The 114843-nt window shown below is 51.6% G+C and overlaps 5 protein-coding genes across 7 annotated transcripts; 4 read left to right on the top strand and 1 right to left on the bottom strand.

Annotated features, from left to right (window-relative positions):
- The first annotated feature begins 6990 nt into the window (after positions 1-6990).
- On the top strand, positions 6991-55090 carry NSMF (NMDA receptor synaptonuclear signaling and neuronal migration factor). Of its 3 annotated transcripts, XM_021547672.2 has the most exons (16): positions 6991-7138; positions 15552-15613; positions 27218-27694; positions 32028-32103; positions 33870-33875; positions 34680-34748; positions 38543-38595; positions 40500-40589; positions 42205-42326; positions 43145-43228; positions 44208-44241; positions 44779-44849; positions 45896-45975; positions 47525-47627; positions 47967-48042; positions 49795-55090. In XM_021547672.2, exons 1-16 carry the CDS (start codon positions 7032-7034, stop codon positions 49890-49892), a joined length of 1608 nt encoding a protein of 535 aa, XP_021403347.1. In that variant the 5' UTR covers positions 6991-7031; the 3' UTR covers positions 49893-55090. The 3 variants fall into 3 exon arrangements, with proteins under 3 accessions (XP_021403347.1, XP_021403348.1, XP_021403343.1); XM_021547673.2 differs by lacking the exon at positions 40500-40589; XM_021547668.2 differs by lacking the exons at positions 33870-33875; positions 34680-34748.
- A 5134-nt stretch (positions 55091-60224) lies between these two features.
- On the top strand, positions 60225-80133 carry TPRN (taperin). Its single transcript, XM_077787838.1, has 6 exons — positions 60225-61019; positions 61131-61236; positions 61363-62405; positions 76177-76354; positions 76571-76698; positions 77542-80133. Exons 1-6 carry the CDS (start codon positions 60225-60227, stop codon positions 77602-77604), a joined length of 2313 nt encoding a protein of 770 aa, XP_077643964.1. The 3' UTR covers positions 77605-80133.
- On the bottom strand, positions 79875-82725 carry LOC144247406 (uncharacterized). Its single transcript, XM_077787839.1, has 3 exons — positions 82664-82725; positions 82317-82516; positions 79875-80096 (listed from the first exon to the last, which is right to left on the bottom strand). Exons 1-3 carry the CDS (start codon positions 82713-82715, stop codon positions 79974-79976), a joined length of 375 nt encoding a protein of 124 aa, XP_077643965.1. The 5' UTR covers positions 82716-82725; the 3' UTR covers positions 79875-79973.
- ANAPC2 (anaphase promoting complex subunit 2) lies at positions 82717-92523 on the top strand. The gene is made up of 13 exons (XM_021547662.3): positions 82717-82821; positions 83606-84225; positions 84860-84992; positions 87424-87598; positions 87714-87833; positions 88302-88419; positions 88520-88701; positions 88843-88984; positions 89725-89800; positions 90367-90570; positions 90724-90853; positions 91128-91363; positions 92035-92523. The coding sequence occupies exons 1-13, from the start codon at positions 82756-82758 to the stop codon at positions 92245-92247; spliced, it is 2415 nt and encodes an 804-aa protein (XP_021403337.2). The 5' UTR covers positions 82717-82755; the 3' UTR covers positions 92248-92523.
- A 6669-nt stretch (positions 92524-99192) lies between these two features.
- TOR4A (torsin family 4 member A) lies at positions 99193-106412 on the top strand. The gene is made up of 2 exons (XM_021547663.2): positions 99193-99290; positions 103477-106412. The coding sequence occupies exon 2, from the start codon at positions 103516-103518 to the stop codon at positions 105214-105216; it is 1701 nt and encodes a 566-aa protein (XP_021403338.2). The 5' UTR covers positions 99193-99290; positions 103477-103515; the 3' UTR covers positions 105217-106412.
- Positions 106413-114843: the final 8431 nt, after the last annotated feature.

Here is a 114843-nt window from a genome sequence, read left to right as displayed (position 1 = left end):
TGATGCCTCCCACTGGGGTGGTGCTGTGCCAGTGCTGGTGCTGCAGTGCAGGGAGCAGGGAGAGTCAGTGCCTGACGCTGTTGCACAGTGGTGCCAAGCTGGAGCTTGTCCTCCCCCTCTCTAAATGTCTGCTCAAAGAAAGCTGCTGAGGCTCCTGCCCTGCAAAGAGGTGGCAATCCCACAGTCTCATCACTTTTCCACCTTTCCAAACAACACAGAAAGTCTGCTCAGCTTGTGCTTGCAGAGCCAGGCAGACCCAGTGCTACCCTGGGAGTCTCCCAGTGGAAAGCCAGGCTGCTGATACTGACTGTGTTTGGAACTGCTCGTGCCCAGAGTCCTTGCTGAGCCAGCCTGGGAGGTCAGTGGAGGCTGAGGAAGCAGCTCTGGGGCTGGGATTTGAGGAACACACAGGTGTGTGTGCCTGGGAAAGGTCCTTGTGCCCAGTGCTGTGCCCCCCAAGGCACGCTGTGCCAGACACGCTGCTGCTCTCACCCCAGGAGAGTGCACCCACCCTCAAATCCCCCCCAGACTACCACTATGCATGGGAAGTAAGCCCCCAAGACCTTTTTCAAGATTTTTCTTCCAAATTTGGGATAAAAAGCTCTGCTTTTCCCTATCCTCCACCCACAGCTGAGCACAGAGCCTCCCTTCCACATTTTCAGTTTGGAAGGGCTGCTCTGGCTTGCTCTGCCAGGACTTTTGCTGCCTTGTGCAGGAGCAGATAGATCATGTTAAGCACTATCTGACCTCTTCATAATGCTGGCAAAATTAGAGGACTTGGGAAAATGCAGTTGCTGAGGAGGAAGGAGGAGAGGGTTTACTCTTTGAGTTCACCCTGTGCTCAGGGTCTCAGCGGGCTGAGTTCCTCTCCCAGCAGTGCTGCCCTCAGCAGCACTCGGGGCTGGGACATGTCACGCACAGAAGGCAGGGCTGAAAGGCTGTACCCAGCCCTGACAACTACTGATTAGGTCTTTTACTAAAAATAGCTGGGGGTGAGCTGGCCAGCATGGGGTCTGAGCACCCTGCATCCCATCTGGTTCAGAACTGTTCACCCGGGCATTGGGACTACCTTTGTGGCTGGGTTTGAACAAGCTTTGCTGATGCCAAATGCTTGGCCATGTAAGAACAGCTCTATGCAAATGAATGCACTCAAAGAAAAACCATAATTCTTGACGAACTCCAACTTGTTAGCTATTGATATTGCTTCAGTAATATATAGCTTAATTTTAATTATATCAGTGTTGGGAAAGTTATTTTCTTACAGTTTCTTATTGGAGTGAAGTTTGAACTTCAAAAATTTAACAGCAACATGTTGAAGAGACTAAACTGGCCAAGCAGGAAAGTGGAGAGGTGATGCTTGAGTGACCTTCTGGCACACAGGAGACCTCAAGATTCCCAGGCACTTGGTCATAACCATTGTCCTCAAACCCCTTCAGCTCCTCCAGCTGCCTCAGTGTTGTAGGTTTATCACCAGCTCTCAGGGCTGCTGTGGCTTGTCAAAAGAGCTTAACTGGGACAGAGTGTTTAAGGACAGTGGGCACATCAGTTTGTCTCCTGTTTTCAGTCTTGTGCTTTGTCCCTTCAGTAGGAACACCCTTGGGCCAGATTTTTTGTGCAGAGAAATGGGAGCAGAAGGCAGAGGGCTAAAAAACATCCCTGCCCTGTCCTGTCTGTGCCATTTCTGTGGTCTGAGCACATCATGTTCCTGGGGAAGCACCTGCAGCTTGGTTTAAGCTGTTATGATGTGAGCCCTGGGAAATGTCTGTGGGGAAGGGTCCCACACCTCCCTTGGCACTGCTGACCCTGGTACTTTGCCCTTCCCAGGACCTGAGTGACTGACTGTTCTCTGCAGGGACCACAAACAATCCTGGTCTCAATTTGGACCACAGGAACTGCAGTCATCTCACATGGGCCATTAAACACCCCCCTTTATCCTGGTTTTATGCTTACCACACTGCTGAGTCCCTTCCCTTCTCTCAGGTTTATAGTCCCACCAAAGCCAGGAGCCAGCATGAGGCACAAATGGAGCTGGGCTGGGCAGGATGATATTCAACTGAACCTGAAAGAAAAAGAGGCTATTTCTGAAAATAAAGATCAGTGCAGAGCCCAGTGCTTGAGGAGTTCAGATTGTTTTCATCCTCTCTTTATCTTTGTAATTATCTCCTCTGGATGTCCTGAACCTATTGCTTAGTTATTCACTATCACGAAGTCCTTGGTAGTTCTTTAGTGTCTCCTGTATTTATGACCCTGAATGCCTTAACATCAGCTGCAAGCTTTGTCACCCCCTTTTTTTTTCCAATTAATTTTCAAGATTATTTCTGAATATGCTGAAGTGAGCAGAGCCCTGCCCAGGTCCCTGTGGGGCTCCTTTCCAGTCCTCCTCCATTCAGGAGCCTGCCTATTGAGAGCTGCTCTTTCGGAATCTTTTAACCAGGTATTTATCTATTTGAAGTATTTTCTGTTAATCCCAAGGGAGCTGCATTCCTGTAAGAAACTCATGTGACAGACCTTTTGGAAACCCAGGCAGACTACACCTCACACTTATTGACCCCTCTAAAGAACTGTAATACATTTATCAAGAATTCCTTTTTTTTTCCAGGAAAATCATATTTCTTTTCTTCCCAGTATTTCAAAGGTATCCAGCTCTGCACTAATGAGATTTTTAGTGACAATTTCACTTTTCCCAGGAGGGAACCTCAGACTTCAGGGTCTGTCTTAACTCCAAACCCTTTGCATTTGTCACCTTGAAGCTCTCAGGCAGTGAGGTTGTTACACACAGTGATTACACGCTACAATTAAGTAATTAAACTGTTTCACCTCTGAGCTCTCACTTGGAACTTAGGTGAACCATCTCATCCTGGTGCATTTGCACTCTTAGTTTGGCTATTTATTCCTCAACTTCTTCTGCTGACACTTGAACATGAGCCAAATCCAATGCCACGTCCATATAAAGATGACTTTTGGCACAGGAACATATCCAAGCTTTTCCTCACTGACTACAGATGCAAAATATTCATTGTTTTTCTGTTCTGACCTTATCTCCTGCGAATGCTTCTCTTGCACCATAGCCAACTTCTGACTCTCCAGCTTGACGTGCTTGAAGAAGTATTTATTATTGTTTCCCTCTCCCTTTTGCAGGTTGCTGCTGTGATTGGTTTTGGCTTGCCTTATTTCTCCTTTTCTGCATTTAAATTGTCAGGATACACAATTTTTACTTGTTTAGACAGAAATGACTTTTCTAAACATAAGAATGGGTCCTTAAAGTCTGAGTGTCAGAATCTGATCGGAGACTTAGACCTAATAGGTTTGAGGTTCTGGTTTTCTACTGGACAGAGATGTGCTGTTTGGTTTGACGGGATGCAGAACACCAGATTTTCAAGTGTGAGGCATTTCTCTGGACAAAACCTGTAAATGGTTGGGATGGACTTTGCCTGGCTTGGGCTTCAGGGCATTGCACCTTCCCCGGTGGAAGGAGGGAACGTTCCTCTGGCCAGCTGTGATTATTTTGGAAGGTGTTTTGGGGTGAGATCCCACAAGAGCCCCATGAGTGGAGGTTTGGGGCTCAGGTGGAGGGGCTGTGAGGCTGCCGGCCCCCTCGGCCCGTTTGCCTGTGTGCATGTCTGGGAGGCCTTGTTGCCATGGAGAAGCCGTGGGAACTGTCTGCCTGACTTTTTTCCTAGCACGAAGCAAAGGCATCTCTCCGGCTGTAAAGAGCCCCCAAGGCTGCCTCTTCTTCTGGGGTAGCCCAGACCCCTAAATATCTGGGATAAACCCAGAGGCAGGGAGGAAACCCTAAAGGAAGGCAGGGAAGAAGCAGAGAGCAAGAGGGGAACCTGCAGGGTGGGCGAGGGCTCCTGGGCTGCTCTGGAGTCGTGGGGCTGGGTGCTTCTCCAGAGCACACAGTCCAACATGGGAAATTCCCAGTGGGTCTATGGAAATCTTTCTCTGTGAGAGTGGTGCAGCCCTAGGACATGGACCACAGCATCTCCATCCTTGGAGGTGTTCAAAACCCACTGGGCCAAGCCCTGATAAGTCTTCAAAGTGAGCCCTGCTCTGGGCTGGACCCTCCCCAGCCTCAAAGAGGGAGACCTTGCTGGGGAATGGGCAAGGGACAGTTTGAGGGAGCTCCAAGAGGCACAAGTAAGAGCAATCCTCACATGGGATGAAGATGGAGGCACCCATCTGGATACTTTTTAATGCTAAAAATTGATAGCATTGGGCACAGCTTCATGGAGACTGTAACTGCTTGTATGGCTCCAGTTCTCTACAAGTGGGTATTTTTCAGTTGCTCATTGAAAACAGATGGATTTTTTTCTGCTTTTCTGTTGTAGGAACTCTTTCGTGACATGACTGTACAACAAAAAACAGGGTGGGGGAAAGTCATGAGTAGAAATTTAATTGGAGTCATATTCTGGGGAAAAAAAATCCAATATATTGGGGTTGGATTTTGTTTTGTACATGAAAAATATCACTGTGAGCAACTTTGGGGTGCTTCCAGGTAGATCTAGCAAGAATTGTATCATGGATAGAACAGACCTGCCTGTTAGTTTGGAGGGTGAGTTATATTTTTAAGAAATAGCATTTGTCTCAACTGGCAAAATATTTAAACATAGAAATAATGAACATTTCCCTGTCTAGTTTACATACAGGGGAAAAAGGGTTGGGAAACACAGATTGACCTTATTTGTTAAGTATTTCCATGTCTTTATTGCCACACACATGTCACTTTTTCTGCTCACAGCTTGGGCCTCAGCAAAGATACAGCTCTAAAAATTTGTTATTCATAGTGGATTTTTCAGATTGTGATAAAATTCTGCTTGGTGAGGTATTTGCATCCTGCTCCTTGTGTCCACAGAAATCAGGGGAATTGGGTACCTTCATCTTTTTTCCTCTCTCTACAGAAATTATTTTTCAATGGTAGATTAATAGACCAATTAGACTTCAAATCCTGTTATATTTTCTTGCAGATTTTACTTTGGAATCTATGGAGAGAGAGGATTACAGCTTTTCCCCAGCTTTTGGTCTCTTCAGGACAGTGAAACATGAGCTTATACTACAGCCCTTCCTCAGGTACAGACAAGACAAGGTGTGCCTGTCACTCTCTCCTTCAGCTGCCTCTTTTCATGAAGCCTGTAAGAATTTTAATTATCTATAAGACTTTTACCCCTCTGTCCAATATTATTGAATGAGTGTTCCTGGGGTTCCTGCACTTGCCTGCAGAGTCAGGGGGGGAATCCAAGTGCTTTTTCTGTACATATTATGAATAATATGTCAGAACATTGCTGCCCTCAGTACTCACTCAGGTATCTGAGTACCTCAGTACTCAGGTATCCTAAAAGTAGATTTATAAAATACGTCCCCAAGGAAAAACACTTTTCCGAACCCCCTAGGGATTTAGGGATCCAAACCTATACCCATGAAATTGATCTGGAACCCTTCTGCTGAGAGGAAAGGCTGGAGGAGTTGGGAGTATTCAGATGGAGAAGAAAAGGCTCTGGGAAGACCTTCTTGCAGCCTTTATATATTGAAAGGAGGCTTACAAGGAAGATGGTGGGAGAATTTTTATCAGGACAAGGATAAGAGGCAAAGGAATAGATTTAGACTGTGTGATAGGAAGAAAATTTTTTATGATGAGGGTGGGCAGGCCCTGGCACAGGGTGCCCAGAGAAGCTGTGGCTGCCCCTGGATCCCTGGAAGTGTCCAAGGCCAGGCTGGATGGGGCTTGGAGCAACCTGGGACAGTGGAAGATGTCCCTGCCCATGGCATGGGATGGAGTAAGTGATCTGTGAAGGTTCCTTTCAACCCAAGCACTTCTGTGACTGTGTGAATTGAAAAGCCTCTAAGGCTGGGCTGACTGGTTGATCAGCTCCTTCTGTTGGGTTTGTTTTCAAGCACTCGATGACCTCAGGGCAGGTGTTTGCTCTGGCAGGTGACACTGGGCACAAGGGGGTTTCTGAATACCCACCTCCCCTCATGGCTCCGCTGCCTCCAGTCCCTCCGGCAATGGCTGAGGTGCTGCTCTGGGATAAGAGTGGGGACCAGTGACCTGCTCAGGGGACAAAGCCAGTGGTGTTTGTGTCAATCCTTCACAGCTGTCATGTCCAAAACACGATAGTCCAACCTTCACGACCCTGTCCACCCCATGAGCAGAAGGATGCAGCTGCCCTGTTGTGGAAAATAAACTGCGTGTGAAACCTTTCAGCCGATCCATCAAAGGCAGGCTGCAGTTTTGTTTCAAAATGACTGATTTTTTTGCAGGTTGCACGTCTACTTCCTGACAGGAGCCCGGAGGGAGAGACCCCCGGGCCTCCCCTTGCAGCCGTGTCTGAGGGCTGCTGGCTGGATATTCCCCTCAGGTGGAATCGAGGAATCACAGAGTACCCCGAGCTGGACAGGTCCCACCAGGATCATCCAATTCAACTCCTGTCCCTGCCCAGACCCCCAAAATCCCACCCTGGGCATCCCTGGCAGCGCTGGCCAAAGGCTCCTGGAGCTCTGGCAGCCTCGGGGCCGTGCCCATTCCCTGGGCAGCCTGGGCAGTGCCAGCACCTCTGGGGGAAGAACCTTTCCTGCTCTCCAGCCTGAGCTGCCCTGGCCCAGCTCCAGCCGTGCCCTGGCTCCTGTCCCTGTCCCAGGGCAGAGCTGGAGCTGCCCCAGGAGGAGCTGCAGCCCCCTGAGGGGTCCCAGGCGTTTCCCTCCTCCCGCCGCAGCCCGCACGCCCCATGCGGGGGTCCCGCCGCCCCGCGCGGCCCCTGAGGCGGGGCCCGCGCCCCCTCCCCGGCCATGATGTCAGGCGGGCGGAGGAGGTGCCGCTGGCCAAATATAGCGGCGCTTCCTGGGCGGCGGGGCGGGCTCGTCCCTCCTTCCCTCCCTCCCTGCCTCCTGCCGCAGTCAATGGGGCGGCAGCGGCCGCGGCGGAGCGCAGCGCGGGCCGGGGCCGCGGGCCGGGGGCCGGCATGGCGGGGCGCTGAGGCGGCGCGGCGGCGAGGGGCGGCGGCGCGCCCCGGCATGGGCAGCCGCGGGGCCCGGCGATGAGCGCTCCCGCGGCCGCGACCCCCCGCGCGAATATGGGCACAGCCGTGTCCAAAAGGAAGACGCTCAGGAACGAGGCCATGTCGTCCGTGGCGGCCAAAGTGAGGTGGGTGCCCGGGGCGCGGCGGGCGGTGCCTCGGGGGGCCCCGCGGTGCCGGCACCCTGCTCGACCCCGGCCGCCTCGGGGGTCGTGCCGGGCTGGGGGGAGCCCCAGACCCTCAGGACGAGCCCGGGTACCGGTGCGGGCACGACCCGGGGTTGGTGCCCCAGGGCCGTGCCGGGGCTGGGGAGCGGCAGCCGCCGGCGGGTCCCTCCCGGCGCTGCCGCGGTGCCCCCGAGCAGCCGCCCGCTCGCTGCTGGCAGCGGCGGCCGTGCCGCCCTTGCCCCGCGGTCCCGCAGCCTCCGGAGAGCTGCCGTGTCTCCAGAGGCGTCCCCGCCGTCGGCCCGGCCGCAGCACCCGCAGGGGTTTATTTGGCAAAGAGCGTGTCGGAAGTGGGTTTGTCAGGGGTGGGTTTTTACAGTCTTGGGGAATTCGGAAGCGCGGTCAGTGTGCCCGCTGGTTTCTCCTCTGCTGAAATGCCGTGAGCGTGTCCGAGGGCAAAGTCAGCAGCCTCCTTCAAGGAGTCTCGCTCTTTGAATGGAAAAACTGCTCTGTGATAATCTGCACACACCACGTCTGCCCTCGGCAGCAGTGTCCCAAGCTACTGCATGGACCGTTTAAGGATTTGGGTTCTATACTGTGCCTGTTCTGATTTCATATTGTCCTGCAATGTAGTATTTCACTCACTGCCTGGTCCCAGTGCTTTTCAGTATCAAGCATAGGAAATCCGAGAAAATTTATTTGCTGCTTAATGGTACTTAGATTTAAAAAGCTGTCAGAGATGAGCTTTGCCCTAGTGCCCTTTCTCAGATGAAAGGACCCTTTTCCCACGCTGCAGTGCAAGTGTCACAGCAGTCATCCAATGACTATATGGGGGCATTGGTGCAGCTTTTTAGCTGCTCCTTCAACACATCTGTACCAGGGAGTAGGTCTATCACTGTCTCTACTTCGGCTAGACTGGCTCTTTGCTGCTGGGGAAAAATTGGGAGAAATTAAACTTCAGCTACATTATATAACGCCTCCTTTGTGCTGTTAGACAAAATTGCATTAGAATAACCTGGAGTTGTGTGTAGGACTCAATCCACGTTGCTGAAAGATCTCCGTCACCTCTCTTTGTAACTCAGCATTACGGCATCTCTGCTGTGCTCAGAGGAAAGAGAAGTCTTAAGGCTTGAAGTGAAGAGATGCAAATCTGTCTGTACCTTGCCATCTGTTTGAGTTGTAAAGAAATCCATCCTTCAAACTCTGGAGTATCTCGAGGGAAAGCTCTCCAGGCAGAGCCTGCAACTTTTCCCCATGTTTTGTTGTACCCTGTCCATAGCCAGTAATGAAAACATGAATGCTTTCTGTGGCGTTCAGAGATTTGGAAGTGGGATTCTTTGTGGTGATGTCAGCCAGGTGTGTATACAGAAATGACACGTAAAGCACCACAAGTGCTGTGATGGGGTTCTTGGGAGTGGGATTAGGCAGTCACACAAACAACACACTCAGTAATTGGTAGGATTTCAAATGGTAGTGTGGGTGTTTGGGAGCGACTAATGTGTTTTGAATGTAATGACTTGTTAGCCTACACCAGGGTGGGCAGATGCTGCTCAGGTTCTATCAGCTGTGAGAAGTCCAGGAGGTGCCTTGGCATTTCTGGTTTGCTCCGCAGCTGCTGACAAGCTGCAAGTACAGGTTTTTGGGAGCTCTGTGGTGTCTGTGAATTAAGGTGGTTTGTCCAGAAAAGTTATCAGTGGGTTTGGGCTGGGGGACATAATGCCCTTGAGGAGCATCTAGTCACATAGACCGTGGCACAGGAGAGGAGCTTTTATGTGTCTCCCTGTTGATACCTGTGCTAGAAATTCCTGAACCAAAAATAATTTGAGGAGGTCAGTGAACTTGCTGAGGGGCTCCCTGCAGAGCCTCTTTGCATGGAGAAGGTGCTAGTGGTGACAGGTGCTGTCCATATGCCTCCATCCTGCCGCTCCAGGCATGGCTCAGTCCCTGCTCCCATGGGCTCTGTCATGCTTAGAATTCCTACAGTGGCAATGACCCACCTGCTGAAAGGTTTCCTGGAGCACACCACACACAGCTCCTCTGCTCTGCCCTGGGTTCTCCTCCATGTATCTCCCACATCCTTATCTACAGCAAGGACTCTGTAGGACACTGGGTAAGGCTACAGAGAGACTGTTCTGTCCACCCCACGAGGGCTGGGCACTTGGGTCACCTGTGTGGGTAGCACTGCTGCAATGGTCATGTGCTCTGTGGGTGTAGGCAGCTGGGGGATCCTGGGATTGCTTCTCTGCATCTTCTGGGCTTTGTCCTGTTCATATTTGTCATGATTTCTCTTTAGAAAGAAAAATAATCTCCTGGAATTCTGCTGCAAGTCCAAGTGACCATGGCGTGTATTTCTTACATGTGGCTGGAGTGTGTGTGCACACTTGACTGTCTTGCTGAGCAAGGAGCAGGGCTTGTTTGTGGGTGTGAGTAACGGGATCCAGGCAGGAGGTGCAGGCTCTATAGATTGTTAAATTAAAATCTCTGCAGAGCAAAGCAGGGGAGTTTCATGTCCCAGGACATTAATTAAGCTCCATGCAAGCTTGTTGTGTGCTGGGTCTTTTAAGTAGCTTCTTACAAACTAAGGACACAATTGCTCTGTGCCAACACTATGGAGAGCACCCACAATACTGCTGACTTTGGTCTCCATGGTCATCATCTCCTGGGGGAGTTGCAGCGCCCTGCACGCCTGGGAAGGGCTGCACTTGGTGCTGGTGCTGTGATAGCCTCTGAAGGGCTTGGATGCAAGATCTCCCTGTCAGGAGGGATTGTTCCCTCCCTGCGTGTGCTTTTATTGCCCTGCAGCTCCTGGGCCCCAGTGCTGAAGGCAGGGCTGACGCAGTTGTCCTTGAGCAGTGACCTTGGTGCTGCCCCTCTGCTGACAGCCTCTCCAGGGCCCTGGCTGTGCCTGTCTGACCTGTGCTCCTTGGCTTCCTCAGAGCTTTTTCAAGGGTGCAGATGAACCAAAGCCCTTCAGAGATGGGCTTTTATTGCCCTTGCTCCCTTGATACCTGCAGGAAAACACTGGCACCCCAAATGAGGTAATAAATTAGATGTTTTCCTGCAGCTCTGCTTTGTGCTGGCCTACAGCTGTTCTTTGGGAGAGCGTGACGGTGAGAGCAAGCAGGCGTGAGGCTTTTGCTGGGTGTTCCAGAACCATCTCTTCTTGCAGTCTTTAGCACAGGAAATATTTGAGTCAAAAGTGTGGTTTGTCTTGCCCAGTTCCATGACCTGGGCATCTAGTCCAGGATAGCCCACAGAGGGGTAAGAATTTGGTCTTGCTCCCTCTCTTCCTGCCTAGAGAGGGATGAAGAGTGGCTTTGGACACGGCATTAATTGCTGTGAAAGGGTAGATTTTTCATTGATGAAATATAAGTGACCACGTACCTTATCCCAGGCTTCTTACTGCGTGAGTGATTTTTGGCTTAGCTTGGAGTTCTTCATGGAGTCTAGATTTTTCTTTTCTGCTTGTGAATTATCTGATGAGTGGTATGAACTGTCTCTTTGATTGCTTTTTTTCTTTAACTTCTGCCTGCTCTTCCTCTCTTCTACTGTCCAAACTTCGTGGTCATAAATTGCTCCAATACTGTGGGATCTCCAAGACCCATTGCTGGCATCCAGTCTCCCTTTATTGAGTATGAGAATTTTAAAATTAAAATTTTCCAACTACCATTTCTCTACATAGGTATTTTAGAAAAGTAGTTTTTTGTCAGGGTATTGTTACTATTAGGCTTAAATAACGTAGGTGTCAACAGTCTCTAATGACTGAGCTGTTAACTGTGGCTGTGCTGGAGGTGTTCCCTTCTCTGCTTGGTGACAAGAGCAGGATTGCTGCTGTAGGAGGATGTAGGTCCTGATGATGCAGGTCTCTTCTCTCCTGTATGCCTGAGATGCAGCGCTGTCAGATGCTGTCACAACAGATTCCTGCTGCAACTTCTCTGGGCATTACTTCTGAAGGCGCATGAGAAGGTGGTGGGTGTTCTTTATTTTTCCATGTAATACTCCTGAATAGTCCAGGTTTTTGCATAGCTTGCTGCTAAATGGAGTTATCTGAGGTCTTTCCTGTATCTCTGAGTGTTTCAATCTGCATTTCTTCACTCTCTAAGTGTCATTTGGTGGATAAATTTATGTGCATCAGTTTCTCATAGCTGTTCGTGTGCATCAAGGCCCCTTTTATCCCATTGATGTGATTATTTCAGAGACATGAAAGCCATTCTGTGCTTATTATATTGTAATTGAGATCTCTGTTATTTGGCAGCTTTGCTCCTTCAAGCAAATCTCTGTCTAGACTGTCTGTGCCTCTTCACAGTTCTCTTCCAGACCCGAGTCCAGCTCTGACATCTGAAGCACAGTGAGTTCTGGAAAATGCCCCCAGAAGGGCAGCTGCCTTTGCTGCCTGTGTTGTGCTGCCCTGTCCCTCCTTCCCTCCCTGGAGCTGTTATGATGGAATGCTGGAGGAAATGCTGGTGTTTTCTGTGGCTTGTCTGTGCTGGTTAGACTTAGCAGCACAGTGTGCTAGAGCCCTGGTCCCTGCTTGATGTCCATGCAGGTCTGGTCTTCCTCTAGAATGAAAACCTCTCTCCAGATGAGTCAGGGCTAAACTTGTCCTGTCATCAGCTGATCACCTCTCAGTGCTACCTGCTCATTGGTATGCAGCTTTTGCAGTGTCATACACTCAGGGTTATAGCTCACCGGCCCAGTGAGCTGCAAGGCACCTTGTATTCAGCTCATCTATGTGAAACAAATTTTCCTTTTCATCTCTTGGCAGTTAAATTATCCCAAGGTGTCTCTGCTCAGAGCCCAATTGAAGGGGTTTATGTCCAGTGCTGCCCAGTGGTGTGAGGAGGCTTGAACTCCATTGGCAGTGATAGTGGAGGCAGAGCTGAGAGAAAAGTCTGATTGTGTGAATTGTGGTAATAGATAAAAGAGAGAAGAAAGAATAGGATGAATAGAACAGCGACCATCTGTTTGAATTTTGCTCTGGCTTTATTTTGAGCAAGCCGATGGGTAGCCAAGGAGAGCAGAGAAATGGCACAGTAACAATCCAGGCGAGTGCTGGTGAGCTGAGATGACTGTGAGGGCAGGGAAGGAGCACAAAAGGCTTGGCAAGGGGCAAGTAGCCACTAGGAGCAAATATGGCCATCAGAGTCCCCTTGGCAAAGGGCGTGTGCAGACGCCTGCAGGAGATCCGCTGAGGCATGGCCAAGGAGAAGCCGATGGCGCTCGGGAAGCAGGAATGTAGAAGGGAACCACTGAGATAATAAGCAGAATAATTAGTGTGAAGTTTCGGGTGTAATTGGCTGGAAACCCCCCGTTGCAAGTTGTGCTGTGTTCACCAGGGCTGGAGAGCTGTGCCCACATGTCCACGTTTGTTTGCTCTTGGGTTGGCCTGAAGGGTCGGAGAGCCACAGGGTGGAATAGCCAGGACAGAGCTGCAGGTTCAGCCAGGGCAGGGAGCAATGCTTTTGGGCAATGCCCAGCAGTGCTTCTGACCTGCACAAGAGCTCTGGGTATGGCCTGATCCCTGGGTATGACCTGTTCTCTAGGAGCTCTGGCACCTGGGATTGTACCATCCTCCCTCCTCTGCCTAGGGAAATGACAGTGAGGTCGGAGACACTGCAGCACCTTCCAGCTCGAGCTCTTGCTGAGTGACACTGTTTTGACCATGGAATATGGTGGGCTGGAGGGCAGCAGTGCTTCTCTGGCTCTGTCTTAGCTAGTTATCAATTTTGGTCTTAGGAAATGCTTCGTACTGTTTTTTTTAGCCCGTGGTTTACAAGCTAAAGGTGACGCGTTGGTTCAGATTTTCGGATGGACAAAACAGCTTCGTTCATTGGCAAAGACATGAATGGAGACAGTGACAGATGAATTTGGAGCTCGTGGAGCTTTTGAACTAGTTAGAGATTTATCATCATATTTCAGCATTTTTTTGTGTAAATCACCATGTTCTCTCGCTAATAATTTACCTGAGAACTTGCTTGCTGTTATTTTTTCTGCACAGAATGACTGCTGATGCAAAAGAGAAGCTTCTAAGTTTTTCCCAATGGTCTAAGTGCATGCCCTGTTTGTGAATAGTGTTAGTGATGATTCGCAAATACAAAACATTTCCATGGGAAGCCTTGGAGTCCCAGAAGTTTTGGTGGAGGAGATCTTGGAATCTCATGCCCAGCCATTTTACTAAGGCTGTGCTGTTGCCGGTGGTGTGTAAGATCAGCTGTAGCTTTTGCTGAGCTTTAACCACCTCTGAGATGGAGTACAGGAGTAGCTTAGGAATTTTCTTGCAGCTGAGAAGCCTAATGTTAAAATCATAGAACTGTTAAGGTTCAAAAAGACCTCCAAGGTCAATGAGTCCAACTGCAAACCAAACCCTGTCACATCCACCACTAAACCATGTCCCCAAGTGCCACATCCCCACTTCCAGAGATTTTGACTCAGCCACTTCCCTGAAGCAGCCACACTTCGGTTCCCAATTTTGCATTTGTGTGTTGCTCCAGGGTCAAGTCCTGCTTTTTACTGGGCAGAAAGCTTGTGGGTGCCAGGAACATCCATGAGGTGCTTGTCCTCCTGGATGGGTGAGCCACGATGGTCACACCTTTGCTTTTCACAGCAGGGATTGTGGGCTGGTTGTAGAGCTCCCCATGACAGAGGCTCCTTGTGAGCTATTAAGCACTGAGGAGGACAGTTTGGGCAGCTGCCACCTCAAGCCAGTGTCTAAAGGTGCAGCCTCGAACTGAGCACATAGGAGTCCAAAAGCAAGGAAAACTTCAGCATTGTCTGTTAGTATGAAAAGCTGCAAGAGCTTAATCCTTTTTTCTTGCCCAGCTATGCTGCTCCAAAGCATTTTACATTTCACTGTGCTGAAATTTAGTCCTGGGGAGATTAAATTACTCTCTCTTCATTGTTCATATTGATCCTGTGTTGCTGGCTGTGGATGACAAATGGACTTCCCACTCCTTCCAGCCCAAGCCACTCTGGGAAGTGCATTGGAGCCTTTTAACCTTTTCTCCTCTGGGAGGTGGTGCATAAAAGCAGTGGGGAAGATCCTGGCTACACAAGCTGGCATATGCAAAGCAGAAGGTGGCTTTGGAGGTCAAAGCCATTTTCCACTTAGATATCTAGTGGTCATTATGAGCCTTTTGCAGCAGCTTGAGCTGGAGAAGATGTGCTGAGGCTGAGACCTGTGAAGGAGGACAGTGGATGTGATGCCTCGATGTGGAGAGTCTTCTCTCTTGTAGCAAATCTTGTCCTTCCCCAGGAGATGCTGTTGTGCTTGAGGGCTGAGGGTGCTCAGCTCTGGGTTGCTTGGCTTGGCTTGGCTTGCCAAGGAGGTGGGGTGGCTGTTTCACCTCCCTCTTTGCCAGTTTCCCTCTGGGCTGCCCAGTGGTGACTCAGCTACAGACCTTGGAGAGATTGTTCTACAAACATGGGGAAAATGGATGGCTGGAGAAAACCTGGCTCTAGTATTGGGTCTCTTGAGTCACAGATCTGTTAGATACAGGAGAGCAATCACAGCACCAGGACGTTACAAATGCCCTGGCAGTTGGAGTCTGGAGGCTACTGTATTTCATGCCTTGACCAAGGTTTCCTTTCCTGTGTGAATCGCAAGCAGAAAGCTCTTCCCTGGTTGGAATATTCATAGGTTTGCTCTCTTACATAGGCCTGGATGTGTGATAAGGGTTGAGCTCACCCTGCTTGCTTGATTCTTAATATATTCCAGTAAAATCTCGGTCATCCACAGGACTGGAATCCATCAGAGAAGCAGGAACTGTTTTTGTGGGAGGTTGTGGGTGACTCTCAAATAAGCTTGTCCAGTAATGCAAATACTGACATAGCTGGGGCTTGGGAACTTAGGGTTCAGGTAGGTGAAATGGGCATTAGCATCCACATCTGAGCTGTGATGGCTCCCAGCTGGGAGCTTTCAGGACCTGTAGGAGCCTGGAGTGGTGGTTGGCTCTGGGGTGGAGATGCCTCCTTCCTTCCTGGGCTGCCAGGAGGGGCTTAACTCAGGGGCTGGAGACAGTGAGCCAGTTTCTGTGTGCATCACAGATTTCATGCAGGTGCATTTCAGTTCTGTTTTTTCATTTTTATTGTACAAAAGCTAAAGCCTGAACTAGTCCTGGACTTCTAATCTAGCTCCGTTTCTCCCTTTGGCCAGGGAAACACTGATGTTCCACCAGAACCACTGGAATCCCAGTGTGTAATGAGGAAGCCTCTCTGCTCTGGCAGTGAATTTCCACGGGTGTCACCTGAGGCTGAGGGAATGGCAGCTGCAGGAGCACAGCAGTGTGTTGGTATTGAACTGTTCCTTCTTTCCTTGGCCTTTAAGCATCTCAAATCTCTTTCTTTCTCTCCTTGGCTGCCTCCTGATGCTGGGACACAGAGCGGCGAGGGCTTTTGGAGAATACCTTTCACAAAACCATCCTGAAGGCAGAAATGGCTCAGGTAAGAGAGCTGGTGTGCCTTGTTTATGCCCATGGTGTGCCTGCACCTATGGTTAATAGCCTTAGAATGAAAGTACATTTATTTATCTGTCATAAAGAGTGAGATCTCAGCAGCAGAGAGGCAGGAGGAGTTGCCCCTAAGGAGAAAATGCAGTTTGGTGACCCAAGGCTTGGGTGGGTGTTGCAGTGTGTGTGGGGCGGCTGCGGCAGGGGCACAACCGTTCCCTGTGAGCTCTGCAATCCCAGCTATCCGTGGGGACACACAGCCATGACACGGGGCTTGGGGTGGAACAGGATGGATTTATTCCTGGGCTCCCAGACAGGACTGAGGGGGGTGAACAGAAGTTTTTACACAGCAGCTCAAGAGGAGGGGCGTAGGAAAGTGAACCAGTGAGGATATGGTAAGAGAGGAGTATAAGGTGGGGCAAATAGCTCATGAGCCCACCAGGGAAAATGGTGGGGGGATAATACAAAGGAACAAATAGGGTGTTGAGGGCAACAAGATAGACACAGAACTCTCTGGAGAAAGGGGTAGGGTTAGGGAAGATTGACAACTTGGAAGAGAGAAGGTTAAGGAAGGGCTTGGGAAAATTGGCAGCTAGGAAAGGGATGGGATTAGGGAGGAGAACAGGGGGCAAACATGGATTCAAAGCAAAGCACACCACAACAGGTGAGCTGTAGGGATGAGTTCATTTAGGGGACAAGTGCCCTGTCATAAATTCACCCCTGCAGCTGATGTCCTCACGAGAAGTTGCAGCTGCACAAAGGCTTCTGCACTGGTTTGTGACTCCTAGGTCTTGCTTTCACCAGGGTATAAAAAACAGGTGAGTTATATTCTGATCACTGGTGTAAATCCTTGCTGGCAGAAGTGAATCAAGATTTATTCCAGGGGTTTGCTTCAACAGGGGTTAAACTGAGATTTGTCTAGATGAGGGCACTACATGCTGGCTATTGTGTCAGTATTTTCCATGTAGATATTGTCCCCATCAGCTTATCATGAGTTCTGCCTGATGGGCAGGAGAGCACAGGATAAACTCACCTGACTTCTAACAGGGCTGTGTATTCTCTGTGACAAAAAAAAAAAATATTATGCAGACAGTTAATTCATTGTAAAACCTACAGAAAATCCTGTGGAATCCACAGAAAGTCTGTGTGAAAAAGCAACAAATTGTTCTGTGCTGTTCTGCAGGGGACAAAGTTATTAAATAGAATGTAATGTAGAGTGATGTTATCATTTTAGGTAAGCTGTGTGTGTTTAAGCCTGTATAGGAGATGCCTCTTGCTCCAAGAGCAGTCACACGGTTATGGCAGCCAGCTGAGTACTTTCCTTTTGTCATGGACTTGTTCTAATGACCTTCAAGTTGTCCTTGGCTGAATTGTGCTAATGTTGTGAATGGAAAGGTTCTAAGACAATGTACGGAGGTTTTCTTGGATTCTTTTCATGAAGAACTCCGGGGACACTTTAATACTTGGTCTAAGAACAGCACGTGGAGTAGGAAGGGAAGGGGAGAGAAAGGCTGGGGTTTGGTGCAAACCTTTTTTTTTTTTTTTTTTTGTTCTTTCCATTGTGGCCATTTCTGCAGCTGCTTCTGTCACCTGCCAGTCCTTTTTGCAGCCTCCCACCCCAGTTTTCAACAGGAAGAAGTGTTGGCTGCTGCTCATTTTGTAGTGCTTTTGTAGTACCTGTGGGGTCATGTAGAGGCCAGGCAGAGAATATCTGATGGAGACAAGAGGAAATTGCAGATCTGTCCAGGTGCCTGAGGCTTGGGCAGCCCTGGTCAGATCCAGGGAGTGGGAGCCTCTCTGATATGCACTTAAAAAGCTGCTGTTTAACTCATCCTTGGGGTGCTCCTAGTTTCTCTGACTAGAGCATGGAAATGGAGCTGATGTGACTCCCGGATCATGTGCCACAGCCAGGCTCCCCAGAGCAGCATTTCAGTCCTGTCTGTGCTTGTGACATCCATAAGCTCCCTGGGGAAGCCTTTTCACCCACTACCCATTGGTGTATCAGCCTTGAGATTGTTTTTGAATCCAGGAGAATTTAGTTGCCGCAGGCAAGAGTGAAGCAGTGAGAAACACATTTGGAAATACCACAATACTTATGGGATCCTTAAGTGTTCACTTGGAAAGGAATAAAATTCCCTAGAAATTACTCTAAATTCTGAGGAAGAGGGGAGGGAAAAAAAAGAATCGTCATTTTTAAGTCATCTTTTGAAATTCTGAGATGTATAACTTAACACAGTCTGTAACACTTCTTTATAAATAACCCCAGTAGGAAGGTTGCTATCCAATAAAAAACACTGCAAGTAGAAAATTTTGCTTCTTTTAGTTTGTCTCAGCAGCCTGATCACAGGGAAGTCACATCTTTCCTTCCTGCAGAAATTCCATCTCTGGATCACTTGTGCAAGTTCTGGAGGCTTCACCTTTGGCTGGGCAGGGTGCTGGAGCTGCAGCATGAGCTGCCACTCTGTGACTCCGTGGAAGCAAAGGAAGGGTTCTGCTGCAGAAGTTGAAGGCATAGCACAGATCCAGAGGGACCAGGTCAGCTCCAGCTCCTCAGAGAGCAGGCAGAGGCCATGTGAGCAGGGAGAACCACCTGCATGCTGTGGTTGAATACCCACTTGCTTGTGTTGGTGCCTTAGGTCCTGAAAGCTCAGTGCTCCAACGAATCGAGTCCTTAGTGCCTGTATGTGTCTGTCAACTCTGAGCTTTCACCTTGAGTGTTGTACCTGGTGGGACAGGCCTGTGTCTGCTGTCATAACCCCAGCTGTGTACCCAGGTGCTCCCTGCACTGCCAGCAGACTGAGTTGGGATGAAGGCTCTGGCCTAAATATGACTGGAAGGAGGCAAGCCTTGCTTCAGCCCAGAAAGAAAATTGGTTTAAGAAATGTTTAAAGTGACTGATGAATGCAGTGAGAGAAAAGAGGTGTGGATTTTGAGGAGCAGGAAGGTGGCAGAGCCAGCAGTGGGACAATGAAGGCATAAATGGAGGAGGGAAGGGCAGGATCCCCCTTTTCTGGACCCGAGAGCTAGAACTCTTCTTTCCCCCTGTGCAGGGCAATCCTCATGCAGAAAATGAGGCAGGTGTGAATCTTTGGTGCTTTATCTTCTGGTTCAGCTTCTCGGCAGAGCAGTGAAGCTCTGACACCCCAGGCAACCCCAGGAGATCCATGAAGATGTGGAGGGAGATGCCAAGTGTGTAGACACTGCCCCAACTTGCTCCACTTCTGCTGCACTTTCTTCTTTGAGGATTGTCCATTTCAGTTTGCCTTTTTTTATCTTTTCAGTCCCTTGACTCCAAGGAAAGGAAAAGATATAATGGCTTCTGCATCCCTCATAACTTCACATTGCACAGCTGATCAAAGAGCTGCTTCTTCAGTCGTAACTTCTATTTGTGCTGGCTCCTCTGGAGAGCTTGTGTGTTTGTGTGTGGCAGAATGTCTTGGGGAAACTGGGGAGTGGTAATGAAGAGCTGCAGAGGGATTGTAGATCAGCAGGACAGCCAGCTGCCTCTTCCAAGGGCTGAGTTATGTGCAAGGCTGTGTTTACCTTCTATTTTCAGTAAAAGTGCAGTGTGCATGCTCTGCTTGCTTTCCTGGGGCAGTGTGGAGTTGCACAGCTGCATGAGGTAGAGAGGCTTGCAGGTGTTGCAGGGTGTACCAGGGAGGAAGAAAGGTGAGGGGGAGCATTTGTTGGTTACAACTTTTGATTCTTCCTGATGTGAGGGCCAAGAACTTCATGGCTCAGAAATGTTGAGACTATTCCTACGCAACTCTCCTGTGTCTTATTTTGGAAGAGTTTTTTCCCAGGTGATTGGGGAGGTGCATTTACCTCTCCTCTTTCTCAGAGGTTTTGTCAGGGATGATGACCATGCAGAGTTTTCTTCACTTTGTTTCCCTTTTGGAACAGGGCAGTTGCCTGGTGGTGGGGTGTGAATGCAGAGGATGGAGGGGTTGTCCCTTTGGGATTACTCAGATTTTTTTTTTCCCCTGGTATTTAAAATATTTTGAGGAATTAGAAAGAAAGGGAGGGTTGGACTCTGCTGCAGGTGACAGGATATGGATGTGTTGAGGGAGCTGGTGCCAGGGTGGTGATGCATCTGCTCTCTTCCTGCCTCTGCTAATTGCTGGCTTATTTATGCAGGCTGGAGGTCTGGGAAGGTTCCCATGAAGAGCACTCTGCCACGTTCAGCATTCATTCTGCCTCCAAGGCTGTGACCAGAGTCTTTGCTGACTATTGTAGCTTTCTGGTACCTTTTAAAGTAGAAGACGGCGTCCCTTGGGACAGACTTAGAGGAAAGATGCAGAAAGGAATTAAAATGTGAAAGGGAAGTGTAAAAAGGCTGCGGAGAATAAAGCATGGAATAAGTAATCACTCAGTCTCACAGAGCTCGTGGAATTTTGGACATTCTCCAGTTTAGGTGTCAGAGGCCCCACACTGAGATAATGTACATTAGATTTTATCTCCATGTTCTGGAACTGTGAGAAGAAAAGGTACCAGGGCATGGGGCAGTGACATTGAAAAGGACAGCAAGCAGAGCCTTTGAGAAATTCCCTTCTGTCTGGGGAAGCAGGGATCCATCCTGGTGAGCTGGGATTCAGACACGAGGATCGCGAGGGAGCTGTGGGAGTTTTTTTTCCTGTTACTTTTTTAATCTGTTTTGCTCAGTGGGGTTATTGGGAGGGCAGCTGCTGCTGCTGCTGGAGTGGGGGGCTGTAGAATGCAGCACCGGGCTGCCTGCTGTGACCAGCTGCCCTGGGCAAGCTGTGTGGGAAAGGTTTTGGAAACAAGACAGAGAGAGAGAGAGAGAGAGATCAGATATAAGGTGTCCTTGGTGCTACAGAGGTGATGGGCCTTGGGCAGGAGCTGTCTAGCAAGCCTTGAGCTAAATTATCCATGGCTTCTGCTAAAGCAGTGTGGCTACTGGTTTGCAGCAGGACAAACCAAAGGGGGCAGTTACCTGAAACTGGAAAAGCTTCTTTTTAAGCTCAAAAAAACCTCATCTTTGTGTCTTTCCTTTGGTTGTTTTTTTTTGTGTGTGTGTTTTTTTTTTTTTTTGTTCTTTTTTTTTGTTTGTTTGTTTTGTTTTTGTATTTTTGCATGATGCATGATTTTGCATGATTTTTCAGTCATCAGTGTGAATGTGTAAGGGGAAGAGGGCCCTTGTGAGCTTCCCCAAACCAAGTGGCAGTGGGGAGGGGTGGCAGGAGCAAAACCATGTTTGTGCCTGTGCTGGGTGTGGAGTCACCACTGGATCAGTCACTTGTGTTCGGAGCCTGGGCTTTGGCTGTGAGTGTGTGTGGAGGGAGCAGCCAGGCATGGAGGAGCTTCCTGATGCTGCCAGAAACTGGAGTGGCGTTAGAGAAACCCCAGGTGAAGCTTCACAGCTGCTTCAGGCTGAGTAACCTGAGCTTCCTATGCCACCAGCAAGTAAATCTGCAGCTGTGCAGTGCTCTGAGAGGACCATTCCATGTCCTGGGTTCAGACTGTGGAGCTGCCAGCCCAGCCTGGTTCAGAGTAAGCACCAGGCTGGCCTTTTTCTCTAGAGGATGTTTGTCCTGTCCCCAGGACAGACCCAGCAGTGCAGCTGGCCCTGCTCTCCATGTATTCCTGTGCTGATTGAGGTGGAGGTGCCTTTTTGGGAAAAGCCTGTGCTGTGGAGGGTGCCTGAGGTGGTAGGTGGCCTGAGCACAGGACAAAGCAGGGAGGTAAAAATCTCATCTCTGAGGGCTTCAGGCCTCCTCTAGCATCAGCCAGTGCAAGGATGGTGTGGGTGTATCCTGAAACTTGCTGTGGAATATGATGTTGGCTTATAAAGGGAGCAAAGACGTAGGTCACAATGTTACCATGGAGATGCTGAGGCCGGTGATGGAGCTGCCACTTGCTTCTTTGGGTTGTGTCTCACAGTAGCAATTTCATCTATTCACATTAATGTTACAGGCCAAACTAAAAGGTTACTCACCTATGAGATGCCAGGTCAATGCTATCTTGAGTTGGTTTGTTTTCGAAACCCATTTGAGGAGGGAAGAGTAATTGGAGCCATTTTGTCATAGTTAAGTGACCTTCTGGTTTCTCAGAGCAGCTCCCTTCCAGCAGCAGCCTTTGCCTGTTCCCTGTGGCTTTGCAGGGAAGTGTGTGACGTCCACTCCTTGGGAACAGTGGGGTCGGGGTGCCCAGTTAAGTCATGGTGGGGCTGGCTTGGTCAGGCCTCAGGTAACCCATAGTGAACACTGTGCAGGTCCTTGTGCACAGCTCAACAAAGAGAAGGAGCTGCTGGAGAGGCTGCAAAGGTGATGAGGGGTCTGGAGCATCTCTCATTTGATAAGAGACTGCAGGAGCTGGGTGTGGTTAGTCAGGAGCAGAGAAGTCTCAGAGGGGATCTGATCAGTGCACATAAATATCTCCAAGGGGTGTCTGAGGATGGTGCCAGACTCTGTTCGGTGGTGCCAGTGACGGGACAGGGAGCAATGGCCATAAACTAAAATACAAGAAGTTCCACCTCAACATGAGGTAGGGAAAAAGAGCTCTGGATCAGGTGCCTGGGGAGGGTGTGGAGTCTCCTCTGGAGACATCCCAAACCCACCTGGACATGTTCCTGTGTCACCTGTTCCAGGTGACCCTGCCTTGGCAGGGACTTGGACTGGGTGGTCTTCAGAGATCCCTTCCAATGCCAGCTATTCTGTGATTGCATCTACTCATTTGATTTTGAAGGTATTGCATGGCTGAGATGCCACTTTGACTTTTTTTTATTGTTGTATCTTCCATTTTGATATCCCTGCCTCATGCTTCAATAATTTGAACAAAATTCCCATTTTTCCCATGACTATTTCTTGATCATGTTTCAGCCCAGAGCCCAGCAAGGTGGGCTGCCTGTCCTGTGCCAGGGGTCACATTATTGGGAGAACAGAACTGGCATGGGAAGAAACTCTGCATTGCATGTCTGAAAGGGACCTGTCAGCACAACTGAGGGGCAGTGACAGGCATGTGGGAGGTCTTGGAATTGAGATTGCAAGAGAAACTTCTCAGCTGTGCCATTTGAATGGCTGTTAGGGGTTTTGGAGCACCCTCAGCTCTGGCCAGAGCTCCTCTCTGCTCCCCTCACGAGGGAATCAGCTGGATTCCTCCTGGTGCAAGGTAAAAACATCATTAACTTCATTGCTATTTCTATGAACAAATCCATGTACCTACACCCAAAAACTTTCCATTCATCTTCAGGGACTGTGGCAGTTCTTTGATTAGAAGTTGGAACTTACTTGTCATAAACATCAGGTCCAGAGAGTTCCAGCTGAGGAGGAACAGGGAAGAAAGAACTGTCTCTCTGATTTTTTTTGTTTTGTTTTGTTTTTTGCTGAGATGATAGATGTTGTTTTAATAGGGTTTATCTGGATTCCCCTTTGCCACTTTGCTTCTGATGCTGAAGCGGAGGCTTTAAATCTGAGGTGCTTTAATCATCAGTTTAGCTGCTAAATACAGGAATAAATTTGGAGCTTCTGTCTGTGCCTTGTGGCTATATTCTGCCTTGATTTATAAACTTCTCATCCCAGGGGGTGAGAAGACAAGGCAGTCTGCAGAAGATAGGAGCTGACTCCACAGTTGTGGATGGGCATCAGGCAGCTGGGGCCAATCCCAGTGTGTTCCCTGCTCTGGAGAAATGTGGCAGTGAAAGGAAAATGTGCAAGCCCTTTCTCAGTTCCCTAAGTCAGAGTGAGTGCTCAAGCTAGAGTTACTGAATGTGAAAGGATGTATTGTAAGTATCTCGTACTAATAAATGCCTAATTATCAGGAACTACATGTACTGAGAATGTGGGTTCTTTTTTTCCCAAGAAACTGCCAGTTGCCCAGCACAGATTATCAGTGCTGTCAGTTTTTGGTCATGCATGTGCCCTGTCTTGGGCAGTCTTGTGTGTAGGTCACGTGAAGAAAGAAGTGTCAGACAGGAGCAAGTGAAGCCAAAAAGACAAAAGGTTGTATATTCAAGTACATAATGAGGGGGTGAGAAGTGGTGTGGCCCTCAGAACTGGATGTCAAGCCCTGTTTGGCTCAGGTGGGCAGGGAAGTGATGGAAATGCCACCTGGATGTTTTTGGTGCCAATGGACACACTTTTTACAGATCAAGCACACTGGTCTACTTCCTTTCATCTTGCTGCTCAGTTCCTCATGCATATAGAGCAAGAATCAAGGTGAAAAGAACCTGAGGAACCTGATTTATCTGGTCCTAAGCAGCTTTGCAGCTGTGTGAGACACAGGTGCTGCTGCTGAAGGCAGCAGGTGGGGGAGCAGAGCGTTCCCAGGGCAGCTCGGCGCGGTGGAGGGGAGGGAGCTGTGCCAGGCTGCCCAGTCACGCTGGCCAGGGCTGCCGTGGCAGGTGGATGGAGCAGCTGGGAGTGGGAGAGGTGGCAAGAGCCATGTGAAAATGAAAAAAGGGAGCAGCAGCTCGAGGCGAGGGTGTTAACAGCAGCCTGCTGCAGCTGACTCCAGAAGGCAGCTCCAGTCATTGCTGAGCTCCCGTGAGTGTCCCTTGGTTCTCCTCATCCAATATCCCTGTGGCTCAGCTCTAATCCAGCATTGATTTCTGGACCAACCTGACTTCTTTCCTAGCAGAAGCAAACTATTTGCCTCAAATGCCATTGTGGCAGCAGGTGCAGTGCTTCGGCACCTGAATCCTGTTCACTGCAGGCACAGACGAGGGTCTTTGGTCACATTTCAGGGCTGCTGGTGTGTGTGACCTCATGTATATGAATGCACAGACTCCTGAAATGGCATGGATTCTGTTCTACAGGCCAATAATTCATTATGATGGATGTTCAAATCTCTTTTCCTTCCACACTATTTTTTTTCTGTAGATCGGTTGTTTATTAATGACTACTCTTGAATAAAGCTTCATATTCCCTTTGCATATGAAGTTGCTTCTCCAGTATGTAATTACTGAAGGTGCTAAATTGAATGAAAATGAAGAATTATCCAATTGTTTTACAAAATGAAAGCACACTGGTGTGCTGGCAGCCCTTTGTAGTGTAGATCACGAAAACTCTGAAATAAATACAAGTGAAAACACCTTGAGGAGGGGGCAAGTAAGGTAGGAAGAAAGATTTATCCTCACATTTTGCATAGATTAGGCAGGTAGTTTATGTCATACATATCTGGTCAATCCTGCCAGGATTTCAGTAAAAAAATTATTCTTACTTGAAACCAGTCATGGCCCCCTGAAATGTCTGTAAATTCTATGGAGCTGAATAGACCTCACTGCTTATAAAACAGAGATTGGAATTTGTCTCTTTGCTCTTGTGATCATCAGCATTTTCAGGCATAATGTGCTTTGGGGACTTCATTTTTCCATTTCGCCACAGACCCCAGGGCTCAGGAATTCCTGGATCTCTGAATTCCAGAGCTGTCAGTGTGTGAGTGAAGGTGACACTCCTGTGTGTTCCCTCTGAGGAGGCTGTGCATCTCCCATACAAGTATCAGTTTCAGGAGGAACAGGGGCAGCTGTCAGCCACGATTTTGTGGTGTCTTAAGAAATCTGTAGCGTCACTGTGCCCACACAGATTAGTAAATTTGACAAGCTGAGATGAGTACTTAGAGCTGGCCTCTGTTTTTAATTTTAAAAATGGTTTGTTTGGCACTATTAGCGAGCACAGATCTTGGCAGATCTCAGGGAGTCGTTTGGTGGTGTTTTCCCAAGACATGCCCACTCTAGAGCACAGTTAATCCTGGAGCTGGGGAAGATCTGAGCTGCTGGAGAGCAGATGTGGGGGACCTGCTGCCTTTTGAGGGGTGACATGTGGTTTGAGGGACTCTGGGGCCTGTGACCACTCTCTGCACTGCTCTCTGACACTGTACCCTGCAGGTGGGTGCAGGCTTTGGGATGACAGCCTGTGGAGCAGCTTCTTTCACTGGAATGGCCCTTATTGTCTATCAGCCTCCTCCTGGAGCAGCTGCAAATGTCCACACATGGGGCAAAGTAGAGCCCTGCCAGCCTTTCACATTACCTGGGCAGTATCTGAGGAGCGCTTCCCCTCACTATACCTGGACATGGATTTTTGACTTCATGTGAAGCCTGGACAGAGCATCAGCTGCAGGTTCAAAAGGCACAGTTCTTTCTTCAGGACTCCTACAGTGTCTCCTCCTGGCCAGCTCCCATATCCAGAGACTGTGAGGAGACAAATGAAAGGAAACCTGACTTGTGTCAGCCTGAACAACCCTGACAGTCACTTCTTGAGCAGAGTGGTCAGAGACTGATTTATTTCCTAGTGGTTCTGGAGGAAGTTGTATCTCAAGCAGAAAAATGAGACAAGGATGACACCTTGTACTGGTACTAGCTCAGTTCTGTTTGCAGACAGAGCAGGGGGAGAGGCCCTGGGCAATGTGAGCATTTTCCAGGATGGATTTCAGATTCAAAAGCTGACTGTGTATGGCCTCAGCTTGGAAGGGCTCCTCTCAGAGGGGCCCAGGAGCACTTCATGGGCAGCAGAATGTGGCACCAGTGAAAGGTCCACATTACACACATACACCACCACTCTTGTCCAGAGGTTGTTCTTCTCTTCCTCCTTCATGGCCAGTTGCAAGGTAGCCAAGCCTTGAAATTGTGGATGTGTTCTTCCAGATCATCACTCAGTAGCTGAAGAAGTTATAGTCCGTAATTATCTAGTGAAGTAAAGGCCTGAGTTTGCTTTCTGCCTCTGTTTTAAGTGATTCTGCCTGTGCTGGACACTAATGATTTAATTTTTTGGGTAGCAGTCACATAAATAAAGCATTCCCTGCTGAGCCTTTTTGCCAGTCCCTGAGCTGCTTCCCATCTGAAGGGAAGTGTAAGAGGTAATTAACAGCCACTTGAAAAAGGATTAGCAGGTGGGTGGGAGCTACTGTTGGGTTCATGCATGGAATTGCCATGGAAATGCTGAGATTTCCTGGCGCTTCATCCAGTGTGTGGGCTCCAAAGATAGTTGCACTCATGGGCCTCTCTGCTTTGGATCTTCCTACCCTGCAAAGGGAGCGGCTGTGTTTTCTTACAGGACAGCTCCCACGGGCCGAGCCGTGGCCATCTGTGGGACCGGGGCGTGCCGGGAGCGGGGCACTGTGCTGCAGCTGAAGTCTTGCTACACATCTTTCATGTCAAACCACCTGGTGGAAAATCAGGAGGGGGGGGAAAAACCCAAACAAACCTTGTTGGTTTGCCCCCTTGCCAGTGTTCTGAAAGAACTTAATGTGCCAAACACTCAGAGTTTGGCACTTGGAGAAGGTGGTGCTGGTCCTTGTCCTGCAGACTGTGACCAGCTCTGTAGCCCTCGTGTGGCTGAACGGGGCTGCAGCTGAACCAGGGCTGTCTTCACGGCAGCATTTTCAGGCTGTGCAATGAGACCTTCATTTGCTGCTAGGGTTGTTGGGTGGCTGCACATGCTGAAATATTGAACCTCTCTGTTCAATTTCTCTCATTTTGATGCCTGCTCTGGAGGTTTAGAAGGTGGCGGTGGGCACACATTCATCTGAACGGTTCCTGCGGGGATCTCCTGTATCTGTCTCCCCTAAACAGCAGTAGCAAAGAGCCTCCTGAATTTGCCAGTGTCTGTGGGGCTTTGCTTTAAGGAAAATGTGCCTTTTGTTTCAGATCACCTGCTAGCAGACTCCTACATCGGGCAGGAGGACTCCCCTGAGATGCAGCAGGTGGCTCAGAACAAGCGCAGGCTCTCGGTCATCTCGGATGGCAAATTCGAGAGGAGCTTCACCGAGGAGCAGGCGGAGAAGATGCCGAGCGAGGGCCCCAAGCCACGAGTCTACACCATCTCTGGTGAGAGGCCGATGCTGTCGGAGCACGAGAATGACAGCATGGAACTGGTGGTGATGAAGGGGGCTGCCCACGAGGAGTGTCACCACGGCCACCACGCGCACGGCGCCGGCGGCTCGCACGGCGTCCGGCACTGCAAGGCCTGGCCGGGCGGCCGCCAGGGCTCCAAGGAGTGCCCCAACTGCTCCAGGCTGGCTGCCCCTTCCCAGCAGTCCATTGAGCTGGAGCAGCACCCACCTGGCGAGGCTGGGTGGCACAGGAAGAGGCTGGAGAGGATGTACAGTGTTGATCGAGTGTCTGGTAAGTGAGTGCTGGGTTGTTGTGTTGAGGATGGGTGAATAAAGTGATCTATGGACTCTAAGGTCTCAGAAGGTAAAATGCAAAATTTATTAGAAACTACACATTTTTTAAAATAGACAGTTATGATAAAGGTGGACCTGATTGGTTATTAATTAATACTCTTCACACTATTGGTTAATTAAGAACAGCACCCTTCTTGTAAATATTTTACAATTAACAATACATTCAAAACATCAGCTGCAGGAATGTTTTAATTCTTTCTCTGAGCTTTCTCCAAACTTCCCTGAGGAATGTCTGGGAAAGTTTATCTGACTGTCCCTCTGACCAGACTGTCAGCCACCACACTGGGTGACACAAAAGGTGACACCCGTCTCATCCCAGCACAGGGGTTTTGATACCTTCTGGTACCGTGGGGCAGCATTCCTGGAAAGGGATTGTCAAAGGAGGGGTTTGCAATAAGCTGAGCTCGGTTAGAGGCCTGGCTCCTGGTCATCAGTGGCTGCTCTGGGTGGTTTTCATGACTTCATGCAGTTCAGTGAGCTCATTTTTTGTGGAGGAAGAGCAAAAGAGGAAGGACTCTGTCAAAACCCTGCATCCATGCTCATCCCAGGGGCAGTTCAGAGTAGGATCCTCTCTCTGTTTCATGCTGGGCAGGGGAAATCTTTGTGAACTGCTCTGTGGAAGCCTCAAGTTATGGTGTTCTGTACTTTGGTGTGTTCCCAAATTCTTGTTTGCAGGGCTGGAAGCCACTCATGTAGTGCCACCTCATGGGCTTCCTACAAATAATAGCAAGTAACACAGTGTTGCACTTTCTTCCCTCCTTTTGTCCCTGCTCACTGTTCTCAGGGAATAGGGCTTGTAATTATTCCATTCCATAAAAAAAAAATAGAAAAAAGATTGCCTTTAAAAACTGAACCATTAATCAAATACACATCACAGTCTGTGTACTTTGAATTAGAAACTGATGTGCAGTCCATCTTTGCCTGTATATGGCTGGCAAAGAGTCTGGCCTAATTTGTCTGATTTTTTCTGTAAACACACATCAAGGCATTTAGAGCAGAGAGTCTGGCTAAAGGTCAGGGTTTTCTCCTAGAAAAGAAACTGTGTATAAGGACTGTGGAGATCAAACTGTTCAGCTTCCCTGGGTTCACAGTTTTCTGATAAATACTGCAGTGATGTTTACCACAGGTAAAATCACCAAAGGTATGGATCCTGGACCGTATTTTCATGCCTAGATACCTGAAATTATGTGGCTACATGAATATGTGGCTTAAACTGAAGAATAGTAATGAAAAAATAGCTGATTATGAAATGTGTGGAAAAACTGCAGCCCCCTAAAATCATGTGCATGATTTTTAAGCATTGTTCCTCTGTTCCCTGGGACTTTTTGGGCTTCACATCAGACACTACATGTGCCCCATATGAGCTCCTGTGAAAAAAAATGAGTTTTATCCCAGCCCAGACCAGCACACCTGAACAAATCAGAATTGCACTGTGGCACTGGAGGATACAAAAGCAAGGGAAAACTCCACATCATTAATGGAGGGGTTTAACTCCTCATAGCTGCAGCTGTGTTTGCTGGAAAACATGTGCTGGCAATTCCTGCAAGAGATGCTGTTACTGGGCCTTGGAATTCAGTATCTGTTTTCAGCCAGGCAGCCATTTTCATTGAGTCCAGTCATCAGTGTGGAGTGGATATTGTCTTATGAAAATGTATCAGAGTAGTTACTTAAATGGGAGCAAAGTGGCCAGTGCAGGACCTGTGGGTGCTCCCATGGGCATTCCCTGTTTCAGCAGCTCCCCTGGGTGCTCATCTCAAGCCTCTGGGTCCTGACATGTGTGGCTGCACAGGAAGGGCTGTGTCCCCAGGCCCAGTTTCCATACCAGCACTGGCACCATGGAAGGAGAGTTCCCTCAGCTTGGTCTTCTTTGCACTCTCTGTCCAAGTGCTGCCACTCAGAGATAACCCCAGAACTGAACAGCACGAGTGCCACAGGTTGCAAGAATTCCCTGGCATGTCCTTCCTGCCTGGCTAGCAGGGGAAAGGGAGCAGAGAGGAGTGGAGGCAGAAGAGGCTGATTTCCCCAGGGTTCACCTGACAGTGCTGCTTCTGTTTGCATTTACGTGACAAGTTGCTGCTGCAAACCAGCACTTAGGGCAGCCAGACCCCATTGGCATCACTGAATATGGGTTTTGATGCTGAGTTTCTGATGGCTGACACCATTCCAGGGGAGCACAAGCTGTCATCTCCTGGGCTGCTCCCAGCATCTGATACAAACACATCCACTCAGGGACAGAGGTGCTGGGATTTGGGTGCAGTGGGAAGTGGCTGGAGATACTGGATGTGGTGGTGGTGTCCCTCCAGTCTTACCAGGCCCCTGGCTCCACTGTTTCCTCACAGTTGATGGTGAAAGGAAAGGAGAACAAGCTGCTGTGCCTGGCCAGAAAGGATGTGCTGCCTGCTCCTGGCAGCAACAGCCATACCCATAATCTGAATTTTAATTTGGTGAGTGAGCTCTGGAGCTGAGCTGTACTGCCCAGTCCCCACCTGTGAGCTGCTCTGCTGATGTTCTACCCTCGGAAGGGTCCCAAATCCTTTATTCCTCATTGAGTGCTCTGTGGAGGGCAGGGATATTTTTCCAAAGTTAACTCCAGTCTGTGAAAAAAAGGAGAGAAAGCTCCCAGCAATGGTGCAGGAAAAGCCTCCTAAGGATATTAACTGTTGTTCATAAGCTCTGCTCTGAACAGAAGTCTGTGGCTTAAAAGCTGTAAAACACACGAAGAACTTGTCAGTCCTTTGAGATGAGTAGCCCCTGAGATGCCTATACAGAATTCTTGGCTAAAAAGGAATTTGTGCAACTTCTCCTTTGCCACTTCTGTGGGTTGAAGGCTTCAAACAAGTAACTCATTTACAGTCTGACTTGTTCTGCATTGCTTCTGTCTCCGTGTTTCAGAGGAGAGCAGACTTTGGGACTGCATCAGGAGTCTTTAGCATACTGGAATGCAGTTTCATTTACCATATATATTTCCTTGGAGTGCCTTTAAACAAGACTTGACGTAAACTGTGAGCTGAGAAGGAGTGTCTGCTAAAACTTTCCATAGATTTCTTGGAAGCTGAACTTCAAAGGAAGGCTCCCCAGCTGCAGTTAGCAATTTTTGCATCTGTAATTGCAACCACTTTCTGTAGTTTGAGGGAATAATCTGTAGGATATGATGATCTGTACAAAACATTTTGTAAGATAGCTGGTCTGTAGTAATTATGCCTGCAGTGGGCATGTGGAGTTTGACAGGGCTTGGGCCAGTGAAAGTGAATTTAAAAATACCTTGACAATGCCAGACTATTAAATACTACCAGATGTGAAGACTTGAATGACTGAGGCAAGACACAATCAGCAACATGGGGCAAGGCATTAGGCAACTGAGTCACAAATGGGGTGTGAAGCAAGATGAAAAATCAGGTAGACTCCAGCCTCAAGAATCCAGTCCACTGAGATCTCACAAGTGTTGTGGCAGTGGATTTCAATATCCCTCTGATTTTCTGCCTGCTGACTCCAGCCTGAGAGTTCTCAGCAGGAGCTGCTGCTTGGGCAGGTTGTTCCTCCTGGTCATCACACACATAATTGGTGACTTACTTTGCTTTTTGTCTTAGTGGCCATTCACTGAAGGTGGTGCAGTGTTCTGATGCCCTGGAAATAGGGGAAAAAAAACCCCACAGTTTGTTTGGGTAGGGCAGTTTACAAGGAGAGGTGATTAAATCAGCTCAGTTACCTGCAGGTTGTGGAGCTGATGGGTGGTTTGACTTCCAAACCAGAGGAGCTCCTGCAGGCCAAATGACCAGGAGCAGGTTTATTGAAACTTCAGTGGCAGAAAAAAAAGAGGATATTTCAGGCTTACGGTTCTGAGTGAAAAGTAAATGCTTTTCATCTTCTACTGGGCTGGATCAGAAAGAACTGGAGGAATGGGACAGTTTAAATCAAATATATAAAGGAAAAGACAGAGACAGTAAAATGCTTTTAATGAAAAATGTTTCTTTTCCCTGTTTTTTTTTTTCCTAGTTCAAATGTCAATTCTGTAATTCCTGGATTATTCTAATCTCCAGTGCTTAAGATAGAGCTCTTATTCTTCACTTAGTAGCCTGATAGACAGACTTAGCACAAATTTACAGAACATTCAGAGGCAGTGTGCAATTATATGAGGAGGATGAGACTTGAGCTGTTTACTCAGGGCAGGATGCTGAAGGAAAGTCCTGAGAGAAAGAACCTGGGGAGGAAATGTGGCTGTCTGAAGGATGTCTGTGCCTGCTGGGTGCTCAGACTCTCTCTCTCTCTTGCAGATGATGTCCCCATACGAACCTGGTTCCCAAAAGAGAACCTCTTCAGTTTTCACACTGCTACTACAACTATGCAAGCGTAAGTGAAACCACTGCTGTGGCTTTTGTTCTGCATCTCAGGGTCTGGACATGCTCAAAGCTCAGAGCATGGAGCAGGAATTGTGTGTTTGGCATCACTGTTCAGGGATAGGAAAGAAAGGGAGAAACTTGTCTCTTGTTAAATTTTCTTTCCCCCTTACCAGTTCTTCTCTACTGCTCTCATTTGGTTTTATCTTTTTTAACTCCTCGGGCTACCCTGCTCTTCTCTGCTTCCCTGATTTTTGTCTGTGACACTGTGGCCTGGCTGCCTCTGCAGAGCAAGGATCCTGTGGATCACCATCTGAGACCCTCCACCAGCTGCTTCTGCTGCACACACTTCCCAAGGGAAGGGTGTTCTGGGCTCATCCTGCATCACTCACTCCAGAGAGGTGCCTTCCTCTGGGATAAGGAAGCCCTGCAGCTCTGCACTGGTCTGCACGTGTGAAAAAGTGTCAGTAAAATCCCTGCAAAGCATGGAGGGGTGTGAGTTAGGAGGAGCCTTTCCCTGCACACTCCATGCAGGCTCATGGGTGCTGTGTTTGGGAGGAAACAATTCTCAAAGGGCTTTGGAGAGAGAGGGAAGCTTTTTCTCCAGGTTGTACCCAGCTTGCCAGGGCATGCTGCCTTCCTGGTTTCGAGTATTTCCTATCTGACTGGAAAGCCAAGGCAAGCAGAGAGGAAAATGAAATGCTGTTCTGCCTTCCAAAGCCCTTCCCCAGCCTTGTGACCTTTTTCCTGTGTGTTTCTCCCAATGTCTGGGATGCCCTCAGCTCTCTGGCTCTGTTTTCTTCTTGTCTAATCTGGTGTCCTTTTTGTACTCTTGTTTCTCTGACATTTCCTCTTTCCCTTCTGCTTTTCCCTCCCCAAATCCTGAAAAGAAGATGGTTATTTCTCTTGGGATAACCCAGACTGGACCAGACCTGGAAGGATTCATGCTGGGAGCACTGGATCTGGAGTTGAGGAGTGGGGTAGCTGCACCCCCCATAAAAAAAACCATTTAAAAAATATTGGCTGATAACAGTTAATGGTATTTCACAGTTCTGATCTGACTTACAAACCATGAGCAAAATCAGCACATTTGGACACAGCCTTTGCTGTCTGAATTTGTATTTTCTGGGCGGATTTGTTGCAGGATGATGGCCCATGGCTGGCTTACAAGGCTTGAAGGCCATTGTGGGGTTGGTTTGGGGAATTGTGCTCTGAGGGAACCCTTGAGGAGCACAAATCCCATGGTAGATGTGGCTCCTTGGTTAACATTTCTGGAACTTCTGTGCTGCCTCTAGAAGTGACTCAGAAACTCCTCCAGAAAATCAGGGCACCTCCTCAAAGTGCTGCGGTGGCTCTCCAGGTGCCCCTGGCCTCTGCTCCAGTGTTTTCAACCCGCTGTGCTCGCTCCCTTCATGGAGCAGGCAGCATGAGCCAGCTTCAGCAGTGTTGGTCTGGTGGGAGCAGCTCTTCCTGCTCTAGGAGCTTGTGGTCCTGCAGTCAGACAGGCCACACTCAGCTCTTGTGCATCTGCACATTCTCTGGGTCTGTGTGGAGCTCAGTTTGCATCCAAGCCACATGTCAGCCCTGCCCAAGGGAGGATTAAGCTCAGTCAAGGAGGAGTCTCACCACTGAGAAATGTTTAATTTAAAAAGCAATTTCCTTCCACCTAACAAGAAATATTCCTTCTGGAGTGAGAATTCTTTCAGAACGCTGGCTGGGGCTGAGCACTAATAAATTCCTCTTTTCTCTCTTTTTCCCTGCATCTCCTGGAATCTCTAGCATCTCGTAAGTATAATCTTAATTTTTTTATTTCCCTGTCTGTTGGTGTCCTGGCTAAATTATCTTCTCCTGTCCATCATATTCACTCGTGCTTTCCCTGTGCTAGGGGCTGTCTGTCAGCTGGCAGGAGGTTAGGTGGCTACACCTGGTAGGCCTACATGGATCCCACCAAACCCTCCTCATCCTCAGAGTGCAGCCCTTAGTCACTGGCCACTTTGTCCCTCTCGATGCTGGTGTGCAGAGGGTGTGACTGCAGCTCCCAGGTACTTTCTGCAGAGCAGGGATGGTAGGTGCTCCTTTAGGCCACGTTCTGATGTTTGAGGAGCAGCCCAGGGATGATGGTTACTCCTTTGGACGACGTTCTGATGTTTGAGGAGCAGCCCGGGGATGGTGGGTGCTCCTTTGGGCCACATTCTGAGGTTTGAGGAGCAGCCCAGGGATGATGGTTACTCCTTTGGACGATGTTCTGAGGTTTGAGGAGCAGCCCAGGGATGGTGGGTGCTCCTTTGGGCCATGTTCTGATGTTTGAGGAGCAGCCCAGGGATGGTGGGTGCTCCTTTGGGCCACGTTCTGATGTTTGAGGAGCAGCCCAGGGATGGTGGGTGCTCCTTTGGGCCACGTTCTGAGGTTTGAGGAGCAGTGCAGGGAGCGAGGAGCTGTGGTCTGAGTGCCCTGACCCGCACGCGGTGCTGCCTGGCCCCCCCGGGCAGCTCAGCCTGTGTTGTCTGCCCAGATCTTCCCTCTGTGTGTCCCTTGTCCTCTCCACGTCCGAGCTGTGGACTTGGTTAATGGCTTGAAATGGTTTCCCAGGGCGTTCAGGGGCTACGCAGAGAGGAAGAGACGGAAACGAGAGACTGATTCTGCAGCTCTTATCCAGAGGTAGGGCCCCTCTCCCCCAGCTGTGCCCTGGTGTTGCATGGGCCCTTGGGGTCACTCTGAGCCCTGGTGGCGCTGACCGTGCCCGTCCCTGTCTCTGTGCTGTCCTGGGGGCACTGGCAGGGGCTCTGCTGGAGCTGTGGAGGTGAATGATGCTCAGGATAGCTGATCTCCATCTTCTTAAAGAACGCTGTCGAGTTGCTTTTAGCCTTCCGCATGATCTGTGCCTCAGGCAGAAAAATACATACTTAAAAAATTAAAGATGCAATTCCCCCATTCCAACTTGGAATTTCATATCATCACAGAGTGGCTTGGATTGCAAGGAAACTAAATTATGATCTAGTTCCAACTCCCCTGCCACAGGCAGGAATTTGTTTGAGGTTAGATAAATACTGTATGTGCCTTTGCTGCAGCTACAAATGCACCTCAAAAATCTGAGACCTAGGCAAAATTGACACCTCTAGTGACCAGAAGTCTATTTTTAAGTCTTTTTTTTTGCATTAATAGAAGGGAAATAAAAGTGGATGGGGACTGATTCTTTGTCCAGGTATTACAGAAGGGCCTGGTTTCCTTCTGCAGGCTTCTTATGGCACATCATTTACTCACAGTAGGAATCAGAACTGGTTTGGCCTGTTAAATATGCCAAGAGTTGTGGCAGCCTACTAAAAAAATAACAGTATCTGTGTAATTGGAGAAAAACATCAGGTTTTCTTAACTGAGAAATTGCCAGTTAATTGCCAGAATTTTTTTTAGTAACTTCAGAGTGGTGAGGTGTTTTTTCATCAATAACAAAGAGAAATAAAAATCCAACCTAAAGACACTCTAAACAAATAGACAGCGTATCTTTAAAAAGAGAGATTTCTCAGAGTTTGTTAGGCAGAGGCAAGTCTTGGTTAGAAAATGGCTGTGAGTACAGGAGCAGTTGTGAACCTTGGTGGGGCTGTGAGTCAGGAGCGGGGATGGAGTCACCCAAGCCCTGTGTCTGTCATGTCCCAGAGAGGAGGTGGGAGAGCAGTGGAGGGGCTCTGGCTGCAGGGATTGCTGGCAGAGCTCAGCTCTGTCCTGCAGGGAGAGCCCTGCTGTGGGTTTGGGTGTTTGTTGTGCAGCCCTTGGTGGCTGTTTCAGGGTTCAGCTGTTCTCACCCAGCCCCTTCAGTGCTGAGTCCTGCTGCCCAGGGAGGCTGGATTGTGTGGTGTGGCCACAGGGATGCTGCTGCCTGTGGAGTGAGGGATGCCCAGAACTTTGCCACTGCAGGAGCAGCCAGAGAAGGGAGGGTGAGAGGTGCTGCCAGGAGCTTGGGTAGTGAAAAGTCTTCTGGGCAGAGTGTGGTGACCCACTGCAGGCAGAGCTGCAGGGTGTGGAGTGGGATGGATACCCTGGAGGGATTCCTGGCATGGATACCCTGGAGGTGCCATGGGGTCATACAGACCATGAGGCACACTGGAGGAGAAGCAGTTCAGAAAAGGAAGTGATAAGGAGATTTCATCACTGAAATTTGAGGGATTCTGATTGTGTCATGATGGGTGAAGGGATCTTGTAAGGGATCAAGTGCCACAGGGTTCCTGGGTGCAGTTGCAGGAGCCAGGCAGGAAAGGTGGGCAGGTTTGGGGAGCCCCACTGCTCACAGAGCTGGTTGCAGCTTTCCCAGGGCCAGTCCTGTCATGCTGGCATGCAGGCTCAGAGGAGCCTGAGGAGCCAGGCAGCTGCAAGAAGCCCTCAGAAGGATCTGGTGGTTCACAGCATGGCCACATTAGGAGGCAGTCACAGACTTCCACTTCTTTTCCAAAAAAGTGCTGTTTTTTTCTAGAAGAAAATAGATGGAGGCCTTTATTCCATTTTGTGAATATTTAGTGGTTAACCTTGAACAGCTGGATTCTTCTTGGAGCTGCTCTCAGCAGAGTTTAGGAGATGGTATTTAGGTCTCTTACGGGAGAGCCCAAGCTGTCCAGGCACCTGGGAGCAACCTTCTTCTATGGCAAAGGCTGCTTTACCCCTCTTCCTCCAGGGTCTGAAGAAACTCCTCTGTGAAGAGGACTTCTGAGCATTTAAAAGAAAAGTGGGGTTTACTTAAAAATGCCAAAAGCCCAAGGGACGTGACAGTGGCTTTGGGCAATTAGCATTGGTGCTCAGTGTGTGGTATGATCTCAGGCTCACAACAGACCATGTAACATATGTCTGAGACATTTTTGTGTAAAGAACAGCCCTGGTTCCCTTGAAATGTTGCATTTATTTGGATTTTAATTGAATGCACTGTGAGACAGACCCAGTTATCAATGATGGTGCACCCCAGAAGGCTTTGTACAAAGAGCCAGGCCAGGGATGTGCCTAAAGGGGCACTTGTCTGATCCACAACAGTAAATCTTCATGTACCCAAGTAGATACAAAATAAATCTTTGGGGAACATTAATAGCCCAAGTGAAGACAGAAGTTTGGCATGGAATAATGCTGCTCCCAGCTGCTGGTTTTGCTTCTTGCTGAATTTGGAGCCTGATGACAACAAGGGCTCCCAGGCCAAAGAGGGGAAGTGCAGAAGGTGATGTGGGTGCAGTGCTCTCCCATGAGGACTGTGTTTGTATGGCTCTCCTGGACAGGAGCAGTATCCAAATTTCTCTGAACAACTTCTTGTCAGTGCTGGAAGTGTCTTTTGGTCCAGTCAGTTTGCTGAAGCATCTGCATGGTTGTACCATGTCCTTACTCATCCCACTAACTTGTGTGTGAGCCAGACAACTTGTGACTTACCCCTTTCACCAGCTGTGGTGTCTGTTGCCTGGTGTTTGCCCTGTGTGTTGAGGGCCAAAAGAAATCCAGAAAGGCTCCCCAGCTCCAGGGTGCCCAGTGCATGGGCTCTCTGTCATCCTGGGGCTGCACTGTGGGATGAAGCCACAGGCACTAAATGGGGTTCATGGAGAGGTGACACTGCTCTTGATGCTGCTTCTCCCTGTCTCTTCTGGTGTCCTGTTTGTTCCTGTCCTGTTCCTGCCTTGTGAGTGATGAGAAACTAAGAGAAACTGGGCCCTTGCACTCGGAGGGGCTGGACAGAGTCCCTTTCCCATGGCCTCTGAGGAGTGGGCAGGACATTCTGTTTCACACAGACCTGACTCTGGGGTGTAGCTGCTCCCCAGGGCTTTCCCCTGGAGCTGTGTGCTCTGCAGCCCCTCTGAACCTGCCTGTGAGGCCAGGAGAGAGCAGCACACGGGGAGAGCAGGCCCGTGGGGACAGACAGCATCACTGAACTCTGCTGTGCGGCGAGGGAGAACCTGCTTTGGTCCTCCCCAGCTCTACCTGGAGAGCAGCACTTGGGCTCTTGGGCTGCATGGTTACCAACAGCATGGGAAGGGTTTTAGGAGCTGCTGTGTTTGGGAATGAGCAAAGCCACGAATGTGCAGAGCCTGGGCACCCACATTCTGCTGGAGAGGGGAGCAGTTACTGCTTTTTACCAGGAAAAGAGGGAACACTGCCAGCACGGGCAGGTGTGGGTGTCCTCAGTAAATACAGCACAGGTAAAGCTTAACCAGAGAAAAAGGAAAGCAGCCATAAGCAGGAGGCTGCCCTGTGGGACCCCACTTGCCCTATACCACCAGCCCAGGGAGCTCAGAACAGCCCCACTCAATGAACATCACCATCGCAGCACTAAATCACTGCAGGCTGGGGACTTGGTCTCCAGCTTTGGAATGCCTGGAAGGAAATATGCCATCATCCCCATTTTATTTTCTTCCTCCCTGTTTTCACAATCCTGTTGGGCCCAGGCGTTGCTTCTTGTCACATTTCTCAAAGGTTGTGTTTGGCCTTTCTTTTAGGAATTTTCGGAAGCACCTCCGCATGGTGGGGAGCCGAAGGGTTAAAGCACAAAGTAAGTGAGCACCTGGAAGTGTGGCTGTGAGGAGCTGGGCTTGGTGGGGTTTGTGGGAATTCTGTCACATGCAGATGTGGGTTGAAAGGACCTGGCTTTGGGCTGGAGAGAGGAATTGACCTCTTGGTGCCATTTTATCCTGCAAACAAGAAGGCCAGGTGATTGCAAGTGTCCAGGACATGTGGATGCCTGCAGCAGCCTGGAGGTTGTTCCCAAGGATCCTCTGTTGTGGCTGTGGGACTTCTCTGGTGCAAGGTGTGGAAGGAAAGCTGCAGCATCCTTGTCCCCTGTGTGGATTTTGGTGATCACTGGGGTGGAGGCCAGTGAGGAGAACTCGAGCTGCGAGTCCAGCAGAGCTGCCTGGCCTCTCTCTGCAGCTATGACCAGCTGTGGCTCCATGTACCACACAGACTGCTGGATGTCCTCTCCTGCCCTGTCCCACTGTCATCTCCACAGCTGGCCCTGGGGAGAGTGGTCTGGTGGGAACTGAGATGATGGTGGAAAGAAGAAAGAAGAGGATCAGAGAAGAAATTGGAGCAAAGGGCAAATCAGGGAGTCTTATGCCTCACTGGGGAAGAAATCACCTCTTAGGACTGCAAAATTGCAGTTCCCTTTCCCTGGTGAAGGCAATAATCCTCCAAAACTTGGTTGGGTGACTCCCTTAGCACTTTGAAAGTGGTGTAACCTGCTCCTGGGAGCTGAGGATTGCTCCAGAAGAGAAAGCATCTTGTTCTTCCCACCCCCTGGCTAGGCATCATGCACAGAGTGCTCACAGCAAAGCATTGCTGAGTTCGATTTGCATTCTTTCCTCTCTCATGTGCTGTGAGAAGTGATCAGCAAAGAGCTTTGCCCTTTCATTGGCATCTGTGTTAGCACTGCTTGACGTGCACAGGGCTTACCTCCGTGAAACTCAGGCTGAAACTCGGGCGTGCCTCTGCCTCAGGAACTCTTGAGTCATGTTTTCAAAGCTTTCTTTCTGTGCACAGTAGCTAAATGCCTGGGTTTATCTCAAAGCTGAGGATGGAGATCACCTGAAGAACTGAAGACATGGTTTGTCTCCCCAGACACCCACCCTGGCCACACTTCAGCAGGGGACAGGCTGCTCTTGTGATGCTGATCTGCAGTGAATTCCTGTGCTGCTGTTACTCAGTTCCCTGCTGCACACTCTGTCTGCCACCAGAAACAGGTATTAGCACCCATAAGTGGCTGTTAATCCTGGCATAATGGCTCTCACATGGGCTTGCCAAGTCAGACGTGGTGGTTGCCAGTTCCCAGGAATTTGCCTGTGGTGCAGCCGCCTGAGCCAAGCTCCCTGGTTTGTGCTTGGGAAATGCCAGTGCAAACAATACAGCACTCCTCAGGAGGAAAAAAAGCCATGAGTAGTGCTCACAAGAGTGCAGGCAAGCAAAGGCTGAAGGATTTCCTCTTTTGCAACAAAATGTAGAAAGCATGAGCTTTCCAGAGACATCCCCTCCCTGCTGTTTGGTCCAGCTCTGACTGGGATGCCAGTAGAACACGAAGGGAGGACTGACTGGAGAGCTACAGCTGCCTTCTGCCATGCAGGTGTCGTTACCTGTGCAGTGCACGTTTCTGTGAGGCCTTGGAACCTGAGCATTTACACTGGGACACTGGACTGGCCTTGGTTAAATTGAGGTTTGAGCTGTGTGCATTTAAGGAGAGACCATCAAGTGTTGTCCTTTTTTTGTGTTCCATGTCCCATCCTGTGCACAAGTGGGCACTTGTCTCTGCTGTGTGGAAAGGACTCACGTTTGCCAAGTGGAAGGACCAGCCCAGGGGAGTCTGTAATGTGTGGCTTTGGTGGCAGTCTGCTGGATGATTGTTTGCTGGCAGCAGCAGAGGTGCTTTGGGATCTGTTAATGTCGTGCTCTGGTTTTATCCTTTAGCATTTGCCGAACGGCGTGAGAGGAGCTTCAGCAGGTCCTGGAGTGACCCGACTCCCATCAAAGCTGATTCCTTCCATGACTCTCGAGAAAGTGAGTTCTGAGTCCTTTGAGCTTCCTCCTGTGGGCAAACCCTCCAGTACTTGTTGACTGGGGTCCCACTGGAGTAACTCCTCTGTGCCCTCTGTCCTGTCTGTGATCCTTTTTTAGTTTGCTGAGATCGGAGCAGGTGACGCTCCAGGTGTATGTACCTGTTCATCTGTGTGTACCTGTAATTATTTGTAGAGCACCACTCATCCAACTTCAGATTATTGAGCAGTTGCTGAAGGGTACCCAGTGGTACAGCTCTCTTACAGCCCTCTGTTCCCATCATCCCTTATCCTCTTGGCACCAAAACAACCTCTCTGGAAACTCACCAGTCCAAGGCTGCCTTCACCATAGTGGGGCTAACGTGGCTTCCTATGCCAGGAGCCCCTTCTGAGCTCTTTCCTAGCCTGGAATAGCTCAAGAACACAGCTGATGAGATGGAGCTTGGTTTCCTGCATAGGTGATAGCTTGGGGCAATCTGATCTTCATTTGGGCTGCCAGGAATCCCTCTGGGAATCCCCAGTAATACATGGCAGTAATGCTGCCATGTTCTGCTTGAGGGGACTGAGATGCTGTTGTGTTCATTTACAGGAAGGAATGCCAGCATCTGTATTCTTATAAATGGCTGTTTTACACAGATTTTATTGCAAGCCTGTAGGCAGGAGCTTGGTGGATATGAGTTTGCCTATGTTGAAGTGAATTTCACTAACGAAATGACCTGATCTACCAGGTAAGCACGAGATCTGGCCCTGCTAGGTGTAGAAGGCCCAGGCTGCAAGGGGAGGTGTATGAAAGGCCAGGTTCACAATATGACCCTGTTGTTTGGCAGTCTGACTCCTCCCTGCTCCCTCAGCTGCCCGGAGGCGGATGGAAAAGCCATGGAAAAGCCATGGAAAAGCCGTGGTTCACACAGGCTCCGGGCATTGCCCAGCGACACTTGGACATCCCCAAAGGCACAAACAGTGGCACCTCGGTTCTCTTTCCTCAGTCCAGCAACCATCTCTGTTTTTAACATTTAATGGTCAATTATATTCCTTCCAGATGTTTTTTTCCCCAGGAGGCATTGAAGGCCAACAGGTAAGGTTGATTTGGAGAGCAAGTTCAAGTCTACTGTTGCAATATGACTGTGTTTGTTGCAGCTGTCCTCACGCACGCTCTAAGACTTCTCTGCCAGGATCAGTCTGACCAACAAGTCAGATTTTCTTTATAATCCCTGAAAAGATGTAGTCAGAGCAGTAATTTCTACAAGGAGACCAGCTTTGAAGTCTTTGGACTTTTGGTTATCAGCCTGGCAGTGCTGAAGTGTAGAGAGTCTCTCTGTGTTCTGTCTCCTTCCCCGTTTCTGGAGTGACAGGGTGACTGTTGTGACTTAGCATTTGAAAACCAAGCTTGGTGACTGCAAGAGTGATGAATTTCTGTGACACGTGATGTGAGCTCTCTGTGCACTCTTCATTTGTTACATGTTTGTCTGTTTGAAGACACCAGCCCCAGAGTGGTGTCTGTCACTCTGTGGGTGACAAGAGAGCACAAGTGTCATTGCGCCTCTTGTGAAGAAGCTGCCAAGGCAGGATGGAGTGGGGAATGCTGATCTACCCTTGTAATGCTCCCTGTGTTCTGGCAGGCCATGACCTTCAGGATTCCTGCGGGACTCTGGATGGTGACTTTGACTTGAACTGGGAAGCAGAAAAGGAACTTGAAGCCATGGCATGTGACGGAGAAGACTTTATTCCACCAAAAATAATGGTGAGAGCTTCCAGCTTATGTTCTGCCTGTCCTTTCAGGGCTGCTAAGTTCAGGATCTTCATGGGAAGTCTTTTGTATAAGCACAGCCTCAGGTGTCTGTGAGGGTCACCCAGATGAACCAAGACATGACATGGGTTCAGATGTGTTGTTGCTGGGGATAGTGCATTGAAAGAAAACTAGATGGAGGAATCTGAGTAGGACTGACACCAACAAAGAATCAAGTCAGCCTGAGGCTTGGTAACCCTGAAAATAGAGACCTTAGCACCACTGCCAGCTCTGCTCCCACAGTGAGGAACTGAGGGGCCTGGAATCACGACAGAGTTCAGGCTCTGGTGCTGCTGGAGCCACTGAGGCTTCAGCCAGAGTTGTCAGGCACTGTCTGACACCTACACCCTGTGCCTGCTGTGCCTGGTGCAGGGCCAGCCCTTGGCTGGACCCTGTACAGATCCCACCAGACACTGAACACTCCATACAGCCAAAAGGAGGTTTTGCAGGAGTGATCCTCACAGGGATACAGTCATCCATGGTGGTGCATGAGCTGCTCCATCCTCTGTGCACCCCAGCCTCACCTTTCCAGCCTGTTCTGGCCCCAGTGCAGTCTGAGGGCAGAGCTGTGTGCTCATGGACATTCAGGAGCACTCGGCAGGCCTGGGGTTGCTCTGGGCTGGAAACCTTCCATTGGGATGTGCATAGGCTGGGTTAGCTGCTACCTCGAGTCACACCTGAGACCAGCTGAACAGGGTACCATGGCCTTTGTGCTTCTGTCAAGACTCTACTGCCTTCTCCTCATGCTCTTGCACCTTTTTTCCCCTTTGCAGCTCATTTCTTCCAAGGTGCCCAAAGCAGAGTATGTCCCAACAATTATCCGCAGGGACGACCCCTCCATCATCCCCATCCTCTATGTAAGTAAATCAGTTCTGCTGTGGATGAGGACACTTTTTCCTTTACCTAATTCCTGTTAGGGTGACTCCGAAATGCTGATGGGATTTGGAGAAACTGTCAGGAAGGGACTGGGGGTGTGTTGAACCCAACTTTGGGGTCTGGGGTAGTTTTGTGGGGACTCAGGTCTAGGTGCAACAGTCTAGTGGGGTGAAAACGGCACACGTGGGCTCTGGGCTCTGCAGGCCCAGCCAAGCTGCGTGGGAGGATTATCAAGGGAAGGCAGGGCAGGCATTGCCAGGCTTAGGGCTCCTCCTTATGCTCATCCTTGGGATCAGCAGCGCTCAGAACTCAGCGGTGAAGCAGCAACCCCATCACCCCACGTGCAGTGGGGCATCCCTGTCAGTCATTAATTTAACTCTGACTTTCCCTGGGAGTCTGGCCTGAGCAGGTGTCTGAAACAGCAGTGAGGAGTCATGGGTTTCTTTTTCTAATCACTTAATTTGCAAGGGAAGGTGGGGCTGGGAGCCCATCAAGACCACTGTCAGTGAGCAGCAGGCAGTGCTGCTGGGGTTTAGCCTTGCTGCTCTCGTCTCTCTTCCTTGGAGGGTTGTTCAGTTCTGATGACCCTGCTGTGGCAGAGGCAGCTGTGTTGGGAGTGCAGCTGTTTGTCAGCCAGCTTGGACAGGGTAAAGTCAGAGACTGGCTGCAAAACACAGGCAAACAGGCATTGCTGATGTTGACTGCATTTGAGGGACAGCGTGTGCTTTGGATGTGTCTGCAGGCTTCAAGCCTTTGGGTGGATTTAATCCTCATGGACTGTTCAGTCTTCAGGTTCTGTGCTGAAATGTGATTTAGGGTGAGGGTTACTGCTGCTGTGACCAGCAGCCATCAGTTGTGTAAATGTGCTCTTAAAGCATCCTTGGGAGTGGGATTGTGTGGTTATTAGGGAGCTGGTGGAGTGACAGTGAACCTTTATATGTCTTCTGTCTTGGTTTCCAGGACCATGAGCACGCCACCTTTGATGACATCCTGGGTACGTGTTGCCTCCTTTTCTTATCTCCTGCCCATTGCAAATGTAACCATCAATATTTAAGTCACTCAGCTGCCCTGTGCTTTAGCTGCCATTCACAGAGGTGTTTTTGTCACCCCACTGACCCCTGACAGTCAGTTGGCTGCTCTTGGATGTGCTGCTGTAATAAACATTCACTTCTGTGGCCTGTTTTCTGTGCTAAACTCATGGTTTGTGGCAGGGAAACTGAGGCACGGCGCAGCAGGTGCCTGTTCATTGTACCTGTGGTGGGGAGTGGGAGCAGTGACAGAGGGCCAGGAGGGCTGGGGCTGCTCTGGAGCTGTGGTCACTGCAGAGCAGTGTCTGGTGCTGTTCCATCCCTTCTCTGCCCTGTCACCTGCTGGTGTTTCTGCTCCCACAGCATCCTTGGCATGTACTGAGCACCCCTGCCAGCTCAGCTTCCTGCCCTCAGGACTAAGTGTAAATAAATAAGGTTAATTTTGAGCTTTGTGCATGCTTCACCTTTTCCAACACATTTTGTTTGGTTGGGCTTTTTTGCAGAGGAAATAGAGAAGAAACTGAACATTTATCGGAAAGGCTGCAAAATCTGGAAGATGCTGATATTTTGCCAGGTATGTGAAAGTTGTTAAACACTTGGGTGATTTGTTACAAATTTGTTGTTTTCTGTGGGAAAAAATTACATAAAACAACCAATATTCCAAAGTCATCTTCCATTAAAGTCGCTGCCAAGGCACAGCTTTCACTTCCCATTTCCCAGACATGGAGCAGTCTCAAGTTGCTGTGACAGCAGGAAATCAAATCTGATTTAGTGAGGCCAAGTCAAGAGCTGGGCTGATTTGCTCAAGGAACCCCAGACAAACCAGCATCAGCACTGGGCTAGAAAGGATTCCAGAGACAGGAGCAAACACTCGCAGTGTCATGGTTATGGTTTTCCATCCAGCTTCAGTGTGACAGTGGCAGTGGTGTGTGTTGTGGGCCAGGCTGGCAGGTGGCTCAGCTGGGAGCTGGAGACCAAAGATGCAGGAGAAGGGTCAGGCTGGAGCTGTGCTGGGACAGTCCAGGCCCTGCTGGATTGGGGGTTGCTGGGGATTTCCTTCCCAAGTCTGCTGTTCCTCGTGGTGGTCAGCTGTGGACTTGCCCAGCAGTGAGGGAGGTGACCTGACTTAATTCCCTCCACGTGCCCAGTGCTACCCAGGAGCAGCTTTGCTGCACAGTGACATGGGGATTGTGACTTTTAATGTTCCTGGTGTTGTGTCAGTCTCTTTATGCCTCCTCCTGCCCAAGTCCAGTTCCTCTGCAGTGCCAGCCCTTGCCTGCGGTCCCTGCTGTGCTCAGCTTCTCCTCTGCCCACCCCCAGCATCTCCAAGTGACAGGAACTTTGTCTTCCCTATTACTCTCCAGCCACCCACAGTGGGGTTTTTGATCTATTATTGTGCCTTTTGAGAGTGATGTGGGCACGGAACAGCAAAAACCAGAGAATCCAGCCCCCAGCACACTGCCCGTGTGTGGATGTCCCTGAGCGTGGCCGCAGTGCAGGGCTGCCCTGCTCCCTTGTGGCACTTCTGGGAATGGCTGGGCAGGACAGGAAACGCATCCAGGGTTTGTTTCCTCAGGGCCTGGGCAAAGGGGTTTCCATCTGTCTGTCTGTCTCTCGCAGGGAGGCCCCGGGCACTTATACTTGTTAAAGAACAAAGTCGCCACTTTCGCCAAAGTGGAGAAGGAGGAAGATCTGATCCTGTGAGTGGCTGTGTTGTGTTCTGGGCTTGCATGGTGTTTCTCTGCTGGATTTGCTCAATGTTTGTGGCACGTGGTGGAGCAGAAGTAAAGGGAGCTGGGGTGGCTTGGTCAGGGGATGAGGAGGCTGAGGAGGCACTGAATAGCATCTAACAGCTCATTCAGGGGTGACAGCAAAGGTGGCAGAGCTGAGCTCATCCCTGGAGTGCTGCAGCCCTGTCACCGGGAGATTTACACTTCTATCTGCTTAGTGTCTCTGTGGATAGAGACTGTCAAAAAAGGAGGAAAAAATATATTTCTTCTACTAAAAACAGTTTTGCTGATCAGAAATGAGAACATGCACCTTGAACCTCTGGTGCTGTGATACCATTGCTAAGCTGGTGACTATGGCAGAAATCCAGGGTGTTCCCCCACAGCTCTGGCCAGGGGGAAATGGAATTTGTCTCTGCAAAGCCTGCTCAAAGTCCAGCCTGTTACTGAGGAGGCTTTTCAGTAACATGCCAGCCTTCAGCTGGGAGTGCTGAGCAATTTTGCTGCTCCTTACAGAGAGGAAAGCTTTGCCTGCTTTGCTGCCTACTCGCTTGTGCTGGCTCAAACTTGCTTGGCTAACAGAGCCTGGCTGTGGGGGAGAGGATGTACACCAACCTGCTCCTACACAACTTTTTGTTGGCATGAGAACTGAGTATTAAAATCAACATCTGCTCAGCAATCTCATGCCCTGGCACAAACACTGGCTGTGGAATTCTCCAGCACGTGTGCACATCCACGATTCTGAGCACATCCCAGGCATAGCTGCTCCCAAGCTGATAAATCAGGGATCTGCAGAAAGTTGTGAACACACAGCTGAAAGTTTGGGAGCTTGGAAGTGAACATCTCCAGCCAGCTTGTGTGTTCCTGGGAGGCAGTGCTGAGGAAAACTGAGGTTGTAGTCTGGTTGGAACATCCATGGAGGAATTTCTGGGCTTTAGAGCCCCCTAAAGTTGCTCCAGCCCTCTGCCCAGGGAAGGGGGTCGTGTTTCACATCCCTCAGGCACCAAGTCCCTGGTCACAGTCACTGCACATCAAGGGGGATGACTGCGAGCAGCACCAAGCACAGGCTGACATGGAGCTGCCTGGGCTGTATTGTCTCACTCAGAACAATCTCTCCAGCTGTTCCCTGCTGATTTCATGCCCTGGAAATGAACCAGTGCACTGATAACCCTGGTGTTCAGAAAGGGCAGCTGTTGATAGAAATGGGAGAGAGGAAGCTGGAGGGGATGCTTGGTGAAACTGTCACTCCAGAAGCACTCCTGGGGGACTTGGCTCCCTTCTCCTCACCTTGGAGCTCCCTTGGCTCACTGGACTGTTCCTCCTTCTCTGCCACATGACTTGGACCTGCTCCTCAGGCCCTTGTTCTTCCTTATCTGGGATCCAATGGCTCTTCCTGAGCAGTTTCCTGCCCAGGACACAAACCTTGGGCCCTGTGTGAGTGCTGTGTGCACACATCTTTGGCATTAATCATGCCTATGAGGAGAGATTTTTTTTTTTTTAACGAGTGTTCTGTTTTTTCCAGCTTCTGGAAGAGGTTGAGCCGGCTGATGAGTAAAGTCAATCCTGAACCAAATATCATCCACATCATGGGCTGCTATGTTCTTGGAAACCCCAATGGGGAGAAGGTAGGAGCTTGTGGGTCACCCCTGGAATGTCTGCTGGGCCCAGGTAGGCCAGAGTCACACTGGGAGCTCTAAACCTGCAGAAGGCTGGCTGGGAATGTCCTGTGCTGTGGGAGAACCCTCTGGACTGTGGGGCAGGGGAAGAAGGATTAGTGATGTGCAGGGCAAATAACTGAACCTTTGAGGAGAGCAGTTGTTCAAAGCACTTGGTTTATTTATTTACTGGTGAGATAGATGTGTTAAAGGACATGGGTGGAAGGTTTTCCAGAACAAAGATGGGCAGTGCTTTGCTCAGGAGTTGTCACTGTTTTCTGCTTTAACTCCAATATGTTTTCCTTTCAGCTATTTCAGAATCTGAAAAACTTAATGAATCCTTATAGGGTTGCCTTTGAGTCTCCACTTGAACTATCAGCTCAAGGTAATTTATTTCCTGTACAAAGACACACACACACGCACCTTGCTAACCAGTCTGCCTCCTCTGGGGGCATCTTCATGAAAAGCAGTTTTGACTCCCTTAAGTCCTGCCATGGTCTTTGTTTTGCTTGTAACCACCTTGTGTAGTTCAGCTGCTGCCCCTGGCTTTCCCCTTGCAGTTCCTGCATATGTTCACATTTCAAATGCCCTGTTTGTTGTGCCTGAGGCCTCTCCCAGGATTCCTGGCAATGCAAAGGAGGCAGCTTTCCAGGCTGAGTGTAGGAGAATGCATCATTATTAGGGCACGGGGAGTCTGTGGGGCAAATGCACATGGAGCAAAACCTTTTCTGTAGCCAGCTTGTGCTGGGGTCTCTTCTCCAGAGCTGAAACACTGGCACCAAGTGAATTGTGTCAGTAAGCAACTGGGATATGGCCCATCAGAACCATTCTACAGCTCAGTCTGCTGGCCCTTTTCCCTTTTTTTTTTTTTTTCCTGTAGCTCAAGGTATTTCAAGAAGCTACAGGATTTTTCCTGTTCATTGGTCAATGTCAGTAATTCACAGTGCAGTTTCACAAGTGACAGATTCTGAATTTGCCCATGTTCTTTTATCGTTGCTGTAGTTCTTGACCAATAAAACCATTCTGGATTCACCTGTAGGCACTTCTCTGCTGCCCAGAACTCTGGTCTCAGCACTGATGGGTTTTTCTTACCTCCCTTCACCCTCAGGAATGTGCAGGAGTTGAGCACATTGGTGCTCAACAGTGCAGAGCTCCCAGAATCACAGTCACAGACTGGTTTGGGTTGGAAGGGACCTTAAGGATTCCCCAGTTCCAGCCCATCCATGGGCAGGGTCACCTCCCTCCAGCCCAGGCTGTTCAGTTCCCTGTGCATGATCAGGTGCTCTAATGCCTGCACAGAGCAAACATGCTCGGATGTGTCCAGGAGCAGCTTGCAGGGAAATTCCTGGGTTTGTGGGCAGCTCAGCAGGCCAGGCAGTGGGTTCTGTGTGCAGGCATTAGAGCAGCTGAGCTTTCAGGAGGCTGGGCTGAAGAATACGTCTGAATTTATCCCCTTGATCAGTCTGGGATGTACTAAGAGTGTACCCTCGTAATCCTTTGCAAAGTCATCTAAAACTAATCTTCATCAGGCCTCACAAGCGAAAATCCCCTCCTTGAGCCCTGTCTGAGTGCAGGGTTGTTTGCCCTTGTGTTTTCAAGTGCACCTCCTGGCTGCCTGTGAGTCCCCCTTCAGTCAGAGGGACTGGGGGGCACAGCTGGCACTGGTGTGTGCTGTGAGCTCATTGCTGGGAGCACAGACAGGAGCAGGACAGGGTTGGCCTGATCATTAAAAAAATATGCATTTTTAAGTTTGAATTTTCAGTGTTCATTATTTTTAGTGTTTCTTTACAAGGAGTTAACTCTTGGTTTACAGCCTCTGAAGTTGCCTGTGCCTCATGCAGGCTGTGGCTGATCATCTCCAGCTCCCAGCTCCCCTCAGCCCTCAGAGCAGAGAGGTCAAAGTCTGGAAACAGACTTTGTGCTCAGTTCCTGCCCCCAGGGACAAACCCTGCCAAGGGATTACAGGGAGCTGCTCGTGGCTGAGGAGATCTAAAAAGATGTTTGGTTCTCACGGGCTCCTCCACGTGCCCAGTGTCAGCCCTGTGCCCACAGGGCTGGGGCTTTGTGCTGCTGTGTTCTGTCTCCTCTCCCTCGTGCTCCTTTCAGGGTGTGACCCCTGTGCCTCGTTTCATTCTAGGTAAGCAAATGATTGAGACTTACTTTGACTTCCGCCTTTACCGCCTCTGGAAGACCCGCCAGCACTCCAAACTGTTGGATTACGATGACATTTTATGAGCTGGAGAAGACTTTGCAAGAGGAAGCTCATCACCAGTGTCCAAGAAGTCATGCTTTATTGCAGAGAGACTTTTTTATTGGCACGGGGAGCCCTTCACAGCCCTACGGGAGGCAGCAGTGCTAAAGGGAGGGAAGGAGGAGCCCTCGGAAGTGTCGGCAGGAAAAGTCTCCTGGGCCAAGAGAGACTGGAGGGAAGGGGGTGACAGTGACACCTCGCTGGCCTCAGTCCGAGCCGTGGGGCCTCAGGAGGAGCTTGTGAAACGAGGACAGGATGGAGTTCCTGGCAGAACTGAGCTGTTTTGGGTCAGAATGGGCCAGATTTGATTCCAGGTCCTTTTAAAGACTTTTGAAGCTCAGGTTTTCTTACAAAAAAAAACCAACACAAACCCAATTAACCCATGCACTACAGCGAAGAAGTCACCAGAGCACAGAGGAAGCAGGGGGTTGTCCTGGTGGGACTTTCTGTGCTGGGAGTCCTGGAGAGCAAGGACTGCTACACCTACTCCTGCAAGCTTAGAGCAAGATGATCCTGTTTCCATGTGAATATATACTGGGATATAGAATTGAAATCTTCTTTTTCGTTTGTTTTGTTTAATAGAAAATAAGTGCAATTTTTATAGTGAGGGAGGAGGTAAAATCCCTCCTGATATTTAATTAGTTAAAAATAACACACCATAACCAATAGATGAGGTATTTTTGGTCTGCTTGAAAATATATTCAGAATGGTAATATATCTTCTGTAGACATATTTAATCACCAGCAAACATGGTTTTAACATAAGTTAGCAGACCCTGCATGTCTGCTGCATTGGTTTGGTTCCTTTCAGAGTAGCTGTGCTGCACTACCTGTACGTGCTCTCACAAATGTGTAGTTCTCCTCCAGTTAGCCACAACTTCATTACTTTCTATTTTGCTGCTTGCAAAACTATGGAACTTTAGTTTTGCTGAAATACTTTAGGTTAGAAAAACGGGACCTGGCTGGGAAGCTTCAGTCAGGCTCGCTTTGGTATAAAAACGAATTAGAAATTAATAGCCATGGTAATTAATTGTTCATGCCAGTGTTTTGCTGTGTGCTGGGAGAGGAGCTCTCCTCCTGTGTGGAGACCCCTCTGAGGGGCCTGAGCACTGAGGTATTTGGGAGAAATGCTTCTGGAGGGACACAGCACAGGCTTGGAGCATGAGTTTGACTCTTCTTTGTTCACTTGATTGCCAGTTGTTCGTGCATAACGCAGCCCTTTTCCCCTGACCTGTTTTTGGTCTGAGCTGCTCACCCCTTCCTGTGTAGGACAGAGAAAACCCCAAGCTCTGTCAGAGCAGCCCGAGAGCCCAGGTCCGTACTTGATATTTGATGGTACCTTTTGGAACCTATTTATTTTTGTTTGGTTAGGTAAGGGGGTGCTTTTTTGGTTTCAGGAATGGGGCTTTTTTCACGTTCTGCAGTCCTTTCAGGGCACAAATAGTACTTAGTGTCTGTTTAGGTCACTGGCAATTCTGGGAGGTGACACAAGTTATTTCTTTTACAAGCAAAGGAAGTAACAGGGAAGGATTACCTTATTTTCCTGATTTCCTGGTATCTCAAATTTGTTGATTGTGAAGTGAAGGAAAATACATGTACAAATCTTCTTTTAACTACATACAAAGAGAACTTGATGTTCTGATCTGTAGAGTCCTCCTTCCCCTGTGACATACCTGTGGTTGTGATTTTGGGGAGAGCTGGCTAGAACTGCTGAACCGTTTATATTTAGAGCAGTTTTATAGCAAAACTTTTGAAGAAATAGTGTATATAAGTAAAGAGAAGAATGGGTAGAGAGAGGTAGTTTAAAGTCACTGAAAGCCACACAGACAGGTGTGGGCTGTTGCCTCCCTCAGGCTGGGAGCTTTGGTAGCCGTGTCTCATCCCTGGACTCAGTCAGGTTTGCCAGACTTACAGTGAAGGGGAGAACAGGCACCAGCCTGTAGCTTTTGGAAGAAAATGCCAGATATAAAGGAAAAAGAACCTCAAATTTATGTCAATTACTGTTTAACATCAGAGCTTCCACCAGCTCTGCAGTGAGCGGTGGGAGCCAGAGGTGCACTGAAAGCACAAAGTCATGTTATCTGGAGAAGGAAATGGTTGTGGGAGGATTAAAATGCTGACACAAAACTCTCTCCCTTTCTGACCCTTTTACCTCCTAACTGGAGACAGGCAAACTGTTCTTCCTTTCTCAAATCCCAATTCAGTGAACTTGGTAGCATGAATGTAGCATTGTGCAACTATTGAAAATCTTATTTAACCCCCAAAGGGCCCATTTATGTATCCACTTGAGTGATTTCTCTGTAGAATTGTTGTATATCCTCACTGACCACTTGTAGTACTTGGGGTGCAAAGTAGAAGGTAGACTGTACAGTAATTTCTGTGTTGGAATGGACATTATGGACCGTTCTCCTGGTGCAGTTTATGGGATATGACAACTGATGAATGCATTTCCCTCCAAAGATCTATATTCCTCATAGCTTGTGATGTTTATGACATGAACATATTTTTTCCTTTGTAGCATTCATATGCCTAAAGAGATGAAATTCTCTCAGAGCTGTGACTGGGATAGAGTTGTGATGTTTGATGTCCTGTGTGCAGCAGTGTCCTTGGAGTTAACCACTGGTGACAGAGGAAAACACTTTTATTCCCCTTTTTCACTGGTGAAGTTTTTCAGTTGGCTGCTGGGAAAGGAAGGGGTTAGCAGAGGCAAATAAAAATTGTAATTATTTAAACTTTAGAGGTAAAAATAGAGCCTGGAACTTCCTCAGTGAGACCAGCCTGTAAAGGATGAGCCCAGCGTGGTCCCAGCCAGGACAGCTCCAAGGCCCCGTGTGTTCCTCACCCCCTGTGCTCCTGCAGCATCCCCTGGAGGTTCTGGGGCTCCCTCAGTGCCCTGCCCGGGGCAGCTGTGGCTGCTGGGCACACAGGACAATCTGCCATTCCACTCCTAGCTGTTCCCTCAGCTCTCAGCACCTGCTCTCGGGGTGTGTCTGAAACCAGTTCTCTCCTGTGCCGCCGGCAGTTCCGTGTGCCTGGGCTGGGTGAGGGGTGAGCAGGGAGCAGCTCCATCCATCCCCGGCGCCCTGTCCCAGCAGGGAGCTGCTGCTGCCCTGTGCTGCAGCTGCCTTCAGCAGGGGCAGCAGGGTGGGCACACCTGGTTCACTTGAGGAGAAGTAGATTAAACCCAGATGGCCAAACCGGGTGCCAGCCCTGGCTGTTCCCCAGCTATGGGTGGAGTTTGTGCTGCCCTTGCTGGAGACAGAGTTGGATGTGACCCCCAGCCCATGCCTGGGTAAATGTGTTATCTCACCTGTTAAATGTGATAAATGTGTTATTGCCCGGGCTGGCAGTGTCACCTCCAGGAGAGGAGGGTGGCAGGAAGGGCCTCAGGTGTCCCAGCCCTGCTCCTCAGCCTGGCTCAGTGCTGGGAGTGCCTGAGGATGTTCTCTGGTGCCTGCAGGGAACATTCCCTCAGCTGGAGAGGCCTGGGGGATCATAGGCTCCGTGGATGTGACACTTTCAGAGAGGCTTTTCTCTTTTCCTCTTATTTGGCTGGGAAGCAGAAAATTCAGGTTACCCATGGGATATAGAATTAGGTAGAAACAGATAAAGCTTTTTGCACCTCTGCTCATGCTGCAGCCACCAGCTTTCCTTTGCAGCTGACCTCCAGGTCTGCGGTGGGAAACACAAATTCCCAGATAATCCCTTCCTGTATTAAAAAAAAACAAAAGCAAAAAAACGCTTGTAGCTCCAGCAAAATATCTGACTGCAAAAGGTACCCAGGCAGCTCATCCTGCCCGTGTGAGGACTCTGCTGTGGGATCCCACCTGCTCCCATCTCTGGAGCCACCAGAGCCAGTGGAGAGGTTCAGCCTCTGTGCAGAAAACTCCAGGAAGGAATTTATTCCTCATTCCTCAGCCTGGACTTGCTGCCTGGAGCTCAGCACAGGGTTCCTGCTTCCAGTGGTGTGTCCATGTGCTCCTGTGTCCTCACCCCCGTGCTCTGTCCCCAGCTCTGGGGGGATGCTCCCTGTGCAGGAGGCGTGGGCTGGGATGTGGTGTCCGGCTGTGTGAGATCCTGGCACAGACCCACCCCACAAACAGCTCCTGCTGCTCCTGCCTTGCTGACCTGTGCTGGCAGCTCCTGTTCCCAGGCTCTGCTGCCAGGGCTGCTCGGCAGCCTCAGCAGCACAAGTGGGGTTGGCTGAAAGAATGGAAAATGCTGGTTATAAACAGCCAGCCTGGCAGATCTGGGAGCAACACCGTGTCCTTAATCCCAGCCCCATTCTTAACCCCACTGGAGGTGGAATGCCAGGCTCCCTCTGCTCTCTTGGTCTAAATGTAAACATTCAGCCCCTCACAAGCTGGTTTGAGTCACACTTGAATATTATTCATGTCTTAGTCCAGGATAAGATATTGTATGAGTGAGAAAATCCTTCCAGGGCCATTCCAGTTGGCAGCAGCTGGCAGAACCTTCCACCAGGGATGTGCTGGGCCGTGCCCTCCTTCCCAGGGAACCGGGCCCCACTGCCAGGTGGGCTCAGGTAAAGCTCAGCTCAAGTCAAGCTGAGTTGCTCTGTGCTCTGGGTTTTGCTGTGCCAGTCCCTGGAGCTGGGGACAGCCCTTCCTGAGGATCCCGGGGTCCTCCCAAGGGCTATTGAGTGGTGATGCCATTTTCCACATCATCTGTAAAGACTTTGTGATCCTGTATTTTGTCCCACTGACTACAGCCTATCCCTGGCTTTCTGCATCTTCCATGGAAGTGTTTTTTAATTCTCATTCTGGAAACACAAGCCAAAGTCAACTGGAAACTGTTACTGACAAGTCAGCCTGTTAATGATCTCCTCGGTGGGAGCTGAGGTTGTAAATGGATGTTTTAACGGCCATGACCCTGATTGGGATCATTGTTGTTCCCAGGTGATCCTGCTGTGTCATGGGCACAGTTAATGGTAAGATAACCTCTTGCTGGGGCAGTGCATGATCTATCAAAGAGCACCAGGAACCAGCAGCAGCTTTGGTTCAGAAACAACTTCAGCCCAATTTACTGCCAGTCAATGTGTGAAATGTAAAGACTGAAAGGAATAAACATTGTGGACATTAAATGTAAAGAATGCGTCCGAAGAGAAACTACATTGCTTTTTTCCATAAATGTTTAGTAAATATTAAAGAACTAATGCAACCTAATACTTTTTTCACAGTATTGCATTGCTTTTAGAGTATCCATAAAAGCGACATAAGTAAGGACAGATAAGACCCATCACAGGTTGTCGCCCCTGTGTTCCGAGAATCAGGATAATTACTCAGTTCTTTGGGCAGTTCCAAGCTTCCTTATCTCAGCATCCCAATGGCCTGCTGATAATCACAGCAGGAGTGCCCTATAAACCTTTAGCAGGAGGAGCCTCTCCACCTGCACTGATGAGCTGAGGGAGACCCCCAGGCACCCAGTACAGCCAGGTGCTGGTCCCGTGTCCCCAAGTGCTGGTCCCATGTCCTGGGGTGGCCCCTGCTGTGCTTTTTGCCCTCTCTACAGCCTCACCCTCGGGCACAGCCCCTGCCCTGCTCCCCACTCTCCTCCCAGGGCCGCAGGGATGTGTTGGGTTGTACCTGGGCAGTGTTTCTCACCTGGGTGACTGAGCTGCTCTGAGGCTGTGGACTGCTCACTGGACCAGGGACTGGTCACTGCCACCATCCCCTGGTCTCTGGCTCAGGACCAGCTCAGGGGCAGGTTGGGTGGATTCAAAAAGCTTGAGTGAAAAGTGTGGGGGGGGGGGGCTATAATTGGCTTCTAATTTGTATTTTTAGTGCTAATTCTCCATTGCAGTAATACAGACCCACCTACAAGGTGCTGTAAAGGTGGGGCTGGTGCAGAGCTGGGAATTCAAGGACAGGGATCTTTGCCCTTACCTTTGGAATGCCCTAAAAACCTCAGAGATAAACACAGACAAGCGAGGCCCCTGAGCAGGGCTCCTGCTCCCTGCTGTGCCCCTGTGCTTAGGCCTGACTTCACTGGGGGTTCAGGTGAGGGTGGCTGAAGAAACCGAGCAGGTTTGGTAGGGAACCAAGCTGGAGTCATACCCAAACGTGCTGAATAGGCTGTAGCTTTTGTGCTGTGTATTTCCTGTTGTTCTTTAATAACACTATTCCTGGAACTGGGGTGACTTCAGTTGTGATACCAAGCAACAACACAACCTTCGCTCTCAAGGGCTGGGAGCCAGCGTCCTTTTGGGATCTTTTTCCCCTTGGAGTTCAGGCACCAGTTTTCATTTTTCATTTGCCTGAGTAGCAAGGAGAAAAGGGAACAGTGACAATGGGTCTGCTAAATGTGGAGAAGGATAGGTTACGTCCAGTAATGCCTCTAAACTCTGAGATTGAGCAAGTTTCTTTCACTTTTCACAGAAAAAGAAGCAACGTTATCAAAATAATGGGGGGAGCCCCAGACCGCTGCAGTGGAACTGCTCAGTTGACAAACCTTATAAAAATAAAAATAAACCACTCTGCTGATTCTGCCTCTGCTCTCTGTGGAGTTCAGAGGGAGCTGACAGCGTCCTGCTCCTTTCCCCAGCCCAGCTCGAGCAGGGCAGTGTGGCTGCAGCCATCCATGCTGGCTCCACACAGAGCTGCCCAGCACATCCTTGCTCTCCCATCCCAGCAGGAAACTGAAGGCACAGCAGGGGCATAAAGAGCTGGAAATGCTGGGCCCAAGAGAGCCCTGGAGCCAGAGAGCCCAAGCTGGGACATGCTGGTTTGGGGCCAAAATGGTCTAGAGGCTAGTGGAGAGCTTTGAAAACAAAGACTGTGCTCTCCCAGGTCTCGCTGGGCCCTGGAGCAGCAGGCTGGCTCCTTGGAAGAGCGAGGAGGAGGTTACAGTGGCCCCAGCACCCTCGCTGTGGTTTCTGGATGCTGCTGCTGTCCAGGAGCCCTCTGCCATCCCTGCTGCCTCGACTTTCTCTGGGGCTCTGCTGCTTTGTGTGGGATAACCAGGCCTTGAGTACACAGATGTTTCTAGGGCTAAAGACATGATTTAATAAAAAGAGATTTCTGGGAAAACTGTTTTTTTCTCCTTTGTTTTTGTTGTTTTTGTCAATCTCTGGCTGAGTATATAAACCCAGGAAATGGCACTTGGCAGATGCTGTGTGAGGGAAATGATGTGTGTGAACCTGTGGTGCAGGTGAAGGACCTACAGGCACTGGGCACCTCTGCATGGCAGCAGCTGAACACAGGAGCAGAGCTCGTGAGGGACAAGAGGCCCAGGTACAGCTAAAAGGGGAGGAAAGCAAAAAATCCTGGTAATTTAAACAAGGGACCACCTGAGAGCCACAAATCCAGCCACGGGGACAGGACAGGGATTGCTCAGAGTGATTCAGGCTCCAGCAGCATCTTTGGCTTAGTGAGCATGGGGTGCTAAGGAATTTAGAGCGCATTAGGGATTGTGCCTCTTCCTGGGAGGAAGGCTAATCCCTGAGCACCCTCCCAGACACAGAAACAGAGCCCTGGAGAAATCCAAGGAGGTTAAAGGCTTGGTAATCCCCCTGGGGAAAACAGACCGGCTCCAAAACAGCACGTCCCTAGGAGGGCAGAAGGCAATGAATGAATTCTGACAAACCACTTTCTCTCCCAAGGGCCTGTTTGAGTGAACTGCCAAAGGCAGCAGCCCTGGCTTGAACTCCCAGCTGCAATTTTCCCCTTATCTCCAGTGCTGGCAGTCACCTGCATGATCATCTTCTGATAAATGTGATAACTTCAGCCCCTCAGTACAAACAGGCTGGACAGCTCTGTCATTTGAGCCATTTTTCTTCAGCCCTGGGATCTCAGCCTCTGTTTCTCCATCCTCCCCATTTGGGGATATTCTCCATGTGCCACCACCACAGTGAAGTAGAATGTGCCATATTCACCTCAATTGTGTGACAGATAACAGAAATCACCTTTAATCCCTTACCACCCACTACATAACCTTGTGGCACCACTGGTGCTGGGAGGGCCTGGTGCCCAGAAAGATGGTCTTGATTCTTTATCCTTTATCCTGGAACCATTCCATGTGTCCTGGTTTTAAATCAGCACCATGAGGTACAGAGTCAAATTTGCTGGAGAAGCCCAGTTACAGAGGATTACTTTTCCCTGTTGCTTTTTCCCTCTCCCTTGGTGCTCTGTTGCACCAAGTCGGTGATGGACACAAACTGGGAGCTGTGCAAGGGCCTGAGCTTAAGGTGAAATCACACAGAGTCGTGCTGGGCCCTGCTGTCTCCATTCCCTCGTCCCCTGGCTGCACCTGGGGCTGTTCCTCAGAGCCAGCCCCCGTCGTGCCCTATCTGCCACCTCCTCTTGCAGCCCCGCAGCCGCATCAGCCGTGCCCGGCTCTGTCCGTGCCCCACGGTGGCACTTTGCCATCACAGACAGTGCTGGCCCCTGTCACCATCGCACCTGGGTTTCGTAATCGAGCATTCCCTCTTGTGCCAAAATACGAGCGGGATTCCCGGGAGCCTCTTAGGACCAGCACCGGGCACTCGGCCGGGGTTCCCGCGGCTGTAAACACAGCGGAGCAGGGGATGACTCCAGGGCGCTGCTTGCCGGCCAAGTCTCGCTGCCCAGCCCTTGACACTGTTTCACTGACTCAGCGAGGCTTGGAGCAGTTGACCGAAATGATAGAAGGCTCTCAAATCCTGACTGGCAGGGGAGAGGATGAATAATGGTTGGATTTATTGTTTTGTTCTAAAGGCAGGCGGGCATGCAGTGAAACTAGCAGATGTCAGGTTCGATGTCCACAAAGGGAGGCGTTTTCTTTGCGCCAGGTGCAGCAAAACTGTGTGGGATTCATTATTTCAGGATTTACGGGCTTTACACAGGCTCAAAAGCCAACCAGACAAGACCACGAAAGAGAAATCCATCGAGATCTCGGAGCACAAAGGCACATTGTTGGCTCTGGACGTGCCTGAGCCATGAGTCACCAGAGGCGGGGAAATGTCTGTACCCGCTTGCTCCGCTTTATCCTCAGCCCCGGGCACCCGCTGCGGCCCGGCGAGGGCTGGAGGCAGATGGTGCGTGATGGAGCTGTGCTTGAGGGAGTGCGGCAGGTCATGCGTGAGCCTCACACCAGCCCGGAGTTATCTAAGGTGAAAGGCACGGAGCTGCCTCCGCCCCAGAGCGCCGCTCTGCAGCCGCGGGGCACCCAGCCCAGCGGGGCACCCGGCACGGGCAGCTTCGGCAGTAAAAGCTATTTCTAGTGGTATCGTTTCCAGGTCTCGTTTGAAGAGAGTGTAATCGCTCTGTTGTGGCTCGGGAGGGCAAAGGTAGGAGCCTTATCAGCAGGATACCGAGCTGCTCCCCGTAAACACACCTCCGCTTTCGGCTGCCGGGTGCGGCTCGGGGACCTCCCCGAGTCCTGCCCAAAGGTAATTTCATGTCACGGCTGCCGTGTCCCCCGAGTCTCCCAGGCGAGGATCTGGGAGGTGTGGGAAGTGCTGCGCTGCCAAGCGATCGTTTCCTGACTGCACACACTTCCCAAAGACACCTGCGGGCGGCTGATAACAGGCGCTGACTGGAAATAACGCCGCGGCGGCACTTTTGTGTCCAACGAGTGGCTGTCATTGAATCACTGAATCACAGAATAGCTGGGGTTGGAAGGGACCTCTGGAGATCGTCCAGTCCAGCTCCCTGCCAAGACAGGGTCACCCGGAGCAGGTGACACAGGATCGCTTCCAGGTGGATTTGGGATGTCTCCACGACCTCCCTGGGCAGCAAAGAGCAAAATGGGAAAAATGTTCTGCTCTGCTGGCATGGGTCATGGAAAACTCCACTTGTATCCATTAGAGTTCTCCCTAAAACACTCCTCTGACGGTCCGGGTACCACAGACACTGCTCCAGAGTCAGGGGTTGTTCCATGTCCAGGGACACGCCAAGAGTGACCCTGAAAGGTTTATCGATCCTCGGCTGGCACCAGACAGACCAGTCCGGGATAGAGGAGTGGGCACATACGGGTGTTTTTGTGTTTTGGGATTCTGTGTCCATCACCATGGCTCGTGTCGCGGGCCGGGGGTCTCCTGTGTGAGGGGAGGGCGATGCTGGCGGCGGGGCTCGGCCGGTTCCCAGCCGGGGAATGCGGCACCGCCTCAGATCACATCACCGCGGCCGACGCTGCCGCTGTCCGGCAGCCCCGGCGCCCTTTCCGCGGACAGCGGGGGCGGAGCGCGGACCCCGGCCCGGAGCGGGGCGGCCCCGGCCCCGGCCCGGCCCCGCGGGGGACGGCCTGCCCGGCCCGGGGGCGGTGCCGCGGGGCCGCCCCGGTGCGGCGGGGCCCGGCCCGCAGAGCCCCAGCGCCGCCGCCATGAGCAGCGCGGAGCCGCCGCTCGGCGCCGGGCCGCGGGCAGCGCCCGCCTGGCAGCGGGAGATCCTGGAGCGCAAGCGGGCCAAGCTGGCCGGGGCGGGCGGCGAGCCCGAGCCCCCGGCCGGGGAGCGGCTGGTGGTGGCGGAGAGCCTGGGCCCGCTCCGCGAGAACCCCTTCATGCGGCTGGAGAGCGAGCGGCGCCGGCTGCGGCAGGGGCGGCCCGGGCCCGGCGGCGCGGCGCGGCCGCTGCAGCAGCTGCTGGAGCTGTACAGCGCCGTGCCCGGCATCCGCACCATCCGCGCCGACAACATCCTCATCATCGAGTCCCGCGCCGACCCCGCCGCCTGCTTCGCCGCGGGGGATGCGCCGCCCGCCCGCCGCCGGGACCCGGCCGGCAACGACCCGCTGCGGGAGCTGCTGGCCCGGCGCGGCGCCGCGCTCGCCGAGATCCGCGCCGAGCAGGTCGTCATCTACGAGACGGCCGAGCCGCCGGAGCCGCCCGAGGCGGCCGAGCCGGGCACCGTCAGCCGCCTCCTGGAGAAGTTCGGGCAGCGGCCGCGGGGCCGCCGACGCCGCGCTGGGGACGCGCTGCCCGGGACCGGCGGGGCCGCGGCCACGCCGCAGGTGGGACCGGGCGCTGCTCGGGCCGCTCCGCCCGCGGGGCCCGGCTCCCCCCGCGCCCCCGCGCCCCTCCAGAAGGGACCCGGCTTCCCCCGGGCTCCGGCGCCAAAGGCGGCACCGGCATCTCCGCCGGCGGTCCCGGCCACCCCTCCGCCGCTCCCCGCTTCCCCCCGGGCCGCCACCCCCCCTGCGGTGCCGGCGGCTCCCCAACCCGCGGTCCCGCAGCCGGCTTCCCCCCAGCCCACGGTCCTGCAGCCGGCTTCTCCCCAACCCGCGGTCCCGCAGCCGGCTTCTCCCCAACCCGCGGTCCCGCAGCCGGCTTCTCCCCAGCCCACGGTCCTGCAGCCGGCGGCACCTCGGGCTGTCACCCCTCCGCCCACGGTCCCCCCGCGCGTTGTCACTCCGCCGCCCACAGTCTCCCCGCGGGCTGTCACCCCCCAGCCCGCACCACCTCCCCGGGCTGTCACCCCCCAGCCCGCAGCCCCCCAGCCCGCCCCGGCTCCCCCCCGGGCTGCAGCCCCCCCGGCGGTCCCAGCTGCCCCCAAGGCTGTGGCCCCTCAGGCCAACTGCTTTGTGCACAAGATCAGCCCCAACTCCTTCACGGTCACACCCCGGGGGCAGCCCCCCGGCGCCCGCCTCCCCGAGCCCGCTGCTGTCCCCGCCGGCCGCCCCGCGACGCCCCGGGGGCCGCCCGTGCCATCCGCCAGCCCTTCCCACGCCAGAGCCAACGCCAGGAGGCCAAAGCCGGAGGAGGCCGAGGTGGCCGTGTCGCCCCTGCCCGGCGCCAGCCCGGCCCCCAGTGCCACTCGGCCGCTCTCCGCCTCAGCCCCGCGGGCCGGGGGCTCCTTCGAAATCCACCCGGCCCCCAAACCCGACTTGGCGGCCATCCCGGCCCACGACCTGCAGGCACAGGCTCTGGCCAAGCTGCGCCTGAATTCGCGCAATTCCTTCATCTTCGTGCCCCGCCGGGAGGGCAGCCCGGCCCGGCCGCCCGCCCCGATTGCCAGGCCGGGGCCGCCGCCAGCGCCCTCGGAGGGGAAGGCGCCCACGGAGCCCCCGAGGGCTCCCGGCCCGGAGCAGGAAGAGCCCATCACTTCCCCGCCGGCGCCTCTGGATCCGTCGGTCCCTGTGACTTACATCGATGACATTGTGGAGCCGGACAGCGGGGCCGGCCCGGCTGCGAGGACGGCGAGCTTGGCGGATCAGCCCGGAGGAGCCGGCCCTGACCTGGAGATGGAGTTTTCCTCTGTGCCCCTCTACAAACCACACTCTGCCCCCCAGCAGCGGGGAGGCAGCACCTTCACTGTCGTGCCCAAAAGGAAGCCCGTGGCCCCGGGGCTGCAGGCTCTCGCTGATGCCAGCGGAAGGCCGCAGCGGGAGGAAGAGGAGGAGGAGGAGGAGAGCAAAGGAAGAGGCAAAGCCGTGGAGAACGCTGATGGGCCTCAAGTGGGGACGGCCCATAAAAAGCGCTACCCCACGGTGAACGAGATTGAAGTGATCGGAGGGTACCTGTCCCTGGAGAGGTCCTGCATGAGCAAGACGGGCTCGCGCCGCAAGAAGGTAACCGGGCGTTCTGTGCCCAGCAGCCAAGCTACAGATGGCTCGGGGCTGCTTTGGGTTTGGCTGCTCATGAGGCGCTGCTGGGAACACGGGCAGTGTGTTTGCCCCTTGTGGGAGCCAGAGGATGCCCTCAGCCCGGCTGAAGCTGGGGGTAAAACGGGCTCTGAAGTGAAGCCGTGGGGCTGGTGGGAAACAGGAGAGTGAAGGTGGAACTCCACCACACTGATGCAAAGGACATTTCAGAATGGTGAGAAAGGAACCAGAGATTAATATTTCTCGTATCCAATATTAGGAGAGCTTGCAACTCTGCAAGCCCAGTGTCTTGTTTGCTTTTACTGTCTCCTGGAAGTTTAAAGGGAGCCTGAGGATCATAGCTGGGAGATGGAACTTGGTGTATTAAACAGAATTTGCCCTCATGGAGGGGGCACTGAGGTCTGTCCCACAAAGCAGCCGAGGGTGGGATGTGCCCTGCAACAGCTGCAGAGCCTCTCCCACCCCAGCCCTTCTTCGAGATACGATAATGGAAAGTAAAGTATTTCAGGAATTTAGGGAATCAGGGGGAGCTGCTTGTTTGGAGCAGCTGTGGGCTTGCCCTCCTGCTCTGCTCGATGTGTCTGAGGGGTTGGACATGTTGAGCTGCTCTTGGTCCCCTGGGCAGTGTAGTATTGGCATTTTCCTGCATTAGTGATCTATTGATAGAGGCTCAAGAATTAGGTCTCGATTAGGTAGAAAGAGATCAGTAAGAACTTAACTCCCATTGATAGGATTATACCACCTGCTCCTTCTGAATGTACAGCTACAGCTCTGAAGGTCCAGGAGATGCTGATTGTTCCAAATGCCTTTGGAGTGAGCAAATACCAGATTTTCTCACTCTTGGGGAGTAACGTAGATCCTTGTGAGCCCTAAATTGAGAATTAATCTTTGTGAGGCTTGTTGAAATGCATCTGGACGTGATACGAGGAGTAGGGGAGAGTTGTTGGGCTCTGAAGGCAGCACCCTGAGGTGGCAGATCCCCACTTTAGGGCTGTGATGTGACGTTTTTCCACAGTGGGAATTGTTGTGGGACATTTCCGTTACCCAAATCCAGGTAGATAACTGAGGGACTGAATGCACATGGGTGCCTGAGGCGCTGAGCATTATAATTTGAGTCAATCCTTTGAGCAGGATGCATCTCATTTGAAGGGAGGCAGGGAGTGCTGCTGTCAAATTCCTCCCTAAGCACATGCAGCCTGTGGTAATTTGATGGTGACTAATGCAGGGAGCAGGGCTGGAGCACCTTGAGATCCAGAACCAGCAAATGAGCAGAGAGTGATGATTCTTGCTCAGTGCTCCTGTAGCTTTTCCTAGTTTTTCTACAGGGAAATTCTTGGTCAGACTGGAGTTGTTCTGCTGCTTAAACACCTGCTGGCTTGCACTCATTGCAGCTGTTTTGGCTCTGTTCAGGTTCAGTTTGGGGTGTTAATTGGATTGATACCAAATCAAGTGTGTGGTATAAATGGTGAAAATATTAATACAGCATGTTATAGTTGTGAGTGCTCTTAGGATGGAGCAGAGGACACAGAGGGAATCTTGTGGGATGGTCATATGTGGGTAAACCCTACTTCTGATTTTTCTGAGCGGGGGATGTTGTTGGGGCACAAAGAACAAAGCCTCAAGTAAAACCAGTTAAATGGTGCACAGTGGAAGGTGTCCATAACAGTACTAAAAGGAGGGAGGGAGTTGAGCACAAGTCCAGTGCAGTGACTGAATTGATTTTTGGTCGGTCAAACCCAGAAAAGCCGTGCCATGACCAGCCTTGGAGCTGTCCGAAACTTGCCAGGGAAAAGCTTCGAGCAACTGGCAGGTCAGTCTTGCTTAAGATAGGAGTTTGGGCTAGAGACCTCCAGAGGACCTTTCCCAGCCTAAAATATCGTGTGATATTGGTTAACTACTGTTTTGTGTGTCACTGGTGGATTTTTGTGGCATTGGAAAGGTCATGGAGCTTCTCTGCCCCTGTTCTTATCAGCTTAGCAGGACTAATTGTCCTGCTGTGCAGCTCAGGTGCCAAATACTGCAAGGTGCACACGCAGCTGTTCCCTAAGAACTGTATGTGGGGTTATCCTCCAGGAGAATTTGTGTAAACATTTGGTTTCTGAGAGGAGACAGATTAAAAGGCGAAGGAGGGACTGCCTGTTATATTTGCAGAACTTGGGAAGCTGAAACAAATAGGGACCCTTTGAAAAATAAGATGGAGCTGAAGGAAAGTAGTCAAGATACAAGTTTCTGGGTGAAATTAAATGTGGTATGGGAGAAACACCCATTTTTCTTTCACTTCCTTCCTGCTCAGTCAAGCACAGTATGACTTTGTAGCCAAGGTCTAGAAGATGCTGATGGGGACAAATGGAAAGATTTCTGTTTACTCTTGACCTGGAGGATGTTTGTGGCTTTACTCTGGGTAATAAGGCTGAGTGCTGATGCCTGAAAAGGAAGGAGCTTGTATTAAGATGCATTCCTTGGTTTCTTCCCAAGAGATCACTCTGTGTCTCCAAGGCAACCAGCCAAAAACAAGAGTTCTGTTTTGTAGCTGTGTCGGGGTTTTCAGAAACTTGATTTTGGCCTGAATTGAGCAAAAACAGACTGTTCTTGTGAGCAGGGAGCTGCAGTTGTCAGTTAAAACCAATCCCCTTTCCTTTTTGGGTGTCAAAACCTGATGCTGGTTTTAGTGAGCAGCTTCTGTGTCTTTTGGGGTGAACAAGCCCTTCTTGTGCCAAGCATCTTCCTTTCCAAACCTTGCTTTTAAAAGGTCTTTAATTATGCTCCATACTCAAGAAAGTAGTGCATAGTGAAGCTTCAAGAACTTGGAAAAGTTTAACTGTTTGCTGATGCCCAGCAGGAATCTGGGAGATAAACAGCAGGTCAGCACAGTCTGCAAATGCTGTGGATCAATGGCTATGCAGTCAGGGGTAATGATTTATTAGGAAGGAGGGTGTCAGCCCTGCCAGTTGGACCCCACTGTCCTCTGAGATGCAAATAGTGTTTTTCTTCAAATGTAGAAATTCAGCCTCCCTTTTCCATCCTCATGTGTGGCCACTGATTGCCTGACTGTGGTAGTGGTGCCAGCAAAGTCGAGCTGATGCGGTGCCTGTCCCCTGATCCACATCCTCCATGGCTTTCTGGGAGGGTGGCTGGGACAGCCTGGGAGTGGTTCCAGCACTGCTCTGCACAGAGGGACCTTCAGCCCCTGCTCCTGGCTGCTGACAGTGGCTGTAGGACTTGTGACTCTGCTGTGGCCTGGGGGATGCTGCTGCTTCAAGGCCTTTCAGGATAAACAGCTTTATTGCTCCTTCCAGACCTTCAGATATGTGAAGCAGCTGTTACTTTGGGGGTTGAAGCCGGAGCTTGGTGAGGGAGAGGAAGATGATGTATTGGAAATAAAAAAATCCGTCCCCAGCTCTGTTGTGGAGCTGCTGTGGGGGGACAGGGGCTGTGAAGGTCAGTGTGGGGCTGTGTGGGATGGGACACATCAGGGTCTGCAGGTGGAGGGCAGAGCCCCAGCCCTGCTCACCCTGGGGGATGGATGAGCTGGAGCTCCTGTGCTCCTGCATGAGCTCAGGTGTCCTTCAGGGCTGTTGATCTGCTCCGGGGCTGTTTTGGGAGCTCTCCAGGCAGTACCACCAGCAGTTCAGATAAAGCAGTGTGGGTGGGACGGGCTGAGAAGTGTTTGCAGCTCCGAAGGGACGTGCCAGGAGCTGCTGGAGGAGCTGGCTGAGCTCTCAGAGAGGACAGGATACATGTGCAGGGATGGAAGGAGACCTACTGACCTTTATTCTAAACTGGGAATGGGGCAGAGGATGCAGCATACTGTTACTATTAGTGACCTCTGCTCAGGGCTCCTCTTTGTACTCTGTTATTGCAGAGAAGTAAAGGCATGTCAGCAGTGCCAGGAGGAAGGGAAGGCTTTGCTGCAGGATGTGGATCTTTGGGATCTCAGAGGATAAAATCCTGCTCATCTAAGCTGACAAGAGTCAGTGGTGGTTTGGTTACCTGCCAGAATAACATGCAATAAAGTTGTCAGTGAGATAGAAATCTGGGTTTCTGCAGCACATGTGGTTGGTGTGTGGGGTGAGAGCTAGGGAAGGACAGAGCACTGCAGAGCCAGCTGGGCTCCTCACGAGCAGTCACTGGCTTTGGGCTTCAGGCTCTGCTCTGGCTGGAGGCTGGACTCTGCCCTGGCCCTGCTCCTTCAGTGTGTCACTCCTGCAGGGCGTCCCAAGTGTTTTCCTCTCCAGGATCCGGTACCTCCTGGAGATCCTGCAGGGAAGGTGAATGAGATCTGGCCGGGCCAGCCAAAGCCCTGTGAATAACAGGACCTGAGAGCCAACAGACATCAGGTTGTTGATGGATTTAATGTTTAGTGCTTGTCACTGCTGGCAGGTTGCCGTGTGCTGGCAGGCGAGTCACAGCCCAGTGTGAGCAGGGATTACGGGAACAAGGCTGCTGGGATCCAAACAGTTGGAGTCCAAAGCTAAACTGTCTTCAAAGATGTTCAGCTGAACTTCAAAAAGTTCCAGCTTACACAGACTTTAGCATGGTCCATGTCCTAATCTTTTGAGCTGCGTAATGCCTGAATGTGGCTTCCAAATTCCCACTTAAAAGTCTGTTAAAAATTATTTTAAATGCCCCTCAGTTTTGATCATGGACAGCAGCTTTCTTTGTCTAACCTGCTGAACTTCTTGCTCTGTAGTTTTCCATCTGTTCAGTTCTGCTGGAGACGGTCTCCTGTGAGAACCAGGTGTAGGTTTGGGATGTTGGCAGGGATCAACATTTTCAGCTGCTGCCCAGACCTGTTTGGAGCAAGTCTGCACAGTGTGGAGTCTAAATACTGGTGGCTGCCTGAAGTTTGAGGGTTTTTTTTTTTTTTTTTTTTTTTTTTTTTTTTTTTTTTTGGCAATGTATAACAAACATAAATTAACCATAACACAAGTAAACTAATCTGGTAGTAGAAGAAAAAATTGCTCTGCAAAAATTAATTTGATTATGTCATCTCTGTGTTTTGGAGGGGTCAGGGCAGAGATTTGTCTTCTTTAGCTCTTGGAGAACTGCATGTTCCTGTTCTATTTTCTGTCTCTGACCATGTTCTGCTGGGGCAGATTCATCTGCCATCTTTAAGGAGGGGCCGTAGCAGTATCTGACATGGATGTATTGCATTTTTAGGAGATGAGGTCAGCAGTGATAAGTCATGCTCGGGAAATGTGTCTTGGATGATGAAGTGTGGCCCCTCCCCTGCAGAGATGATCTCCATTAGCTGTCAGATGGCAGCAGGCTCTTTCACCCAGACAGGGCCATTTTCCTGCCCTTTGCTAAGTCCACAGATTTTTATTTTTTTTTGTGATGTTGATAACTGAAGCCTGGAAATCAGAATTTGCTGCAGTTACAGCTTTTAAACCACTTCACAAGCTGCCCCCGAGGCTGTCAGTGGAGCAGTGGGTGGTTTTTTGTTTCCCCACTACATGCCAGCACCTTGAAGTGCTGGGACTTTGTTGTATGAAACCCTGGCAGAGTCTGAGTCAGATTTATCTCATCTCTGTAGTGGGAAACTTTCTGTGATTGAAGCTCTGCATGGCCTCACCACTCCCAAGCTTCTTCCCATGCCGCAGTGAGAGTCTGAGCTGGTCCCAAATTCCCCTGGTTCTCTTGCCCCTATGTTCTGCCTGCTGCTGTCAGCACTGCAGGGAATGGACAGATGGGCTAAAATAGAAACTCTTACGCAAATAGAGCCGAGCCTGGCTTTGAGGCTGGTTAGGACGTGCCCAGGGCTCAGCCTGCCCCAGAGCTCAGGAGGAGATTTGAAGTACTTTGTGCTCTGAACTCTAATCACGAGGATTACAGTTAATGTTTTCTTAATCAGTTTCCCTAATCTGTGGACCAGATTGGAGATGGTTTATAATTTCCCTCCATCTCAAGGATTCAGTTTGTTTAGGTTTGGATTTTCCTTTCCACTCTGTTTTTTTTTCATACGTGGTCATGGTGTTCTGAGGAGAGCAGAGGAAGGACACTGGGGTGGTTGGGGCAGGAGTCCTGCTGGTCTGTGTTGTATCTGGGGAACAGTAAGGAAAATGAAAATATTTAGTTTCTAGGTGCAGTAGCAGTAAAGGAAATCTGGGTAAGAGCTGCTGCAGCAGCATCTCCTTCACCTCGGGTTGTACTCACCCCCCTCCCAAGTGAAACCTGAATTTAAAACCTATTTACGACCCAGACTTCCAGTGACTGCAGCAGTCTATGGGGCTGGGAGGATATCCCTGTTTGCCAGTTTATGTAGGAAGAGTCACATGAAGTGTCTGGATCACACAGACCAACTTCACAAACATCCTGGGAAAATCTGGGCTGGAGGAACTTGGTGCTGATGTTTTCCGAGAAGTGCCCTTCGGATGATCTTGGGAACTTGGCAGGATGGAGCTGCTGTTTTGTGGGCATTGTAAGAACGTAGGAAATATCTCAGACAAAACACTTGTTTGTGTAGGGAAATGGTGTTTCTTGCAGCTGCTGAAAATGCAGCTCTGAGGGCACATCCCTGAGGCTCCTGGTGAACCTGCTGCACTTGCTTCTCATCGAGGAAGTTCCTTTTGCATGTTAAAAAAGAGCGAGGGCAAGAGAGACATGAACTCTGTTGTGCAGGTGATACTGTTCAAATCATGGGAGCCTCTGGTCCTGAATGAGCTCCTTGACAGGGTGGGAAATAATTCTGCTCCCAGCCTCTCTCTATTTCCCATGGAATGATGCTCCATGGGTCCCATTCCAGCACCAAACCCAGGTATTTTTGTGAGCTGCTTTGGGCAGTCTGGGTTGCACAGAAATGTTTATGGGCGGCAGCTCCCAGCACTGCACCTCGTTGTAGCTACAAATAGGCTGCTCAGAGCTGCCTGTACTCAGAGCTGTTGTGCTGTTGGAGAGCTCTGTGTGGCTTTCATAGGGACACCAAGTCTTGACACTAATTGTACCTTGCTTATCCTGCTCCCTTAGTGCATTCAGATGAGATTTGTTTTGTACAAGTAGGGAGATTTGTCCAGCTCTTAGGGGCCAAGTAAGAAATTTTTGAGTTGCTTGTTAAGCTGTGGAAGGCTCTGACTCCTCTGCCTGCAGATGTGAAGAGGACTAAAGGGCTCCCAGGCTGAATGGCTGCTCTGTGCCCTGGCACACTGGGGCTCCAGCTGTGCTTGTGTGGACACTGGAATCTCCCCTTGTCCTGCACAGTGAAGGGAAGAGTTAAGCAAGCCACCTGCCCCACATGCTCTCAGGGCAGTCCCTACCCTGTCACTTCTCATCAGGAATTTGAAACTTGCCCATGTCTTGCACAAGGAGTTTAATATTTCGAATCTCCATGCATTGCTCCTATCTGCCATGTGCTTCAGCATATTGATTACACAGAGCTGGCTTTGTGGGCTGCCTTGTAAATGGAGACTTTCTTGTTTTGCCTTGTGGCTTGGGAGCTGGGATGTGATCCTGAAGGAAATGTCTCCTTTGCCAGCCACACAGGGCTTCCCTGACGTGCTCCTGCTGTAAATCTTTAGTGCTCTTAGCTCTACTCAGTAACTCACTGAGGTGCAGTTAATGGCTGAGCAAAAGTCAGTGTTACTCTCAGGAAATACTTCTTGGAAAAGCATGATCAAGTGATTCTGTGGTGTCATAGTTCCAGTTCCCCAAAACTCTTCTTTTAGTTCAGAATGACAGAAAAGTACATTTCTGAACTGCCATCTGCAGTTTCCTGGGCATACGTAGAATGCTTCAGCCATTGCAGTACAGGGTTAATCTGATTTAGGAACCCAGCCTCAAGTCCCCTCTGTTGTAGGGATATTTGTCAGGGAAAAACCCTTTCTTTGTGTGTCAAGGAAGGGCTTTAGAGGCACAAAAGCTCCTTATCTTCTGAATGATAGCAAATGCCTTGGTGATGTGCTGGTGATTCTGCAGTCCCCAGGGCACTATTTCAGGCTACCCACATAGTCTGTGCCTGGAGTTATTCAGCAATTGGGCTGACACATTATTGTTTTCATGACAAGCACAGAGACGAGCTCATTTCTAACTCCAAAAAAATGGCTAATTTTCCCAAAAATCCTTTATCTAAAAGTTTCTTTTCATGGGAGCTGTCTAGATCATTGACTGCAGGCTGTTGTGAAAAAACTGAAGGTCTCTGCAGAGGTTTGAACTGCTTTTCTGTCTCCTTTCACTAAATGTGCTGCTCTGTGGGACTGGTCAGATGGGAAGAGCAGGGTAAATCCTTTGAGGAATCTTTGTCCACTCTATAAAAGCTCTGCTTCTACCTGTTTCCAGTCTCACAAGCAGTTACTTGTCTGTGCAGAGACCTTCCCTCTCACTCTGTGGCAGCTGGGAGGTTGTTCTGTGTTAGAACCTCCTCTTTGTACAGGTCCTGAGCCTCCACCCACCAACCCCATGGGTTTGGAGCTTGAGCAGCTTTCCTGCCCTGCTGGGGGCTCTCTGCAGCCCTCCCTGGGATGCTCTGTGTGCACAGGCTTGCTGACACTCCCAGCTGGCTGCAGTTTCAGGTATCAGGTGATGTCCTGTGCCTCCTTGACCCAATCTTTAGACAACCAGTGCAGCAGCAAATGTCCCTCGATGTGAGGTGGCACGGGAGCACAAGGTTCTTCAGAACACTCGTTTCATCCGTACTTGATGCCTCAGACATGTCGACCCCTGCTTTGTGTTCATGCTGGCTTGTCCACCTTTCCTGCAGGTACCAGCCAAAGCCTCCTGTGCTGCTGAGAGGAGGCAACTTCCTTGTGGGGGGGAAAGGCAGGGTAGACACTGATCTCTTGTCTTGGTGACCAGGGACAGGAGCCAGGGCACGGCTGGAGCTGGGCCAGGGCAGCTCAGGCTGGAGAGCAGGAAAGGTTCTTCCCCCAGAGGTGCTGGCACTGCCCAGGCTGCCCAGGGAATGGGCACAGCCCCGAGGCTGCCAGAGCTCCAGGAGCCTTTGGCCAGCGCTGCCAGGGATGCCCAGGGTGGGATTTTGGGGGGGTCTGGGCAGGGACAGGGGCTGGGCTGGGTGATCCTGGTGGGTCCCTTCCAACTCAGCTTATTCTGTGATCCTGTGATAGAGCAGGTGTGAAAAGCTGCTTTAAATCACACCCAGCAGCTCCTGGCAGCCCCTGCGTGTCCTGGGTAATCAGTGCAGTCCCTGGATTTGTCACTTGGCAATTGTTGAGGACAGAGGATGATGAGAGGAAAATTCAGTACGTGAAGAGAGCAGGTCTTGATCCCTGGTGCTGCTCAGCTGTTTGGATCTGGTGAGGCCCTTGTTGGGTTGGGACGTGCTGGAGGTGCTGTGGGATGGCACAGGGGCAGGGATGGAGCTCAGCTTGTGCTTCACCACTTGCCATCCCATCCTGCTCCTCAAGGACAGAGCAGGGAAGGCAACTCCAGCAGGAGCCCCGGGTTTAGGAGATGGGAACCACTCACAGGGAGGGGAGAGGGGCTCAGTCCTTCTCAGCCCCCCTGTTCTGGGCTGCTGTGATGGGGATCAAATGCTGACACTGACTCAGACTCTCCCTGCTGGAATATAATTATAGGATTATTTTATTCTTTTAATGCCTAGATCAGTTACTTTTTTCTGGCTGTTACAAGGTGAGGATTTGGATTGTCAAAGAGGTTTCAGTTTAAAAGGTGTAAACACCCTAGTTATCACTTTGGCTTTGGCTCATCAGCCAAGCAGCAAATGGAGAAAAGCCACAGTAAGGAGATTTCTTCTGGAGCTGAGGATGCAAGATTAACCCCCAGAGACTTCCACAGAGGTCCCTGGTGTATGAGAAGCCATCGGGTCTTTGCTCTGTCATTAATACTGCCTTGCAGACTTTCTTATCTCCCTTTTGGAGGTGAGGTGGCTGCTGACTGTCACTGTTCATGTGGTAGGTTGGGTTCAATAAATTAGTTATTTTTGTTTTTAATAAATCTCTGTATGTGGGGGCTCTTTGGTGGCTGGTCTGGGTGCAGCCTAAGTTCTGACAGCCTGACACAAGGTTGACTTCCCTTTTCTAAATGAGATCTGCATGACTACTCAGATTTACACTTTGTTGGGCAATGTTTGCCCTGGCTTCTCCTTCCTGGATATTATATTACTCATTACTGTTCAAATCCTGGCAAATAAATAAATTATTTTTGCTATGGCAACAAGAACCTATTGGTTGAACAGCACAATATTTCATGAAAAGCCTGATTTACTCTTTCCAGTGTGTCTGATTGTTGGGCAGAGTATTTATATATAAATTTATGTGTATATATGTATATATGGGTTTGGGTTGGACCCTGGGTTTGTGACACAGCTGTGGGTGAAGCCTCCACCTGAGCAAAGAGTGACAAATCCCTGCAAACATCCACAGCTGAAGGGTGCAAAATTCTTCCTTGCCACAACTGGCAGCTGCTGGTGCAGGAACAGGGGAAGCAGTGCTGAGACAGGCTGGGCAGAGGCCCCTGGCTGGGCTCCAGTGAGCTTGGCTCTGCTGGGACATGCTTTTCTTCTAAAGAAATGTCCCCTGTTGCCTTTTGTGTTCTCATAAAAGTCCCTGTGGTCTGGCAAGGTGCTGCTGGCTGTGCAAACCTGTTGTCTGTGCCATGACTGGGCTCTTGATTTTCCTTTTTGGCTGGTTCCTGGGACTGAAGCTGCCTGTGTTCCTTGCACAGAGCACTCAGCTGTGCTCTGTAGCCACTCAGAGCATTTCTCTGCCCTGTGTGTCCCCTGGTTTTGCCTGAATGCTTTGCCCTCCATGTTCTGCTGGGTCAAGCAGAGCTGCTTTGTGCTTCCCTGAAAGCCTTTTGTGCTTAGAGAGGGGAGCTCAGGTGCTGCTACAGCAGGTTTTGGGTTTTGGGCTCTCTGCCCATGGGCAGGGCTGACTGAGTGCCCCAGGGTCCATCCTGTGCCAGTGCCTGGTTGTGCCCCGTGTTTGCTCTGCCTGGGCACACCCAGGGCTCTACTGCAGCAGCCTCTGCCTGGTGCAGGCTCTGGGAGCAGGGGCTGGGATGTGCCATAGGGCAGGGCAGTGTGGTTTGGGGGAACTTGTGCCATGCTTCCCCCGTGCCACTCACAACTGCCTGTGTGAGCCTTGCAGGTGATCTTGGCCCAGCTGTGCCCTGGGTGCCAGGGGCTGGCTGGTTGCTCTTATTATGTCAAGGGCTCAAGGATTGTCTGCTGCTTGAATTGGCTGTGGAGAGTGGGAGCTGTTGAGTTTGGGGCTGTTGGTGTTGTCTCTGGGCTCTGTGTGGGATGTGGGTGTCTCCAGGCTGTTTCTGCTCCGTTCTGCTCTTTGGTTTTGCTTCCTGCTGATGCTGTTTTCTCCTTCAGCACTGCACACACCTTTGGTCCAAACTGGAATCAAGGTCATTTTTCTTAGAGATTTCCTCCAGATAGCAGAAAACCAGGAACATTTAGTTCCATCTCCCAAGCTTAAATTCTAAACCCCAAGGCATATCTCTCCTGTCTGTTTTGTTTTCCATGTTTAGCCAAGTACTGCTTGCCCTTACCAGTGCCATTGGCAGCACTGGTAAGTGGCCTCTGTGCATTTTCTGGTTCTGGGATAGCTCCTGGGCTTCCAGGAGCCCTGGGCCCTCCACCCTGGTGGCCTTTGTGCCTGGCAGCATGGCTCATCCCCACAGGACAGACACCACATTGTGAGCAGGGACAGCCTGGCTCGGATCAGGGAGCATCTAGGTCAGCAGCAGGCATGGGAAATTCAGGGAGCAGCAAGTGGGATGCTCTCAGCTTCAGGACCATTTCATTCCAGTCCCTTTTCTCTGAAATAGAATTACTCTTCTGTGTCATTTGGGGAGACTCAGAGTGGCTGGGGCAGGGAATGGGGAAAGGCAGCTGTTTCCCTCCATGCAGTTTCCATCCCAGCTTCTCCTGGGAGCAGGGGAAGGGAGCCAGCCTGTGTCCAAGGCCCATCCTGCCCTGGGGCAGAGTAGCTCCAGCTCCAGCTGTGGTTTGCAGTGTGGAGGAGCTGCAGCTGGTCCCTCTGGTACCCAGATTCAAACTAAGCTGCCCTTGCTGCTTTGCTGAAAAGCAGCAGTGAAATGCTCCCCGTCCTGCTCTGGTCCCTCCAGAGCTCCATGGCTCCTGTGCAGGGGCAGCACTGTGACGTGCTGGCAGCTCTGGCCCTTGGGGACATCCAGGTGTGACTTTGGCAACCCCTAATAATATCACTCCAGTGCTCTGACTGCTGCTGTGACAGGGAATGGGTGCACCTGGGCACTATTGGTTTTTGAGGGCTGTTTGGGGCCAGGTCCCACTTCGCAGCCTCTGGGGATTTTCTGTATGACAGAATTGTGGGATAAATGTGCTGCACTTGCCCTTGGCCTGTCATTACACAGCATCTGGAGAGATGAGAACCACTGGGCTCCTGCTACCTGTCACAAGTTGCCACATCCTTTCCATTCTGTTCATAACACTATTAGCTGAATTTTAATTGTATTTAGAAGTAAAGGGATCACAACACCCTTTTAGACAGCTGCTCCTGAATCTTGATCTGTGTTGGCTAAATACTTCCCTACTTTTGGCATGAACTTATTCCTGGCAAGCTTATCCTTCTTATTTGTCTGATGTGTGCTGGCATCAGCAATTCTCTGCTCCTTGGTGGTTATTTTCTGGAGTACTTACAAAGAGCTGTTACACTTTTTCTCCACCCTCACTTTTACTGGTGTGAAGTTTTTGCCAGTGAATCTCCTGTGCACCTGTTGAGGTGACCTGTAACCAGATCCCTGGAGCACAGCGGTAGGTAATGATTAGGACAGGCAGGGCTGCAGGGGAACAAACCTTTGCCTCAGCTTTTCTTTTCAGCTTGGACAAACACATCTGGAGTTAATTCCACTGCCTGCTGCGTGTTACAGGGAGGAGAGAGCCAGGCAGTCCCTCTTTCCAGCAGAAATGCCTTGCTTAATTCCTGGCTTATTTAAGAAGCATCCTAATTATGATTACAGTCCTGTAGCCAATCCCAAATTTTCTTCCTCAGTTATTCACAGGTGATGAACTTCTTAGTTCAAGGGTTGCTCTTAAACTCAATTCCATTTTTAGTGTTTTTGCTCTTCAGTTTTCTTCATGACCATAAAATTCCAGTTAGCCCTTGTTGAACTCTTGTGTTTGAGTCATTTTCATTTCTCAGTCTCCCAGTTACGGTGGAAGTCATTAGTGACAATACTAGATAAAACTGGTTTTAAACAAGAACCTTTTAGGCCTTCCCTTGTCCAGTATTTTCCCTGTCTGCTGCCAGCTGTTACCATCTCTCCTTTAGCTGCTTCCTTCTTCTCACATCTGGTTTTAAGCCCTGTTTAATGTAGCTTAAATAGCTCTTTGCCAGAATGTCCTCCTAAGACTGCAGTCCTGATCATGGATGTTTCTGTTTTGTGGAGCTTGGATACACAAAGGAGTTACCAGGAATTAGCAATGTCACCTTTCCAACATGTGGGTGCTTTCCTGCTTGTCTCTCCCATGAGAGACATGGTGGCAGCTCCTGCTGGGTGTCAGTGTGAGGTGCTGCCAGAGGGCACAAAGACAGAGGTGCTCCAGACCCCTGGGCCTCCTGCCTCCATCCCATCCATTTGGCTCTGCCTTTGGGGTTTCCCTCAGCGAGGCAAGAGATCCACCAAGGCACTTGGGGAGGGATTGGGGGATCTGCAGTGGCTGCTTTAAACCAGGGGGCAGCCCTGGCATGTGCAGCGGCCCGTGCCAGAGCCAGCATGGGGATCAATGGGCTCTTGTGCTTCTCCCTGATAATTCTCCTTTGCTGTTACCCAGATGAAGATCTCTTTCAACGAGACAAGTTTGCAGACGATGTTTGAGTACCCCTCAGAGAGCTCCCTGGCAGAAGAGGATGAGGAAGAGGAAGGACACGCTTCGGAGACAGAGGAAAAATCTCGTACCTTTTATATTCCACGCCCAAACAGCACTTTGCATCCCAGTACACCTAACTCAGGTGAGTGAGGCACTGTGTTGGCACCGTGGGTTTCTAGTGGTGTCTGACAATGCCCATGTTTCCCACAGACTCATAAGGGGCTCCACGTGGGTGGAAATGCTAGTGGAGGTGAACAGGGAGCTGCAGATGGGCAGCTTCCAGGCTGTCCCTGCTGGGATTCTGGTCCCACTTGTTTTGGGGTGGTGAGGAATATTTACCTCATCTTTCTCCTTCCAGCAGATTTATCCAGCTACACCCCAAAGCACTCCGTGAAATTCAGCGAGTGGCAGGAGCAGAAGTATGAGGGTCCTGCTGCAGAGGGATCTCTCCCAAAGGAAGCTGATTCCCATGGGAACCAAGTCATGGTGAGGCTATAGATAACCAACTCTTGTGCTTCCTTGTGGGGTGGGGGTTGTTCCAGGCAGTGGATGGGACAGGATGTGCCTTCCCCTGCACACCTGTGTTTGTGTTGCTCCCCAGGGAGCTGTGTCACTGCTCCCAAAGGGACCAACACACTGTCCCACTGCCACTACCACACCTGCCCCTCCCTGGCTGCGTGAAGGAAACTCAGGGCAGCTGGCACACTCTGTGCTCAGCGGGAAAGGCATGGATGTTTTGGAAGAAGTCCAGAGGGAGGCCAGAGAGATGCTCCATGGGTTGAAGCCCCTCTGCTCTGGAGCCAGGCTGGGAGAGCTGGGGGTGTTCAACTTGAGAAGGTTCCTGGGAGAGCTCAGAGCCAGCCCCTTGCAGGGCCTGAAGAGGACTTATAAAAACAGGGAGTTGTTTTTTTTTTTTTTTTTAACATGGGCAGGTGATAGGACAAGGGGGAATGGTTTTAAACTAAAAAAGAAGAGATTTAGATTAGATATTGGAAAGAAATCATTCCCTTTGATGGTGATGAAGCCTTGGTGCAAGGTGGCTGCCCCTGGATCCCTGGTAGTGTCCAAGGCCGGGTTGGATGGGGCTTGGAGTGACCTGGCATAGTGGAAGGTGTCCCTGCCACTGGCAGGAGGTTGGAACAAGGTGGGTTTTAAGATCCCTCCGAACCCAAACCATTGCAGGACGTTCTGATACTCCAGGGCACGTTTGGAGGGGGGCACTAACAAAACACACCCAGTTAGCCCGGGCAGGGTGCCCAGGCACCATCCAAGGGTGAGGGGGCTCCTTTGGCTGGCTCTGACCGCGGTGTCCCTGTGCTCTGCCCGCAGCTCACCCCGGCGGAGAAGGGCGGACTCTCGGATTTCAGCAGCGAGCCCGCGCTCTATTTCTGAGGCTGCCGGGCAGGACGGGGCAGTGCCGCCACCGCGTCCGCACGGGAACCGCCACCCAAACCCGCGGCTTTCCCGGATCCTGCTGCCAAGGGTGGACCGGATGCTCTCGGGCATCTTCGGAGAATATTTGCACTGGATTTTGGGACCGAATTACTGCTTTCGAGGCGTATGATTTATTCTGCCTGTGGCCTTGCGTATTCCTTGTTCAAGATCAGCTGCTGGTTAGGCAAGTGTGGGAAGGACATCTGTAATCCTCAGATGGATGTTGATTTTTCTCAGTGCTTGTCTGAGTCCAGGCACTGTGCAGGGTGTGGACAGCTTTTGCAACCCTTCTCCCCAGTGGAGGATGGTTCTGCAGTGGAGCACTGGGCAGGTAGGTGGGTGTGATTTGACACATTTGGTGTCAGTTTGGAAAACCACTGAAGGTTCATGGTTTGCCCTTGGCATGTTTCCAGCTCTGGTTTCGCTGAAACATCATGGAATTCATGTGCCAGTTACATGTTTGTGGAGTTCACTGAACACCCTGAGGGAGGGATGGGAAGAGCAATGAATGCCTTTAGCTTTAGATGTTATTTCTGCACCAATCAGTGAGAAGTGTCCAGACTGTCTCAAGCCTCTTGAAGATTCCCAAACATTGGCCATAGCTTTCGTCTGTCCTTCCCAACTCTGGCATCCAGTCTCTGGGAGTTGCTGGTTGTGCTCCAGTTTGCCAGTTCCTCTTGTTGCTTTGTTCCAAATCTGATTGATCTCTCTTGGTTACATCCTTCAAGCCACACTTGCTCTGCTCCTCTAGTCAAAGCACAGGAGGGACGTTTCACTCCTTCTGCAGAACTTGAACAAGGAATGTGGGTTATTTTTGTTTTTTCTAGGATTTTTATAGTTCTATTGTAATTGTTTAATGCAGCCAATATGCAAAGGAATCTGCTAGAATCTTCCATTCAAGTTTTCTACTACTGTAAACTCAGGGTCAAAATTGCACTCTGGAACAGATGGAGCAGTGCTGCTAATGTGATTTGTACTCTGGGATTAAAAGAGATGTGGTGAGAACAGATCTGGCCTCTTTGGGCTTTATGGAATGAGTGGGGCGTCATCCAAACGAACAGGCTGGTATCTTTGATTAAATTTGATGGTTACTGGTTTGTCTATTTTGGATGATGAATGTCTGCTCAAGTGACATTGCTCTGTGGACTGAAAATGATCTGCATACCTTGCACTTGGTTTGGTGTCTTGTTGTAGCAGCAAGGGAAGGTTGTTCTACTGAAAACCACAGGATTAAATGTTAGGACATACCTATTTGTAGCCGTTCCCTTCTGCCCTGGGTGCCTAAATACTTTTGGAAAGATAAGGAGAAAAAAAAAAAAAAAAAAAAAAAAAAAGAGCTACTCAGTAGTTTTAGATGTTGGCTGGGGGGCCACAAAGAAGCGTTTTGCACCTCCTTGTCCATTCCAAGCTAATCTGAGATCATCTGCTGGTGTGACTTGCCGGGAGCAAGATGTGTCTGCAGTGCATCTGCCTGGGACTTGACACAAGGACCATGGAGTTCCATGTGTTGAGGCTTCTCCTGTTAATAAAATCAGGGCAAGGTGCTGAGACTGGTGTAGAATGAGGGAAAATGTGAGACTGCTGCTGACAGCTAGATTTAAGGGGTGAGTTTTCAGCACAGCTTTTCTAGCAAAAATGGTCCTAGTGAGCATCTTCCCCTGTTGAAAAGCCCAGCTCACTTTAAGGCAGCTCTATTTCTTGCAAAACTGCAGGTGGTAAAGCAAAGCTGCTTTCAACTCAAGTTAGGGACAAGGAATCTGAACTAGCCCTGGCTTAGTTCTCCTATGGATCCATGAGGAATGCTAAAGAATGCTAAAGCCAACACTGTCCTGCAGCTCAAACACTGCTCTGGTTCTCTGTGAGTTAATGCTGTGCCTGCAGCCCTGTGGGCAGGGCAGCTCTCGGGGGTGTGGGAGTGCAGAGCGTGCTGCTGACTCTCTGCTCCTTCTCCTGGTGATCCTGCTCCACCTTGGAGCTAATTCAGCACTCTGCACTTCCCAGCCTCCTGCTCTAATCCCTGCCCAGGTACTCCAGGGCAAAGCAGAGTGAGGGCAGTCCTGAGGGCAGGAGCATCAGCTGATGGGTCACCGCCTGGGATGTGCCTCAGGATCGCTGTGCTCCAAATGAAGCACAGGTATTTGTGTGTAAATGCCTACCCTGACATGTAGTGTTGGAGGATCTGCTTTACTGGGTCTCTGACTAATACCAAAGCACATCTGAAAGGAAAATTTGCTTCTGCAAAGCACAGGCTTTTATTAAATGTGGCATCCTTGCACCACAAAGCAGCTCTCTCTGGCCAACAGGACATTCCAGGCTGAAGAAGAAGTTTAGGAACGCTTTTGTCGACGTATTTGTTGTCCTAATGAAGTGTTTTGTGGATCAATGGCTTTACCAAGATCCCCCATTTCCTTCTTCATGACATCTAGCAATGTCTGAGAATTGTCCAGTATCTGGGAAAGAAATAAAAATAGCTTATTTTTACATAAACTGTTTCTCTTATGAATTCCCTTCCAATTCAGCTGATCTGCCTTGCAGCAAGAGGGGCTATCCAGTCTTTCAGCCTCTAATTCCTGGTGATTTGTTATTCTGTCTCAGTGTGGAAATATTTGTGCGAGAATTTCTCTGGTTTGTGTTCATATTCTGAATATGAAAGGCCTTAAGCAATTTATCTGCTTTGGAGCACAAGGCAGAGAACTTCCTGAAGCGGACTGGGGGGTTTTTGTTTGGTTTGGCATTTTTTGGTTGGTTGGGTGGATTTTTTTAAGGGAGATTTGGTATCTGGGCTTTTTAGACCAGTATTAAATTGTGCTCAGGTGACCCAGTTTCAACTCTTTTCCACTATTAAAACTGCACATTTTGGGTTTCCAACTTTAAGACTAACTGAAATCTACAGTGACCTTATGTCAGACTAGATCTGTTATTCATTTTCTCCTATTTTTAGCACACAGTGTACATAATGTAACATCCCTACTTCCTATGCTCTAGACTACAGCATATTTAGGAGATCTTGCTGCCTGTCCACCTCACCAGTTAAAAATTTTAACACAGTGGACAATTGTAACCAAATGTGATGGTTACAGTCCCAAAAATAATTTATATTCCTGTGAGATTGTGGAATTCACCAAGGGATCTGAGAGGAGCTGAGGGAGTGCCCCACAGGATGAGGTCCTGGAAGAAGGTGAAATCCTGTGGGGGCTGGCAGAAGGCAAGGAGTGACAAACCAGGAGAGGAACTGTGTTAATTTCTGTGTGTACAACACCAGCATCTCCTCCTCACCACCTCTTTCTACCTCCTGTGAGTGTCAGTTCATTTCAATAAACAGGAATTCATCTGTAGGCTGGGGGTGTGACTTGGATCTCAGGTAAGGTTTCTTTTTAAAGGGGCTGTTTGTGTACTTACAACATAGTTTTTAAGCTTTTAAATTTTTATGAGAGTTTCCCCTTTCACTTCAAACCATCAGGTCTTGAAGGACTTGAGGAATTGCCAGGGGAAAGCACCGACTTCGGGAGAGGAAAAGGAGCTGACAGTAGTTGGTCACATTCAAAATGCAAATGGAAGGAGAATCTAGGCAGCAGCTAATAAAGGAAATAGTGTTTCTGACACCAACTCTGCCTGGTCACCAAGAGAAGGAAGATGGTAACTTATCTGAAAAGAGGCCGGGAAAATCCTTTTTTAAAGAAATAAAAGCTGTTGGTGTGTAATACAGAAGTGGCTTCAGCTGTGGCCCTGTCTGTGGGGATCAAGTGCTGCCTGACAGTAACACACACAGGGAAGGGGAATGAGTAGAGCTGTCTCAGGAACAAAAATGACAGTGCCAGCCCTCGTGCTGTTTGCCTCCTTCCCACCCTTTACTACCCCAACAATTTGACTCTTTTAATGACATTGTTCCATTAAAAATGAAAGAAACTATACTAAATATTGGGCTGGAAGAGTGGCAAGCCAACAACTCCATCAGCACCGTTGTTCTCTGAATAGTAGGATTGTGGGTCAGTGTAATTTCACTGGTTTCCTCCTTTCCCCCAAACCATGGGTCTGAGATGGTAATTTTTAGGGGTCTGTTCCAAAAGAGATTTTTGATGTATTTGGACAATAAACTTTGCCCAAGCCCAAGCAGCACTAAAACACAACCCAACCCTCTTGTGATGGGATCTGTATGCTGGAGCTGCATCCCAGGCCTGGGAAGTTGTTTTGGCTGCAGTGCTACGACCCAGGGAGGAGTGGTGGTTCATCGAGGTGCTCCCAACCGACCTTCAGGTAAATACAGCAGGAGTTCACACTTACGTACATACATACAGATGTGTATATGCCAAACCTCCCAGACACACCCTTAGGGAAAGGTTCTTCCCCCAGAGGTGCTGGCACTGCCCAGGCTGCCCAGGGAATGGGCACGGCCCCAAGGCTGCCAGAGCTCCAGGAGCCTTTAGCCAGGGATGCCCAGGGTGGGATTTTGGGGGTCTGGGAAGGGACAGGGGTGGGCTGGGTGATCCTTGTCCACCTCAGGTTATTCTGACTCAGTGATTCCCTCGGGTCCTGTCCCTGGTCACCGACAGCAGAGATCGCTGCCGTCCCTCCTCCTCCTCTCCCGAGGCAGCTGCTCGGGGCGATGTCCCCCCCGTTCCTGCAGCCTCAAGAACGCGCCGAGCGCCCTCGGCGCTGCTCGCTGTCAGTACCTCCCCGGAGGCTATGTCCATCTCGGCGATGGTGCGGTCGATGTGGGCTCGTGTGGACCGCAGCCCCGCCAGGCTCTCGCTGGTGTCGGACAAGCGCCGGGTGAGCGTCGCGATCCGCGCCTGCAGCCGGCCCCGCTCCACCTCCTCGGCCCGGATCCGCCCGCTCAGCTCGTCCCGCCGGGCGCGCAGCTCCGACAGCCCTGCGGGGCGGCACGGTCAGCCGGGCCCGCCACCCCGGCCGGCCCCGGCCCCGGCCCCGGCCCCGGCCCCGGCCCCGGCCCCGGCCCCGGCCCCGGCCCCGGCCCCGGCCCCGGCCCCGGCCCCGGCCCCGGCCCCGGCCCGCTCACCCTCCCGCAGCGCCGCGTGGTGCCCCCGCAGCGCGGCCCCGGCGCCGCTCATCGTGGCGGCCGGCGCCGCTCCGCCCCTTCCTGCGGCCCGAATGGAGCTCTCGGCCGCCTGGCACACGCTCAGCACGGCGCTGGTGCCGCCCGCCGCGCTGGGGCTGGTGAGCGGGGACCGCGCGGGGGTCGCGGCGCTCCGCCGGGCCCGGGCAGCCCCGAGCCGCCGAGCCCGGGATGCTCCGGCCTCGGCTCCTCCCCGGCCGGGCCTCTGCGGCTCTGCGTCCGCGGGGCGGCTGGGAGCGGCCGGGGCTGAGGGGAAACGGCCGGCGCTGAGGGAGGAACGGTCGGAGCTGCTGGGGGGAAACGGCCGGGGCTGAGGGAGGAGGAACGGCCGGGGCTGAGGGAGGAACGGTCGGAGCTGCTGGGGGGAACGGCCGGGGCTGAGGGAGGAACGGCCGGGGCTGAGGGAGGAACGGCCGGAGCTGAGGGACGAACGGCCGGGGCAGGGAGGGGAACGGGCTCCTGGGTGTGGGGGTGGTGTCTGCTGGGGGCTGCCAGCGAAGGGCCCCGGCCCCATCTCTCTCCCTGTCACCCCAAACAGGAGCGGGACCAAAAGGCCACAGCTTGCCCGGCCCTGCTGTGGCTCTGCTCCCGCTCCATCGGAGGGAGCTGGCGGCCAAGGAAGGGTTTTGCTCCAGAGCCCCCAGCATTTTGGGCAGCCAAGGGTGGCTCGCAGCATTTCCACCAGCACCTGTGTCCTGCAGCAGCTACCCGCAGGGACAGCAATGATGTGTGCGGGTGTGAGCACTGGGAGGGGATGCTGGCATCCAGCGGTGCTGAGACCCCGGCAGATCACCACAGAGGAGCAGCATCCCCCCAGTGCAGTTTGACAGCAGAGTCCCTGTGTGCTCCATCAAATGCTTAGTTCATTTTCCCTCCATTTTCCAGGCAACCCCAAGACCTGAAGCTGCAGGGCCGCTGCAGGATGCCGAGCTCCGGGCAGCCCTGGACGTGCTGCAGTGCTATGACTTGCACTCCATCGTGGAGGAGTGGTTCATCGAGGTGCTGCAGACTGACCTGCAGGCGAATATCGGCCCCGAGTTCTGGAATTGCATTGGCCAGTATGAGAACACGGCCGAGGAACCCCAGTGCGCTGCGCTGCTCCTGGACGCCTTCAGTCTGCTCAAGTGCCACCTGGAGCCCTACCTGAACAGCCTGGAGCTCCTGGAGCAGTGGACCAAGGCAGGCCTGCTCCTGGGCACAGGCGCTCAGACGCTGCAGGAGAAGGTCTACACCATGTTCAAAGCTATCCTCTTCTTCTCCACAACCAAATCCTTCCAGGACATGATCCAGCAATTCTACAGCCGCACATTCAGGATATACATGCAGCAGTGGAAGAAAGGAGAAGATGGAATGAATGAGTGTGAGAGCAGCATGAGTGAGACCGAGCAGGAGAGTGACCCAGAGGAGGGCGGAGAGGGCCAGCTCTGTGCAGGCTGCAGCAGCAAGAGGGAGCAGTGCTGGTGCCCTGAAGCCATGGAGAAGTTCCAGCAGCTCAATGACATTCTGTAGGTATCTCATGGGGTGGTGGCTGTCACTCGGAGCAAGGGGTGTTTGGATGGGGAGCAGTAGCAGGTTTTATTGGTCCCTGAGAACAGGAGGAGCTGTGTGAGGTCAGGCTGTCTCGTGGTGGCAGGTAGAGAACTCGACATGGACTTTCTGCTTTCAACTGGTGGTTGAAGAGCAGATCTTTAGACAGAAAATTCCTCTCCCTGGATATGAGAATATCCTCCTCTTGCTCTGAGGCCTCTGACCACAAAGAAGCAAACCAGTGGAAGGTATCCCTGCCCATGTCAGGGGTTTGGACTAGGTAATCTTTAAGATCTCTTCCACCCCAAACCATTCTCTGATTCTATGAAACTCTTCTAAATGAAAAAGCTTTTGATGGCTTTATATAATGTCTGTAAAGAAGATGGGATAGCAGTAGTGCCATGTGTTACTTGTTTGCTCCAGAGCCCAGCATTTTGGGCATATGTGTGTTACATATGTAGTGCATCTGTGTGGGCTGTCAGAGCATGTGGCCCAAGCTGGGCCTGCCTCTGTGGAATGTACAGGGAGGGTGGTGCCTTCAGGTATAAGATTTTCTTGATTTGCTGTTGCCTTTGCTCCTACACGCTCCTGACGGTGTCCCTGTGCCCACAGCCGCCGGCTGAATTTGCTGGAGAGGGTGAGTGCTGATGCTGTCACCACCATCCTGCACAGGATGATCGAGGAGAGGATGGAGCAGCGCTGCCGCGGGGAGTACGAGCACTCCTTCCTCAACGAGTTCCAGGAGGTAAGGCAGGTGTGGGGGCAGTGAGAGTCCTCCTTGGGAGATCACAGAATTCACAGAATCACTGGCTTGGAAGAGACCTTCAAGATCATCGAGTCCAACCCAGCCCCAACACCTCAACTAAACCCTGGCACCCAGTGCCACATTCAGGCTTGTTTTAAATGCACCCAGGGATGGTGACTCCACCACCTCCCCAGGCAGCATTCCAGAACTTTATCACCCTTTCTGTGAAAAACTTTCTAATATCCAACCTAAATTTCCCTTGGCACAGCTTGAGACTCTGTGCTCTGGTTCTGTCAGTGCTGCCTGGAGAAAGAGACCAACCCCCACCTGGCTACAGCCACCGTTCAGGAAGTTGTAGAGAGTGATAAGGATGTGCAGGTGTTGTTGCTCAGGCTAAAACCACATTCCAACTTAAAACACCTGATCCAGGGCTATGACTTCACCATGCCTAGCAGAAGAGGTGGCTAAAACTTTTCATTTTGGCTGATGTTGGAGTGGAAGGTTTGTTCTGACCTGTGCATGAAGGACTATGACATTTCACCTCATGATCTCTGCAATAATGAAGGAATTTTTGTGGTTCCAGTTTACAAACCACAAGATCAACAAGTGTCACCTGGCCTGCAGAGGGTCTTCCCTCTGTGTAAGTGAGGCCAAAATTAGAATTTCTGTGGCTGTTTTCAGTCCTCTTTCATATTCCCTTGTAAAATTAGAAGCAAGGATGAGAGAGGATACTCTGGTATTGATCTCACCAGTGGCCACACACAGAATTAAAATCTTTCTTTGCAGCTGTCCAGATGCTTTGCTGCTATTTCAACTAAATTTGTGTTGAGCTGTTTACTCACCATTACTTTAAAGTAAATTTTTTCTCCAGGTTTTGGCTCCTTGCCCATGACCTTGCATTTGCCTGTGCTCGAGAACCAGGCCTGCATCCAGGTTCCCATGCAAGCCAGACATCCTGGATCCCTCACTCTTTGTTTGCCATGCCAACTGTTTTTGTTGCCTGCAAACATCAGGAATCTTTTTGTGTTTACTTCCTTTTGGTTGTTATGCAACACTTTCTTCACTGCACCTGTGTGAAATGCTTTCGGATGATCTGGATGTTGTTTAAAGATATTTTCAGGACACCACAGAAAACACAACTGCATTCTGCTTGTCAGATGCTGCCCTTGCATCCACCTCTTGTTTGGACTTAGAATATTGCGGCACGTCAGGATTAGGAAGAGATAATTTTAATGGGGAAAAAAACAGCACAGGCCTGGAAATCTAAAGGTTAAATAGAGAAGTCTGAGAAACAGCTCACTGAAAATTACAGGTACTGAGGGCAAAGCCTCTTTGCCAGCACAGCAGCAGCTGCCTGGAGTGTCAGGTCACAATCAGGCTGTAACAGGAGCACTCAGGGAAGATAAACTCAAGGGAAAGAATGGGGTAGTTTGATAATAATTCCTTAAAATCGTGTTGCTTTGCATCAGTTATTGTCCTGTCCTTTTGTCCTTTAGGGGAATTCTTTATCAGCTTCTCCACAGTTTTGTCCAGGTGTTTGTAGTACTCAGGTTTGTCCTGGAAAAACTTGTGCTTTTCTTCAGTGTTTCCTTAGTCAAGTAGCTAATTAAAAATAAACATCAGCAAACCAAACCTTGACTTACCATTTTTGTTTTAGGCTGTCAGAATATATTATAAATACTAATATCTAGTATTAGAGTGGTAGTAGAATATGTTGTAGTATAATGGTACTCAAATACTATCCCAGGAAGTAGCATATATTTGCTAATTGATGAGGGGAAAAAGGCAGTTATTTTAAACATCTGGATATTGTAATTTGGTAGGTTTGAAATTTTACAATTACACATTTCTCACTAAAGCTCAAATATAAAAAACCTTTTTATACTCTCTGTTAAGGTTTTTATTTTATAATTCAGTGACAAGGATGGTATTTGGATTTCAAATGCCTGAGTTGTGTTGGGTGTCTTTGACTTCTTGGAATACCTTGTTTGCTTTTCACTGATTTCAGGAATCATAGAAAATTTGGATCAAGGATGGTGTAATGGGCAATTTGCTCATTTTCTTGTGAATGGGACAGTTCTGCAGTTATAGAATGGGGTAAAACTCTGCAAGAATGAAATAGGCTGCAAGTTTTTGAGTAAACCCTGTCCTTTTTGGAGCCCAGTGCCTGCACACAGTCTGTGGTCACCCCTTATCTTCTCATACCCAGCTGCACAGTCCATATCCTGTATCTTTAGTTCAAGTTCCAATTCTTTCTATAGCTTTCCCCAGCTATAACCCAGCTGGGGCACATTGAGGAGCAGCTGGGGGATGCTGCTGTCCTGGTCCAGCTGTCCCTTTCTGCCAGCTGTGGTGGCTGCCTGGGGTGGGTTGGGATGTGGCTGTGCGTCCAGCTCTGTGTTCACTTCGGTTTCTCCCTCTTGTCCTGCAGTGGATAGAGAAGGTGATTGGGTGGCTCAGCAGGGTGTTCCTGCAGGATGGCCCCTCGGCACAGTCCTCCCCAGAAGCCAGCAGCACCCTGAAACGCTGGCGCTGCCACGTCCAGAGGTTCTTCTACCGCATCTACGCCAGCATGCGCATCGAGGAGCTCTTCAGCATCATCCGAGGTGCTTCCCTTGGGCTGGGACTGAGTGGGTGACAGATCTCTCTGATGTGCCACACTGCCTCCCCCTGCCACCCCTCAGAGCCTGGCACTGCTCCTGATCACTGCTTGGTTTGCAGATTTCCCAGAGTCAAAGCCTGCTGTGGAAGACCTCAAGTTCTGCCTGGAAAGGACTAACCAGAGGCAGCAGCTGCTCAGCTCCCTGAAGAGTGCTCTGGAAATGAGACTTCTGCACCCTGGTGGGTTTTACATCTTTGTCTGTGTCCTGACACAGTGAGGAGCCTGGGCATGAGTGGGGATCTACTTGGAGCTGCCTTGGTTTCCTTTTTGAGGAGTGAGGGGCAGTCACCGTGCCCATCACACATTCTTTGTGTTCAAGTGGGTATGGCAGCAGCAGCTGATGGCATCCCAGCCCCCTTTGGCCTCAATTTTACACTATGGTCAGGAGCACAAAGTTTATCTTTGGTCCAGGTGGACAAAGGCTTCTTTGCACTGTTGGGGCTCAGCTCTAAGCCTCTGTTCATGCTCAGAACTGGCTTCTCAGGCACATGGATCTGATCTGCCCCATTGCCTTGGGCAGTAGGGCAGCAAGCCCTCCTCCTCCCACACCACAGATAGAACAGAGGGCTTGGACCATCCAAACCCCTTCTGTGCAAGCCATTATTCTGTGCTGCAGGACTCTGACTCCCTCTGCTCCTCTCCTGTAGGAGTCAACACCTCTGACATCATCACTCTGTATATCTCGGCCATCAAGGCCCTGCGGGAGCTGGACCCTTCCATGGTTATCCTGGAGGTCGCCTGTGAGCCCATCAGGAAGTATCTGAGGTAGGAAGCGTGTGGGGCAGTCTGACACATCCCCTTTCCCTCCCCTTCCCTCACTCACTCTTTCCCTTCCCCGTTGCTCCGGTTCCATTGCTGCTGGCAGGACTCGGGAGGACACGGTACGCCAGATTGTGGCTGGTCTCACGGGGGATGCTGAGGGCTCGGGTGACCTGGCAAACGAGCTCTCCAAAGCTGACCCAGTGACCCTGGAGAATGGCCAGGAGAGTGATGATGACATCTCGGAGCCAGGGGACTGGGTTCCTGACCCAGTCGATGCAGATCCAGGTGAGACACCAAGCCCAGCAGTCCTGGCAGCTTTCCTGGTGGGCTGTAGCCTTGAGCAGCTCATCTGCTGGTCCTCTGGAGCTGAGCTGAGCTGGGGAGGTCCCTGTTAATCTCACACTGTTGTCTGCTGGATTCCACCAGGGAAATCGAGCTCCAAGCGTCGCTCCTCAGACATCATCAGCCTCCTGGTGAGCATCTACGGCAGCAAGGACCTGTTCATCAACGAGTACCGCACACTGCTGGCTGACCGGCTGCTGCACCAGTTCAACTACAGTGCTGAGAGGTGAGGCCCAGACCCAGGGCTTCCATGGCCAAAGTCACCCAAGTTTTCTTTTGCCTGTTGTCTGAAGGGTAGCACCTTCAGACTCAGTCCTGTCAATGGCTGCTTGTGGAGCCAGGAGTGCCTTTGGCTATTTCCTTTGCAGCTTTGAGTTTGCCTCTAGAATTCCATGCTCAGTCCTGCCCTTGGTTTGTGCTGATAGAGCAGCTTGTAGAAATTTGGAGGCAATGACATACTCTTAGCTGCATCCCACATGTTGTGATGCCCCCCCCTCAAATGGAAGGGATGGAAGATACGTGTTTCTGAAACACAGAAAGTTCCACCTGAACATGAGGAAGAACTTCTTTGCTGGGAGGTGCTTGAGTAGTGGTACAGGAGCCCAGAGAGGCTGTGGGGTCTCCTTCCCTGGAGATACTTCAAACCCATCTGGACACAACCCTGAGTGACTGCTCCAGGGGACCCTGCTTGAGCAGGGAGTTGGGACTGGATGAGCTCCAGTGGTCCTTTTCAGCCTGAACCATTCTGGGATTCTGTCTTCAAAAAGCTGTGGCCTAGTGGAGGTGGCTGTTCCTCACCTGGGTACCAGGAGCCATCCTGGGTAGACACTGTGCCTTGCAAGGTTTCCTAGGAAGAGCACCTTGTGCCAGAGACCTCATTTCTTTGGCTTTGTGGTGAGGGGTGGAGGCCAAGCCAGGTTTGTCCATGCGAGGGCCCCATCCCTGACCTGCTGTGTCTCTTTCCAGGGAAATCCGTAATGTGGAGCTGCTGAAGCTGAGGTTTGGTGAAGCTCAGATGCACTACTGTGAAGTCATGTTAAAAGTAACTCCTTTTATTTTTTGATTCAAGTCCTGGGTGTTTGATCCCATTGGGGAAGGGGATGGACTTGAGGAGTGACCCAAAAAGTGTCTTTTAAGGAAAGCCGGGGTTCCAGAATGCCAGTGAGGGGCTGATTTGTGACAGGCAGAAGTGCATTTAAATCATGTCTGTTTTTAAGCCCTGTGGGTTGGATTATCAGCTCTGTGGAGTGGTTACTCTGGTGCTGCTGTCTCTCCTGCCCTTCCTGCAGTATCCTGGCAGTGAAGATGTCCAGCTCCTCTGGGGTTGGGACTCCAGAGTTTGATTCTTTTGGAGCACTCTAGGGAGAACACAGGTGTGGAGGGCTTTCAGTGAAGGCAATGTGGAGTTGTAACTCCTTCCTCTAACGTCCCACAGGTTTTTCTGAGTATGTAGCAGACTTCCAAGTAGCCACCCATGATCATGTCCTTTCCAGTGTCCCCATCGTTGTTTGGAGAGTGCTGTTCACCTTGTTTAAGCCTCTCCTTCACTAATGGTTAGCACTAACTCTGAAGGGAAGGAGCCACCTCAGCCTCCTGTGCCTGTTGCAGGACATGGCCGACTCGCGGCGCATTAACGCCAACATTCAGGATGAGGAAGAGAAGCTCCCTGAGGAGGAGAGGCCTCCCTTCAGCCTCGTGGCCATTATCCTGTCCAGTGAGTTCTGGCCACCACTCAAAGAGGAGAAGCTGGAGCTTCCAGAGCAGGTCAAGGAAGCCATGGAAGCATATTCCAAGAAGTATGAGAAATTAAAGGTGAGGCCACCATAACCCTCCTTATGAAAGCTTTATGCAGCCCCCTTTAGCTGCTGGTTGGCCCACACTGTTACAGTGGGGTTTGCAATAACCCAGCATTAGTGGTTCCTGCTGGGAGATCTGCTGTGAGCAGCTGCTTCCCCCTTTTCCCAGGCCATGAGGACCCTGAACTGGAAGCACCACCTGGGGCTGGTGAGCCTGGACGTGGAGCTGGCTGATCGCACGCTCTCCTTGTCTGTGTCTCCTGTGCACGCTGCCATCATCCTGCACTTCCAGACCAAGAGTGAGTGCTGTGGAACTCTGTCTGTGCTTCCATGGGTGGGAAAGCCACATTCCTTGGGCAGCTGGAGGCTCTGAGAGCCCTGGCAGGAGGACCAAGACGTGGTGCATGGGTTTGGATCTCCCCCAGGGTCTTCAGCACCCAGCAGGGCCACAGCTCTGCACCCCTCTGCTTGTTCCTGGCAGTGCCTCCCTGCCTTACCCAGCTTCCCACCAAATCCTGGCAGGCTTGGGTGTGGGAAGTGTCCTGTTCTTTCTGATCCCTGTGCTCTCTGCAGGCACCTGGACACTGACAGAGCTGAGTGAAGTGCTCAAGGTGCCCGTGACTTCACTGAAGAGGAAGATGACGCTGTGGCTGCAGCAGGGAGTCCTGCGGGAGGAGCCTGAGGGCACCTTCACTGTCATTGAGGAGGAGCAGAAGGACCAGGTGGAGAAGGTTGTTCTGATTGACAGTGATGAGGAGGGGGACTCTGCCATGGCCTCACAGGCTGACCAGAAGGAGGAGGAGCTGCAGGTACCTGTCCCTGTGGTGATGCAAACATCCTGTATTTTGGGTTTGGGGAATCTGATTGAGATGATGGATTAAATTTGCACTGTGGATTCACATTTTCCACTGCAAGTGGCTGAGCCCAGCACAAACATTTGGGTTTTGAAGTGGGTATCTCTTGGTAAATCTCTTGGATCCCAGCCTTCCCTCCAGACAAGTGCCCAGCTGCTGAGTCAGGGATCTATTTGGAAATCTCAAAATTGGTTTATTTCAGTTTAAAAAAAGATGAAAGTCTGAGACATTATTTCAGACCCAAGCAACATTTTTGGCACTTCTGACCGGCCAAAAGACTTACCCAGCACTAACAGCTGGATCTCTGCCTTCTCTCTGTTGTGGTTCCTGGACATTTCCAGTGCCTTTCCTGCCTGTGAGTCACTTTGTGCCTGTGTGTTGTGCAACACAGCACTGTCATACTGGTGATCATCCACAGAGGGTCATGCGTGTGCTGCACGTCAGATCCCACTGTCTGCCTCTGTGTCCCAGCACTTGGCTGCTGTTCGTGGATATGCCCTGTTTAGAGACCCCACACTCATGGCTGAGAGCAGAACTCACTGCCAGCTGCACCCCTGCTTTGTTTTTGGGGTATTTGCTTTATGCTGTAGTGTCAGCCTCTCACTGTGGTCTGTGTCCCTCTGCAGCTGTTCTGGACGTACATCCAGGCCATGCTGACCAACCTGGAGAGCCTGTCCCTGGAGAGGATTCACAGCATGCTCAAGATGTTTGTGATGACCGGCCCCGTGGTTACCGAGATCGATATCCAGGAGCTGCAGGGATTCCTCCAGAAGAAGGTCCGGGACCAGCAGCTCATCTACTCAGGGGGGGTCTATCGCCTGCCCAAGAACTGCAACTGAACTGGCAGTGTCCCTGCAGCCCTGGGCACTCCTGCCTGTGCCTGAGCTCTGCTCCAGAGTGCCTCCAGCTCTCAGTGTCCTGCTGGGGATTCTCTGCCCTGCGTGTTTCCTGTACCCCTGTCCCCAGGCGGGTGTCCCTTTCCACATGGAGGCAGCTCAGCAGCAGCCTGGACACCCCACAACGTCTGGGTCTGCTCCCCACATTCCTTCCTCCCTTGTGTGAGTGCCTGGGCCCACCTCCCTGGTTAATAAATAACAGTAGGCTCCGTTTTCCAATGGTGCCAGCTCTTTCCTTTCCTCTTGGCATCTCCCCATGCTGGAAGGGCAGGCAGGAAACTCCCCAGTCTGCTAGGCACTGTCTCCCTTTCCTTGGGTTTCCATGTGCAGCCCCAGGAGGTTTTGGGAGGGGGCTCTTGGCTCCAGCTGCTGTCTGGGGCTCTGTGTGTGGCTAAAGCAGTGTCTTGGAGCTGGATGTGATGAGTGAGACCCTGCCCAAAAACAAGGCTTGGTGCTGTCTCTGACAGGGAGGGAACAACTCCAGGGTGCCCTTGTTTGGGACTCCTAAATTGTGTGGAATAATTTTATTGTGGGATGAAGAATGCTTCAGATGGATGAGATGCAGCAGTTCTTCAGGGCAAGCTGGTTAGTCCTGGAGGAGATCCAGGGGATTATCCAGGCCTTGGTGGGATTGCTTTGCCCTGGCACAGCTCTGTGTCCCAGCATCATGGGGCTGCCATTGGGGACAGTGTCCTGGGGAGCTTCAGAGTTGTTGGCACCACATGAGGAAGTGGGATGGGATAATCCCAGAGCTCCTGGTTAACACTGTGCCCCCCACCCAGCTATGGAGCAGTTTCAGGATTGCATCACATCCCCCCTCCAGGGTGTTCAGGCTCCTCAGTGCTGCTTTCCACATGGGTTTTGCTCATCAGGAGGAATATGCTGGGAAAATCTGGCATTTACTAAAATTACGTTTTCTGTGAAGCACCCAATGAGTTTCCACAGCCCAAGGAGTCTTTCTCCTCCTCTGCTGAATCTTCAATCCCAGCTTGTGAGTGCTGTGGCAGCTGGAATTGAGACCTAACAGAGCCACAGGTAAGACACAGGAGCAGCTGTGAGTGTGGCCTTCCATCCAGGTGTGTGAGAGACCAGTGGAACATGGAAATCACCCCCTGTTTAACACTGAACCTTGTTTTCCAGTGCCTAAAGCCCACGAGTCCCTGTGGCATCCCTCCTGCAGCTGCAGGCAGCAGGGTGCAGCAGTTCTGTCCCCCTTGGGCACGTTGGGGTTTTCCTCTGTGGATAAAGCACAATTTCTTGATCCCCCTGGGCCACTGTGCTCCAGGTTGGCAGGCATGTGGCACTGGGAACCTGGTGCATTCTGTTGTGATGGTTCCTTGTGCTGAAGAGGATCTGGTGATAACTGAATAAACCCCAGTGTGTGATTACTTCAGGATAAGCCAAAAAAACCCGAAGGGCAGCAAATCCATGATGGCATCAGCAGGGAAAGGATGGACATCCATGCCTGAGAGCCCAAGGAACATTTCCCTTCTCTCTCCTCTCACCTCTCTCCACTTTTTCTTTTTTTCTTTTTTATATTTTGTGTTTTCATGAAAGAACACTGAGCACATGGAGGGATGTGGAAGGGCTGGCAGTGAGGGTCAGTGGGGTCAGTGCCTGCCAGCCCGGGGTGTGCCAGCCCCATCCCACAGAGTGTCTGGGGTGTGCCAGCCCCATCCCACAGAGCATCCCATGGAGTGTCTGGCTGTGCTATGACTGTGACAGGGCAGGGAAAAGGCTCCTTTTGATGTGGGGAGATCAAAGCAGCTGGCATCAAAGTTTGGAGCAGAGCTGGCAGCAGGGCTGTCCCCACTCACCACAGAGCCAGAGCCACTGCTGGGACACGGCCCAGGGTGACTCAGGGCCTTGGGTGCATCTGCTTTACTCATGGATGCAAAAAATACTGATTTATTTATGTGTTGTGCAGGTGGATTTATTGCTCTGTGGTGTTTCCTCACCACCAGTGCAGGGGCTGTGGGGCATGGAGTGTGTCCTGTACCCCATCCCAGCAGCATCCCCAGACTCTGGGATCAGATGAGGCACATTCCCAGCTCTTCCCAAAGCCCTGGAAGGGCAGGGGATGGGCACCATTCCCATCCTGACTTTTCCCAGCTCCCTTATGCTGCCCCAAGGGCTGGACCCGTGGGGTGTGATGAGTTTGTACATCCTGAGCCAGGGGATGAGCAATGCCACTGCTGAGGGGACCTGGAGTCACCTCTCTGCTCCTGGGAGGTCCTGGCCTGGCAGAGCCAGAGCCACCAGCTGAGCTGTGGTGTGGTTGTTTCAAAGTCTTACAACAGGAAAAATTCTGGTTTAATGACTGCTTCAGCCTTCATGGAATATAAAAGTCTTAAAGTTAATTGGAACAAGCTGGAAATGTGATTTTTTTTAGAGTGAATAGAGGAAGCTAGGGGAGGGGCGAAGGGCTTTGTGCTGTTCCCTGTGCCACTTGCTGTGCAGCCCTGTTGCTTCAGGCTGGAGCTGTGTCTGCTGGCCAGGGCAGTCCCTGTCCCAGGGCTGTCACCTTTGCAAACCACTCCCACTCCAGAGGAAAGAAAAACAGAAAGGAAAGAGAGAAAGAGAGAGAAAGAAAGGAAGAAGGGAAGGTAAGAGAGAAAGAAAGAAAGAAAAGAAAGAGAGAAAAAGAAAGGAAGCAAAGAGAGAGGGAAAGAAAGAAAAGAGAAAGAGAAAAACATTTTTAGCTGAAAAATGCACATAAAATCATAGAACCATAGACTCACAGAATAGCCTGGGTTGGAAAGGACCTTAAAGCTCATCTCATTCCACTCCCTTCCATGGGCAGGGACACCTTCCACTAGCCCTTGGTTGCTCCAACCCTGTCCACCCAGCCTTGGACACTTCTTTACTGCTTGGATGCTTGGGAATGGCTGCAGTTCTTTGGGAGTGTTTTACAGAGCCCTTGGTGGGTGATACAGACCCTGCTGTGGGCCTTGGGAAGGTGTCACAGTGATTTTCTCCAGTCACCACTTGTGACACGAGGTGATATCGCTGGCCCTGGGGGATGCTGGTGGTGGGACACAGGAGGAGCGCTGCAGGCACTCGCTGCTCTCCATATTTTCCATATTATTTCCCAAATTTTCCTTTTTTTTTTCCAAGATGTACCCCTTCTGTTTTCCAAAGCAGTGTGAGGCACAACTTCCAGATGGAGCAGTGCTGATCCCTGCCCTCTCCCACTGCCTGGTGCTGGGCCTGGATGGTGCCTCATAGCAGGGCCATGACCTTCCCTTTGGTCCATGCCAAACCCGTTTTTCTTCTACCTCATTTTTACTGTTTTAGCGAGGTAGAGATGAAGCTCAGCTGGAGGAGAAAGAAACAGCAGATTCAACTTTGGTTTTAGGAGTGATCATCTGACCCAGCAGTCCTTGAATGACTTGAAAACAAGAAATGAGATAGAATTCCTCTGACACAGAGCACTCCCCTCGTTTACCTTGGTCTATTTTATAAACTGTTTGGAAGGGTCACGATAAGCCAGGCAGGATGCGGTGTCCCTGTGGGGGACATTCCCCAGCCCAGGGATAAACTGTTTGGGTTATCCAGGAAGTCTTAGAGCTGCTCCAGAGGCTGGAAATTTTTGCTAAGAATGAGATTGGGAAGAATGAGGGGTCTGGCTTGATGGTCCCAAGAATGCATCCATGGGATCTGCACTGGATTTAGGATTCAGGAGGACTGACGCTTCCAGGGGAGCCCAGGGATCAGCAGCAGCAATTCAGGGCAGATCAGTACAAGGTGGGTGATGTAAAAGGGAGAAAATCCACCCACCAGCCCAGTCCACAGCTGATGTGGCCGTGGAGCTGTGGGGTCACACTGCAAAAGGGCAAATCCATGCTTGGAAAAAAGATCTTTAGGTATGGGAATGACCCTCCAGGGCTGGATTCTGCACCCCTGCCAGGGTGGATCCTGCCCACCACGGATCAGATTATTTTATGATATTCTTTTATTCTTCCCTGTCCGGGGCTGCAGGAGGGGCTGGCTCCAAGGTCAGGGCCCGTGGGGGTCCTTGGGGGTTTCTGTGTCCCAACCCCAGCCCCATTTCCCCTTCTCCACTTGCAGCCTCTCCCTTTTAGTTTCAGTGCTCCCTGCCCCCTGCAGGTTTTATATCCATGGGCCGTATTCCTGATATCTACATTCATTTTCCTGCTGGCTCCAATCCCATGACTTCTTCAGCTGCTTTCAATTTTTTTTTTTTTTTTACCAGTTTTCCTCTTTTTTTGCAGAGTTTCTCTGGGTAAGGCCAGTGCTGCAAGTATGGTACACTCCATCCTGGAGCTGCTAGGTCTCACTCAGGACCCATTCAGAGCTCTGAGCACCCCACAGCTTCCCCAGAGGGACCTTGGGTGCTTCATTCACCTAATTCTGGTTTCCCAGGGTGCATGGGAGGGATTTGCCCACGTTTGGGATGCAGCTGCTGCTCCTCAGCCCTAGAAATGTTCTAGCTAAACAGGCAATGTGCAAAACCTTGAAGGAAAACCCTGAAATTGTCACATAAGTTGGTGTCACCCAAGCTCTGGTGATGCCTCCTGGTGGGTACCAAACCCAGGGGTGCCCAAAGCAGTGGGTACCAGTCAGAGGCTGGTACAGGGCTCAGGGTGCCATCCTGCTCTCCCTGGGACATTCTCACCTCTCTCCGTGTGGGAGAGGCTGTGTTTGTGCAGGATTTGCATCCATGGCTGCAGGAGGGGCTGTGGCACCTCTCATCCCCATCCTGGCCCCGCATCCGTTTCCTCCCCGCAGGGCCCAGCCAGGGGGGCATGGCCTCGGCACCCGCAGGGACACGGGGGACAGGGCAGGTGGCCCCAAGGCCCTGGGGGACACGGCTGGTGGCCCTCCCATGCACTGCCCCCCAGCACTGCCCTGATGTGCCCCCAAGGCACAGCTCCCCCGTGTACACAGCCCACACCCCATGGCACTGCCCCCCAGGAAAAACAGCTCCCCCAAAACCCATGGCCTCTGTCCCTGCATGTCCCCTGCCAAGTGTGTCCCCTCCCCACAGGACACAGCAGCTTGTCTCCTCCAATTTGGGGTGCTGGAGGTCCCCAGAGCCCCGTGGGGAGGGGGGACACAGCCCCCCCACAGCACCAGGACCTGGAGCAGCTCAAGGGGACATTTGGCCTGGGAACATACGCAGGTTTTCCATCCTCCTGTCCTCCTTGTCCCCACATGGGACAGAAACCTCCTGGTGCCATCGATGCCCCTGCCCTCCCCACGTGCTCCCCAGCATTTTTTGGCGGACACTCGAGACCAACCTGTGATTTTGGAGTCCCAGCCCTGCATCACGTTGTCACCTGTGTGTGGTCACTCCATGACTGGCAGTGGCCAAGCTGCCTCTCCAGATCCTCATCCCCACGTGCCATCCAGCTCCACCAGCACCACGGGGGTCCCAGGCAGGTCAGTCCCACATCCCCACTGCCACCAGGATCTCATCACCCTCTGTCTTCAGCTCAGGAGGGGTTTAGAACCCCCCTTGCCAGGGCAGGCTGTGCATCTTCCACCCTCCCTGGGTTTCCTGCTGTGTTCTGGGGGTTTTCTGTCCCCCCTTCATTTCAGAGGTTTGGGGGGCACTGTGTTTGGGGTTTTTTTAATGGTTCCCAACTACTCTGCTTGGGGGAAGCTCTTCCTTCTCAAAAGAGCCAGAAGAGCATCTTTCTTCATGGCTGCTCCCACACCACCTGCCAAGCCCCTGTTAATGGGATCTCTGCTTCGGGTCAGCCCTGCCTGGCTTCCCGACCCCGAGGGCAGCTCCCAGCTGCTGAGTGTCAGCTCCAGCTGGGCTCCTGTGCCTTCCCGACACAGAAATCCTCACATTTGCAAGGATTTGTTAGGCAAATCCTGCTGGCCACAGCAGAGGCACATGCAGCTGCCTGGGGCTGGGGAGAATTGCTCAGAGAATCCCCTCCCCTGAAGTGGGGGCAATAGTGAGCATCACAGCCAGGGTGGGATCTGTGCTGTGATGCACCAAAACCCCTCCGATTTGGGGTTTTTCCCCCTTGTTTTTGGTCCTGTGCAGCTGGGCTCACAGGGTGCAGGTTCCAGCTGAGGGATATCAAAAAACAGGAGCTTTGAACATCAGCAAGAGCTGGTATTTCAAAGCTTTGTGCTTTTCTGGCTTTACCAAATGGGTCTGTTTTGAGGGGGAAAAAGCCTCGGCCAGGTTGTGAGTGCAGGTGAGAGGTGGGACGTGCCAGGGTGTTCATTCATCAGGGCTGAAGGAAAGGGGAGTGCAGGTGAGGAGGAGCCCCGTGATGAACTTTAGCACTGCTGGGTGAGGAAAACCCCTGCTGCTTCCTGCTCTGGAGGGATGGAGCGGTTTTCCCCGGGAGTTTTTGTGCCCACACCAGAACCTGGTCCCTCGGCCACCGTGCAGCCTTGGCCCTGGCTGTCCCCATGTCCCCGAGCTGCGGCAGGGCCGGGGCAGCAGAGCGGGAGCGGCTGCAGTCGGGACCTGCCCAGGGTCCAGCCAGCTGCTCTGCACTTGCTGCTTTTTCCAGCCTCGTTATTTTTTATGGGCTCAACTCCTTCCCCGCAGCCTGACTCGGTTTTCTCTCGCTGTTTCTCCCGTTGGCAAGGGGAAGCACCCAAGCACCGCGTCAGCCCCAGTTAACCCTCCTGGCAGCGCCTTGACCTTTGGGGTGACGGTTCCGGGCGAATGACCAGGGACGGCCACCGCCGAGGGTGGCACCTGTGCCCGGCTCCCGGGGCCCGGGGACGTGAGCGCACCGCGCCGCCCGCGTCCGCTCGCACGGGGACAGAGCCGCGGCCGGGGCTCCGGGCAGCACGGGCACACGGAACCGGCCGGCAGCGGCCATCCCACGGAAAGGCGAGAAGGAAGTGCCGCCCAGGGCCACTCCTCCTCACCATTTCCTCTGCGGGGCTGCCTTCTGTCCGGATGAGAGCGGCGACAGAGGAGCTGCCGGCCCGGCCGAGGCCGGAGGGACGCGCCGGTGCCCGGCGCCGAGGGGACACCGCGGGTAACTGCGCTGGCATCGGCTCCCCCGTCCTGCTCCCCATCCCTCAGGGTCACCAAGGCACTCCAGGGCTGCTTCCAGCTCCATCCCTGCCACCGCCTTCTGCTCGTCCCCGGTCGCTGCTTTCCGCCAGGAGCCGCCTCGGTTTTTCAGGGATGCTCTCGCTGCCGATGGTTTGGGATGTTTCTGCTCTTCCCCTCCGCTTGCTGTCCTTCCCTTCGGACTTGGCTTCGGGGCCTGGCAAAACTTGGGGCCGGGCTGGTGGGGTTTGGTGGCGATCAGGCTGTCGGGGGGGGGGGGCTGCTGGCTGTCACCCCTGTCACCCTGCGCCGAGCTCCGGCCGTGGATCAGCCGCCCTGCTCGGCTTCTGCCCGGACGGGCCCCGGGCAGCTGCGGCTCGGGATGCCGGGGTCGTGCTGGCCCCTCCGACATTCCGGGTTTCTCCTCCCAGCCGCTGAGCCCTTTATCTGCAGCTCTCACAGCAAGGGGCTGCTTTGTGCCACCTTCCCCACGGAAATGCTCCCTTTTTGGATGGAGGGTTTGGCTCCAGCTGGGGCTGGGGGATGCCAATCTTTAGAATTTCCCAGCTGTTCCCTTTCCCCAGCAGCTTTGCCCATCCGCAGAGGCTGAGTTTGGGTGCAGCCTCCCGTGCCGGGGGTATTTTTACCACGACCGCGGCTCTCCGCTGGCCTCTCCTGCCACCAGGGGCTTCTGCCGCCTGCCCAGGGCTGTCCCCATCCTGCTCCCCTCGCCCAGGCTGCCTCCAGCTGCCCACACGGGCTCCTGTGTTGTGGAGACGTTGTTTTGGAGCAGCAGGCTGCACGAATGCAAACACTGCAAGAGCTACAGCGGGAAAGCTGGAGGCTTCCCAGCAGCGTTTCCAAGTGCAAGTTTTCCTGCGGTGTCCAGGCTCGGCACAGAACAGAGATCAGCAGTGTTTACACGAGCACTGGGATGCTGCACACCGAGTTCCTGCCTTCTCTTTCCTGTTGTTTTCACTAAATGTTAAATTAAGCTGCCGAAAGTGCACCACTGCAGGCTGGCACAGCCTCCTGCCCAGCCCTGACCCAACACTGAGTGTGCAGGGGCTGCTTTTAGAAACTTCCAGTCCTATGTAAATACCAGCAGGTATTAAGGACTGAGTCATGGCATTAACAGGGCGATTGTAGTCATGACTGGACAGATTCCTTGCTCAGGATGGGGTCCTGTCCTTCCACCCTGCCTTGCTCAACTCAGCTGGAGGGTTGGGCATCCCACACCAGTGGGATGGATGTGCTGGTGGGCTTTTGGGAAGAGGCTTTTGAACACTGGTCAGCACTCAGTCCTCACCATTCCTCACGAGTCTTGTAGGGACTTTGGGCTCTCTGCATGGACATGGCAGTGGGAGAGCAGGCTCTGGGCTGTGAGCAGCCAGATCACTTCATGTTTCAGCTGCAGCAGCACCTGGCTGTGGCCTGGCAGCCTCCATGGAGAGTGCTCGGGGTGTCCTCTGTTTCCCTGCCAGGAGCAGCCTCCCAGGCCTTGAAGGGAGCCGATGAAAAAAAGAAAATTTTAAGCAGATCTTGTTATGACAGGACAAGAGGTTATGGTTTCAAACTAGAGGACAGTGGCTTTAGAGTAGATATAAGGAAGTTTCTGAGAATGAGGGTGGTGAGGCCCTGGCACGGGTGCCCAGAGTGGCTGCCCCACTCCAGGCCAGGTTGGAAGGGGCTTGGAGCAGCCTGGGCTAGCTGGAGGTGTCCCCTGTGGCAGGGGTTTAGAGCGAGATGGTCTTTAAAGGTTCCATCCAGCCATAACTATTCCATGATTCTGTGATCCTTCTGTTTGCTAAAACTTCTCCTGTAAATTTCCATCGCCTCCTCCCTGGCATTGAGCAAACCTCCTCGTCACCTGCAAGGGCTTGGGGCTGAGACAATGTCACCCTGCGTTTGTGGAGATGTTTGTCAGTGCCTGGAGGGTTTTCTCATCCCTGGCTGAGCTCTGTGGTGTCCCTGATCCCTTGAGTCCGTGCTGGTCTGAGCTGCAGGGCTGCTCCCCAGTGGCTCTGGGGACAGCTGTCCCTTTGGGGACCTGCAGCACTGTGTGAGCGGGGTGATGCAGGATGGAGAGGAGCAGGACGTGGCTGCAGGGTGCCGTGGGGCAGCCCAGGGCTCCCGGTGGCATCCCTTGGGTGGCATCGCAGTGATGGCAGCATCCAGCCCTTCTTCCTGGTGCTGCCTCCTTGCCAGATCCTGTCTGGCTGGTTTTGCCTTTGCACACCAAGCCCTGCACAGGGTCAGGAATTAGGTCAGCAATTAGCACTCGGGGTTAATTGCTGCCAGCAGTGGCAGCTCCAGCGATGATGGCTGGGCTCTCTAACTGCCCTCTCACGGTCCCGAAATCAGCTTGTGCAGGGTGTGGGAGCGAAGCTTTGCATGTCAGAGCAGCCAGGAGGGGAGTGGGGAGAAGCAGGGAGGCAGAGGGAGCAGTCAGCACCCAGGGGTCCCGCACAGCCCCCGGGGTGACCCCGGGCTCGGTGGGTGACGGAGCCGCTTTGCGCAGGGGAAGCCAAGGCCAGAGCGTGACTCTGTGCAGGTCGGGGCTTCCTGCTGAGCTGGAGCCAGTTAATAACAAACTTCCAGACCTCCCTGTTCTCTCCAGAGTCGTGCTGCTTTTGGCAAGACCCGGTGTTGATGTTTTAAGGATGGCTGATGAAAGTGGCATTTCCTCACGCTGCCTGTGCTGGCTCTGGGGCTGGCAGTGCCACAGCAGCAAACTGTCCCTTGTGTCAGCACTGTGCAGCCCAGAGGTGCCAGAAAAATGCCCTCCCACCATGACACAGCTGCTGCCACCTCCAGCCTTGTGCCAGGCAGGGCCAGGGCAGCACATGGGGCTGCATCCAGCCCTGCAGAGCTCTGTTCTCCCAGGGGTTCCCTGCTGGGTCTGTGCCTCTTGTCACATCCCTCTGGCCTCTCCTTCTTGCTTGCCAGCTGAGGTTTGTCCATTCAGATGGTTGTCCCAGGATGACCATGTCCCTCAGTCTCATGTGGCAGCCCCTGTGTCCCTCCTGCATGTCCAGGGGTGTGTGTGGGCACACAGGGCATGGAAGGACCGTGGGGGTGGCAGGGTTGGGGTTCTGTGGGGCTGCCCCACTCCTCTCCCCACAGCCATGTGCTCAGGCACAGCCACGCTGGTTCTCTGCAGCCCCTCTGAGCCTTCCCATCCAGGGCAGCTCTCATCTCACCTCCCTGCCAAGCACATCCATCAGCACAGCCGGGAAAATCCACCCTGGGAGACGCCACCACAGCCAGGATGGCAACCATAGCAAGTTACTCCCACGCCACAAGGGGTGTCTGGTGGACAAGTGACTTCCCACAGGGTGTGTACGTGCCTGTGTGCATGTGCTGGCACAGAGGTGGGGCTTTGTGTCTTCCTTGAATTTAGCAGGTGTAGGGAAAGAGGAGGACTGGGCAGCTGTGGTTCAGAGCATGGGTCAGTCTGTGCTGCTGTCCTGCCTCCTTCTTACAGCACAGCCTTTGGCTTTGGCCCCAGCCAGCTTTGACCTTCCCTTCTGCATCTGAAGGCAGGGCTGGGTTTGTGTTACAACATCAGTTTGCATTAATTGACACTGAGGAACGACTGAGGGAGCTGGGGGTGCTCAGCCTGGAGAAAAGGCGACTCAGAGGTGAGCTTGTCACTCTGTGCAGCTCCTGGAAGGTGGCTGTGCTCAGCTGGGGTTGGGCTCTTTCTCCAGGAACTGACAGAACCAGAGCACGCAGCCTCAGGCTGCACCAAGGGAAATTTAGGTTGGCTATCAGAAAAAAGATTTTTACAAAAAGGGTGATAAAGTTCTGGAATGGCTGGCCGGAGAGGTGGTGGAGTCACCATCCCTGGGTGTGTTTAACAAAGCCTGGATGTGACTCTGGGTGCCAGGGTTTAGGTGAGGGGTTGGGGCTGGGTTGGACTCGATCTTGAAGGTCTCTTCCAAGCCAGTGTTTCTGTGAATTCTGTGAATTTCATCTGTTATTTTGCACATCTGTCCCATCTTCCAGAACGTCAGCTTAGGTCTGAAAGTCTCTGCCACTGTGCCATTGCTGATTGCTGCAGCTTTCTGCCCATTAGAAAGGGGGATATCTGTCTAATTCCACTGTTATTGATCACTTCCTGATTTTAGGAAGGTTGATTTTTATATAATTCCTTTTCTTTTTAGAAAGAAGATGATGTGAATGGACTGTAAGAACCAGAAAAGATGGAGGAAGAGCTGCCTTGCTCTGAGGTGGATGGAAAAAGCATCCTCAGGGATCTGGGGGTGGAGTTGCCCTGCATGGAGAGCAGTCCCACAGGAGACACATCTGGAGCAGAGGAGGATGCAGGAGATGTGCCCTGTGCTGAGAGCAGCATGAAAGGAGAGGCTCCTTGTGACCCAGGAATTGTCTTCACTGAGGGCAGCGTGGAAGGAGAGATGCAGGGCAGTGGCAGCGATGGGGAAGGGGAGATTCCCAGCACTGGCAGTGACAGGGAAGGGGAGATTCCCAGCACTGGCAGTGACAGGGAAGGGGACGTTCCTGGCAGTGGCAGTGACAGGGAAGGGGAGATTCCAGTCACCGATAGTGACAGGGAAGGGGAAATGCCCTGTGATGCAAAAGAGGAGGTGTCTTGCTCTGAGAGTGACGCAGAGGAAGTACCAGATGCTGTGATCACTGCTGCTTCTAAGAAAATAACTTCAATTTCCTCTCCCCTGCGGGCCATCGTCCGCCTGCGCCGGCGCTACCGGGGGCTGAAGAAAAGCCGCCTGCATTTAGAGCTGCCTCGGGAAAAGTCTGCAGAGTTTGTCCACACCAGGCTGCTTCAAAGGCAGCTCTCCCTGAGCAGAACTTCCCTGTACAGCCCTTCCATGTCCTTCTTTAATCAGTCTGGCTTTGAGAGCTCCCAGTACTTCACCTTTGACACGTCTGTGGAACATTACTCTGTGAAAAAGTGCAGGCGGAAAAAGAGCCGGAGGAAATCCAGGATGGTTCTCTACCCGGATAAAACAAAAAAATACCTCCCAGCAGAGGAGAAAAGCAAGGCAAAGCGCTGCCTCTTCTTGCTCATTGCCATTATCTTCTTCCAGATTCTCAATGCAATAGAGAACCTGGATGATAACCTCCAAAAATACGACCTCGATGGTTTGGAGAAGACCATGCACCGCGAAGTATTTGGGCAGAAGGTTGCTGTGGAAAGTATTGTGGAATTACTGAAGGACTATCTGGCTACCCACATCCACAACAAGCCTCTGGTGATCTCTCTGAATGGCCCCCCAGGGGTCGGGAAGAGCCACGTTGGCTGGGTGCTGGCCAAACATTTTCGCTCTGTCATGGACAATGACTTTGTGCTCCAGTACTTTGTGATGCATCACTGCCCCAGCGGGGTGGCTCCCCTCACGTGTGAAGTCGATCTGTCCAAGAAGATCTCTGACATGGTTACTAGAGCTGAAATAGAGGAAAAGACCCCATTGTTTATTCTGGATGAGGTTGAGCTCATGTCCCCCGTCCTGCTGGACACTCTCAGCCGATTCTTTGAGCCCAATCAAACCAACGAGTTCCTCAATGCCATCTACATTTTAATAAGCAACCTGGGAGGTGCTGAGATCACAAAGTTCCTTATCCAGAATGCCTCCACTGAGCTCCTGCATCAGCAGCGGGGAGCTGAAGAGCTGCTGAGCATCGTCCAGCCAGTGCTGGTCAGTGTCCACCCTCTGTGGAAGGCTGCAGACATCATCCCCTTCGTCCTTCTGGAGAAGGCTCATGTCATAAACTGCTTCCTGGAGCAGATGAGGAGGGAGGGGCTCTACCCCGACCAGAAGCACATTGAAAATTTAGCAAATCAGCTCAGTTACTACACTACAGGGGACAAGCAGTACTCCAGCATGGGCTGCAAGCAGGTCGTGACCAAAGTCAACCTCCTGTAGGGATTTACTGCAGAGACCAAGCCCTGCTCTGGGGCTTTGCAAAGTTCTGTGCTCACGAGGAGCCTGTTCCAGCAGGCTGTGCTCAAGGTGTCCTGGCTCTCCCTGCACTGCCTCTGCCCTGGTCCAGGCAGAGGGGTGGCAGCCTGGACAACCTCGTCCCTGTTCTACTCCAGAGACTTCACTTTTTCCTGATGTTCTGTGGAAAAGAAAGGGCAAAGAAGCTGGAGCCACCTCCCAATAAGTGCAAGATGCTTTGTTCTTCATTCTCATTTGGGATTCTTGTCATTAAGGAGTTTTGAGGTGGCATCCAAAGCTGCAGGATATAAACAGGATGGAACAATCCCTGGGTCACTGCCCCTGCAGAATATGTCACCTCACGTGCCTCACTCTCTCAAGGCTCACAGCTCCTTGTTTCCTTGGTCCTGGCTGGTGTGTGCAGAGCAGAGGCAGGGCTGGACACCTGGCACTGGGACAGTTTGTGCCTCCTGCCCCCAGATGTGCAGACCTGCCTTCCCCAGCTCCTGTGTGACCACATCCTCAGGAGAACTTTTTGGACCTGTTCCTGAGCTGTTCTGAGCTCATCCCTGAGCTCACCTTTGGCACCTGCAGTGAGATTTCTGCCTTGCAGGTGTGTTTGGGCTTGTCTCAAAGACTGCTCAGCTGTGCCAGATGGTGCAGGAATAACTTCTGGATTCATTCAGGTCTGGTGGTGACACCTCATCCTCAGAGCTCTTCTGCTTTTTGCCTCTGGGGACACGTCACTGTGGGCAGGCATTATCTCGAAAGCCCAAAGCAACAATCGATGGATATTTAACAACACACACAGGAAAAGACAGTTTGGACTGATGGAGTGGGAATCCTGAGCTTGTTCCCAATCCTGAGAGGCCAAGAAGAGGCTTTGCCATTGAGCCTCAGGTGAGATGTGGCCTGGGAGCAGCTTGGGAAGAACACACAGCCACGTTTTGAGCAGAACTGAGCAGGTATTTATGACATTGTTTTCTCAGGTTGTGGTTTTGTACAAGATTTCTACAACTTGCTGTGAATTCCCAGACAAGAAACCTTGTGGATGTTTGCACTGGGGTTTTGATTCACCTCTTTCTAATTGTTGGTCTCCAAAGACTCTGTCACATACTCCAGCTTCCAGAGCTATTGTCAGGAATAAACCCAAACTATCTTGAATAAAATAATTGAAAGTAGATTTCTTTCATTTGACTGAAATTTGGATTTCCTCCAAAATTTCGCTTCTGGAGCCATGTACCCCTGGTAAATCCAATCCCAAACCCACACAGTGCAGCAGTGCCAAAAGCTGGGTCCTACCCAGCTCCATCCAAGCCACCTCCTAAATTCATGTGCCCTCAAAAAACAACGTGTGGGAGCTGGTTTCCACAGCTTAGAGAGCTTAACTTAAGCAGTAAGCTTAGCTTAATGCTAAGACATTTGGGATGCTTTTATCCTGGATGAGGAACAACTCAGGGACCAGGATTCCCCCCCTCCAGCTGGGAGAGGGGCAGATGTGAGTTGTGATTGTCTCAACAATTTTTTTGTTTACAAATGCCACCCAGGGGGTGTTGGGTTGTGCCAGAGGTCCCTGGGTGCCTCCACACCAACCCCCACCCTGTGCAAAAGTTGGGGGTGGCTTTGAGTGGAGCTGAGCATCTGCAGAGTTTGTTTCCACTCCCTAAGGCTCTCCTGCCCTAAATCAGGGCTACCAGCCATTCCCTGAGCCTGAGTTTTCCTGAGTGGCCCGTGCACCTTGAAGATCTGCTGAAGTGTTTGTGTCTCACAAAGCTCCTCAGTGCACAGAGGTGGGGCTCAGCTTCCTGCTGCCTGAACACCACCTCATCCCTCCCTCTGGGGGCTCTTGTCAGACAGCACAGGGACATCCAGGCTATGGAGAGGGCTTTTCCTGCCAGAAGATGAGGATGCAGGACTCGCATCCCAGCTCAAATGGCTCTCTAGGTTGTCCCCTAGGCTTCCTCAGTTGGCAAAAGCTCTTCCCGAGTCGGGGCACATCTCTGTTGTGCTGGGAGCAGTGATTTGTGGCAGGCTGCTGCCACCCTGCTGCAGACCCTGTGTTTGGTGCCCTGTTGAGCTGTTCCCTGTCCCTGCTGGCTGGGGCTCCTGGGGACACGTGCAGGTACCCTGCACCCTGCAGCTGCATCCCACAGCCACAGTGGGGTTTGGGCCAAATTCCCCTTTTGCATTTGCCCTGGGGAAAGTGCAGGGCGATTCCAAACAGCTCTGGAGTGAGGAGGATGCTGTTACTGCCCAGGAGAGCAGGCAGTGAAGGAGAAGGGTGGCAGGGGATAGGAAATAGGTCATGTCTTGAGGGCACAGCCTGTGACCCCACTGCCAGCCTGGAGCTTTCCCTGGGCTGGGGTCCCGTGGGCAGGAGCTCCAGTTGCTCTGGTGTGTGAGCTGGGAGGGTTTGTTTTATTTATTTCATACAGTGTTTATGAGCTGCTCTCCCCAGGCCTTGGAGCACTCTGGGCAGGAGCTGGGGCTGGGGTTCCCAGGACACTCGTGCACCAGGGATGGGATGTGCCCTGTGCTGCTCCATGGACGTGGTCCAGCTCCAGCCACAGGAAGGTGGCTGGGTGCACGTTCTGCTGGAGCTCTGGAGAACTTCAGCTGCCTCAGGGAGAAGAGCTTTGGATTTAGATATTCCTAAAAAGGACCTAATCCCCAGCAGCCTCCCTTAATCAAAGCAGCCTGTCTGAAGCTGCCTCCAGAGGTGGGTGCTGGCTGGTGGGGCCAGCCTGGCTGCCAGGCTGGGTCCTCCTGGGGTTTCCCTGCACCAGGGGAAGGTGTGATGGCCCAGGAGAGAGCTCTGTGTTACACAGCATCACCCCAGTGCCCAGTGCTGCCCGAGTGCTGCGGGGGCTGCTGCCAGTGCTGAGTGCCCACCCAGCAGGACCTTGTCCTCTCTCCTGAGGTTTCTGGCTGTCCCTGAGGATCTGTGATAATGGCCCAGGGCACCTGAACAGTGTTTGCAGAGAGAGGCAGACAAACGGGTGCAGAGGGATCCCATCTCCACGTGCACCAGTGACTTGTCCCTGTGCTAAGGGCAAGGAAAAGCTGCTGCCAGTCCCTAGGACAGACTCGGTTCTTTCTTTCCAACTCCTGTGGTCATCACTAAACAGGTGAGGTGCCACCAGGAAAGCAGATTTAGATCCCAGTGATGGCAGGGAAGATCAGGGCTGCAGCAGAGGAGAAAAGAGCAAGGACAGCCCAGGCAGGTCAGGGCTGCAGCTCCTGGCAGGGTGCAGAGGGAATGTCTGCAGTGGCTTCTGAGACCTTGCAGTGATGAGTGAATCCTGGAAAGGTGGAGGGAGGACAAGCATCCCTTATCCATGGGAAGGAGGAGGAGGGACAGGCAAATACAGGAGTGAATGCATCCTGGAGAGATGGGAGAAATTGCATCCAACGTTTTTCAAAAATAGTTGTAACCATAGAATCTAGTTTCCTCCTCTTACAGGATATTCAGAGAATAGCTGTTAATAGTTACTGGGATGAACTGGAAAGAGTTTTCCAGAGCTGGGGAAACTAAATATTCCATAAATGGTGGGAGAACAGAGTCAGACAGACGTGGTTTGTCTGCCCGTGGAATTTGGAGGGGAAGGGGAGCTGAAAGGCACCCAAGCACTGCAGGAGACAAGCTTGGGGTGGAAATCATAAAGTGGGGGAAAGGTCTGAAAGAAGGTGCTGCAGAGGAGGGTGTGAGTGAGCAAATGCACGTTCCAGGACGGGGAGGGTGAAGGGCTGAAAGGAAAACAAGCCTGGGGGCATCGCAGCACTCACAACTCCACAGGAGGGATAAGGCCCCGGGGCCGAGAATGGCAAACATCCCGTTAAAATGTATAAATAGGTGTGTTGCATATGCAAGGGATGAAGTAATGCCGGGCCACGCTGGAGCAGTGTGGCACCATATTTGGGCACATATTTGGGCACCTCTCGGGCAGGGAGGGAGGCAGAGCCGGGTGCTGTGCCCCCCCAGCATCCTGCCGGGAACGGGGGCGATGGAGCCCGGGGAGAAGTTTCAGGTGAAGCACGATAAGAGCTTTCAAATATGCAAAACACGGGCAGAAAGGAGACGGCGGTGCTGGGTTCCCGCAGCCCTCCTCGGGCAGGCGTGGAGCTGGCTGGACAGGGAGGTTTCTGTAAAACTCTGGGGAAGCTGCTGAGCACCACAGTGGGCTGAGGAGAGAAGCTGCAGAGCTGCTGCTGACCCCCGGACTGAGGCTGCTTTGGGCTCTGCTCGGGGGTCTCGGGAGCTCCCACTTTGCCTGTTCTCTGTCACCCCTCCAGCTGGATCCCCCTGCCCAGCACTGAGCTGCTCCTGCCAGCCGGAGAGATTGCACCAATCGATCATCATTCCTCTCTAGGAGATGTGCTTCAGCTCCTAAAACATCTGCATTTAGGTGCAGAGTTTCGGGCAGCTGCATCTGAAAGCTGCCAGGCTGGTGAGATCAGCGAGTCTGCTCAGAGGGGCTGGTTTCCAGGTGGGATGGGTTAGAGGGAAAGCAGCCAGCACTGAAACTGCTTTCAGTAGTGTGTGTAGATTAATGCTGTCATAAACTAATCTGGAAACTCATTTACTTCCCCTTGACACTTCCCCCTCATCAATTCAGTTTATCGATATATATTAGGTATTGTTTTATCTGTGTCTAGAGCCACCCCCAAGGAAGTGCCTGCAGAAGGAGCAGCCCTCCCCAGCACCCTTTGTGTTCTCCGGGTGCAGATGTGGAGCTGGTGGCCTCCCCCTGTCCCCCTGGGCACTGTGGGGTGTGACAGCAGCTCCTGCTGCTCCTCCAGCCCTGCAGGTCACAGCTGAGCCCCTCACAGCTCCCTGCAGGACACAAACAGTCCAGGATCTTCTGTGGATGCTAATCTGAGTTTTGTGCTTCCTGTGATGTCTTATCAGTTGATCCCTCAGACTGGAATTCAGCTGCCCTAATTTTGGTAACTTGAGGAAGGCTGAGTAAATCTGCCTGGGATTTCCCCATCCCTGCCTCCTGCAAAAAGCCTGTCCAGGAAGCCAGGCCTGGGAAAAGACCACCTGGAAAACCTCCCCTGAGGAGGGGAGGGGACATTTTTGTGGCCAGCAAGTGATATGTGAAAGAATGTAAAGCATTAATTGCAGCCAAACCCTCTGTTTTCACCTGTGCCTTTGCCCCTCTCCTGCTCCTATCAAATGTGCCTCACTGGTCCAATATGCCTCACAGGCCCATGTGGTACCTTTCCTGTTCTCCTGATTTAAAAAAACAGTTTAAAAAAAAAATTCAATATCCTTCAAAAAGACATTCCCAGAATGTATGGTCTCCTTTTAAACTCTCTGAGCCACCCAGCACAATTTTTGTGCAGCAGCAGTTGCAGGCTGAAATCAGGGAATCCCGTGCTGCATTCCCAGCTGCCAGGCTCTCCAAAACTGTGGCTGAAGGAGTTTGTGCCCTCTCAGCTGGCACCACCTGGTGTTTTCATCCTGTGCTTTTCTTGACATATCAAACAAACTTCCCAGTTCTTCCTGAGGTGACTTCATGTGGGATCAAGGTCCCTGAGTCACGGGCTTGCTCTGCCTTCACCGAGGGCCTGCATCTCCCTGGGTGCCGTGGGGGCCTTGCAAAGTCAATTCTGAGCTTTTCCTTCCAGGACGAGCTGCTCCTTGGCTTCAAGGTTGTTGCTTCTCTGTCCAAGTGAAGAAGTGCCTTGGGTGTGCTCCAGCTGTTCTGGATGATGGAATGAGCATTTCTGCTCCTCCCTGCAGATCCTGCAGCACAGACAGCACAAACAGCTCTGCATTCCTGGCAGCCTCGAGGTCAGGACACGATGCTGAGTGTGGCAGAACTCTTTGGCCTGACGTGACCTGGTGTCCTCAGCTCCATCTGTGCATGGCCTCTGTCACTTCCAGCTGCAAAAGCCACTCCTTGGTGCTTCCTTCTGCCAAACATCCAGCACTCCCAGCTCTGAGTGCTGCTCCCCAAGCAGCCACAGCTCAGGTTTTGCCTTTGGTGGTCAATGAAATGCTCTGAAGTCTCCGGGTGAGAAAGGGTGGATGAAATTCAGTGCTTTGGATCCAGCTCAACAGGTGTTTTTATTTTTCCTTGCTCCTGGTGGGCAGATCTGCTGCTTCAGGGCTGATTCATCTCCTCACCTGAGGAGGATCCAGTGACCTGCTTGGACAAGTTACAAATACAAACCTGTGTTACACTGGCATGACGGGAGTGGGTAATGGGGGCTGGAAATAGGATTTGTCCCTACAGGTCAGCCCCCCTCTTCCTGGGACTCCCTCTGAGGCTGGGTCTGTGCTTGCCTCCCTCCAGCTGGGAGTTGGGCAATGCTGGCAGATGGATTAGGGGGGTGAGGGGTGGAACTTCACTGGAAAGCTCTACGTGCTGAAGAGCAGGTGATGCCACTGGTGCCAGGGCTGGAGGCAGCCCCTGGTGCTGTGTTCAGGAGCTGCCTGCTGACTGCACCAGGGTGACACAGCTCAGGTGCTGGCACAGCTGGAAAAAGCTGATTGGATCTGGCTTCCTCCTTGGGTATGATCCTGATTGAAATAAAGAAGTTGAATGTAAAACCAAATCTTTGGGGTTTGTCTTGAACATCCACCCAACACCCAGGTGTGCACTTGGAGCAGTGCCTGTGGCACTTTCTCCTGGTCTGGAACTCATGGTCTGGGAGGAAGTTGCCCATCCCCAGCCTGACTCACTCAGCTGTTGGGACGGGTGGGTCTGAGGGCCCAGACACCACAGGCAAAGCAGCAGCAATCCACACGAGTTATTTCTTCATTGTGTGCTTCTGTTAACCCACCAGTGTGCCTTGGGTGCTGCCTGACAACATTTCACAGTCCAGGCAGGGCTGGGCAGTGCCTGGGCCTTGCTCCCTGGGAACAGTGTTTGCCACCAGAGTTAAGGATGAGCCATTCCACCCCACTCCAAGGAGCTTCCCTGAGAGATGTCACCCCTGAGGCCACCTGGGACAATTTTTTACATCTTAGGAGCTGCCTTGCCATGAGTTTTGGAATTTTGGAATTTTGGAAGCAGCAGTTTTTTCTCCCAGCCCTCTGGCCTTTGCCTTGTAGAGAAGAGGGGGGAAAAGATTACCCAAAGCCACTGGGGTGCTGTCTGTGAGCCCTCAGGTTTAAACACTCACCTGGGCAGCACAAGGGAGAGCCCTGGGGAAGGATTTTTCAGCAGCAAGTGCCTTGAGGGGAGCCCCAGGCTCCAGCTCCAGGTTTGAAAGGGGATTGGGGGTGATTGCAAAAGCCACCAGCAGCGTTGCCACGTGGAATTAATGCCCCATCACCTTGGATGTGCTGGCTGGCCCATTCCTACATGAGGGAGCCCATGTACTGCAGCCACAGTTAGTTATTTTATTTTGGCCTGAGTTTGCAGTGGAATAAGCCTGAAGGGTGAGAGTTGTGCTGCTGTGACAGGTGACACAGGGGTGATTTACAGGGCTGGAGCACAGGGATTGATGCCTTGTGACTCAAAGCCAACATCACTTTGGTCTTCCTAGAAGCAGAAAGCAAGAAATGTTAGAGAGCCCAAAGGGCAAGGGGAGATGTCAAAGAATAGTTGTTAAACTGTCAAAAGAGCGTTTTGAAATTGGAAATTTTGTCCTTTGCTGCTTTGTGGTGGCTAAAGTCTGACTAAAAAGACTTGGGAGTGATCAAGTTCTACTTATGTGTGATCTGTGGAAGGTGTCTCTGCCCAAGGCAGTGGGGTTGGAACCAGATGATCTTAAAGACCCCTTCCAACCCAAATCATTCTAGGATTTTATGATGCTATTGTTTGGTTTTGCAGGAGCCATCCAGACATGACTGCCCAGGGTCTTTTTACAGAAACCCATCCTTCATTCCCTGCTGCTCAAGGTGGCCCATGATGACCAAGGCACATGAAGTTTGCAGCTGAATCTTCCAGATTTGTGACAAAGACCTGAGAGAGCTGTAGCCCTTTCCAGCAGGTTTGTGGGCACTCAGCCCTTTCAGGCTCTGTTTAGTCATTACAAGGCACAAAGAATCTGAAATGTGAGTGCTGGTTTTTTCCTTTTCTGGGCATATCTGAGCTGGAGCTTGCCAGAGCAAGTGCTGAGGTTGTTCATTTTTCTGGGGCAGAGTGCTGAGATTGCACAGGGTCAGAACAGAAACTGCAGTCTCCCATCTCTGTCCCTCCAGCTCAAGACCAGGGTTGCTGGTGGATGGGGTGGGAAGGCAGGGGACAGCACTGCCACCCTCAGATTCTGTTCTTTATAGCTAATACATGAATTTCAATGAAGGAAACACTCTCAAAAGCACTGAAATGTCTCAGGGCAAAGCCTTGTGGTAGACAGTGGTAATAAAGGAGAGCAGAACTGGGGAGGAGAAAACTTGGAGCGTGCCCTTACACTGCTGTTAGCAGCGAGTGCCCCTGGGCAGATAGTGAGCAGATAGGGGCTGCTGGGGTACAGACATTCCAGAGTGATTTCCGAGCCGGCTGAGCTCCTCCCCTCATCACTTCACTCATCAAAGTGAGTATTTATAGCACAGGTAGGAGCAGGGGGAGAATCAAAGAGGAGCTCCCTAGAAAGACGCATAAATCACTCTGAGAGTTCAGCTCTGGGGCGCTGTATTTTTTGCTTTAATGAGAGTGAATAAAAACTCTGGTGTTATTATTAATATTTCTTAATATTATTTCAGCGGTCTGCTTTTTGCACTAAAGAATTCTTTGAGGTATTTCCATAGAATTCTCCCAGCTCTCAGAGCTACACCTGCAGACTGCTAAGGACATGCTGCCTTACACCAGAGAAAACATTTTCTCCAGCACAGATCTGCTGAAAAACAATTCAGAAAATCTGTCTGGGCCGATATTTGCTGCCCAAGCTGTCAGGAGACCTTCAGGCCTCTCAACAAAGCGCAGCAGGAAAGCCAGGAAAGTGCTGTACCCAGCCCACGTGAGAAAATACTTGCCACGTCAAGAGAAAGATCCAGTCAAGCGGTGGCTGCTCTTCTGCGCTGGCATCATCCTCATCCAGGTGTTAACTGAGGCTCCTGAGCAGGAGAGGCTGGCCGGGGGGCACAGCCCTGCAGGGAGGCTGCCCTGTGCAGCAGCAGCAGCATCCCCAGGAGCTGCTGGGCTGGCAGGGAACCGCTCCAGAGAACACTCAGCTGCTGCAGGAATCGCCTCCTCCGCAGCCACGGGGCACCGGGCTCCCGGCGCGGCTGCTGTGCCACAGCAAGCCCGGAGCCACCCGGGGGCTTCCTGCTGGGCTGGCTCCTCCCGGGCACAGCTCTGAGCTGCCCTGGCCCTGCACATCGGCTGGGGCACCTGGGCATCGGCTGTGGCTCCTGGACATTGGTTATGGGCACCTGCACATCAGCTGTGGCTCCTGGGCTTTGGCTGTGGCACCTGGGCATCAGCTGCAGCTCCTGCACATCAGCTGCGGCTCCTGCACATTGGCTGCAGCACCTGCACATCGGCTGGGGCACCTGGGAATCAGCTGTGGCACCTGGGCATCGGCTGTGGGCAGCTGCACATTGGTTATGGGCACCTGCGCATCAGCTGTGGCACCTGGGCCTGGGCTGTGGGCACCTGGGCATCAGCTGCAGGTCCTGCACATCAGCTGCAGGTCCTGCACATCAGCTGCAGG

Source organism: Lonchura striata, chromosome 22 (assembly GCF_046129695.1).
Source record: "Lonchura striata isolate bLonStr1 chromosome 22, bLonStr1.mat, whole genome shotgun sequence".
Lineage (NCBI taxonomy): Eukaryota > Metazoa > Chordata > Aves > Passeriformes > Estrildidae > Lonchura > Lonchura striata.
The sequence above is the reverse complement of the archived record's forward strand: the minus strand, read 5'-3'. Positions and strand labels throughout refer to the sequence as shown.

What these genes read in the sequence shown, in the direction of transcription:
- NSMF (XM_021547672.2), top strand. Translation starts at nt 7,032, where the DNA reads ATGAGCGCTCCCGCGGCCGCGACCCCCCGCGCGAATATGGGCACAGCC. An exon ending in TCTGCAGCTCTTATCCAGAG is followed by an intron (nt 34,749 to 38,542) that starts GTAGGGCCCCTC and finishes CCTTTCTTTTAG; the next exon opens with GAATTTTCGGAAGCACCTCC. An exon ending in CTTCCATGACTCTCGAGAAA is followed by an intron (nt 40,590 to 42,204) that starts GTGAGTTCTGAG and finishes GTGTTCTGGCAG; the next exon opens with GCCATGACCTTCAGGATTCC.
- TPRN (XM_077787838.1), top strand. Translation starts at nt 60,225, where the DNA reads ATGAGCAGCGCGGAGCCGCCGCTCGGCGCCGGGCCGCGGGCAGCGCCC. An exon ending in TCCGCCCACGGTCCCCCCGC is followed by an intron (nt 61,237 to 61,362) that starts GCGTTGTCACTC and finishes CCCGGGCTGCAG; the next exon opens with CCCCCCCGGCGGTCCCAGCT. An exon ending in CGGGCTCGCGCCGCAAGAAG is followed by an intron (nt 62,406 to 76,176) that starts GTAACCGGGCGT and finishes GCTGTTACCCAG; the next exon opens with ATGAAGATCTCTTTCAACGA.
- LOC144247406 (XM_077787839.1), bottom strand. Translation starts at nt 82,715, where the DNA reads ATGAGCGGCGCCGGGGCCGCGCTGCGGGGGCACCACGCGGCGCTGCGG. An exon ending in CCACGCGGCGCTGCGGGAGG is followed by an intron (nt 82,517 to 82,663) that starts GTGAGCGGGCCG and finishes GCCGCCCCGCAG; the next exon opens with GGCTGTCGGAGCTGCGCGCC. An exon ending in TGGACATAGCCTCCGGGGAG is followed by an intron (nt 80,097 to 82,316) that starts GTACTGACAGCG and finishes TTTCTTTCCCAG; the next exon opens with ATACTGGACAATTCTCAGAC.
- ANAPC2 (XM_021547662.3), top strand. Translation starts at nt 82,756, where the DNA reads ATGGAGCTCTCGGCCGCCTGGCACACGCTCAGCACGGCGCTGGTGCCG. An exon ending in TTCAACTACAGTGCTGAGAG is followed by an intron (nt 88,985 to 89,724) that starts GTGAGGCCCAGA and finishes GTCTCTTTCCAG; the next exon opens with GGAAATCCGTAATGTGGAGC. An exon ending in ACTGTGAAGTCATGTTAAAA is followed by an intron (nt 89,801 to 90,366) that starts GTAACTCCTTTT and finishes TGCCTGTTGCAG; the next exon opens with GACATGGCCGACTCGCGGCG.
- TOR4A (XM_021547663.2), top strand. Translation starts at nt 103,516, where the DNA reads ATGGAGGAAGAGCTGCCTTGCTCTGAGGTGGATGGAAAAAGCATCCTC.